At 36.8% G+C, this 144,179-nt stretch overlaps 8 protein-coding genes across 10 annotated transcripts in view; 4 read left to right on the plus strand and 4 right to left on the minus strand.

Annotated features, from left to right (window-relative positions):
• Positions 1-11,817: 11,817 nt before the first annotated feature.
• LOC133879940 (F-box protein At5g51370-like) lies at positions 11,818-16,648 on the plus strand. The gene is made up of 2 exons (XM_062318764.1): positions 11,818-13,140; positions 15,871-16,648. The coding sequence occupies exons 1-2, from the start codon at positions 11,888-11,890 to the stop codon at positions 16,142-16,144; spliced, it is 1,527 nt and encodes a 508-aa protein (XP_062174748.1). The 5' UTR covers positions 11,818-11,887; the 3' UTR covers positions 16,145-16,648.
• A 4,608-nt stretch (positions 16,649-21,256) lies between these two features.
• On the plus strand, positions 21,257-22,827 carry LOC133878829 (protein transport protein Sec61 subunit beta). The gene is made up of 2 exons (XM_062317373.1): positions 21,257-21,406; positions 22,406-22,827. The coding sequence occupies exon 2, from the start codon at positions 22,408-22,410 to the stop codon at positions 22,654-22,656; it is 249 nt and encodes an 82-aa protein (XP_062173357.1). The 5' UTR covers positions 21,257-21,406; positions 22,406-22,407; the 3' UTR covers positions 22,657-22,827.
• Positions 22,828-24,438: 1,611 nt separating this feature from the next.
• LOC133879754 (uncharacterized) lies at positions 24,439-27,184 on the plus strand. Its single transcript, XM_062318518.1, has 5 exons — positions 24,439-25,087; positions 25,432-25,552; positions 25,621-25,852; positions 25,940-26,021; positions 26,871-27,184. Exons 1-5 carry the CDS (start codon positions 24,797-24,799, stop codon positions 27,078-27,080), a joined length of 936 nt encoding a protein of 311 aa, XP_062174502.1. The 5' UTR covers positions 24,439-24,796; the 3' UTR covers positions 27,081-27,184.
• A 517-nt stretch (positions 27,185-27,701) lies between these two features.
• LOC133879752 (uncharacterized) lies at positions 27,702-71,162 on the minus strand. 3 transcript variants are annotated; one of them, XM_062318517.1, is made up of 51 exons: positions 70,888-71,162; positions 63,393-63,690; positions 63,031-63,259; positions 62,559-62,898; positions 62,336-62,449; positions 62,092-62,220; positions 61,815-62,006; positions 61,524-61,718; positions 61,100-61,237; positions 60,370-60,492; positions 60,025-60,278; positions 59,524-59,627; positions 58,531-58,625; positions 58,210-58,449; positions 57,690-57,878; positions 57,506-57,587; positions 57,316-57,383; positions 46,837-46,982; positions 46,324-46,432; positions 46,090-46,236; positions 45,787-45,834; positions 45,580-45,708; positions 45,251-45,490; positions 44,962-45,102; positions 44,766-44,851; positions 44,575-44,680; positions 43,427-43,522; positions 43,128-43,280; positions 37,225-37,407; positions 36,912-37,132; positions 36,689-36,824; positions 36,477-36,602; positions 36,153-36,197; positions 35,907-35,984; positions 35,587-35,703; positions 35,026-35,143; positions 34,843-34,943; positions 34,626-34,763; positions 34,459-34,542; positions 32,694-32,840; positions 32,505-32,618; positions 32,378-32,407; positions 32,145-32,291; positions 32,012-32,073; positions 30,285-30,438; positions 29,998-30,189; positions 29,807-29,911; positions 29,393-29,524; positions 28,717-28,944; positions 28,135-28,236; positions 27,702-28,026 (listed from the first exon to the last, which is right to left on the minus strand). In XM_062318517.1, exons 1-51 carry the CDS (start codon positions 70,984-70,986, stop codon positions 27,877-27,879), a joined length of 7,200 nt encoding a protein of 2,399 aa, XP_062174501.1. In that variant the 5' UTR covers positions 70,987-71,162; the 3' UTR covers positions 27,702-27,876. The 3 variants fall into 3 exon arrangements, with proteins under 3 accessions (XP_062174501.1, XP_062174500.1, XP_062174499.1); XM_062318516.1 differs by having other exon boundaries at positions 28,717-28,941; positions 35,017-35,143; XM_062318515.1 differs by having other exon boundaries at positions 35,017-35,143.
• A 7,908-nt stretch (positions 71,163-79,070) lies between these two features.
• LOC133879666 (RGS1-HXK1-interacting protein 1) lies at positions 79,071-97,370 on the plus strand. The gene is made up of 9 exons (XM_062318326.1): positions 79,071-79,413; positions 80,797-80,863; positions 80,963-81,055; positions 81,425-81,477; positions 94,002-94,085; positions 95,996-96,048; positions 96,132-96,196; positions 96,312-96,364; positions 96,914-97,370. Exons 1-9 carry the CDS (start codon positions 79,174-79,176, stop codon positions 97,001-97,003), a joined length of 798 nt encoding a protein of 265 aa, XP_062174310.1. The 5' UTR covers positions 79,071-79,173; the 3' UTR covers positions 97,004-97,370.
• A 4,372-nt stretch (positions 97,371-101,742) lies between these two features.
• Positions 101,743-103,127, minus strand: LOC133880182 (GATA transcription factor 4). The gene is made up of 2 exons (XM_062319079.1): positions 102,639-103,127; positions 101,743-102,384 (listed from the first exon to the last, which is right to left on the minus strand). Exons 1-2 carry the CDS (start codon positions 103,041-103,043, stop codon positions 101,854-101,856), a joined length of 936 nt encoding a protein of 311 aa, XP_062175063.1. The 5' UTR covers positions 103,044-103,127; the 3' UTR covers positions 101,743-101,853.
• Positions 103,128-117,339: 14,212 nt separating this feature from the next.
• LOC133880257 (pentatricopeptide repeat-containing protein At2g22410, mitochondrial-like) lies at positions 117,340-120,292 on the minus strand. The gene is made up of 2 exons (XM_062319173.1): positions 117,989-120,292; positions 117,340-117,812 (listed from the first exon to the last, which is right to left on the minus strand). The coding sequence occupies exon 1, from the start codon at positions 120,159-120,161 to the stop codon at positions 118,146-118,148; it is 2,016 nt and encodes a 671-aa protein (XP_062175157.1). The 5' UTR covers positions 120,162-120,292; the 3' UTR covers positions 117,340-117,812; positions 117,989-118,145.
• A 3,384-nt stretch (positions 120,293-123,676) lies between these two features.
• The window catches only part of LOC133879902 (T-complex protein 1 subunit alpha), a 24,202-nt gene continuing 3,699 nt past the window's right edge, over positions 123,677-144,179 (minus strand). Inside the window, exons 5-17 of the mRNA XM_062318716.1 lie at positions 143,801-143,860; positions 143,604-143,654; positions 136,114-136,209; positions 135,881-135,946; positions 135,427-135,644; positions 132,169-132,265; positions 130,493-130,579; positions 126,532-126,666; positions 126,123-126,227; positions 124,926-125,054; positions 124,720-124,823; positions 124,272-124,362; positions 123,677-124,165 (exon numbers count right to left, since the gene is read on the minus strand). Of these exons, the coding sequence (XP_062174700.1) occupies positions 124,079-124,165; positions 124,272-124,362; positions 124,720-124,823; positions 124,926-125,054; positions 126,123-126,227; positions 126,532-126,666; positions 130,493-130,579; positions 132,169-132,265; positions 135,427-135,644; positions 135,881-135,946; positions 136,114-136,209; positions 143,604-143,654; positions 143,801-143,860 (1,326 nt within the window). The 3' untranslated portion in view covers positions 123,677-124,078. The remainder of the gene's footprint in view (positions 124,166-124,271; positions 124,363-124,719; positions 124,824-124,925; positions 125,055-126,122; positions 126,228-126,531; positions 126,667-130,492; positions 130,580-132,168; positions 132,266-135,426; positions 135,645-135,880; positions 135,947-136,113; positions 136,210-143,603; positions 143,655-143,800; positions 143,861-144,179) is intronic.

Here is a 144,179-nt window from a genome sequence, read left to right on the forward strand (position 1 = left end):
TATTGTTTGCATATGCGGATCCGAATAGTAGTTTTAGAATATGCGGTTCTTCTAATATATATATATATATATATATATATATATATTATATTTAATAAAAATTCACCAAAACAACGTCTTTTTAGTGTTTAATATCAAAATGACGTCATTTTGGATTAGGTATAGGTTATGTTAAAAGGATAACAAAAATGACGTCAAAAGGAATGGTTATAATCACTCAATAACCACTAACCACCTTATAACCCTTAACCGCATAACAATTTTCTAAAGCGGTTATATATATATATATATATATATATATATATATATATATATATATATTAAATTTAAAAAAAAAAAAAAAAAAAAAAAAGGTCCAAAAATTATTAAATTCTTTTTTGAAAACAATTAAAACCTACACAAAAACCTGCCCAAATTAAATAGCGGTTTTAAAACCGCCGGTTATAAATAAAATAACCGCTAACCGGTGGTTATAAAAAATAATCGTCTCCGTCTAGATGGTTAGCAGTTGCGGTTGGTAAAATACAATAACTACCTTAGGCTGTTGCAGTTAGTAGTTTTAACTAATAACAGCTAGTTATAACCACTTGTACACTTTAATAGTGAATAAATCATACATGAAACACAATTATGTAGTGAACCCAATCATTTAGAAACGTATAGGAATAAAATCACACATGTAGTAGTGTTTCTCAATATGGGAAAGCAGAAACTCATGCTGATACACAAGTACACATAATATATAATTACATCACAAGTCATAACTCTCTTCATTATGGCTTACCTACCTCTTATTTACTGTTTATTTAGTTGACTTTTGTTTAATACATTGTTTAGTTGTTTAAATGCAAGGATCTAGTTGGGTTGGATTGTTTTCAAATGAAATTTTGAAACTTTGTGTGTTGTTTGTGATTAGGTGGCTTGATGGTGTAAGACTATGTATGGATTAATGCTGATGAGTATCAAATATTGTATATTTGGACCCCTTAATTCACATTTGTTAAACCTTTAGCTTTGTTATTTTTTAATGTTTTTGGTTAGTTTTTGTATTTTGGTATTTTGCAGATCATGGAGAGAAAACGGTAATTTTAAAGTGAAAAATGCAAAGTTTAGAAGTCAAAATCGGATTGGATTAAATTTCAAGTTCTGCACAAGTCATAGTATTTTGACTATAACTTTCAGTTCAAGTATCGGATTAAGGTAAAATCAGCGGCTTTGGAAAGCTAATTCAAAATGCTATAAATCATTGTGAAATATAATTTTCATAATTCGAATGTATGCTACATTATAAGTGCCCCGCAATATAAAAACCCGAATTTCTTTACTCCTGGCAGCTGCAGACACTTCAAACCCTAGCATTATTTTCTCTTATTAGGGTTTTTGAGGGGTAAAGGCGTCATTTTGAAAATATGGCCCTAAATCATGGAGTTCTTTTCTCCTATTAGGGTTTAAAGGGGTGTAGATGTGTCATTTTGTAAAAGTGAGGTTTAACCTAATCTTCTGCTATAAATACCACATGCTAGGCACCACTTAGATCATCACTTTTCTCTTTAGAGCACTTGTCTTAGCTCTTGTCTTTTCTTTTGTAATTTGTTACTTTGTTCTTATTTCTTTTAATTTAAAGTTATTTTTCATTCTTCTTTATCTTCTTTTAATTAATCGCTTTAATTTAAAGTTATTCAATTTTTAGTTGTTCTTCTTCCTTTTCAATTTTATTTATTGCTTACTTTTTTATTTATTGTTATTTAGTTTCCGTTCCTCCTTTCTTTCCCATAATTTCAATCTGTTGTTTTCTTTTCACTTTTATTAAATTTCTATTCTTCTTTCTCTTATTCGCTTTTGTTATTTTATGTTTTCATTTCAAGAGTTTTTGGTGTTCTTAGTCATGAGAGGCTAAAATCATTAACTAAGGTTAAGGATGAAACCTCATCAATGATAACACCTATGCACTTGTCATAATATTCATAGATTCAATGTTCTTATGTATATTCAAATTCCATGTCAATTTATTGAATCATATTCTTTAGATTGATAATTTTTATTTAATGTTTGTTGTAATTCAATTGATGGATACATCGATTGATTTCTTTGAGATTGGGGTATCTATTTTGATTTTCGGATATAATAAATGATTTCGATTGAAAATGGATAATCGTTGTGATCTGTTTGAGTTGAATTCTTTAAATATTTTCATGCTTTGTTACTTAAGAATTTGAATATCGAGCTTATTGAATTGAATTTATGAATAAAATGCAAGAGTAGAGTGTTTGATTTAATTTGGTGAGTTCTGATGCCTTAGTTTTTTTTTATAAATTGTTCTTATTCAGTTTTATTTTTGTTTGTTATTTTGTTTGACAAATCTTTCAAATATTTGGCTCTAGGTTAAAATAAAGTTAATCTTTCAAATATTTGGCTCTACACAATCCTTTTTGTAGGTTTGTCTTGTTTTAAAACTTTGTTGGTAATAGATGTGACATCTTTAAGGTTTTTGTATCAAAGGTGAAACCTTTGATTCATAAATGTGTTCTAGGCTTGTAAAGTGCCTACCTTTAGGACCCTTTACTACGAGTGAATTTTGGTAAAGTTGAGTGGTAGGACACAGAAATTGCACAAAATGGATTTTGAATAGTTAGTGATTGATCATCCCTAGCAGTAATCAATACTACACATGAGTAATCAAACTCCCCTATGCTAATGATCAATTACTGCAACAACAAAAACTTAGTTTAGAGCTTTTAAGTGTGATTAGGGTTTGTGTTTAGGTATATGGCTAATTTTAAAGTATGAACATGTAGAAACAAGAAGTTTGACCTTTCGGAGGATCCAAGGTTGGATTTTAGCATTCTAGGTAAGTAATCACCCACAGCTTTTGTTCAACCCCTTTTAGGCAAAAAGCTCTCTCTTGTTGAGAGAGAGCTACCGAAAACCTTAGGTTTTCTTCCATCTCCTCAGTGAGAGTAGCCACCTCCTTTGTGAGGTTTCTCCGGGGAGGAAATATGGAGTCCTTCTCTATTCTCCTCCTCCCTCTTCTCTATTTCTTTTTTCTTGCCCTTGTATTATTTTTCGATGTTTTTTGTGGTTGCACTTTCCGACCAAACTAGAAGCTCTGGTCTCCTTCATACTCTCCTCTCAGCGTCTGTAGCACCTCTATCCGTTCACCGCTGTGTTGCACCACTCGCCTCCTTCCTGAAATTGGTTGGGTTTTGAGATCTATTTCTCATGCATTTTTGTAGCTTTCTTTGTTTTTTGCTGCACTTTTTGTGCTGTGTGAGTTACTGTCTCCCTGATTTTCAATGGTTTGATTTTTTTGACGAGATTTTTGTAGCTGAATTTGTGTTGGTGCCTCTCTCTTCGACAGTACTTGATTCAGACTCTGATAGTACTTCTTCTGCTTCAACCTCATTCCGGTTGTTGTTGCTGATTCCAAGGGGGGTGTTCAGATAAGTTCACTTTAATCTGTACCCATTTTAATTCTGTAACCACTTTATGTAGCCATATTGAGAGGACTGGGATACTTGTTTGTCCCATTTCCTATTGTTTGTTTGTATTTTCACACTGTTGTTTTCGTTTTAGGTTTATTATTAGATAGCCCACCATTTTTTCGGTTATTTGTTGTTTTTCTTTAGTATCCCCCACTCTCTCTTCCTTTTGGATTAAGAGTGGGAATGATCCTCCTATGTAACCATTTCCTGAATCAATTAGAAAAGAAAAAAAGAAAAGTAAGTAATCACCCATAGAAACCCTAAAATACTATGTCATCAAACATGAATATTTTATCTATAAACTGCAAGTGCATTTTGCCATACATGTATTTCATAAAAATATGTCATGAGACCTAGTATTTTTATAAATGTTGATTTACAAGTAAAATGATATTCTTGTGTTATCCATGAAATGAATTATGTTCTCAACTAAATTTTATATTGATGTGGTATACTGCCATTGGAAAAAAGGGGTGAAGAATCTGGGGTACATGCACACTGATATCTACTTGACCCTATAACCCACGTTTTTCTTTTTAATGTTAATTGCCTTGAATCCAATGGTTGGAAGTGACTGGTGCAATCATGTACGGATGGTGATTACACCCTACAGCACCGCTAGTTGTGTGCATTACCTGAGGTCGGACTCAATTGGACAACTAGGTGGTTGGCCATTGTACCTTACCAAGGCACCGGTGTTGCACCATATGTCACAAGGGACACACAAACCTCACCGTGAAAGGGTTATAAGTACGGATAGGCCATGTGGAGAATTGTTACGGACTATGAAATAATTACTATCATTATATTATATATACATTTTATCAACATGATTTTATGTCTTAAAACTGCATCATGTTTTTCCTTGATTATGCCTTGAACTGCCTTCTAAATGTACTATTTTTCATAGTTGCATAATTAATGTGACAATGATTATCTAGCATGAATATTTGAAACCTCATAACATTTTATGAAAAAGTACATACTTAAACTTCTTTCCAACTAAACTGAGCTCATTGCATGTGCTAGGTTTCCTTGGCGATTTACAACTTCAGCAACGACATGTTTCAAAGAGATGATGGGTAGGATAGCTCTCTCTTTAATCATTGTTGTACAATATGAAGAAGTATGGTCCCAATATTAGAAAAGGGACAACAAGCATAAACAAAACCAAATGGAAAAATAGAGTTTGAAAGCAAACAAGGGTTTTTTTTTTTTTTCTTTTTTTTTTTGGGGCGGGGGGGGGGGGGGGGGGGGGGGGTGCTGAAGGGAGCTGGTTTGAGGCAGAAGAAGAATAGAGTTATAGATTTCAACATACACATAGTTTACTGGCGAGCAATTGCACCAATTTGACGAATTCCAGCTTCTTTAGCTTGCACAGCTTGAGCTGATTTATTTACCCCATCAACTATCTATTGGCTGAGAATCCAAAGGAGTAAACAATTTGACCAAAGGCGGTGGTTCAGCCACCCCCTCATATATACATATAGGTTTTTTAAAAAAATAAAATAAAAAATTATTATAAGTGACACGTGTCACAATATAATTGGTGCTGATGTAGCACATTAACAGATTCTGCTAATTTTTCTAATGGTAGGGACCTTTTTTTTTTTTTTTTCCTTACCCTATGGAGTATTTAGTCACTTTTTAAACCATAATGAACTGTTTGTCAAAACTTCAAACCATAACGACCAATTTAGCATTTTCCCCTTCCATTTATTTCAAAACTTTCACGAGCAGATGCATTTTCGATCTCATTGTTGTGCTGATGTTGCGATGATTGCTTATCAGCCAGCCTTCTTCCCCTCCTAAAGCGACAATTCTTGAGCTTGGCCACACCAAATCCTAGAAGTGGCACCGCTTTGTCGATTGGCAAGACATATTCGAGGAGCACTGCCTGACAGAAAGGATGAATCGCTCTTGAAAATGAATCTATTGATTATCTCTGAATTGGTTGGATTGTAGGTGCGATGATTTCCTTCACATGTGAGGTCTTTGTAGTTCAAGTCCAAGATGACATAACTACGCCAAGTAAAAGAATAGAATAAGCATTTGATTCCTTCGTGGATGCTTCACTTCATTTAGAATCCTTCTAATCTAGTAGCTTATGATTATGAGCCATCCCTCTCTTGTTGACAAATATATAGCTTTAAAGATTTTTTTTTTTTTTTTTGTTTTGCGCCTCAGGGACTCTTTCAAATATTTGATGGATTATTGCTATATGTTTTTGGCTCGCTAAGATGGATAATAAGTGTGATAACAATTTCATAACTTCTATCATTATCTCCTCACGTTGAACCAAAACCTGACCTCTTGGGCATTTAGGACACGTTAAGTACGCAAAATGGTCATCCTTCTAGGAATATAAGATGTCAGAATGGAATGATCATCCCTTCTTTTTTTTTTTTTTTTTTTTTTTTTTTTTGGTGACAATGCATGCTCTCTGAACCAAAATTCCTAAAATACTAAAGATTTTTTTTTTTGGCCCCGGGGGCGGGGGCGGGGGGGGTGGGGGGGGGGGGGGGGAAGTTCACATACACCTCTCAAACTACCACATAATTAACAATGTTCTCCCAAACTACCAAACAATTGTCAATATCCCCCCAAGGCCAACAAAAAGACAAAAATGACATGGCAATTTTTCAATAAGACAAAAATACTCTTATAAAGTCAAAAAACAAAAATTTTAATTTTTTTCTTTTAAAAAACCAAAATTTTAATTTTTCTTTTTAAAAACAGGAAGAAAAAAAATTAATTTCTTTTAAAAAACAAAAAAAAAAAATCTTAATTTTTTTTTTTATGAAAAAAATACTAAAAACTTTTAAATTTTATTTTAATTTTTAAATTTGGCCACCTTGGTTTTTATTTATTTCTTCTTCTTCTTTTCTTTTCTTTTCTTTTTTTTTTTTTTTTGAATTTTTAGTATTTTATTTTATTAAGGGTGCTTAGGTCATTGGGGGGAACATTGATAATTTTTGGTACTTTGAAGGAGTTATGTGGACTTTACCTTCTTTTTTTTTTTTCAAAAAAATAAAATAAAATCTATGGGTAGCCAATCACCACAATTCCACAAGGGGTGGCCGGCCACCCTAATAGGATACCATGGGTGGTTGCACCACCCCCGAAGCCCCTCGTGGTGTTTTGTTGGGTGGTCAGCCACCCATAGAATTAATTAATAATTTTTTTTTTTTATTATTAAAAAAAAAAAAAAAAAAAAAAAAAAAAAAAAAAGAGGAAAAAATCCACATACTCTCCTCAAAATACCATTCACTTATCAATGTCTACCTAATGACAAAATCACTCTTAATAAAAATTATAGAAAGCAACCAATAGAAAGGAAATATATATATATATATATATATATATATGCACGCACACCCAAGGTGCCAAACCACCCACATCACTTGGGAGTGGTGGCCAGACCGCCCCCAGGTGGTTCAGAGTGGCTAAACCACCCCCAGGGAGTGGATCAGCCACTCCAAACAGGGAGTGATTCTAGTCCCCTTAGTCTTGGTCGAAGTGGCAGAGTCATCAGCGACGTCGGAGACGAGAATAGTGGAGCCCCCAAGCTTGAGTTGAGCGGAGAGGACAAGGGGAAGCTCGTGCTTGGCCTTTTTTGCTTATGGTGCATGGTTCGACCAAGCTCCTCAGTGCCGAACGCAACCTTGTAGAACTGCAAAACGCCGTTCGCCTTTAGAGCTTCCACTAGCACCCATGGCTTCACCATCGTGAATGACACCATGGCCTCATTTGCCATTGCGTTCTCCACTCTTCCCCTGTTCTGCACCTTTTGTTGTACCATTGAACCAAACCTTCTAGAGAGCAATAGAGAAACCAAAAAACACAAAAGCAAACTCTACACACACACAGAGAGAGAGAGAGAGAGAGAGAGAGAGAGAGAGAGAGAGAGAGAGAGAGAGAGAGAGAGAGAGAGAGAGAGAGAGAGAGAGAGAGAGAGAGAGAGAGAGAGAGAGAGAGAGAGAGAGAGAGAGAGAGAAGGAAACCCTGGGGGTGGTTCAATGACCACCCCTTCTTCTTCTTCTTCTTCTTTAATTTTTTTATTATTTTTGTAGAATTTATAGGGGATATTTGTGTCTTATTAAAAAAATTAGGATTATTTTTGTCTTGTTATTGGCCTTGGGAGACATTGACAATTGGGTGGTATTACTAGTTTGAGAGAGATATATGGACTTTTACAAAAATAAAAAAGTAACGTGAGGTTTTTTGAAAAAAAAAAAACAGTATATTCCTCCAAGAATAGTTATTAGGAGTGGGCAGAACTCGCCCGTACCCCAAATCCACCCTACCCCGCCCCTTCCTGTCCCGGAAATTACGGTTATTAAGTGCAAAATGTATGAGGCGAGTATTAGTTTGGCTGCCCTGCTATTTGCAGGGCGGCTTGTAGAAATTGATTTCTCCCGACCCGCCCCGCACATGCATCTAGTTGGTATATAACCTTTGTTTCCTATTATGCATTTGTCGCATTTAATCAAAGTTGTCGGCTTAAGGCTGTTGGACCACAAAGGGTGCAAACCCAAGTGTAGGTTTTCGCAAGTAATAATTCTCGGTAAGTACGAGGTCGATCCACAGGGAATAGTAGATACTAAGTAAAATTCTTACTATTGTGCAGAAAAGTAAATTGATTTGATTTTTCCACTAAAAAGTGGAGCAATGGATAGATGATAAACTAAAATAAAATTAACTAAACTAAATTAATAGAAAGAAAAATTAAAAGAAAACACTAAGGCTTCAGGGATCCACTTAGTAATTTATTACATATTCTTGAGACATAATATAAAATAGATCAAATATGGGTTGATTGAGAATTTGATTTCAAAAACATGACACAATAAATTAAGCATTCAATATATTTTCGAATTATATCAAATCAAACAAAGTAAGCATTTGATATAAACAAAAATTATAATGAATCAAAATAAACTTGTTTCATTAAATTACTCTCAAATAAAAATCATTCCCAAATTTAATCATTAATCTATGAAAAACAAATAACATAGTCTCAATAATACATAATAAAAATACTAGGCTTCACCCTTAGCCTTAGCTAGAGATTTAACCACTTATGTTTATAAAAAATAACAAACAACAAAACCGGTTGAGAGCCTCCATAATTGCCCCCTTCTCTGTTTCTCCTTTGGCTTCTCCCCCGGCTTCTTCTCTTCTTGCACAAGCAAAGCATGATATATATATATATATATAGACTAATTTGCTAGGTCTTTTGATGCCACACACATGCTTTCTTGATTCTTTCCTTGTTTAAGAATTATTGAAAGTTTGGCTCTTTATGGAAAATAAATCACGTATCTCGACAATTAATGCAGCGCATGACTTTTCCATGTCTCTATACATGTGTCGGTGAGTTATGCATGAAAAGAGCTGATTAGGTGCTAATCTTTTCATTGTAGGAAATATGTGTGAGTTAGGTCCCCATAAATCTGTCAGATAAGGAAAGAAAATCAATTGCCTTGTTATGGAAAGAGATGCTTTTCTTATTTTTCATGTTTTGTTTTCTTCTATGTGGATCCCACGAATTTATTCTTTATTTCCTTGGTCCTCCACACGTCTTTCTCCTTTTAGTCTTCTACAAAATAACAATTCATTGCATTAATACTAATTTAAGCTCAACTTTAATAATTAAACAATATTTCCCAATTAAATATAAAATGCAAGAATTATAATAAAATATAGTATGATAATGCTTATTTTAATAGAGAAAATATGCAGTTTCAAGCTATTATCAAAGGCCACGTGGCTTTCATGCTGCCAAAGGAAGAGGTGTGCGCCGAATTTGGAGAAGTGTAAAATAATGTTGAGAAGTGAGATCATTAATACGAGTAGTGGCAATAGTGGACTCTACGTTTCCTTGCTTGTTTGTTGGAGCACCTTTCCACAATAACTAGAGGAATAGTTATTCGATTGAAATATTATGATTCACCCCTAACAGTTGGAGCACCTTTTTGGGTATCTGAAACGCCTCATTAATGCCCTTTGCAAAGTAAGCCACCTGTCCTTCATTCACGAGTCTTCGATCCCTGGTTTCAATGACCAGCTTTGTTTGCTTCATCTTTGAAATCAGAAGATACCTGCCCCGCCCTGACTCCACCCCGCCACGTGATACTAGACACCTAACGGATTAACATTCTAAATTGCGGGTTGCGGATCATAGTTTTCAAACCCGTGACTTGCGGGCCGGGTGTGGAAAAACCGACCCGATCTGACTCATTCTCACCCCTAATAATTATTTCTCTTATTTTTTTAGAAGAATAGTTTTTCTTCTAATTTTTTAGTCGAATAACTATTACTCTAGTTATCAGAATAGCCATTTTCATGAGAATAATTATTCCAAAAAGTGGTTTGCAACCAAAAATTTAAAAAAAAAAAAAAAAAAAATGACTACTTAAAAAACGTATTCCGCATAACAAATATAACCTTGGCATACAAGAGTTTAAAAAATGGAATGCTACCAATACTTGAAGAAGAAAAATGTTTCACACATTCTTACGCTCTTAAGTGCTGTTTTTTTTTTTTTTCAATCACTTAATGATGATTTTTACATAAGTAAAAAAAAAAAAATACTTGAAAGGTTCAATAATGGCTCATCATCCTCACAAAAAGCTTGACGGCATAAGACACAGTTTCGAACATCACTATAAACATTAAACTGTGTACTGTTGGGAGGGGCCAAGGGGAAGTGCATTCAAAAGGCCACAGAAACAGAAAATAATGCGCGACCTACTGAATCAAATTTCACACCAAAAAAAAGCCTCTTTCGTCATGAATCATGATCACATCTAACTGTAACGTACACCCGCAACAAAATACAAAACGGCGGGGCTTTGAATTCTGAAAAAGAAAAATAATTATATATTAGATAACGACAACATAATTTTGATTTCTTTTCTGGAAAAAAAGGAAAAAGAATAGAGGCCCTGAAAAATCTTATCCGTTCACAAAAAGTCCAACACTCTGATCCTGAGGTGTACTTGCGGAACCGATTGCGTCACCGCCTCCCTCACGTGAGACAAATTTATGGAACTTCAAAAGGGATTACAATCTTTATTATAGCCTATAACCACAGTACTCATTTGGTAATCATTTTTCTCCCTCTTTTTTTTTTTTTTTTTTTTTTTTTTTCTTTTTCTTTTTTCCTGAACGATAAATAAAAAAATTAAATTGTGAAACTAATAAAGATTGAGATACCAAAACTTGTTAAATTTTAGGGTTAAATACCCTGTAGTACTTGAATTTTAGGTTTTTTTAAATTTAAAACTTGAGTTTTTATTTGTTTCATAGGTCGTACCTGAGTTAAGAGTAAAAACTCGTTTAGTACTTCTGTTACATTTTTCGTCAAGATATTAATAGTATGTTAGGTTGACATTTGACACTATATAAAAAAAATTTAAAAAAAAATCTTAAAAAAAATTATACAAAAATAATAAAATAATACAATTTTTTTAAAAAAATAAGGTTTTTTTTTCATTTAAATAAATATTTTAATGTGACGTAAATTTAAAATTATTTTTTTTGTGTTTGCATTGTTTGTTAATATTTTTATTTTAAGAGGAGAAAACAAAAGATATGAACAAAATAGAGAATGATCCTCTCCATTTCGGTTAGTGTATTCAAGATGGGTAAAATGGTTTTAAAAAATAAAATGACCATTTTGCCCCTCTAAATCAACTAATTGGCTGAAATGGAGAGGATCCATTTCCGAACAAAATGTTTAACAAAAGAATGAATTTTACTACATCTCTCGTATGATTATATTTTATAAAAATGAGTGTCATATAACTCATGTGGACTGTACACATTTTAGTTGTTTACATGATAAGTGTTATTAGTCTACTGCGTAATAATCTACATTTTAGTAGAATCGAATTCTCTCATTTTGAAATGAAATAGATTATTTATTTCATGATTGGGATAAAAAGTTTGTGTGTTTAACCGTATATATGGAGTCAATGATGAAACGTCTTTTAAACTATGTCAAACTGTGTTAACTTTAAGTACAGATCATGAAATTGATATTCTTTATTTCATTTAAAAAAAAAAAAAAAAAAAAAGAAGAAACTTTATTCTATTTTTTTAGCTACCGATGTGATAAATGTGACGTGGAGAAACAGATTAATTTGTGAAAGTCTTATAAAAGCTATGCTTTCCTTAACCGCACTCAATTGCTTAAAAATGTCATTATAAAACTAGTTAGATATTTCCATAATCCCATGAATCTGTTCAGAAATCCAGAGAGACAAAAAAAAACAAAACAGCAGGGTACTTGGCTTGGCTTGGGTTTCATCGATTAGAAGAATTTCAAACCTCCAAACCTTAAAGCCAAGGCAATTCTAATATAACAACCTCAATAAATAAAATAAAATAAAAGAGAAATGTCAGATTCGGCGGAGACAAACCCTAGCCCTCCCAATCACCCGAACCCAAAGAGGGCCAGAGCAAGGCCTCTGAGCCTCCCAGACGTATTTTTCAAAGACCAGGAAGCTCTCAAGCATGCTATTCTCCAGATGCAGCTCCACCACCAGCACCACCAATCCCCTATCGCCACGTCGCCGTCTCCTTCCTCCCCAACAACCTCCTGCTCCTCGTCTTCCCTCGACCTCACCGCCCTTTCCCTAGAACACGCCGCACCCGATCCCACCTCCCTCCTCTCCGACACTCTTCTATTGCGTATCTTCTCCAAGCTTCCTGTATCCCAATACCATTCCAATTCCTTGGTCTGCAAGCGCTGGTTGTTCCTTCACGGTCGCTTGGTGCAATCGCTCAAGCTCTTGGACTGGGGGTTTCTCGACTCGGGTCGGCTTTTTCGCCGGTTCGCCAATGTCTCGGAAGCCGATATCGTCCGCGCCTGTATCCGGTCGCGCCGAAACTCCGGCATTCTCGTGACCCACAAGGCCGTTTCGGTCCACGTCGATTCGAACTTCTCCGGAAATGGGTTTATCGGGGAGACCGATTTCTTGCCGACCCGGGTCATTGACCAGGGGCTCAAGTCGTTGGCCGAGTCGTACCCGAATCTCCGGAGATTGGTGGCTATCGGAGCGAGCGAAGATGGGTTGTTGTCGGTAGCCAAGGAGTGTCAGATACTGCAGGAATTGGAGCTCCATTGTTGTGGGGATTTGAGCTTGAGAGGGATTTCGGGGTTTACGAACTTGCAGATTGTGAAATTAGTCGGTTGGGTTGATGGGTTTTACGGCTCGGTGGTATCGGATATCGGGTTGACGATATTGGCGCAAGGGTGTAGGCGGTTGGTGAGGCTTGAGCTGTGCGGTTGCGAGGGAAGCTATGACGGGATCAAGGCGATTGGGCAGTGCTGCCAGATGCTGGAGGAAATGATTCTGAGAGATCACAGGATGGATGCCGGGTGGTTGGCCGCTTTATCCTATTGTGGGAATTTGAAGACTTTGAGGCTGCAGTCGTGCAGGAGCATCGACTCGAGCCCTGGCCCAGACGAGCATCTGGGGTTGTGTAAGACGCTGGAAGGCTTGCATTTACAGCGGTGTCAAATGCGGCCTAGGGATCAGCACGGCGTGAGAGCGCTGTTTTTGGTGTGTAGGGAGGTTAGGGAGATTGTGTTGCAGGATTGTTGGGGGTTGGAGAATGAGGTTTTCGGATTTGCTGGTATTTGTAGGTATGAGCTCTCTTTGTCGTTGTGTTGTACAGATTTATTACAATTATGGAGTTCACTTTTAATGCGTTTTAAGATTGTATGGTGATTGCGCTTGCTGTTTTTAGTTGACGAGAAAGTAGCTGTTACTGTATTACTAACAAAGTTCATGTATTAGCTAGACATTGTTGTATGCCCTCAAAAGTGTGAGAAAAATATACATTGAGAACAAAAATGAAATAATAATAATAATAAAAATAAAAACACTCAGTGCTGCTCAATAGTTTCTATTTTAGCACCTAAAGAAAAAAAAATAACAAAACAACAGTAGTCTTTCCTTTGGAAAATATTCTTGTTAGCATGAACAATCTTTTTGTGACTGTATTTGTTTTCCATAGACATTTACAGCTACTAACTGACCTGGTGAGATATAATTCAGGGTGCCCCAAGATTTAGATGAAAAAAAAATACAAGCCTTTGTCCCTTTTAATTTTGCTCACAGCGGTTATAACTCTTTAAGTCAAGTTGTAATTAAACTTAGAAGAAAACTTCATGGAAATTTCTCAAGCTGCCTAGCTATGTACTTGTGGATGAAATTGAGAGTTGATATGAGGTGAACTTGAAAAGCAGCCATTACAAGATGTTAGGAATTCTTTGAAATCAGTATTTGTGAGTTGTAATTTTTATTAAAGAATTTGCTATATCCTCTGACTGAAACACTAGTATTAATTCTCCAAAACATAAAAACTAAAAGCGAAAGTTTATGCATTGTTGAGGAGAGGTCCTTAGTTGGGGTATATGTGCACAATAAAATGTGATTCAAACCTGAAACAAAAAGTCCATAATAATGAGGTCAATTGTTGAACGAAATTACTTATTAGGTGCCCCGACTTGCTAGTATGAAAGTTTCAGTAACCTAAGACATTTATTGTCTCGAGCATGTCTTTTAGATATTCCAAACCGGTACACAGTATATGTAAGAACCCAAGGTATCACTGATTCCTCTGTAAGTTGGAGGGCTCCAACTTAGTGGCTAAAACTTAAAGATACAATATTATTTAAAAGAATCCTAACATGATCCTTTAACCAAGTGCGAGCCATGGAAGAAAAATTATTGGGGTTTACTTCTTTCCTTGAGTTACCCTATCTTCTTTTATTGTATTCCAATTTCTTTATACAAGAAGATCTCTAAGTTTGATGTGTGTCCTTGCACTGGGTTTTCCCTAAAGCAAGTCAGAGAATATGTGAGAGATTGAGATGGGTCTGAGCCAATGTTGAATAAAAACATGTTATGGCTACGGTTTCTCCACAGCTGGAAATGCATGTAAGGTAATGGGGAAAATGCAGAGCCTTCATCCTCCCAACCCATGGATGTTATGAACAGAACAGATACAGTAATTTAGTATAAAAGAATAATGAAATTTACATAGTAGTAAGTTCTTAAATAATAAGTTGAATTCTTTTATGGAAGAAGGTGTTTCTGTTTGCCAGATGACCATGTTTTTAAGATCCTAAGAGATCAGTAAACTAGAGAACTAAAAGTTTGTAATTTAAAGTTTTCATCAGTGTGAATACATAAGAAAGTGAGGACTTTGAAGGAAATTCAGTCTTTATTCTTCCTTAATCTGTATTTCTGGACAGCTGGTTTTGTTTATCCTTTGGTGATTAGTTATCATGATTTTTATTTTTATTATTATTATTATTATTATTATTATTATTATTTTCGAGTTAGGTGTTTTGTCTTGTATATTTCATGTGTACCTGGGGCGTCTTATGCTTTTAATGATTTTACTTATCAAAAAAAGTGAATACATAAGGAAGTATCAATTTCAAGAAGAATGATGTAAAGTTAGTTGTGATGTTCCAAATAAGTGTTCTCTAGATGTTTTATTACAAAAAGAGGACTTCTCTATAGTTTTTTGAAGGCTGTTGGACATTGAGATGTGATAAATATATCAGCACAATTTACTTATTGGAAAGTTTAATTCAGATTCTCAAGAAATCAAGATAACATTTCCTGTCAAGCCAGTGGTCTTTGGATCAAAATGGCATCTCCACCCATCTTGAATCAGTTGAAAAATGAAGTCACTCCTTCAAACCCATACAGTAACTTGACTTATAGTTTTCTATCAAAAGAAAAGAAAAAATGCATTCCCTGCAATCAACGCCAGAAATTACAAATGTTTTTATATCTGTATGCACTATGCCTAAATGTTATATGCAAAGCTGTATGGGGGCTGAAGAAATGGCTTCAATGACAATTTCCACAGTAATCCATATTTCTTGCAATGGTATTTGAGGCCTTTGTATTTATTTATTTATTTTGTAGTGTTTTTCTTTGACATCGGTGTTGGTTATGAATTCAAATGGAAAATGAAATGTGTTTGTGTGTGCATGCACGCTTTTGTTTTTCTTTCATACAAATTTAAGTTTTCTTGTAAGCCGTATAGTTTATGCTCTTCATTTCTGGCTTTGAAGAATTCTTTATCTGAGGCCATAAATAAAGCCCATATGAACTTGTCAAATAGAGCCTTTACATTCATGATAACGGCTCTTTATATGGATGTTCATCCATCATTTTAGGATTTGGCAAGGTGTACTTTTACCATGGCTAGTTGGTAACTTGGTGTACAACATTTTGATACAATGTCTAATGAGGAAACTAATAGCTGCCTATTTGAAATCTTGTATATTATAGCCAAATATTATTGATTTGAAGTTTTGAATGAAAAATTTACTTTTCTCCTTTCCTAGGGGGGTGAAGTTGCTTTCTTTGGAAGGATGCTCATTGCTGACAGTGGAAGGTTTGGAGTTGGTAATCCTTTCTTGGAAGGAGCTTCAAAGACTTAGAGTAGTATCATGTAACAAAATAAAGGACAGTGAAGTGACTCCTGCCCTGGCAGCCTTGTTCTCTGTTCTTAAAGAGTTAAAATGGCGACCAGATTGCAGGTCTCTCCTCCAATCAAGTCTTGCTGAGACTGGTTTGGGAAAGAAAGGTGGTCGCTTTTTCAAGACTTTTAAGAGTTGAACTTGCTACTTGTTTCTTAGAATCTGTGCTTCAATCAGTGAAACTCAGATGATTTGCATAGCAGCTGTATAATAATTCGGCAATACAACACACTCCCTGCTACATTGTAGACTTGTAGTCATTATCTTGTCTGATTTGGAGGTTTATCATCATGATAACAGAGGATGATTTGCGTTCTTGCTTCAGTGCCCTGCCAAAGGGAGCACGTCCTTCGAAGCGTTCTAATCCCTCACCACTCAGTTGTAAATGGGATAGCCAGCTTGACCAAATTTTGGTGTCAAGTTGAAACTGTAATGTTGTTGGTTGATGCCCCCCACAGCTTCCCTAATGTTCAACAAGGTTAGAAATGCTAATTTTGTTACGTTGGGTAGTTGAACTGACTTGGTAGGCGTTAACATAAGCACAGACATTTAGTACAGTTTTTTTACTTCTTTTTACAACTGGATGTGTATCATCTATTCTTCTACCACAAGTTATAGTGAAAAACTTTCTGCAGTTTGAATATTCTGAGGATCCCTTGTCATTTCATGAGTTTGCTTTGTTGGGTATTTTCTTCAACAAAGCAGAGGTTCATCTGAACAATGCCTGCTAGTTTCAAACAAATTACTACTCATGGAAGTGACGCATGTTTATTGAGATTGTTCTGTGTAGATTTTTGGCTTGTTCTATACATGCTATTTATGCATGTTCAGATGACAGCTCTTGTACACAGATTGATATTGCAGATCTTTCTCTTGTATATGACATAAGGATGGACAAATTTACAGGCTGGAGTTTTTGGCTTTTTTTTTACTTCATGGCAGAGAATTGTCTTACGTTTGATAGGCGGAATAGACCCTCAGAATTATCTTTGTTTTGTTGTATTGTAAGGGTTTTTTAAGAAATTTAATTATAATATGATTCTATTCACCAGTACCAAAAAGCGGAATAAGAATAGCTATTACTATTCTAGTATTACAATCAAACTAATAAATAACAACTATTTCATTTTATATTTTTTCATTTTCAGTAATAACTATTGTTTTTTTCCAATATTATTCAGTATACCAAACATGCCAGAAGGGTTAATGGTTTTCAACTTCATTGCAATTTGCAAAGGGTGTTGGTTCAATTCCATGTAACAATAAAGATAAGGAATTATTTGGTGTGTAAAAAAAGGTAGTAGCAGTAAAATAACAATAACAAACACTCACTCGTGGTTAAAAAAATAAAATAAAATAAAATAAAATAAAAAAATCGTGGGGTTAAATACTCTATTTACTAATGAAGAAAATCCTTGAATAGTTTTCAATTAAGAAATTGTTGTACATGAAACTTGTAAAATGCCCACTCTCCTGTATAACAAAACTATACAATAAAATCCAGAAAGGCAGAAAGAGACTCTTTCATCATTCGGGTCATATACAATTTAATCAATTGAATGAGAGATCCGATTATCATAATAGACAATTAGACATTCTTATAATTCTATCTATAAATGCTTAGAAAATAGGCAAAACAATTAGTGCAACAACACACAAACCTGACTTAATGGGTCTTCATACCCTTTTGTTGTTGACATTTCCTTTTAAATTCTTACCCAATTGTTAATCTAGAATCCATTTTCCGCCCTTATTAGTGATAGGCTAATAGTGACCCTATTTTTATGCGCATTCAAACGACCAGCACGTTCTAAGATCTCCTGCAACGAGAACCTAACACATGGTTTATTGATAGTAAGCTAATTCAATAAATAGATCATATGTTGGTTGAATATTGAGTTCCGCTTAGGCTATCTGCTACTAAGCTGCACACAGGATCTTCGACAACTTTCGCCCCCTTTCGGGAACACTTTCTTACTAATATTCCCTCAAACTATAGATTGAGTCAATGTCCTCCAATAATAAAAATATCCTTAATTAAAAATCATAAAAAAATTAAAAAATTAAAGAGAGAGAGAGAGAGAAGGGATGTTGGAACAGAGCCACTGCCATAGCCGGCCTGAGGTGAATGTGTTTGATTGTTTTGATAGGAATGCTGATAAAGAACTGAAAAGGGTAAAGGAGAAGAATGGGTTACGAAAACAAACCTGAAGATGTAAATTATAGAAGACCCTTCAATTAGTAGTAGAAGTCCATCCTCCTCTAAATTGAGAAGGATCTCAGATCATGGATTCTTATGGACCGTTGATTATGTGTGGATATTTGAATCACAGATTCCCGATCATCAAGTCGACTTGCTGAAACAGTGGACAATGAATGCTTTTTGCTTGTTTCTCTTGATGAGTTTCATCTCCTTTTGAGAACTATTAATTGAATACATCTGCTACTGATTACACAAGTTCACATGGTAGTAGAAGAATTCAAGAATTCAGTCACAGTTGAAGATACATAACTGTAGTTATGGTCTATTAGAAGCCATTAATATTTAGGGTTGGTTTGGATTTGTGATTTTAAAAAGTGCAATTTGAAAAAGTGATTTTTAAAAAAACAGTTAAGCGTTTGACAAAATCACTGTTTGGCCTTTAAAATAGCAGGATAACCTTTTAAAATAGTGCGTTTATTTTAATAGGGGTGGCAAATTCCAAAATCTTTTTTATTTTTATTTTTTTTTTAGTTTTAGTTTTTCTTTTTCTTTTTCTTTTTTTCTTTTTTCTTTTTCCTTTTTCAGGGGCATTTTTTTTTTTCTTTTCTTGCTAGCCTTTTTTTTTTTTCGATGAATAATTATATCAATTTCATTCAAACGAAACCAGAATGCAACTTAAACAAGTGACAGGGACACAAGAGAAACCCTGTACAGAAACACAAAACCCCAAAACAAAAACTTAAAAATTATATCAGCATATTAACATTGATATTCTAGTCTTGACAAAGATTGAAATTCTATCTAGACTTCTTCAATCTCCTTTGCCCTAAAATTCTAGAACGAACCTCCCAAATAATCACCTTTAAAATCTGTTCCTCTATTTTTTGTTGACCTTTATGCTTGAGCTCATTTCTAGCCTTGGATAAGACATTGCCAATTTTTGGTAGTTTAGGAGGGACATTAACACAATTTATAGTTTGGGGGACATTACAATCGAGTGGTAGTTTAAAGGGTTGGTGGACTTTTCCTTTACTTTTTCTTCATTCTTTTTTCTTTTTTTTTCTTTCTTAACCTAATTTTATTAAGGATTTAAATTCCCTACAAATTAAGTTGTAGGAATTCCTCTAATCCAGTACCTAAAGTGTCATCTATCCTTTAAATATCCGAAAAATATCTGTTATTATTATTATTTTTAATAAGATTAAAAAAACATGTGCTATTAAAGAAACATGATAAGGGACACATAACACTTTTAAAAACTGAATTAAACAATTTCCTCCAACTCAATTTGTTAAAAAATTATATCCTTATATTAATAGATAGCAAGAAGCTCCTCCCCAATCCCAAACCCCTCTCTTATATCCTCAAATCAAATTAAAAAAAAAATGTAAATAAATTGTTAAATTGGTTCTTCGTTCAGCCACCTCAACGGTTGAATTTGGACGTGGTTGACCACTTAGTACCAATCCAACTTTTGTTCTTTTAAACTTTTTTTTTTTTAAAAAAAAGTAAATTTATAATTTCATAATAGTCATCTCAAAAATATATCTAAATTTTTTACAAATGAGTTATTTGTCACTTTTGAGCCCACAAAGTTATTTGTCACATCCTTAAATCACGATTACTAATTTAATAAAAAAAAAAATTTAGCTTTATTCTCTTATCCATCTCCGTATAAAAAAAAATTGTACAAATTTATCATTGAATATGTGAGATCATATGAGTTCTACAAATTTAATAGTGACACACTTCTTACTTTAAAAAGATCGCAAGATTTGTCAAATGAGATATAATACGTTTACAACTTTCGTGCAACAATCATTTCTCTTACAAAAGATATGTGTTAGAGAATAAAGATATGATACGTTTACAACTTCTATGCAAACTCTTGTACAATTCTAACAACTTTTTTTTTAAACTAATCATTGGATCTTTTTTCCTACATATGGGTCTTACACATCTAATGATTGATTTTCAAAAAAATTGTTGAAGTTGTATAAAAGTTGTAAACATGTCAAATAGGAGTAATGCTACACACCATCCCCTTGTCCTCCTTTTGTCCCCCCCAAAATTTATGACTCTTAAAATCACCATTGGATCAAAATCCAATAGTGATATATCAAAAATTCAATGATGATTTTAAAAGCCACATCAATTTTGGGGGGACAAAAGGAGGACAAGGAGATGATGTGTAGCATTACTCTATCCATAGAGAATAGGGGTGGGCATGACCCGCCCGCACCCGCAAAACCGACCCGCCCCGCCCCGCCCCAATCTGTGAAAAACGGATTTCAGAGCAGTTAATAGAGAATAACACTAAGAGCTATGATAAATTGACACCCTGAAACACAACTTTTGACCACCTTTGTCTACGTAACAACTTTTACTTTTACTTTTTTTTTTTTTTTTTTTTTAAAAAAAAAAAAACCCTTAAATCTAGATAGAGGACCACCTTGCCACATAAGCAAAGTTGTCAAAAATTGTGTTGTGAAGTTGCAAAAGATCATATTCTAACACAACAACCCACCCCCATGTGAGGGGCTGTTGTGCCCATGATGTGTAAATAACATTTTCCAAAAGAGTAATGATTGAATACCACCTAAAGATACAATTTTTCACCACCTTGCCTATGTGGCAAGGTGGTCCCTTACCTTAATTTATTTTTAAAAAATAAAAAAATTCAAAAAATAATGGGGGACCACCTTACCAATGTGACAAGGTGATAAAAAGTTGGGATCAGGATCCCCTCAAATTCTTTGTCCGAATTTGATACAATTCGGGCAGGTTATTGTGAGTAAGCATTTATGAGATTCACCTGACCGGATAAACAGTTGGGCAGCCCAACATTTATTTGGTCAGGTGGGTCTCATAAATGCTCACTCACAACTACCTGCCCGAATTCTATCAAATTCGGGCAAAGAATTTGAGGGGATCTTAATTCAAAAAGTTGTATCTTTGGGTGGTATTTAATCATTACTCTTTCCAAAAACTAAACACTTCTCTTTCTAGAATAAAAGGGCTTGTATAACTTACAAGTCTGACGTGGCGGAAAACCATTGGTTGAGTAGTCGTCGATACAAACCGCGTTGGTATAAAAATCGTGAGAAGAAGGAATCGGAGCATTCATCCCAAGCAGAGTCAAAAGCAGTTCTCTCATCTTCAAAGGCGGCCAAGTTCCGAATCACCGAGTCGACTCAGGCGAGTTTTCTCTCCTTTGCATTGCTATTCAAATCTCATGCATGTATAATTTTCGATCTTCGATTATTGAATATATATAATTGTGCAGTTATAGATCCGATCTATGGCATGAAATATTCAATTTTTTTTTGGGATCTCGTTTTGAGATTTGGCTTTTCGTGCACTTTCGTCACAGATCCGACGTTTCTGGTTCGATTTTGGAGATCTAGGGTTCAGAATTAGCTTTCTAGGAATATTTTATGTTGATTGTTGAATATGTTTGCTTCTTCTTCTTTTTCTTTTTTAATCTATTTTCTGAATTATTTTTCGTTGTTCATAGATTCTATTGCAATTCTCTTTGAATTCGTCGCTATTTTGATTTTTTAATCAATTTTTGTTTATCATTGTTTGGCAAATCGTGTAAGCCAAGCGACTCCTCGCTTTTTACGTGCTAATGCAATTTGTTGGCGTTATTTTTCTGTCACTGTTCCAAGTTTTGTACGTACATGAATAAATGTTTGAGTTCTATGCAATTGAGATCCAATTGCGATATTTGTTGTCGTTTAAAAAACATAAAGAAATTATTCAACCGTAGATTTAGAAATTTAGGTTCTTTTTGGTGCAACTAGCATGGTATTTTAGAGTAAATTCTCTTTTTGTTGGTAATATTTTCGTGGTTTCTCACTAAGCATGTTTTAATTTGTGGAAGATTTGCTTTGACTGAAGAGGAGAAAATTGAGTTTTCGACAATTTATTTCAAAAACTTTGAAGCATTCATTCTATGGTTGAATACATGCACCAATTTTCTAAATAGTGTACTTGTAATTTTAGGAATTAATTGTAATCACTAAAAGTTTCCATCACAAAATACAGAAAGAAATAGAAAACAGCTTTCTATTATTTTCATGCTTGACCGCAATGCCGCGATTGTTTTTGGAGTATTTTAACCTATATAACTTGTGTAGCTCTGTTTGTGAGATATTTGAAGTTCTTGCTAAATCTTTTGAATGACTGTTGCAGAAATGGCGTTGGGCGGACCAGCTCCCCCGAGGGGAAGTGCAGCAGCTACTGCAAGCATGCGTAGGAGGAGGCCGACGACTGGTGGGGCCTCCGGAGGGGCAGCCGGGACTATGCTCCAGTTTTACACAGACGACGCCCCGGGACTCAAGATCTCTCCGAATGTTGTCCTTGTCATGAGCATTGGCTTCATAGCCTTTGTTGCCATCCTCCATGTCATGGGTAAACTCTACTTTGTGAAAAGAGAAGCATAGAAGGTCGCTGACCGATAATGATAGAGAATTCAATGTGGTAAATTTTGGGTTTTGAATGAATAACTAGTTATGTTAAGTGGTGAAATGTTGACTTTAATTTATTAACTTCTTTAATCGTTGAACAGCTGTATTTTGTCTTTTTTCAATTCATTAGAGGGAAAGGTTGCTGCTGGTGTTTTCGTTTCTGCAACCCCTTTTTTTTTTTTTGACACTAGGGAAGTTTGATTCTTTAAGATTTTGATTGTCCTTTAAAATGCAAATACAGTCATTGCAAATCATTGTTACTATTGATTGGCATCATATGCTTAGCGTAGTTGGGTTATGCTAATATGATTATAGGTTGTGACGTTTCACATCGATGTGATGGCCATGAACTTATCAGAACTCTGCAGTTAAATGTACTTATGCGAGAGTAGTACTAGGATTGATAACCTCTTAGAAAGTTTGGCTCAGAGAGGTAAAAGTGGACAATATTGTGTCATTGGGGTGGATTGTTACATTATTATATTCATATTAACATTAATATGTGAAGAGTAATGTTATTTAGTAAACTATTATACGACAACTATATCAATTTGATGTTATGGCATTGAAAATCAACTTTTAAAACGTGTAAAGAAAAAATCCGGTTGTATACTAAATAATATTATTCCTAAATCCTAAATGAATGGAGGATAATTTTTGTAAATTTCTGCAAGATAGAATAGGATCAAGTCTAATATTGTTTTCCTCGAATGCAAAAATGAGTTGTAAAATAGTACTGCCCTACAAAGACAAAATGAAAGCTATGCTCTATTAGAATTTGCAGTTGGCATGTTACATGTTGAGCAAGGATTGAAAATCGTGGGTATTTTATCATCAAACAAGGGGCCTTGGATCGAATTTTGTGTACACAAAAGGAGAGAGGGTTAAATGGAGAGGATTATCTCATTTAAATTTGTGTAGCCCATGGAGCAATCGGATCCTACCTATTCCAAAGGAGAGGAGTTTAATTAAAGAGATGGATTGAAGTAGAAGGAAAAATCCGGGGCTATATTTTGCCAATAGCATCAGCAAAAGAGCTGTCCATGAATACGAGTAATTTCCCGTTGCCACAGTATATAAAGAAATAGAGTAATAACGGTAATAATCAGGAAGTTTCAGAAGACTAAATTCAAAACTAATTGTCTTGCCCCGTTTTGGTAAAGAAGCAGAGTACTAGTTCCTAGATTGAGAATTTACCACTGGGTTGGGGTGTAAACCGTACTATATAGGCTGATAATACCCTTAATGAAGCGGAAGGTGGATTTTAGTAACTGTCCGCCCGTCTAGGGCAGCTAGAACCTGTCCATAACTGCACACATGCAATCGGTTTTTGTACTACAAGCTCGTGAAATCTGCTTTGTATTTTGGGCCTTTTTTTTTTTTTTCTTAAAAGAAAAATTGAGAGTTAGATAGAAAGAGGGTTGAAGGGGTGTTGCAGCTGCAGAGAGGGGGAGAAATAAAAAGAGACATTAGGATTTCATTTTCTACTCCTTTCAATGATATCATTTTGGTATTAATTCTAAAGCAACGTTGTTTATATATATATATAAGCAAAGGTTGATAAGATGCTCCTCCGCCTACTCATATTCCTCTATTCGTCCGTATATGTAGAGGTAGTGGATATGATATTTGTCTGCCCGGAATCAGGAGTTGAAAATTCGCTCGTAACTCATGCATGTGGATGGATAGCGAAGGACAAAAATTTCGGTTTGTAGGAAATTTTCTATCACTTACATATAAAAATGACGTGTCCTTTAAGCATGTGAGAAGCATATTTTTTGCATGTGAGAAGTACATGCTATTAAAACATGTGTTTCTCACGTGCCAAAAGATATGTTAATCTTATGTATAGGTCGTAGAAAATTTCTTACAAACTGATTGATAGGAAATATCTATCCGATAGCGAATGGGGAGCAATTTTTAACAATCCACCCTGAACACCCTTAGCCAATGGGGTAAACCAGCGCATCAAACAAAGCCCAAGAGTCAACTGTTCAAGAACCAAATAGTCGGTAATTCTCTCGCTCTCTCTCTCTCTCTCTCTCTCTCTCTCTCTCTCTCTCTTTCCGCACAACGGCGAAGCACATTCAAGAATCGGGAGAAAAGCCCAAGAAAAATGGTGGTGGGAAGAAGTGCAACACCGATAGAGTCCTCCCCATGCAAACCAAGCATCAACTCCATGGCTCTCTCTCGGTACAACCAGAGTAATTCCCAGTTAACAATTGCTCCGCCTTCGGATTCCTCCGAAGGCTGTCCAGCGTGGACCATGAGCTCTCTTATGGCCGTTTTGCCAGAATCTCCATCACCCACTTGCAGCGGTTCCTCCTCCAGCCCTCGAGAATCTACAAAACCAGAAATATTACACTCTCAAGTACTCCCCATTGAGTTTTCCACTGCAAGAAACCAGGTAATGTTCAAGAAAATGATTGTTTTCGGAGTTCTTTTTTGTTGGGCTTGGACAGAATGAAAGTCTCTGTTTCTTGATTTGTATAGATTCTGATCTCAAAACGATTCATTGTGCATGTCTTGCTTTGATGGACCTTTTTGAATCTTGCAAGATTGACTGATTTCCTGGCCTTCGTGATCTCTGTTTGTCGTTGAATTTGGCTATATATAGTTTTTGCTTTTCAATGAATTGTAGATAACAAAATCCTTGCTTTGAAAACTCTCTCTCTCTCTCTCTCTCTCTCTCTCTCTCTCTCTCTCTCTCTCTCTCTCTCTCTCTCTCTAAGAGTCTGTTTCAATTCTCAGAGTTCCTCCATTGATACCAAGAGACACACTTCTAGTACTGAAGTAGAAAAATGGATGGAGAATGCCAAAACATTTTGCCATTTTCCCCACCCCTACTTGCAGATCAACAACCATTCAAACGGTTCTCTCTCTCTCTCTCTCTCTCTCTCTGTGTTGAGGGTGTTGTAAAACTGTGTGTTTAATTTACAGCTCCTGATAATGAAGTTTCGAGCCTGACATCATCTTCAATTGAACGGAGCCGTCTATCATGCGCCAATACCACATACGGCGCCTCCGAAGCCGAAAGCCTCGACAATGAACGCCACAAATTGCTGAGCCGCCATAAATCTTACCATGCTTTTTTGGATGAAGTCAAGAGGCAGGAGCTTGACGCCGAGATTGATGCATGGAAGAAAGCTAAATATCTTAAACTCGTTCACAAGTGAGAAAACAAATCCTCTCTCTCTCTCTCTCTCTCTCTCTCTCTCGTGATATTCAAGAGAGATTTTAATTAAGCATGTTCTGGCAGACTGGAAAGGAAAGAAGCTGCTATAAATGAATGGGAGTTGAAGAATGCCAAGAAGGCCATGGATGAGATGAAGAAATATGAGGTATTAATGGTCTTCTTAATCAAAATTCTTACATCACTAATCTAGTATATTTATAACATGATTTGAGAGTTTAATCATCTAAATAAGAGTGTAATGTTACACTTCACATTCATTTATCACGTCTATATCATGCCGGTTGATATGGCGTATTTTAATTAGTTAACACTACTATTATTTTATAAGTGATTAGAATTGTAAGTTACTTAAAACGACGCTATGTTAATCGGTGTAACATCTTTGATAAATGGGTATGAAGATTAGCAACACTCTCTAAATAATGGCCTTGTTTCATATACAAAATGGGATAAAATAAGGTACGGTTCAGACTAAGAGTGCCCAATCCCAACTGTGGTTGGAGAAGAAAAGTTTTCCAACCGAAAATAAAAAATACAAATAATGAAGGAAACGAACAATAATCATTAAATAAATTTAACAAAAAAAAAGAAGAAGAAGAAGAAGAAGAGAGCTCATAATAAGTATAAGTACATGCAGAAACGTTCTCATTTGATTTGACAATACTACACCAAAGCCCTAATGTGCATTGTTGACATCAAAATGGCTATTGCTCGAATCGGAATTCATTGCAATCCCTTACCTGAATTACCCTGTTTGTAATTGTGAGAGGTTCTGATAAGACCTATTTATTTGTATAAGTGTTTAGACGACTCAAAACCTATTTGGACATGCGAACCTCATTGGAGGCCTCTCTCAATTGCTTTGCCAGGCCCATTGCATGGGCAGACTAAGTATCCCAATAATACGTATCATCACCATAAATAATAATAATAATAATAATAATAAAAGCAGAATTTTCTTCTTCCTTTTTTTTTCATCATTTCTTTTTGGCAGAGCAAGCTGGAGAGAGAACGCTTGCGGGCATTGGAGAAGACAAACAAGAGAATAAGCATGGTCAAAGAGGAGGCAAACAGGAAGAAATCAAAGGCAAGACGATCAACAATTGAGGAGATATCAGCAGTTTCAAGATTATCTGGGAGGATCCAAGCCACCAAAAGTTTTCTATTGCTCAAGCTTACGAAGAAAATAACAACAAACACTTGATTCACATTTTTTTTTCTGTACCTCCTGCTCCAATTGACAAAAGGGTTACAAGGGTAAATCTTTCTCGCTTCTTATCTTAATGGAATAGTTTTTTTCTTTTTTTATTTCATAATTTTTGTTACTTTTATATTGTTCATTTATTCCTTTGTATATGAGTCTCTTGGATAATAGAACTATGGGTAGCCAGCAAGTCAACTGGTCTGGTCTGGCACAATTAATTTTCCTTGCAAAAGACAAGTGACATTAGTTATAGTTAATAACGTTTAAAATAGGGAAATAAATAGAATGACACAAAAAGATAAAGAGGCGTTCATCAATTTTTAGATGGTAGACTAGTAGCGCCGGAAAGTAAATAAAAGTTGTTGAAGACGATTGAATAAATTAACAGTAGGCGTGACCAAATAAATTACCATTGGATGTGGTAATTTACCATTGGATCAAAATTCAATAATGATGTGGTTTATAAAATTACCATTGGATCAAAATTCAATAATGATTCATTCTAAATTCAATGGTAATTTTAAAAGTCATATCGTCTTTAGAAAGACGAGAGAGAGACAAAAGTCTTCCTTCTAGCATTACTCTTTACACACCTAGTGTTTCAGGCGATAAAGAAACAAATACATGAAGCTGTATCCAGAAGCTTAGAAGTTTGAAGGCAAAAATATTTACAACATAATCTCTCCATTAAATACAATTGCAATAACATTGAATACTAGAAACAATGAATTTTGTTGTTTTAACTAGTTACAGTAACATAATAGTCCTGTCTATGATAATCAAATGCTGCAAAGAATCAGTGGGTGTTGTCAGATACCCAACCAGAAACCATACTCTCATCAACAGATTTTGGCCCCCCACAGGATCTTGAGACCGATTCAAACAGTTTTTCAATCTCGGGGGCACACCTTATGAAGGTTTGGTTCCAAAAATTGTATCTAGGATTCTGGAGAAGAAAAAAAAGAAAAAGAAAAAGAAAAAAAGACCAACTTAAGAAGAAAATTTTTGGAATTAAAGTTGAAAGGCATAGGGTGCAATTAAAAAATATCATCACCTTAATTAACTCGATGAAAGTAATCAGAAGGCCCCATGGATGAGGTCGATTAACAATCAGGCGTTCTAACAGCACTCTGGTAATTTGCTCCTGGACTATTTCCTGCTCACAGCCAAAGGAAATTAGAATTCAAGGCAAGCAGATGAATAAAAACGAGTTAAATCATCGTATGCTAATACCAGTTAAAGGATATTTTACGACAGAAATATAGAAACTGAATAATTTAGAGATTTTTCTTTTTTTTAATATCTGAAAAGACCAGGATCAAACAATAGAACAACCTCACCATGACAACGTATAAATGAAAATTTTATACCAATATAATACATGTAAAATCAGAAAGAATTCATAGTTTTCGCATCATATTTTAGGGCTGAATAGTGGAGTATTTGGTGTTGAAATAATTAAAAGGAGCAGTATATCAGTCCATCCATTTTGTTGAAGGGCATGCACTAGATTACATGTTGCAGAGCTGATCAGAGTTGGAGCAACAATACTTGAAATCCGAAAATCAAAAAATCTTTCCTATTGCCTAAGGAACAAGCTGTTAAGCACAGATATTGAAAATAGAAAATTTCATACCTGATTTGATTCGGCGAACAAGTAAAGAAGGATGAAGGAGAAGTAATGCGTATGGGTGTTTGGATAGCGCAATTGGTTAGCAACCGCATTAAGAAAGAGGTAGCGCCCTTCAGTGTCTAGATCCGCTATTAGTGCCTGGAAGATGTCCAAGGCGGCACCAACAAAGAACATAGCCAATGGGACAGTGTTGGTAGGGGACTGTGCATGAGGAGTTTTCGACTGCAGCTGCTGGATGGCCAGTAGAAAAATAACATGAAGATAAGCATCAAAACAAAAACTTTCTAAAGCAGAGGGGGGACAGACACAATTTCCTAAAATCCTTTTAATTTTAAATTAATAAACATATTATCCTATGTCCACACCTCCCACATCTCTGGATCAAAAACACATGCCAAATTTTTAGTTCTTAATTAGAAAATTGAATACTGTGATTTCTTTAAAAGTTCTTAAAAAAAGATCCAAGTAAAAAAAAAAAAAAAAAAAAATAGGAGCAATGATAATAGTACTTACGCATTGGTAACTGACCAATCAACATTAACAGGGAAAGAATGCAAGTAAAAACCCAAAGGACAACTTTAAACATGTATAGAAACTGGGGAACGCAGTCTACTAACAATAAATGGTTGTCCTTGAGACCCTGAGTACACATGTATAAGTAGGGTAAAAATCAGAGTACCTGCATTCCAACATAAAGCACAAGGGAGTTGATCAAGGGTACATTGTAACGGGTGCCAGCAGAGGCAGCATCACTTGGTGAAAGTAGAAGTTTCTGCTTCAGTTCAGTCACAAAAGACGCGGGCTGCCTAGTCTGTGGAATATACCCAAAAACAAAAAGATTAAAAAAAAAAAAAACAAAGAAAGAAAAAGGACAACAAGAATGTAACAGTAGAAAGTATAAACTCCTGCAGGGGGGATACTAGAATTAAAGGTAAGAATTGTCAAGAATATATGAGGGAAAAACACAGAAAAGTAGGGCCACCAGAAAGAAAAGGAAAGCAAATGCCGGATCAAGTGAAACACAGTTTCCCCATGCATATTTTATGGTATTTTAAAGGCTAAAACAAACAATGAAGAAGACAAAATCAGATACCTTGAGATACTCATCGACGTCAGCCTTAATCTGCTTTGCTTTAAGAGCTGCATCAACCTCGGAGAGAATGCGTGGGGATTGCCTGATTTCTACAAGTAAATCAATCTGCATATCAAAGAAAACCAGTTCCCTTCAGGATTTTTTCTCTTAATGAGACGCTTTACAAGTATTACATCCGATCAATCAGGTACCTTTAAATTGGGCGTAGATGGATCTGGCAGCCTCATATTACGGGGAAATGCACTAAGGATAATGTTTCGCATTTGTATGCAGCTTGGAGGAATCACATCACAGAAGGTAAAATGGTAATCACACAGGAACTCGGGGAAATCATGAAGCAGCACTAACAGCACCCTAAGCGTCCCTTTGTACAGAAAATGTACCTGCCAATATCAAAGAAAACAAAAAGAATGAAAGATAGTTATACTTGAGTCATAGTGGCTGTGAGAAATGAAACCCAGTAACAAAAGAGGCAAACCGGCACTCCAAGCTCAGCATTCCTCAAAAACGGCTCCATGAATTGGAACAAGTCTACCAGCAAGCGCTGGACATAGGGCCACCCCTTCTGACCATTTACAGTGAGCATTTTTGGCATGAAACTCCTGTGACTCACCAACTCCAGCCATGCAAAGCTGAAGAAGCATTTCAACAAAGTTAGTGTTGCAAGTGCAAAATGGCAGAAACATAAAGATTTATTTACACATAAAATAACACATGCAGGCCAAAATCATGATGTATAGAAACCACATAAAGCATATTGAATCCTCTTCAAATAAAAAATGTTCCAAAGAAAATATGCCACCCATAGAATAATGAATACCTACTTGCTGATTAGCATCAGCATGCCAAAGGCCTTTTCTAAACCCATTGTAGACCTTCACAGCCAATTACCCACAAATATAAAATTCTTATGACACTTTCTAAAAAATTCAGACTATTCTAAAATCTTTCATAATAGGTACAGACAACTCTATCGCACGATCAATTTTCTCCTCTATTAGCAGTGCCAATAAAGAATCCATGTAGAACATTTCAAACCTAAAAGCCACTTGACAGATATCTTAAACAAAGACAAACTTGGCCATGGTCAAATCGGAAAAAAACTGATTGGATTAAATTAACCTATCAGCTGAAAATATCTAAAAGCTTTCTGATATTCGGAATTAGCTGCAGAGAAGAGCAGAAAAGCATATCGACTGCAAACCACCGCCAAGAATCCAACTTCTATTTCTGCCCACTAAGAAGTCTTTAATCTCATTCTGGCAATGCGTTTTACCGATGACCCCGGTCAAAACATCTAGAAACAAGGTAAATAAGAATGATCTGACATTCGAGTAAGTTAACAGTTTCCAATCAAATCCTGAACCAGCCCTTTGCTTCAAAATGAAAATCAACTAATCACCAACCTAACTTTTCAAAGAACTTTCTTCAAACCAGGCATTAGCAAATATCTTTAACTATGTATTTTTGATACTTTAATAGATGCTAATGGGTCTGCTGAGCTATAGGCTCCTTGCTTTTGGATAACAGTAACAAAAGTACATTTGGTGCTTCAATTGATAGTACAATTTTTTTTGGTAGGTGCAAATTTATTAAAAAAACAGCGTAAGGCGCCCCTAGTACACACGGAATAAACAAGAAGCAACAGCCTCACCACCAACCCTACACATACAGCCCACAAAACAACACAACCCTAAGCTCCTAAAGCTCACACCTCTCAATTGATAGTACAATTTAATTAACTACATGACGAACTAAAGAATAATGTTTCATAAAGTCCCTATAATTTTAGTGCAAACCATCAGATCTCAACAATTTAATTATGGACTTTTTCATTTAAATCAATCTCTCAAACCATCCTAATAAAACTGCCCTTCATTTGTCCATATCGAAAGGTTATTAAAGCAAAGAGGAGATCAACTGGACATAACTTGTCCGACTAGCAAGCTTGCATATAAATATTCCATGCAGGATGCTTTAATCCACTTAAACATACAATTCAACAGTTCTTCATCACAAATCAGTCAAGAAACTATTAATTACAACTCTAAAATGAACCTACAAGTCAGCATTCAAACTAAAAGCAAACATGATCGACAATCATCCAAATTTATATCTATCTGTACCAAAGCTCACAGGTTCATAATGGTAATGTCAACATGTCCAACCATCAGACTGTTGATGGAACAAATTCAACATGCTAACCTGAATGTAGGAACTTTAAGGGGCTGCAAAGCATGAAATGCATTTGCAAATGCTGCCAAAATCTGCGACATACAGCAAAACTTTAGTGTATCATGGAGGCAACAGTGAAAAAGCAAATGATAACTATCCAAACCTGAACGTTTGCACCATCAATAACAGGATCCAGGGAACTCAGGTCCAGCAGCCAGTTAATGAACAATCTAAAATATGGTCTCGCATTAAAAGATGTTTTCTTCTCCTCTGCATCCTTCTGGATAAATCTCACAGTCACGGCCAGAATCTGTCACATACCATTTATAAAATAGGAACCATCAATCTATAAGGGAGGGGGCAAAAATAAATTTTTAGTTTGTACTACGGACTAACCTTAGACAAAAGAAAGAGTTTACTTGATCCCTGCTCCATAAAAAAACAAATAATACAACATTACATAGACGTAAATTAGATTCCAAAGAAGAAAAGACCATATAGAATCTTTAAAACACATGATCACCTTCAGGATCGAAAAGACCAGTTTTCCATAGATATCAACTGCAAGGAAGGACATATTCTGCACTTGTTGAGGTGATTGCACCTCCGAAGATAGACAATGTGCAACAGAAAGCTCCTGCCATGAGAATTACGGGTTAAGTGTGCATCTCAGAGAATTAGGTTGAAATATAGCTTTAAAGAGAAACCTCACAGTCAGGTGGCGGAAAAAGCGATCTGTCATATCATCCCCCTTCAGCAGTCCATTCTGATGCAACTGTAAGATGTAATGTGTACAGGCTGCATCATTTGCACCAGGCAGTTCACATATCCGGTACCATTCCGCAAACAGCCTAGAAACCTACAGCATATTAACACAAATATAATGTTAAGAGTACAACATTTATGCATATAAAATACTGTTCATTATGTTTTTATTGTATTTTGTCACATCTCTATTTACATTATACAATACAATTATGTGCGATAATGTCCAATCATACTAGGCACATTTTGAGTACAATGACATATTTACATAGATTCTAGATCCTTTTTTTACGAATAGTAATTTATTCATAGAAAAAGGCAAGCCCTCGTACACGAATAGATTTTAGATCTTAACTTCTAATAGAACAAAAACTCCTACTTCAACTAATAAACAAACTCCCAATTGGACTGGACTAAAGCCTACATATAAAAACCCATAAATTAAACAAGACTCGCCTCTTATTAAAATAAAATCCAAGGTCCACAACAATTACAGAATTATGAAAACACCATTAACTTTCAAAAAACCAAATTAAAAGAAAATAAAATGGTATGACATAATTAACTTTTTTCTTTGATGTATAAGGTGTGACCTAATTAACTACCATACACACTTCTTGAACCAAAGAGACCTCTTGCTTAGTCTTAGGCTTCCAAAGAGTATGTTTTGTCTCTAGCAACACAATGGTTGTGCCATCAAGCAGTGTCTCAAGACAACTCCAATTCAAAACTAAACCTTAATCCCAATTAAATTTGGATCAGCTACGAATCCTTATCAACTAATCAGCGTCGTCCGAAACATATATATTCTTTTACGCTATATCTAAAATCACATCCTTAGTCACCTCACTAATTGACATCCTTTTTCACTAATTTTACCCATATTATTTTAAGCCTTCCTCTACCCCTCTCAATTCCTCACCTCGAATTAATCACACTTTCTCACCAACACACTAATTAATCCTTATTGCACACGACGAAACCAACTTAATTGACTCTGCCTCATTTTTTTACACAATAGGAGTCACCCGTATCTTTGCACGAATGAATTCGCATCCTTATCTTTCCTAATCTTCTCACTCATCCATCTTAACAGTCACATTTTAGCCACACATTTTATGTACTTGTTACTTTTTAACAGCCTAATATTTTATACCATCCCACCAACCCTATTTTTACTTTCACTAAACTTACACTTCATATACTCGGTTTTAATCCTCCTTCACCTAAAATCTCTAATTTCTAAAGTAACGCTTCAAACTTCCAACTTAAGAATTAAATCCTGTTTTAGTCTCATCATTATATGATATCAAACACTCTGATTAAAACAATAATTCACTCAATGTAGACACCGGTCGATCACTTTGACATAAAGCTCACATGTGCATGAAAAGGTGTGGGCAAGTTTCAAGTTTTAAGTCATTTTCTTCAGTGGACCTGAATAGAAAGGAACCAAAACAGACTAATAAGAAAAGAAAAAAGAAAATAAGAAACAAAGCATATATATATATATATATATATATATATATATATATATATATATATATTTTAAGAAGATACTAACAACATATCAAGGTCATGACAGATGCACCCAATATATCCTTCTCAATTTTCATTTATCCTAAATCAGCAGCTCTGGTCAAATGCATATAATCCATAAAACCTTTAACTGGGTTAAACCTAGGTATATGAAGAATTTAACATCATGATACCTGCTCCCCAAAACCAGCAGGATCTGGTCCTACAGACTCCGCATTGTTATAGTCTTCCCTGGTTGCTGTAGATTGCCCAGTAGCCTGTTTCAGCAGAAATAAAATTTTCAGGATCAGAACAAATTATTATCAACTTAAACCATGATAGACTATGACATTCCATTGACCTTTTTGTCTTTCAATTGTTTGGCTTTATCCTCCTTTCCAACATTAATACCAGACAGAGTAGCAACACTAGCAGCAGGATTCTTCATAACCTCAACCAGCTGTTGTAATGACTCAGGAGATCCAGGCTTTGCAGCAACCTACAAATTTGAATTAGTAAGAGACTGTATTTAGAAATCATGGAATGCACTCTCTCACACAAAGTGAACGAAGGCAAACCTTTGCCAAAGCATCAACAAGATTGTGAAGCTCAGATATAACTGTATATTCTTCAACGACCAAAGTTTGCAGAAGGGAAATTGCAAAATCAGTTGCAGCCTCTGCAAATTCATGAAATTAGTCAGTCAACTGCAGCACTCTATAAATTATGTAAACGAAGTTCCTTGAACATACTATTCCTGCCTCCATCAATAAGTTTTGCCATGTGAACATTGTACTCTGCAAGGTTTAGCAATTCACTGCGAATAAGGCCAACAGTTATATCTTTGTTGAACTTCCGGTCCTCATCTGAGTAAATAACCTGTAAAAATAATGTGCACACTCATATAATGATGAAGAAATGGAATAGACAAAGCATGAAGAGAAACAGAATTATCAATAGCAGAAACATTATAGTATGTCTAGTAAAGGTCTCCCTCCAATAACCTGAAGGTGATATAACTTAAGTTTATGAAAGCACAAAGCAAAAATAATGCTAATACCCTTTGAGATTAGAAAATATTTAGAAAATTCTCAGAGATCCACATACCGAGAAAAGACGAATACAAAAAACATAGGATTACATAATACAAAGATCACCATAGACTTGGAAATAAATCAAGTTTATCCAAAAATAAGATAAAACTTAAGGTAGACCAAGTGTATAAAAAAAGGTAAAGAAACCATCACATAGCTTGGGAAAAAAGAGTTTCCAAACCATATCATGCATCATGAGAAACAGGAAAAAAGTGCAATAGGGCATACCCAGCTAGTGAGCTCCTTAACAACAAGCTTGCAAACATCACGAATAGCAGTCAGAATTGCAAGATGAGCACCAACATGAATAACGTTTGACCAATTCTCATATAAACCTTTGAAAACCTGTATCAAAAATACAGAATGAAAATCAAATCATAGAAAAGTTTAGGCTAAGATATTCCCAAAGGTATATGGTTCCTTCCACAGCTATTTAAAGCAGTTGATTGGACACCAAAATAAAAATGTGGAGCAACCAAGATAGCTCGAGCATAACACATTAAACAAAACTTATAACCCAAAATATTTTCTCATAAAAGGTAGTACACCTTTTGTGCAACAGCCAAGGCAGCTTCATCTCGACTAATGCATCTGAGTATGATTTCAGGAACTTCAGCAATGACACCCTGAACACAAATATACCCCGAAAGATGCATTTTAATGTAAATAAATGTCCCAATAAAAAGTAATTAAATTTCAGACTAAGAACATGTTCAAGAATAGGATAAAGCACAAGTGATGCCACAACAAAGTTATCACAGATAATGAATGTAAGGCAGTAGTACAGATAATACCTGGATGTCCGCTTCTTTACCATCATTATTTAGCAAAGCTTCCAACTGAACAATTACAAACAGGTTAAAGTATTTCTGAAGTAACAATAGCAGAACTGAAAGAAACTAACAAGAAAAAATAATAAATGAAACCACTAGCCCCAAGGCAAATGGTCTCCATGCAACAGCCACAAGTAAGTTATCAGCCCCTTATTTGTCCAAAACATAAATATTAAGTTGCAGAAAGTATACTCCGATGAAGTAATTGTATACAAGAAAGAGAGTGGGAAAGGACACTGAAGGGAAAATATACAAAAAGGACAAGCAACAAAGGTCATTTCCAACCTTCTGTGCGACAATCTGGTATTTATCCAATGCATCCCTAGTGGTGAGCGAAGGCTCGGATATGCTACTTCCAAGGCGCTCGGTGGCAACTGGTGAAGGTAACAACTGTGAAGAAGCTCCAGATTCCTTGTAACAAATTAGAAGCACATATTAATAACATAGACCAAGACCTCAACACCATAAAAATCATCAAGAAAATAAGAAATTCTAACCTTTGCAACGTCAGAGGAATCCAAGGAATGCAACTCAGAGGCTGAAGAAGTTGGAGGAAATGAACCAGTGGCAGAATCATTTTCAGAACTAAGCTGGGCAACACCATCAGCCACTCCAATGTGAATTGAGGAAGCACTGGATACTCACAAGGACTCCAATCATATTAGGGGAAAAAAAAATAGAAAATAGAAGAAACAAACATACATAAAATAGATAACGCACCTAAGATGCATAGCTGAATTAGATTCCATCAACTCATCTTGTGCCCGAGAGACTGCTTCGAATCCGGTGGTTCCTGCGCTAGATGAGTAGCCAGGATTTAATTGTCCAGATGCTGAGCCATATGCACCAGTCAGACCCGTGCCGCCAGATGAAGCAGGACCAGAAGGCATAGCATGTGAACTTTGGCTAGATTGATTTTGCCAGGGAAGCCGAACAAAGTCCTAAAACAGAAACAGAATACCAAAAAAAGGTCATATTTTAAGCACCAAGTTTCTCCAACACCATATTATGCAAAAAGTCAGCAGGTACCTACCTCATAAACTCGCTGTTGAGAAAGGGACAAGTGACCAGGTTTAGGGCGGAGGGCCTCTGGTACAACACCCATAGAACCTTGTGCATACATGTTTCCATCAAAAAATGTGGGGCCAACACCCTCTCTATGCTTCCTCCTCAAAGCAAGTTGTTGAGCTATTTCCCCATCAATGGTTTGTATTGCCTACAACAAGCAATGCACCACGAATTAAAATTTATATTGCCACAAAATAGAAAAACTGATGAAAAAATTTATAATCAGTTCTTTTGTCCACAACCATAATTGAACAGATAAACTACAGAGAGGTGATAGAGGGAAGAAAGTATGGTCTTGTTAGGATATGCCCTAAAAGATTTAACGTTGTATTATTAGTTTGAAGACTACAAGGACTTGCATGATGCAGCAAAAGAAAGAAAAAAAAAATTAAAAAACAAAAAACAAAAACAAAATAAAAAAAATAAAAAATAAAATCACAGCTTTGTTACTTTCACTTATGGCGATCTTTGAGTTCTATCAAGTGGGACCCACATGCCCACACCGATGAAACGAGTCTTGCCCACTTCAAAGATCGAGTAATATTCTCTTAACTTGTTGACTCTGAAGTTCTCTAGGAGTTTCTAAGACTCTTAGGAGTATATTATTCGATTTTAACTTAGTCCAGGTGCTACTTAGTACCTTGTGAGTTAGGTGTCCTAATCCTAGCAGCGTAAAGAAAAGTCAAGTCTTTCTAGATGTGCTTGATTGACAAGGGTTTAGTCTACAATGGGACATCACCACATACGAGCATCATGCTTCCCACATGAACTTGTGGGACTTCTTTATATATACAAAATCATTCAAACAAATCCAAGAACTATAAGAACAGATACTTTCTTTATTCTGCTTAATGATGCAAAGTAGTATCATATCTTAACTACTATAGCAGTGCACTCATGAACAAAGAAAAAGTCAATATTTTAAAGGAAACAAATCCCTCAATTTACAATACTATATGCAGTCCTGAAACAAGCTATCTAATTCATATCATTGCTTGCTCTCTCTCTCTCTCTCTCATCGGCAAGTACTAACGTGTGCCAGCTTTTCTGTTCTCTTATAGGGCTGTCAAGGTGGTGTCCTATTGGATCCAAATCGTTTGAGTTAGCGGTGGAGGGTAGGTCTTTAGTGTTAAGAATTTTTAAAAGGTGCAGGGGTAACATCTGATCCATATGCTTGGGTAAAGTTAATATATCTTGGCTGTTAGCCACCATAAAAGAGTTGTTTCTAGAGGAGGGGAGGAAGGAGTTTTGGAGACACTCCAGAGCTTGATTCTCCGCTTTCCTCGCCCAGTTTTGCTCTAATAAGCAAGAGCAATTCTTGGTAGTGGTAGTGTACGGTGGAGGTAGACGGACGGGATTCATCCTAGTGCCAAGAGGGAGAAATGGTAAAGGATGGATGTCCTTTGCCTCTGAGCTGCATTCAATAGTGCAATTCCTCCAGTCGCTATATGGTGGTGGGTCAACCAGCTATGCTTCGTATCGGCGGACGTTCGTCACTAGGTGTGGGAAAAAGCCAGACAATGCCGGTGTTGAAACCTCTAGTGGAGGTGGGTGGGAAAAAGTTGTTTGCAGAGGTACTTACAAGACTGAGGAAAATTCTGACTTTGTCCTCATTGACAAAGGGTTTATCTGGAAATACTTGTGTCTCCACCAAAGGGACAGTTTGTGACTGGGTTATCTACGACTGGGGATGGTGAAGATCATTGATCCTCCGTTGGTGGAGTCAACTCGAGCAGAGGACTTTTCAGTGATTACTTTGATTTTCGCACCTTCAAAGAGATGTTGGTTAGCTTAAAAACAGATGTGGATCGTTGTATTGAGTGGATTGATTTGGGCCTGGGCCCGCGGGATGTAGGAAGCAAGCTAAGCCCAGTGGGTGTTGTGGTTGCTGAGCTGAAGCCCAACTCATTAGATTTCGTTCCTTGTAGGGTGCCGGTGTAGCAAGCATTTTAGGGCCAGCCTCCAATGTTCCCGCTCTAATCCAGAACCTAAAGGTAAGGCCCCGATGGGCTCTGAAGGTGCTAGGGCCAAGTTCTCTTTCAAGCCCAGAGCCACACTTTTGCTCAAGTGGAGAGTGAACACAAGCCCTAGGCTTTTGGGAGCAGGGCGATCTATTTTGGGCTCGAACGTAGTGAAGAGCCCGAGTGCTCGCATGAGTCAGCCCAGAGGACCTACCATGACAGGTAGCGTTGCCATCTCAGTCGCTGATCTTCAACCTCCGACGGGAGTGGCTAGAGGGAGTAGTCGCCCTGGCACTTCTTGTAGATATTTGTCCAGTCTCACAGCTGCAGCTGCTCGTGGAGGGGAGCTCTGTGAAGACTTCAAATCCTGTCGGAAGTGCCTCAGTGTCTTTGATGTGCTCTAACCAGAACGATTTGGGCTGCAATCCAATATTGGTCTCTCATCGGTGCTTCTATGTCGAAGAAGTTGCACCAGGAACCTCTTTCGCAACCGATATCTCAACCTCTTTCTTCAAAAATTGCCGGTGAGGAGACATTTGTGGTTGATTTACCTCTTTTTTCAGAAAAAGTCGACAAGGAGACAACTATGGCTAATTTTAAGTTTGGTGTTGGTGAAACTAGTGTTGCTTTGTTATCTAGAGAAGCGGCTCAAATAGTCAATGAAGTAGATGGCTTGGGTGATGATGCTTTTGTCTCAAGGCCTATTGGTGAAGGTAGTCAATCAGGCCCTATTGGTGTTGTAGCAAACCATTGGTATGCTAAGTGGGCTCTAACTGTTACAGGGCGGAAACTTTACCGGACTTCAATCCCATTGCTTCCTGTTTATCTTCTAGGCTTTTGAGGGAGGTCAATGTTAATGGTGATAAGGGAGGCAGGGATCGCACTGCCTGCTTGGATTGGGATGGAATTGGGTTGCGCAGGAGGATACAACCAGCTTGTGCGAGAGTCACCACCACGTTTGGATGTGGATCTTCACATTAGGGAGGAGGCCATGTTCTGCACGCCTCTTAGTTCCTGTCCCCCTACCAGATTGGGTTTTGCAAAGAGCGAAGGTGATCAATCGTGTTGGGGATATCATGTGGGGGTTTTGAGGAGCTAATTATGGCACTATTGACAGCTATTGAAGCAAGTCGTTTCCAAAAGGTTTCGGCCTCCAATTCCAAACTAGTAAACATAAGTAATACCTTTCATTGATGGTGGGCTTCTGGTTCAATTGTCAAAGGTGGCTTGGTGTGAGGCGGAGCAGCTTCTTCCATTGAGTCTGGAGCAGGCAATGGACTGTCCCACCTTGGAGACATCCCCGAATGTTCCTTTGGGTATTGTCTGTTGTGCTAATGACTCCTTGGATCGAAGCAACAGCAGAGATTCCAGGTTTCGATGCAGCAGCAAAGGCTCCAACAGGGGCAGGTGTGACGTCATGTGTGCAGGTGAAGCCCAGGGGCAAGAGGGGAAAGGGATTTTCAGGAAGCTTCTTGAGATGTTTGGTGTTTGGGCGGATTGGGTTTGCGGGTCCAAATGTAATTTGGACAGGTTTTTTCCTGTTGGGCTGAAACACTTCTTAGGCAGTAGGGGCTTGGGCCAGGTTTTTAAGAGAGCCTATTTTGTGGTTAGAGAGGCCAGGCTATGGGCTGGATCCAGGAAATGGGGCTTTAGGCCCGGCGTTAAGAAGGCCAATAAGTTGGCTCTTGTTCCGGGTTCTGGTTCCGATTCTTTCTCAACGGGTGTGGGTTTTGATCTCTCAAGTCAAGACGTCTCCTTGCCTTCAGCGGCCTTTTCTTCTGTGCCGGAAGTGGTGGGTTCTCCTGGCCGGTCGTCTAGTATGTCGATGGCTTCTCTGGCGGTTGTTGAGCTGCCCCCGGTCGGGTTTGCTTCAGTGGGGTCAGGTTTCTCATCCCAATTAGCGTCCTCTAGTCGGGTGTCTTCTCCGGTGTCTCCATATTCCACCGGTGGTGCTTCTGGTCTGGTTGGGTCTCTGTCCAAGCCAGGTGAGGTCTCTGCTATATCGGGTCCAGCACCTTCACTGGTCCCTCCCCTCTCTTCTCCGGAGTTGCTGAGCTAGGGCCTTGGTTCACTTGCCCCGGATTTAGTTTTTGTCTTGTGTTCTTCGCAGCAAGCTTCTCCTGGTTCTCCCAGACTTGGAAAGCAGACTGTGGGTCAGCTTTTCATGGGTGTTTCTTCAGAGGTAGAAGAGTTGGGTGAACAACTTCATCTCTCGCTTCCCGTGATGTCAGATTCTGGGGCGCCTATCTATCCTTCGGAGTCTAAGTCGGTGATGAGGTATTCTTGGAAGCAAAGGATGGGTAGCTGAACAAGTTTTTGTTAGCTGAGTCTTTGGCGACGATCAATGCCTCTCCTCCTTCGTTTGGCCATCATCCTTCGCCACCTTTGGAGTCTGTGGCAATTAGGGAGCCTCCGGTCAGCTTTTGTAGGCGTGGGTTCCTTCTTCCTTGTAGCCATTCCTCCCCGCCGGTTGAGGTGGGTGAATCTTCGTGGGAAGGTGTTTCCGAAGAGGTTGTAGGTTCTCCTGGGGCAGTGTTTGACGCTACATTGTGCCTTCAAACTGTGAGGATTTCCTTTGAGGGGAACATAACAGGTTTTTTGGATGTCATAGCTCAAGTGGTTGAGGGGCAGCGTCTTGAGGTCCCAGTCTCCACTCCTAAGGTTAAAGGGAATAGAGAATTTCATAACCTTGAGTGCGATATCAATTATGATGCAAGGAGTCTTGGTTCTACTCGGAGCAAAAGCAAGAGGGTTGTTGTGATGTAATGTTATAGAGGGTTTTTGGGTTTTCATTCGGGTGCTTTGGGTTTTCTGTTGTAGTTGGGTCTTTGTGGGTGTTTTTTTCTTGTTTCTCGTCTTTTTTGTTTTATCTGTTTTTACGTCCTTTTGTATACTCCCTATATTCTCAGGGGCACTTTCATCTTTTATAAAATTTCTCTTATAAAAAAATAATAATAATAAATAAAATTTTAAAATTTTTTTAAAAAAAAAAAAAAAAAATTAAAAAAAAAAAAGAAGATTAGTCCTGCGTGTAAGAAGAGTGGGAAAACCGTTGACCACCTCCTACTCCATTGCAAGATAGCCAATGCCTTATGGATCTCGATTTTGGTTTTATTCGGTTTAGTGTATGTCATGCCTCGTCAAGAGAGTGATCTCGCTTGTTGGAGATGGCAGTTTGGTAGTCCTCATAGTTAAGCTATTTGGAAGATGATTTTGATCTATATGATTGATGTGGGTATTTTGAGAGAAAGAAATGACAGGAGCTTTGAAGACAATAAGAAGACGGTCGCAAAGCTAAAGGCCTTCTTTTTCTATACCCTTTTTCCAGTGGATGGTTGCCTATGATGGTTTTCATGACTTGTTTTACTTTTTTTATTTTTCTAATTAGGTGTTTCTCTTGTATACTTCATGTGCACATGGCTACGCTCTTTAGTTTTTAATGAAATTGTTTACTTATCAAAAAAAAAAAAAAACTTTCAGATACACAAGATCTTGGAATAGCTTCAAATCATTCTTTATACGCTATTACTTCAATCTACACATTCCAATTTACTTAATCATTCTGTTCTAATGAATAAGACGTAGCAAAATATTTTCATGGATAACATCAAGTTATTGTATTCTTACCAAACAGCTATTGGAAATGTTCAATGTTATCAAAAGAGCAAGTCCATATTTTGGTGATAAAAATTCTACTTAAAAACATTATTTTATATTTTATAATTGGCATAAAAATAAAAAATAAAAAATAAAAAAATCAGGTGCTTCCTATCATGCCATCAAAAGTAAAATGCCTCAAGTTGAAGGTGTCGAAAAATGCTTTAGTAGATGAAAATGAAATTTCCACCCACCTCAAAGTAAAAGACACACTCACACGAGCATAAAATACATAAGCAGTGCAGCAAACCTTATCCGTGGCAGCCTGTTCAATGACTGCACAACCGAGATCAAGGTTGTCATTGGTAACAAGTTGTACAGCTTGTTCTAGAAGTTCACTCGCAATACTCAGACCCTGAAGTGAATTCCTTAGCTGACTTGATATTGACCCTCGTAAGGGTTCCTAGCAGAAACCACAAACCAAAGTTATCACCAGAAAATAAAAGCATACATTCTAAAAGATATGTACCATTGAATCACAAAGATATTGTTTTACAATCCAAAACCAAACAGGATAAATAAAATTCCAAATTTAAGTGTGAGACATACTTTGCATGTTACATGAGCAAGACTTCCCGCCAGACTCGCTACCATCAAGTGTGCTGCATTAAATATGCGCGTCTCATCCGATTCCATGGCATAGTCCTGCCATTGTATTTGAATAAAGTAAGTGCCAATAGATACAACCGTAGCAACTAGAAAGCTTTGCTGACAAGGGCATCTTATGATTCCAGATGGTTCTATTGTTCTGCCATTGCAAGGTGAAAGAGGCTTATGCAAGAGTTTTAACAGTTTAAAAAAACATTTACCCTTACAACAGATGAAAGCGTCCTTACAAAAGAAAGGTGATGAGTTAAATCAATCAGATATGTTGATGCAGAGGGCAAGTGCAAGGATTTAGAAACAATCTTCAGAACTGAAGCTGAAACTGATACTTGAACTACAACAGGATTATAAAGTGCCAAATATGGTAATAAATAAATTTAAAAGGCTGATTCAGGAAGTGGTCTGATGGTGAAATTTTTTCGCTTTCTTTGTTGTTGTTATGAATAGTAAGGAATATAGAGATTTAGAGGAAAGTAAAACTTGATAGCTACAAAGACAAACATATATGAAATGTAGCTCAAGTACAAGTGCTAATAGAACTGGCAAAAGACAAATATATTGAACCAGTTACCCATAAGAAAGCTTGAGATTAGAGATGGAAAGCTTCAAGATACGATGATCGAACTGGAAAAATGCTCCTAAATATTACGTTGTCTATCAAGAAAAAGGGATCATTCTACAAAATGATAAGGCCAGCTCTAATTTATGGAACAACATGCTGAGCAGTCCAGATACTAAATGCCAAACAGATAAGAAAAGCGGAAACACAGAAACAGAATGGATAAGCACAACAAAATGACTCAAAAAAAAAAAAAAAAAAATACATCATACAAGTTAAAGGTGGCAACAATTAAGGAAGATGCAGGGACGCCATCAAAGATGAGTATTTGTATGGAAGAGCAATTAATGCATCACTTATATGAAGAGATTATTTTCAAGTTGAAGGTGCTTCAAGGAAAAGATGACGATGGGACATGGCAGTGAGAAAAGAGACAAGATTGATTAGAGTACGGACCTTACTATAGCAAAAAAGCAAATGGATAAACACAATTAGTGCCACATAAAGATTTCATTGTGCTGCGTTAACAAACCTTTAAAACAAGCTCCTTTGTTGTTTGAGTTGCTATAGATACACTGCGCTGAACAATACCAGATACTATCTCTTTAATAGCTCTGTCCATCGCAATTGGAACCACTCTGTAATGTATGAATGAGATGAGCTTGTCATAGAAGTGCTAAGTACTTTACTCAACATGCAGTAAAAGAATTTTTAGCTTCAAACCTCTGAAAATGCAGGTGTAAGCCCAAAGCACCGAGCTTCTGGTTGATAATAACATGAGTTCCAATGTTAGGTATTGGTGCAGGAAGCTACAAACAACAGAAGAACCAGATAAATAGTTAAAAATAGATGTTCTACCTTGTTAAAATAAAACATAATTCTATTCTTACTAAACGCAAGGAAGAAAATGCAGCCACACCTGAGTAAGAGAAAACGGTGACTGTGATGGAGTGGCTTGCAAGAGTCCTTGCGCAGAAGGGAGCTGATCAGCTAATCCTAAAGCTGATAGTTTTTCATCCTCCATCAATGTACCAGAAGGGAGATGAAGAGAAGCAGCATACTGAAAAACCAAATTCATGAGAACTTAAGGATACAGACCACCAAACTAATTCAAACTCAACGATACAGAGAACACAAACATAGACAATAGACAGAAGAAAAAGTAGGGAGTGTCATAACGATCTCCAAAAATCTCTAAACAAACAAACCTGAGATAATAAATGTGTGTGGCCACCAGAATTAGGTGTACTAGCAACCTCAAGCGGTAGCTCAACTTGGTTCACTGGAGGTACCATTCCTGATTTAATTTCAGCAACTAACTGTGGTTGGGATGCTCCAACATCTTTGTTAGAAAAATCAGGATTCCCTTCAACTTCCCTTTTGCGATCCTTGAGAAGAGAAGTCGGTGTAACATCCTTCATATCAACACCCAGGTTCTTGAATAGGACCTGAAATGGCAAGAGGAAGAAATATAAATAGCTAAAAGAGACAACATTATATCAGGCAGGCTTCAACAATGAACTAATTATATGTCTACCTCAATATCAAACTTGAGATTCATTTTCAAGTTTGGCATTGAATATATCTCGGCAAGTAACCCAAGAATGCCCATGGTCCAAGGATTGGGAGGTTGATATGCAAGACTGTTTTGGCATGGTTCCAAAACCTGCAGCAAGAAGTGGATGGTTAAGATCACAGCACCAGATTTCAGAGCAAAAGTTAGCAATTATCAGCATAACCATACCTTAGAAGTAAATGGTATTACTGCAATCATCAATCCCTTCTCATATGCCTGTCCGTACCAACCCAAGATGAACAAAAAAAGTCAAAAATCAAATCATAAAATATATATCATATGATTCTCAAGAGCACCTGAAAGATTTTTTTTTATAAGTAACAGAAATTTATAAAAAAGTGAGAGAGCGCAACCCAAGTACACATTAAATATACAAGAAAGACACCTAACCAGAAAAGCCTGAAAGATAACAAAAGAAAATCTACTGTGGTATAACCATAATCAAGAAGACAGCATTAATCAAATTATCACCTCAATAATCAAAGATTTAGGATCAATCTCACGAGCCCGTAAGACCTGATTCCTCCCAATTGTTAACTTCCCAAGCCAACTACCTAAGTTTTTTAGCAATGATCGCTCTTCGGAACTTGACTTTATAAGCTCTGATCCTAAGAGAACCTGGGGGAAAAAAAAAGTAGATTCCAAAAGTTATAACACCATTAGCTACATCCAAATGCATAAATAAATTAGTAATAAGACAAAAACCTTGCAGTTCTCATATGTGGCTTGAACAATCTCTTTATTCAAAGCCTTTGAATTGACCTTGTCCAGGAACTTCAAATACAAGTCATGAAAATTCGGCTCAATGCTTGCTCTGTCAAGGAATAGGTAGAATGTGATATGTGATAGGAAATAATATGAACCTGACAAAAAGGCAGCTGCAAGGTGTGCGTACAAGTATGTGTATAAATGAGTGTGTATATATATATAGATCTGTGCGTGTGAATTCACAGGTCATTGAAAATCCAGCTGAATGCTTTCCCATTAACTAGTTGGGAGACATTTATAAAGGACTGGACAATGAGAAAGACGATCACAACAAACTACTCTATGGCGTAACCCCTAAGCATAACTGTATGAAAAGGGGCCCCAAAAAAATATAATATAAAAAGGAAGCTTTTACGATTAGCATAAACAAAGTTATAAGTTCAGGCAGCATGTTTCTAATATGTGCTTTTCTACAAATGCAGACATTAATATAATCACAAAGTTTCTAACCTTTTCATAACCATATATTGTGCAAACCAAGGATAGTACAGTTCCTTAAAAATTTCAGTGAATTCTTTTCCCTTGGCTTCAATATTTGCAACTGAGATATTATTTATAATAAAAGATACTTTGTCTTGAATCTCTGATGCTGGAGCCTGTAAACAAAGAATAGACACAAAAAAATTAGAAAACAAGACCATATGCACAAATAGGATGACAAACCAAAAATTTCAACGGTAACTTTTCCATTGTGCAATCCTCATTGTTCCCATGATATTTCAACAGGATGATCACGTGAACCAAGCCCTTCTACTGAAAATGTGAACTTAGGGCTCATATAGTAAAAAAAGAGACTAACAGAAGGATCAAAACCCTATAATTCATATATCAAGCGAACTGCCAGCATTTTCACGAAAAAAGCTGATCAACAGTGGGGGAGATTTTCTTTCAGCAGGAACAATGTATAAAGACAGTTACTTCCATATTATTGAGAGAGAGAGAGAGAGAGAGAGAGAGAGAAGGCCATAGGTATGAGCTTAACTGTATGGAGTGCCCTGAACTATAGACTGCCAAAGTCCCAATTATCAATCTTTGACACATACTAGGTCAACTAGAATAAAATTAACGGAAGAAAACTCCTCTCTCTCCTAAAAAACGCTCTCTCCTCTCTCCTCTCAATTCTCTTTTTCTCTCTCTACCCTAGCGGTGGAGCGTCAAGGCGTGTCATGCTAGGGTTCTACTTCGTTTCATCATATCAGAGCTCGGCTGTTTTGCGGGGTTCAAGTTTTTGCAATGGAGGAGCATCTCCAAACTGTTCCATTTAGATAATGAAGGGTTTTTTTTTTAACTGTTGAGGCTTGCGTCTAGGTGCTCTTCTTCTCCGGCGATGTACTGTTTTTCTTCTAGGAAGGCCACGTGAGGTTGGGTATGGAGAACCGTTTCTTCGTGGAGGCCAAATCTTTCTCCTTTTCGGTGGGAACAGGTAAGCCGGAGCTAAGGCTAGAGGAAAGGAGGAAAGGCTTTGTTGGGGTTGTCTCCTTGGGCCCGAGGTGTGTAGCCTGGTTGATCAAGACGGTTGAAGAGGTGTTGTGGAGTACTAGAGCCAAGGAATTCGTCAGAACAACCTGGGAGGCTTCAAATGTCGTCACCCTCAAGAGGGAAGGCAACAAGGCCGAGCGATTTTTGGAGGTGGCGGCTCAAGTTATTAGATGCCTGAGAGGGTTTATTTTACTGCCGGAAGGTCGTGAAGGCGGGGTTGGAGTAGATTTTTTTTTATAAGTAAGAAAATTTCATTAAAAAAGCGTAAGGCGCCCCTAATACACAGGAAGTATACACATGGACAACTCAGCTAGCCCATATAAAAAACTCAAGAAAACCCACAGGAAACTACAAACCCACAGAGAGCTGAGCAAGGTAATGGCTTTTTTGAAGCCATGAGAGGACCTCCTCCTTCCGGTCTTGGTCCTGGGCTGGGGCTGTTTCTTGAGCCACGGGCGGAGGAGGCATCTATGACGTCACTAATTCATCCCTTGGGTTTAGTCGATGGAGACGGGACTGGTCGTGCTGCAGCCAATTCTTTACGTGATCCCGAAGATTGGGGCAGCGTTGCTCAGAGCAAGGAGGCGTTGTATCCTCTCCTTTGGCCGTGGAAGGGTGGCTTTGAGGACATGTTAGGGGATTTGGAATGGGTGATGCCTATGTTTTGGGCTAGGTCGTGTGCCTAGTGGGGCCTTTTGGCAAGCACACCAGCCCAACCATAAGTCCAAGCCCACGGTTCGGCTTGCTTACAAACAACCTTGTAAGCCCAACCCTGATATCAAGGATAAATCTGACCCAGCTCCAGAGACGCCGATGGTGTCGTCGGAGGTTTGTTGAGGGTTGGTCTGGTCCCGAGGTTGTCAAAGACTTTGACGGAGGTTTCTCCGACGGCGGTGATTTTGGAGGGGCTTTCTGTTGATCTTGTCCGGTGAGGCCTGGTGGCACTACTCGTCGCCAGCTTCCATCCAGATAACATCAGAATCTCAGATTTTGGCCTCCTATTCTACTGAGACGGCACGGCACAGTGATGGGGGGATCTCCAAACCGGTGACAAGTTTTCTTCCGCCTGGTTTTCTTAACCCTCGGTCGCCAATAGCCATGTGTCCGATCAAGGTAGCTTCAAGTATGGTCCCTCCTCCATCCGCTCCTACGGTTATTTATGGGTTGGTTCCAGAAGGGCCTCGAGCTTTTGATTCAAGGGCAAAAGGGACTGCTAACCCCGTGCAACTCTAGAGTCATAAGATGAGGGTAGAAGGGAGCTTGACCGCCGAGGCAATGTCTACCCCCGGAAGGTAAAAGACAGAAGTGAGCTTCTAAATTTAGAATTCTCCATCAACTACAACACTAAAGGTGCATCTTCTAGGCGGGGGAAAGGCAAGTCTCACGCTTTCTAGCATTGAGGGCTCCAGGGGATTTTAGGTTTTGTTGTTTTGTGGGTTTTGGGTTTGAGTGCTTGTCGGGTTTTGGGTCTATGGGGTTTGGGTTTGAGGGCCTGGTTGGAGCCTCTTGTGTATACTACTTGTGTGCTTAAGGCCGCCTTACCCTTTTCAATAAATTATTATTCATCAAAAAAAAAAACTAGAATCAACCTAAAACAGAACCAACTCGCACGGAGCAAAAATGGAGGGTATAAAATATAGCAAACCAAAAGCATATAACCTCTGGTCAGATCTTACCACATAACCCAATCAGAAATCAGCAACTTCTATGCTGCTTTTAAGAGGTGAAAGCTGAAAGATTCCCGTACATTTTGTAGGAAAGGTAGCATAGATGCCAAACAAATCTGACCCCAATCAAGTCACATAATCTGTCCCAAAGATTATAGCTTGGGCATCCAATCAATAAATCCTCCAAACAAAGGTATCTAAGGCTTGCAAAGAAAATTTCGGGAGAGAATAAGGCGGGGAAGCCACTAGCTAGAAGGCTTTGCTTGCTCACTCCAACGACATAGGCCTTGTTTGGTAAATGCTTGTACAGAACAGAGTAGTGGGTTGTTAATTTTGGAATTAGTAAAAAGTGATAATGTGATATAAAGTAAAAAGAATTTGTATAGAAAAGTGTGAAAGTTTTGTATTGTAGTGAATTTTTTTATTTGAATAGTAATAAAAAATTATTGATGTGATATAAAAAGTGATAATGCTTTGATGTTGATTGTTATTGGAAAATATGAAAAAGTGAGAAAAAGTACATGAATAGTATTTAAGCACTACTATGTTCCTGTCATGCCTTTGCCAAACAAGGCCATAGATTACACAGCAAAATGAGTAATAAGGACCTTTAAAGATTAGGGATTACTGCTATAAACAACTTTAAGGCTACAATATAACATGATCTCTTTTTTTTTTATAAGTAATAAGCAATTTTATTAAAAAAAGCGAAAGGCGCCCCAGTACACAGGCAGTATACGAGGAGCACTTACAAACCCAAAGCCCAAGAACAAGCCCAAAAACAGCAAAACGCACTAACAACACCCACAAAACCCGAAACGCCCCCAAAAAAAGACACCCACTACAACCAAAACCCAGAGGCACCCAAAGACCAAGCCTACTGAAGCCGACCGAAACCACAAGAGACACTCCAAAACCCAAGCCGACCGAAGCCGAACTACAAAGCAAAACCAAAAAGCAACGGAAAAACAACCCACAACCCGCCAAGGCCTACTTCACGTGAGCCTTGCCTTTCCTACGCCTAACAGGAATAAAATAGTCGCCATAATTGATGGAGCTATGCAGATTCAGGAGCTCTCTCTTTCCTTTGGACTTCTGGCGCGCAATCATCTTATCCCGCTGAAATTCTTCTTCCATGGCATCTCGAATTGCCATAGCCTCCTCCCCAAAGTCCCCAGCCAACGCAACATCCTCATCCAACGCCCAATCCAAGGGTAATCCATCCCAAAATTCATCTTCCTCTTCCCAAACCACAATCTCCCCGTTATGATCAAAACCGACAGGCCAATTCTTGGATTTGGAGAATCAATTTCCCTCAACAAAAAAAGGAATGATGCAACCACTCGGAGGGGAGGAAGGTCCTACCACCCCGACATCGATGACCTCCCGAGGCGAAGCGGAAGGGCCTGAAACAATTGGGCGAGGGTTGAGAAACCCCTTCCTAAGCATGCCCTGCTTCACTAGAGACTTTACAACCTTTATCGCAGGAGGCTCAACTATCAACACCTTATTGACAACAAGGCTAGCAGACAACTTCGAAGCTTCCAGAGAGTCCGATAATAACCCATCATTCCATTTCACTGAGTGACCTACCCTAAACTCCCTAGCCCTCCTGAATAATGCTGAAAAGGTTTAAAATGCAGCAAGGGGGGGGAAGAACGAATCTTCACCCCCAACTTAGAAGCCCCTGAGAAAGGAGGAGCAGAAGCAGAGACGGAAGGACCTGAACCACACGAGCTACTGGAAAAATCCGAACTCACTAACAGCCCAGTCGGAGTCGAAGGAGCAGCCGACGAAAAGGGAAGAGCCCCGCCAAACTTTGCAAGGTTTGAGCCCTTCAAAGAGCCAGGGGACTGAAAAACCTCCTCCGTCGGAGCAAAAGAGGAACCTTGCACAGAAGACACCAGAGAAGCAAGCACAGAAAACGCCGGGAAAAGAGAGGCCCACCCAGAAGACACCGGAAAAGAGACCGAAGCAGAGAGCGACTGGACGGGACCTGCAAGAACTGCCGCCGACGACCACTCAACAGAAGACGTCGGAGACATAGCCTCCGGGATGAGAGAGCGCTGAACGACTAGACCTGGAACCGCCGCCAAAGGCTGCTCAATGGAGATGGCCGCCGAAGACGACGCCTCCGGGGGGAAAGAAAGCTGAACCAAACCTAGACAAGGACTCGAGCTCGGACCCGAGACCCGCCTCGAAACCGACTCAGGACCCGATTCAGCAGCCCTCTCAAAGGGCTTAGGCACCTTAGCCCCAGCTCGAAACCAGGACCCTTTGAAAGCAGACATGCACCTCTTAAGCATCCAGCCCGCTACAAAACCCAACCTTCTTTTAAGCGGAACAGAGGACTTCAAGCCCAATCTAAGTGAAGACCCACAAGCCCAAAACAAAGCCTTGGAAAGGCGCCCAAGGATCTCTAGAATCTGCCCGAACCCTCTAGACACGCTATCCCTTTGTAGAGAAGAGTCACCCTCAACATCGGCTACCCCAGACACGCAAGCCGAACAACAGACGCAAACTCTGGAACTGAGACGCTCACCAACACAACGGTCCTTACCCAGGGGACCAGTCGCTTGCTTCTCCATGGCGGAGCAATCCGCTGGTGGTGGCTTCTTCTCCAAATCGCACCAACCCGAAATCAGCACCGGAGACCAGCAACCCAAGACAGAGGCGGTAGCTCCCGAGCGCACCACCTTCGCGAACGACGAAGGACCTGATCCCTTTCCCTTAACACCCGTCGAAGACCCATCTGTGGCTCCCTGAAAATCCAGAGCTTTGCTCAACTCCCCCCCCTTCGAAGTCCCCTCTGAAGAAGATATCCCACCACCTGGCGACCGAGCCTTTAAACCGAGAAAAGAAAGCAGCTTCCTCAACCCACCCACCACCCGAGACCAACCCCACCCACCACGGCCTTCAAGGAGCCCAATAGCCCCTTTCCAACCACCCTCAGCGTAGGCTACCACCTCTAGGAAGCGGCCAGCCTTGTTCCCATTCCCTCGAACCATCAGAGCTTTTGTATCCTCCCGAAAGTACTTGACGAAATCCAAACCTGGATCCTTCAAAGCCTTCTCGACCGTGGCCATCAACCACGCTGAGCCCTGGACACCCAAAACAATGAACCCACCATACGCCTTCCTCCTCTCTTCCAAACGGAGCTCAGGCTCTCCTGCCATCGTCGAAAAAGAGAAGCATTTTGCTTCAATGGTGAAGCAACGCTCCATCAAAGCCGATCCTGAAAGATCACAGGACAAAGCCCCATGGAAGCATACCCACAAACCAACCCCTCAGCACCACCAGCTAAAAACCAGCACCAATCGAAGAGAAGAACCCTTCTGTCGCACCCAGCACGAACAAGCCAGAAGCTAGAACTAGCATGACGCGCCTACACTAGCAAGGGAAGAAAAAGAAAGCGGGAAAAGAGGAGAGAGAACGGAGAATTTTCAAAACATAAGAACTTTTTATCTTATTCTAAGGTTTTCAATTTTGACAATTAATCTCTCTCTCTCTCTTAAAAACCTGAAAGATAAAAGAAATTAAAAGCATGATACTCTAGAAAAGGCTTGACATAGTATGCAACTATTTACTTTGGTTGCTAAATTGCCAAACAAGACTCATATGATTCCAATTAGGTAAGAGGGGTCTTGAACTAAGAAATAGATTCTAGAAGCTAAAAAAGGGTATGGCAAAATAGATATAGAAAACAAAATAACCAAAGAAAACACCATGATTATTTAGAGTTGCATAAAAACCTAAAAAATTATAATCATAATGAAGAAAAGATAAGAGATTAATGAGAAAAACACTATAAAAATCCACAACACAAAAAAAAAAAAAAAAAAGGCGAGGCTAAGGCTAATTTATTGCAGCGAGAATTCAAGGAAGGGGAGGTGTTGGGGGTAGTGAACGGTATAAATGGTGACAAAGCACCAGGACCTAACTGTTTCTCTATGGCCTTCTTCCAAGCTTGCTGGGGTGTATTAAAAGAAGACAATATGAAGGTCATTTGTGAATTCCATGCTAGAGGTAAGTTTGAAAGAAGCTTGAATGCAACATTCATTGCCCTCATCACGAAGATTCCAAGGGTTGTTGATAACAAGGACTTTCAACCCATTAGTCTGGTGAGTGGTATTTACAAAATTATTGCTAAGATTCTAGCAAACATGCTAAAGACGGTGATGGGAAAGACTATTTCCAAGTCGCTGAATGCCTTCACCAAAGCCAGGCAAATCCTAGATCATGTTCTTATTGCCAATAAGTGCCTTGATAGTAGAATAAAATCTGGGGAGTCGGGTGTTTTATGCGAATTGGACTTAGAAAAAGCTTATGATCATGTCAATTAGTGTTTTCTATTGTACATGCTGAGGAGGAGCAGATTTGGGGGGGATATGATATTCATGGATAGCTCATTATATATCCTTGGTATGTTTTTCAGTCTTGATGAACGACAATCCCACCGGTTGTTTTAGTAGCTCCAGGGCCTAAAACAAGTGGACCCACTATCTCCCTTGTTGTTTGTCATCATGATGGAGGCTTTGGGGAGGAGGATTTCTTATGCAGTGAATGTGGGTCTGTTGGCTGGCTTCTCTATACGGACAAGCCCAAGTTCATCTCTCACCTCCTGTTTGTGGATGACACTTTGATTTTCAATGGGGCTGACCCAGATCATCTGCGTCATCAGCGGTGTTTGTTCTTATGTTTTGAAGTTGTTTCGGGTTTGAAGATCAACTTGGCTAACTTGTAGTGGGTTCCTGTGAGCAATGTTGATAATGTGGATGGGTTGGTTGTTATTCTGGACTGTGGGGTTGTTTCTTTACCTTTGAAGTATCTTAGTCTTCCATTAAGGGCTTCCTTTTTCTTTTCTTTTTTGATAAGTAATAATGCAACTTTATTGAAAAAGTGTAAGGCGCCCTTACGTACACAGGTAATATACAATAGAACTCTTAAAAACCCAGAACCCAAAAAAAGCAAAATGACCTATCAAACCCTCCTAGCCAGAAAACAACCAGAACACCCAAAACCCACGTGAAACCCAAATCCCAAAAAACAGTTGAAGCCCCTGTCAAACACACAAACCTGCCCCGAAAGCACCCCAACCCAACAAACCCCCCAAAACCCACAAGAAACCCTGAACAACCCTCCAAAAAAACACCCACAAACCCAAAACACGTGTGAGAAACCCAAAAACCCGAGCCAACAGAAGCCGAAATAAAAAGCAAACCCAAAATACAAAGGAAAAGCCGGAGCAACAGGGGAAAAAAATTGCAATGGCGGTGGGACGTGGCACGTGGCACCACTGAGCGGCGCGAAAACTGCCAGAGAAGCCATTGGAAAGGTGCGGAATCTGCCGGAGAAGCCATTAGAGAGGCGTGTGCGCGGTGAAAAGGTCCCAAACATCGTAGATCTAACTCCCAAGCTTCATAAACTCCCTCGGCGTGGTGGCCACCCGCAGCTGCGCCGACGCCGGGGTAGAGCCAGAATACGACGAAGAGTCCCCCGGTGAGGCACATGCATGGGAGGAGGTCCCAAACACCATAGATCTACATCCCAAGATGCAAAAGAACCAATCAGCCACGCACACCGGCGCGGTGGCCAACCACAGAATCGATGTCGACGGTTAAGACCGGAACAAGCCGGCAAGGCCTCGGGTGGGGCTCGTGTGCACAGAAGATGACCCAACCAGCGTAGATCTACTCCCAAGATGCAGAGAATCACAAAACTAAAAGACCAAAAAGAAGAAGAAAAACCACTAGAGGACCAAGACTGGAAGGGAACCAAAAGAGGATGAGGAGGAGGGAGGGAGGAGAGCCTCTCCTCTCCCTCACTAAACATTATCAGTTGGCCAAGTCTATTTGAGACGAGGTTAATAAAAAGATAGAGCATCGGTGGGCCAGTTGAAAAATGAGGTATTTGTCTAAAGGTGGTAGGGTTACCCTCATCAAGAGCACACTTCTCAATTTTCCTACGTATTTCATGTTCCTCTTCCCTCTCTCCTTGTGGGTGTTGCAAACTGTATTGAAAAGCTTCAACGTGATTTCCTTTGGGGTGAGCTAGGAGAGAGTTCAAATATTTGATAAGTAGAAGAGTTCAAATTTCATCTGGCAAGCTGGTCTAAGGTTTGTTCCCTGATCGATGAGGGAGGTTTAGGGGTTCAGAACTTGCTGATGTTCAATCATACTCTCTTAGGGAAATGGTTATAGCGCTATGTGCATGAGAAACAGGCTTGGTGGAGAGTTGTGGTGGACTCCAAATTTGGCAGTTCGTGGGGTGGGTGTTCTTATAAGGCTCTTGGGGTGTATGGAGTAGGGCTATGGAAGAATATTAAGAGGGATTAGGGGAAGTTTTCAAGTCATACCAGATTTGTGGTGGGAGATGGGTCCAAAGTTAGATTCTGACATGCTTTGTGGTGTGGGGACAAGGCCTTTAAGGAAGCCTTTCCGATTTTATATGGTATTACGTGTGAAGGATGCTTTCGTAGCAGCTCACGTGGAGCTCTATGGTGGTTCCAATCGGTAGAACATTAGTTTTGTCAGAATGGCTCATGATTGAGAAGTTGATGTGTTTGCTTCCTTCTTTAGCTTCTTGTATTCAGTCAAAAGGAGATGGGTAGGTGAAGACAAGCTTTGTTGGGGCCCCTCTAAAAGAGGATTGTTTGATGTTAGATCTTTCTTCAGTATCTTGGGTTGTAAGGAGGCTTTATTTTCCATTAGAAGAGTATTTGGCAAACAAAGGCTTCTTTAAGGGCGGCTTTTTTTCTTGGTCAACGGCCCTAAGAAAGATGCTTATCATGAACAATCTTAGAAACCAACATGTCATAGTGGTTGATAGGTGCTGCATGTGTAGGAGGAATGGGGAGTCTGTGGATCATCTTCTTTTCCATTGTGAGGTGTCGTGTGCTTTATGGAATGCTTTCTTCAATTGCTTTAGGCTTTCTTGGGTTATGCCTACACGAATTATTGACTTGTATGCATGTTGGTGGACTGTTGGTAGCACTCGAAGTGCTGTTGTGTGTAAGATGGTGTCTTCTTGTCTTTTATGGTGTATTTGGGGGGAAATGAATGATAAGAGTTTTGAAGATCACAAGAGGACGATGAGGAGCTTAAGTTTTCTTTCTTCAATACTCTTTATTTGTAGACAACTACTTATGTTTCTCCTTTGGTTCTAAGTTTTCATGATTTTCTTGTTCTTTTTTCTTCTTCTAGCTAGGTGTTTTCTCTTGTATACTTCATGTGTGTATTTGAGGGCGCCTTAAACTTTTAATGATATCTCGATTACTAAGTACAGACTGTATTTTTTTTTGATAAGTAAGAGACTAAGTACAGATTGTATTTAGAGAGTGAGAGGCCAAGAATGCTAAACCAAACATGGCATATCTAGAGTACCAGAAATCACACCTTTCATATCAGCACAAACACAGTTTACCTCGACTACCAGACCAACATTGTGAGTGTCAAAATTAACTTAACCCGATTGAAGAATTCAGAACTTAGTTGCACTTGAAATACATGAAAACTAACTTGGATGATATAATAATGGACATGAATATTAATCTTATAATAATGGAAGCACATATATGACACACTGCCAAGATAAAATAGATCAAACAAGGGAAAGTCTCCAAGCACAAAATTTCAAAAAACATAAATAGTTTCAAACTGCCATTGTAGTACACGTATTGTCAAATGCTAAATATGTTGCAAATCTTCAACTAAACCTAACATGCATTGGGCTTGCACCACCTGAACATTTTTCAGTAGAAGTTACAGAATGTGGAATTGAGTACCTCTATGGGAGTTTCTCTTTTCTCGGCCGCAGCAACAAGTGTTTCAATGTTTAGAGCAGAGCCAAATCCTGTAAAATTACATTACATAAGTATGACTAAAGTGATGATGCATTTAGCTAAAACAAAGACCTAATAGCATATTGCAACTTATAAAGAAGAAAGCATTATATATTAAGTAAAAGAAAATTACTGGTAGAAGTAACTGCTCGAGGAGGACGAACAAAACCAGATGAAGAAGAAAGCATTGGCGGAGCACTTACAGCATTCTGTAACTGCAATTTTTTTAGCAATAGAAGGAACAGTACTTAGAAGGGGAATAATAATGATACAGAAGAGTGCTGGCCAGAAGGGAAGAGAGAGAGAATGGGAGTTACCTTCTGAATACTAGAAGCATCACCTAAATGAACAGCTGAAGATTGCCCTACAGAAGATAAGAGTGGTTTCCCGTCATTAGATGATGCTACAGCTGCTTTATGACGGTCCTCAAGACTTTCACTTCTCGGTTGAAGCTGCAGTGGGGACGAAAGTTGCTGCCCAGGTTGTATGATGCTAGAGCTATTTAACTGCAGTCATGACCCAGCATATAAAAACAAAAAGCATTTATTATTCAGTACACAAATCAACTGAATAGCTGGTTTAGCTAAGTGAAAGGGTCCCTCAGTTCATACTCAACACATTATGGTCGATAATGCATTATAGAGAATGAATTACTAGGAATTGAATTTGTTTGATTGATTGAAACATCCTCAAACAATCCATTCTCCAATTTGTATAGAATTTTTCCAAACGTAATTTTGCAAATCGGAATAGCCTTATGGAAGTCTACTCCTCTTTAACTTTATTTTCAATTAAGTTCAGATGCATGACACAGGTCAAGCGACAATCACTATATACCTCCAGATTTCCTGAGGTAGCCTGAGCGGAGCCATGGTGATTAACAACAGAAGCATGGCTGCCTCCATCCGTGTCTGAATGGCCTGATGAAATCCTCGCAAGAGCCTGTTCGATGAAAGCAACAATATCTGAATGAGTTCCACGTAGATGGGATATCTGTAAGATATGATTGCAATATTGTGGCCACTCAATCAGACGATCTACAAACTGCTCCAAAGCCAGAGTCCCAAACACAAACATCTGCACAAAAATAAACCACCATTAATATCATATAACAAAAACCGATGAAAGAAAAGTCACTCAATGAGAAATGATACCAACTTTTGAATCTGCAGGTTTGCGTAATGCATCTAAAACACCACGCAGAGCAATCCCAAGTGTGAGATGAGTTACAAGCTGGTGCTTGATAACAGAGCCTGAGATATGGTTAAGAACCATGGTGATAACGCAAAAGAAAAATCAATTTAAAGACATAAAACAGCTCTAACAATGTAAAAAGGTGTCTTAATAATCCAAAAGCTGAATAACATACATCATTGCAATTAAAATCGGGTTAAAAATATATTTGATGAAGTCGATGTACAGCTGAAGACATGAAAAACAAAATACAACTTGCATATATCATATAAATCCAAATTGCATAACCATATAGAACTGAGCACATTCAACACAGTCACCATTAGAAGATCTACTGAAGAGACATGATTCACCAGAGTAGTGAGTCAAGGTATTTCTAACAATGTAGTGACTCCTACGCTGTAGTTAATTGTCACCATAAGGACAAAGAGAGGGTGTTTTCAGAAACTGATGATCTTCAACTTTCAAGGAGGTTCTACTAAAAAAGACAGCTACATGTGGGAAGTAGGCCTCAAATTCTGATATCTCTCTGGTATGTGCTAAAGTTAAATCTGTCGGACTACATCCTCAAGATATGAGTGGAGTAAATGCAAATGTTATTGCTGCAGATTATCATAGCAAAAGTCCAAAGACAAAAGGCATGGTTTTATTCACAAGACCCTTTACTGGAAATGAGATATGCACAAAAAGGCAGATTTCTCTCTCTCTCTCTCTCTCCAAAGACAAAAGGCATGGTTTTATTCACAAGAGGAATGATGCCGAAATTTAAAAGTGCTCGTGTAGCATATTAACTCAAGCTGTTTCAATGTGGTTAATCGGAGTACAATAAGAGGATATGAAGTTAGCAAATTTTATTATGTATGTAACAGTTTTTTTTTTCTCCGAGTAAAAAGGGAAAGGGAAAGGGTCATTATAGTTGAGTTAAGAGTCATCTACAAATTTTATTATGAAACTCACCAAACAGAACTGCAGCAATTTTGAGCTGCCTCTCGGGATACTTGGGGAAGAATCTGTACTCCTCGAACAGATTTGCAATCATGCACTCAAAAATTAATTGTTCCCTGTCAGATGGTGCGGAAGACCCTTGAAATGTTAATTCCAAATTAGAAAGAAAATAAAATTTAATGTGAAAACAGGTGACAACAGAAGATTTGAGCAAAAAGTTCCCTTAAATAGATTTTACCCATTTTGGAAAATAATAAATTGGCACAACAAAATTCCAAAGACCAAAAAAACCCACTTAGACCTCGTTTTCCTAAGGCTAAAACATGGAAAGACAATTAGTCTTGATGGGAACATGCCATCAGATATATAAGAACGGATAGCCATATCTCAGTCGGGTAAAAGTACCATGACAAAGACAGAGTAAGCTTTCAAAACCTGGAAGGGTATCTAATAGTACAAGAATAGTCAGAGATACCAAGTAACCAGGTGAAAAAGATTTAACAGGTATTACACCTTCTCACAGAGGATTCCTTGAATCGAGCAAGCATTTGAACCATTGCTTCAATGGTCAACTGACCAGAAAACATCTGTTGGAAGTAAGAGTTTGCTTCAGCCTCAATATCTTCTGCATATCCATCAGACGTTGAAGAATCTGTAGCCCCACCATTCTGCAACCTTGGATTAGAATCCATAGTTGTTGCATGCAGCTTTTCCACCTCCTCAGCAAGCTGACTAGAGCTAATCAAGCCTGTATGAACTTTAAGGACCTGCAGTAAAAAAATACAGAACAAAGTTCCAGATAATCGAGAACAATACTGCATGTGGATTGACAGATTGACCAAGTTGCAGAAGAAGAACCTTCAAGAAGGTAGAACTAGTCTCTACATAGAGATTCAAGACGGCACCAGAATGATGGAATGTTTTGGTGGAAAAATCCTGTGATCCACCAAATTGAATATCCTTCAAGAAGCTGAGGCACTCCTGAAAGGTCAAACTATGCATGTAAACCATATTTTTCATACAGTAGCTACAAATGTTTTTACTAATAACAAAAATAAAGGCTCCGTTTGTTAAGATTCTTGTTTTTTGTCTTTCGTTTTCTCTTCTCAAAACAAAAACATTAACAAATAACCCAAAGACAAAATACTCCTAAAAACACAAAAATTGTTTTCACATTTATGTCACATTAGAACTCTTTTTCAAACCAAAAACAAAAATCACACTCCAAAACACATTAACAAACAGAGATAAAACTTCTTCGTCCTAATGTCACTTTTTGCTTTCCTTTTGGGATGTTCCAAAATGAGCACCATTTTCAACGAGTCAAAGTACTTACTTCCCATATTACCCCTACCTATTCAAAAAAACCAACCGGTTACATTAGCCAACCTCTAATTGAGGGTCAAGGGCATTTAAAAAAATTATTGCACTTATTAATCTTTACAAAAAAAAAAAAATTGTAACATTTGAAACCAAGATATTCATTTTTGGGATAGAGGGGGATATTTAAAATGTACCAAAACGTGGCATTCTCACAGTTATCTGCACTATATAAAAGGCAGCAGATGCAGGGGCAACCAATTATTACCTCAAAGAAAATATCTTTATATGTATTTAAATTATAACTGAGCCACTTCTCAAGGTCTACAAGTTCTTTTCTTGACGCAAGAGCTGCCAATCTGATGCCATAAGAAGAAGGAACCATATCTAACACTGCTGATACAATCTGCATAGTGGATAAGAGCAATGAGTACAGAAACAGGAGATATAAATAATCTAGTAATGCCAAAAGCATTAGACATACAAAAGGGTATATCCGGATAAAAGAAGTTCCAAAAAATGAAAAACTAAAGCACAATGGAAACTTCACAAAATCAGACAGTATTTCATGTTCTTTGAGGAGATCATCAGACTGATACTACAACCATATTGTTTAACTTTTGAGTTTATAAGCAATATAATGCGACACACAAACAGGAAGGCAATCAACCATGAGTTCACTCAAAATTTACCTTTAGCTCTTGGCAGATCTCCAATATTCTAGTCATGCAGTCTGGATCAAAGTTGATAGAATCTATAAATCCCCGCAACACCAAATTGGGATTAACATGCCAGAGGTGAAGAATCATTCCACTATTCATGGCATTTTTTACTATAACGGGGAAAACATTTAAGGACACTTCAAACTGGAGGAGGTTATAAGCAGTCTGCATAACACATGCAAAATTTATTAACCAATAAAGAATATTTGAAAACTGATGAAAACCATCAACGAATGAATAAAAAAAAACAAACAAAAGTACATTAACGTGTGCCATCCCAAGAAGTAAGACTTCAGGACAGTGTTTAATAGGATATTCAATGATCAACCGAACAGAAGTGGCATGACCCCTCTCAGCCAGTTGACATAGCACATCCAAAAGGTCAAGACACAACCACGCATGATTAGCATGTCCAAGTTGCAGCTTATGGCCATGCACTGCATCAATATCGGCCTGCAACAACTATCAGTTATTCACAACAATCAAAAAGAGATAGCGTGAGGAAAGAAGTAACAATTGGATACATATGGCATCATACCAGCTGCCTTGCAGAATGGGCAAATGTAAATACTTCTGGTGGTGCTGAAACAGCATATTTAAGAAAAGATAGCTGACCCTCGGTATTCTTCCAAACAGAGCCACAAATGGCATGAAGAGGGAATGGCTCCTGCATAGCTCAATCCAAAGATTCAGAACTAACATGTTTCTCATATGAAATTCAAATATTTATCTTACAACATATCTGATGTGCCTGTAACTCTGCACATGTACTAAAAAAATACCTGGCACGCGCGCTTATATACAGTCATAAAAAACGAGAATGCCTCCTGATTAGGAAAGCAGAACCCCTCATGGTCCATATTTTCAATAACTCGTATCCAATTGGTATCAGGAGCCTGTATTCAGCATACATACTTAGGTACAAAGGACACATATACAAACTAGCAATCATTACAATTTTTTTTTAAAAAAAAATGTAGCAAAAAGAACCAAAAATAAACTCACAAGTTGCTTGATTGCATCTATGAGAACATCAATATTCCAGGAGTTCAAGGATTGCAGATCAGACAAAGTGCTGCAACCAAGAGCCAAGTTAAACGTTGAAAGCATGTTCTGATTGTCCTCAAGACCAGCTTGAGTGCGGGCAATTGTGCCAAGTATTTTAGACAGAGTAATCTCGGTCAGTGGCAAGAACAGAGATAAAATCTCTTTGCACTGTGATGCATTAACTGTGCACCCATAACCTAGTTCCTTCATAATATCCCCCATGCTCATTTCCTTCTCCATTTCTGCTAAAATAGAATCAAAATCATCTTCTGCACAGTCATGGAACAAATCCATATTCCTGTTGCAAAAATAACAATTAAAGTTATTAAATAGATGATACCTTTCAAATCAATAAACAAATGGACAGGGCAGCTTTTTAATCAACTGCACAACTATTCTAGAAGAAATAAAATTAGAGAAAGATTGTCACCTTAGAAAATTGGCCTCACGCAATTCATCTGAAAGAAATGGAGTTAAAACAAATGGGGCAACATCATTCGACTGCACAAAAGATAACATCTGCATAAAGGAATCTACATGCTTGGAAAGGGCCTCAGACCGCTGGAGGAACATAACAATGTTCTGAATTCGCTCAGAAGAGTTCAGTAAAACAGGATTGGCACACAATTCCTCAATCTGAGCCATACAAAAACTTTTGCCTAGATAACCAAAAAAAAAATCCCCTATTAAAAGGTGCAATGCAAACACACGATAATAAGTGCAAAGGAAACATACCACGCATGAATGCATTCTGGCATCCAGATTTTACTTCCACTTGAAATTGAAACTTACCACTCATTCTGGCTTCAAGGTTTTCAGAATCTGATAGAGCAAGACCAATGGCAATTTTTTCAGACACAGACAGGTGCAGTGCATCAGAGAAATTCCCTAGAGTTCCTTCATTGATCTCTGTGTTCCTTAGTGACTCAAAAAACACTGTGCTGAAATTTGGTTTGTCCAACAGGTATCTAAAAATTGATGCAACAACTGATTCCAGCTGCATGTTCTTTGAGTCTGTGCCAAAAAAGTTCAGTTGATCCATGCATGTTTGGAGCAGCATAATGCTTCCCTCAACTCCATATTCAACAAACTGCCAAAAAGAAATAGACCATATCAGCTTGTTATCCATTGAAATGCATAGACTTTTTTTATTTTTTTTATTCTTATGATAAGTTCATTGAAATGCATAGGTGAAACTCATAAAACCTTATTCCAATTAATTTGGATCTGCTTTATGAATTTCTTTTACTACTTGAACAGACTATCATCACTTCCAAATTTATCTCGAGTAAAAATATAAGAAATTAACTGTTTACAGAGGCTTGACTAGCAGTTACACAGGCCATAAATTTCAGAAACCCCCTCAAAATGGGAGTGTAAAAGATAAAAATAAAATAAATAAATAAATAAATGATTGCCAGCAAAGTTATGTCTGAAATATACTGCATAATAGAAATCAAGTTTTTAATGATTGCCAGCAAATTTATGTATGGAATATACTGCATAATAGAAATCAAGTTAACAGATTTTACATATAATTACCAGTTTCCTAAGGAATGGACCTGGTGCTAAGGTTTGAACCTCATCAATTATTTAGAACCAAGGCATAAAAAAATAAAAAATACACGCAAAGACCTATTGGAGCTCATTATCGCCTTCACCTATGAATTCAATAGATAAATCCACTAGCACAACAACCTTAAAAGGAAGTTGGGGACAGAAATGATGTTTATAATATCTGATTCAGCAGTAATTCAACTCACACAAGTATGTCTTTTACACACTTTTATCTATCTTGGATTAAAAGCTTTATAGCTTCTTCCTTTCCTTATTGCCAGGAAAAGCAGCCCATAGTTATCTTTTTTCATGCAGAACAAACTATGAAAACAAACAGCTCTTACAATTTACAAGGCCTGGTTGCTCAAACATCTTTCTTCCAACTACCATATATTCAAAAATTCAACATCATATTCCTTCTTTAAATAGTAAAAAGCCTCTCGCCGCGGGGCATTTTTATTTAATACGTCTAGTGGGGGAAAAAAAAAAGGCAGTTGAATTCTATTAATTGTATCCAACTTTAACCAACAAACCCAGAAACTATTTTGATAAAACATAAATATCTGTGCTTAGACTGCCTTTTTCCTGATATGTCAATGCATCTGAAATATACGAGAAGACCAAATTCATGCAAGGAATTATTTGACATAGCTTTAACTTTGAGAGATTCTAACCTAAAAACAATCTTAATAAGATATAAGCATTCCTCTGTGTCTAATGTGGCGTATTTGGAAAGAGCATAATGCTCGAAACTTCGAAGATTGTGAAAGGATAGTGTTTAGAGGTTTTTTTTTTATAAGTAATCGAGATATTATTAAAAGTGTAAGGCACCCCAAATGTACAAAAAGTATATAAGAGAAAATACCTAGCTAGAAGGAACAAAAAGAACAAGAAAATCATGATAACTAATCCCAAAAAATAAACAAAAGCAACTGTCCAAAGATACAGAGTGTTATGCGTCCAAAAATACAGTGTTAGAGTTAAAAGCCATTAAGCTCAAATCTCTCTATGTTTGGATGGTTGCTCATAATTGTTCTCTCTTTTCAAATTTCTTAGAATTTTTTTTGATAGGTAAGAAAAGATTTATTTTTCTTAGAATTTATTTTTTTGATAAGTATTCTTAGAATTTATTGATATGTGTTCTTCTTCATTTCCTTTTTAGTTGGATGATTCTCTTGTATACTTGGGTTGCACACCCTTTACATTTTTTAATGAGATTGGTTTACTAACCAAAAAAAAGATACATGCAGATTGTATCCATGGTGACTTTTCAGCTCAAAAGCCTGTATAAGTTACATTTCCGGCCAATCTTCTACCTTGTTTATCAATAACACCATAGAGTCACCCAGCTTTCTTCATTTTCTTTCTTTTGTTTCATTTTCTCTAGCTCATTTTCAAGGACCAAGTATGAAACTTATGGTAATCAAGTAGTAGCAGTAGTTCCATTTTTCATTCTTCTAATAAAATCACTCTCCTTTCTAAGGTTTAAAGACCCAATATCATTAGCAATCTAGTAATTCTCTATACCAAGAATGTATTCACACAAATAACTTGTCTGAACCTATTAAATTTTTCAAAAGATTACTCAATCTTCCCTATCCTTCTTTGCTAGCATATCATCAAGTTTGTACTTCACGGGTTTATAATGCAATGTAGAGCATTGCACCGTATCACTCGTGGCAATACTATCCTTTCCTTACTCTACTGTCTCAGTGTCCAATACCACCTCCTATAAGGTCAGTACATTCAACTCTCAGATAATTGCTCTTGATGCACCTTGGTTTACTATGCAATGTAAAAGGTTGAATGGTGATTAGTATTAAACTCATACCATAACGATTCAGGAAAAGCGCTAACCACACCTACGATATTACTCCAAAAAAAACTAATCAAGTCACAATTGGAGCTCCTTAAAATCATTTATAAAGCTCAATTTCAACTAGTAAAAAACTAATGTGGAACTTAGCACTCAAACACATTTATAATTCACCCACTCAATGTGGGCAATCCACCCACCCAATTTGACACTGACTAACTTTCTGAGGTGTCACATATACGATCTAATTAATCTACTTATTTGTTTTGGAAGGGGCTTGAGTTCCTAAATCACCAGTAAAATGAATCTAGAAGTAACACCACATAAATGTTCTATATAGGGCTATCATCGAGCTGAGTATTGAAATGTTCAAACTCTATTCATTTAATTTTTTTCGAACACGAACACGAACCGAACTCAAACTTATTACCGAGCTAGATAATTTGCTCAAGCTCGGCTCATTTATTTGTCAAACGAACTCGAACTTGTTCACGAGTTGTTCAATTAACTTATTCATTCTTTATATAAAGTAAATATCATAATTGTTTATTTTTTCATAAATCCATACTAATTATTAGTTAATTAAATATTGTTAATATTTTATTGTGTACTTAGGGCGCTTTACGCTTTTTTAATAAAATCTTCTTACTTATCAAAAAAAAAATATTGTTAATATTTTATCATTCGAGTTAATTAAATAAATTAATTTCAATCTTAAATAGTCCAATCTCGAGTTTATATGTATGCTTTATAGTATGTATATCAATTCATCGCGCGCGCGCACACACACATATATCTATATCAAGACTCACAATAACAAAAATTCAAGTTATATCTCCTATATTAGAAAGAAAAATCATCTTTTCTTAAGATGTTCTAATTACGAAATTAAAATAATACTATAAAAAAATAATAAAAATGAAATTATATGAGCTTATACGAGTTGAGCCGAATTTATGAGTATAGCTCGTTTAATAATCAAGCCTAATTTTGTGTTCAGGATCATCTCATTTATTAAACGAACCAAATTTGAGTCGAGTTTATATGAGCGGGTTGTCGAACGGACTTGTTCATTTACAGCCCTAGTTCTATCCACAAATAGGGTCTTTGAACTCCACAGATGGATTTAAATCAACTTCAAAGACAGATACCTTCCAAACCAATGAATTCAAACTTTGGGAACTTGAAAGTTTGCATGTTGAAATGAGTCATATATGTACAACAGACTCCTTCCACAATTCAGCTACCAAAGGTACTAGTCCTTCAAATATTCCCAACATGAGAGGCATAGTTATTAAGAAACAACGTGTGCATGCAAGCAGTCTCCACCAATTAAACAAAGAGAATGATATTTCTACCTTTAAGAAAAAGAAAAATGACAAGTAATAAACCAATCTCATTGAAAGAGCAAGGCACCCTAAGTATACAAGAAGTATACAAAATGAACCACCTAACTAGAAAGAGCAAAGCAAACAAGAAAGTCAGAGGAGACACATATGCCGCAGTCCAAAAATATAAATTTTCAAAGAACAAAGATATAATTTTCCCCATAGTCCTCTCCCTATTCTCAAAGCTTCTATCATTCATTTCCTTCCATAAACACTAAAAGAGGCACGTAGGCACTATTTTCCACACCATAGCACTCCTAGGCCTACTAGAGGACCACCAGCAGGCATACAAATCAACAACACATCTAGGCATAACCAAGACACCTTAAAAAGACTGGGGAAAAAAAAAAAAAAAGGAAGAAGAAGAAGCCAAATAGTGGAAGCCACATCGCAATGAAGAAGGTGGTCCACAAACTCCCCATTCGCCTTGCACATGCAATATCTGTCCATCAAGATGATGTGCCGCCTCCTAATTATCCAAGGTGAGGATCTTGCCTAGAGCCGCTGACCACGCAAAAAATACCGCCCTCAAAGGAGCCTGAGTCTGCCATACACTCTTCCAGTGGAAGCAGCTACCTTCAGAAGAAGCCAGAGAGCAATAAAAGGATTTTACCTTGAACAATCCTCTTTTGGAAGGAGCCCACCACAAGAAGAAAAAAACTTCAAATAGTGGAAGCCACATCGCAATGAAGAAGGTGGTCCACAAACTCCCCATTCCTCTTGCACATGCAACATCTGTCCATCAAGATGATGTGCCGCCTCCTAATTATCCAAGGTGAGGATCTTGCCTTGAGCCGCTGACCACGCAAAAAAGACCGCCCTCAAAGGAGCATGAGTCTACCATACACTCTTCCAATGAAAGCAACTACCTTCAGAAGAACCCAGAGAGCAATAAAAGGATTTGACCTTGAACAATCCTCTCTTGGAAGGAGCCCACCACAACTAATCTACACATCCTCTTCTCATTCTAATTGAATGTAACACCTGGAGAAAAGAGGCAAAAACATCTACCAATCAATCATGTGCCACTCTAGTGAAGCTCACATCCTACTTGTTGAAGCCGCCCAAAAACTCCAAATTAGAAGCAATAAAGGCGTCCTTTGTACAACCAAGACCATATAAAGCTGGGAAAACTACCTTTAAAGTCACTTCCCCACACCACTTGTCATGCCAAAAGCTTATTCTGGAACCATCCCCCACCTCAAATATGGTAAAGCGGAAAGGAAAAAAATAAATAAATAAATCTCACCCTATCCTAATATTCTTCCACAACCCCGCCCCAAAAGCTCATGTAGGCTCAAGAGAGCACCAACCTCCTCTTAAACTGCCACATTTAGAGTCCACCGCTACTCTCCACCGAGCCTCTCTCTCAAGCCCAAAGCACCACAACCATTAACCTAAGAGAGCACAATTGAACACCATCAAATTCTTGATACCCAACCCTCCCTCAGAGATCGGTGAACAAACCTTGGACCAACTAACCAAGTGATATTTAAACTCTTCACCTAACCCAACCAACAAGAAATCCTATTGGATCTTCTTAATGCGATTAGCAACACTCGTCGGAAGGAGGAAGAGAGACATGTAATACATAGGCATAATATTTTAAAATTTTAATTCCAGCAAAATGATTTCTCACAACTCACATACATCTTGAAAATTAATGGTCTGTTTGGGTATTAAATTTTTGAAATCAGAATTGAATTCTTATTCTCTTTACGAATTTCTAGGCAAATAGAGTTTAGAGTTTTTTTTGAAATTGTGTTTGGGTGTTGAATTTTTTAGATTGAAAAGTAGTGTTTTTTAATGGTAGGAAATTATTTGAGGTATAAAAAGTTGCGTATAATGATTGGTATTATGAAAAATAGTGTGAAATTATGATTGAAATAAGTATAATAATTAAAAAAATGACTATTAAAAGGAAAATTTGATACTTAATTAAAATTAATTAAAAAATTAAAAAAATAATAAAACTAAAATAAGCTACCCCACGACAAAAAAAAAATTATTGAAGCAATACAACACTGATATAATCTGGTGCAGCCTGTCAGACGCTAAGCTCGTTAGGTGGATATATTTTTAATTTTTCAAACCGTTGGATCAGAAAGACCCTTTCATCTGGCGGTTGATATTTCCAAGCTCAAATTAACGTATATACGCACACCACACAATAGCTAAACATAAATTCGAAATACCCGTCCGCACGGTTTCCGTGAAAATGGGGAGTTATAGGGTGTGGGCACATGGCCGATGTTTGAATCCATTGGACGGTTCGGATGAAAAATCGTCTACAATTTACGCATCCAAAGGCTAATATTAAGTCAAACTATGAATATGGTGTACAAGTTTTACACTGTGAACTAATAAAAGCCATAATGACGTCTGACGCATCGGGAGTGGAAAAAGCTGAAGAGACATGCATACACATATATAGTGAAAATGGGTAGTTATAAGGTGTGATTACTCAGACAGTGTACGCAAGAAATGGACGATTCAGATGACAAATAATATACAGCATATTAATCCAAAGGCTATAAATATACAGTTTTTATCCAAAGGCTTTCAATCATCCACGCATACGAGGATGGTGTGACCGAATTACATGGAAGATAGACCATGGCATTAATAGCTTGTACGCGTCTTTGGGGGGTGGGTCTACAATGTCCCAAAAAAGCTATTTGTTTTTCGTGGCATTTATGGCGTCGAAATTCGAGTTGAACATTTGAAAAGTAATGGAATTCGGGTTTTTATTCGGATTTATTGCCGGTTGAATGCGGGTTTTTGGGTTTTGAAAAAAAAAAAAACCCGAAAAGAATAAGGTTTCTTTTCGGTATCCAAACACACCATAAGAAACTTAGAAAAAAAATAACAAACAAGTAATTGCATTCATTATCAAGATTATCCATCTAGGAAATGCATTCATTAATCTATTCATCCATCATGATTACATTCACGGGTTAAGCCCGAATTCACTATCAACACTATCCACTTTAGCATCCGGGACCCGCCAGATGTCCAGTCTCTGCTGTCTTAATTGTCATCTATATACGACCAAAGGCATTCAGTAACAATTTTCAAACTTCATTACCAATCACACAGTTATCCACAAGATAAGCTAACTACTTCCTCAAAATAAATAAATCAATGAGTTGCCAAATTGAATTTGCAAATACCCATCAAAATTATCTCTTAATCTTTTCCCCCTTAACCAGTCATTGGAGTCAACCCACTCTCAAGTCTATTTAATCCAATGTTTAGTCAGACTCAACCTATTTAAATAAGGGTCATAGAAACAGAAAGAAGCAAGCGAAATCCACAAAAATAAAATTATTAAATTGAAGAAAAAAAAATCAACCTAGACACCTCGAGATAGTGAAATAATTTGGTTTCCGGCTAAACCAACAAGGCAAACGTAACATGATTATGATATTACAACCTAAAAGGCAGAGCATTTTATGAATAAAAACATATATTCATATATACACATACATGCAGAGAGAGAGACAGAAGGAGAGGGGAGGAATACCTCACGGAGCTCGCAAAGAACAGAGTCAGCGTTGGATTCGTCGAGGATCTGGAGCAGGTACCGAATCTGATTCGACGCCGTTGACGAAAACTTCAACATGGTGGCCAGTGATTGAATCCTAGGGTTAAGGGTTTGCAGAGAGTGAGAGGGAGACTTAGTTTGTGAGAAGAAGATCGGGTGAGGGAATTCGGAGATTCGAAGGGATGTAGAATCGTCAAGAACAGAGAGGAAAGGCGAGGTTCTGCGTCTGAGAGCGTTTTACAGAGCAAGGACGACTGGGTTGCTTGTGTAGGAAATGAGCGAGTTACCGGCGGGATTTATACGATGTGTTACGCATGTTTGCGTGGTGGTACAACCACAATCCCCGTGCCATTATTGTGGGACCATCAAATATTTTTTATAATTTTTTTAAAATAATTATATAAATAACATTTTTATTCCACAATTATTCACGTTATAACAATACCAACCAATCTTTGCATTTTTTTATTTTTAACAATGACAGGTTGAAGAGCTAAACTATCGTTTCAGCATAGTGAAATAAACATATAGAATGTGTTTGGTAAAGTTTTTGAGCTGATTTTTTTTAATAGTAATAAAAAGTGATTTATGTGATATAAAATATAAGTAAGCTATAAATGTTTTTGTAAGTAAAAGTTAAAAGGTTATGGGTATGTTTGGTAAGTAATTATGTTGTAGAATATTTGTGTATTGTATAATAATAAGTGATTGATGTGATATAAAATTTGAGAATGTTTTATAGAAAAGTGAAAAAGTTTTGGTAATAAAATATGATTGATGTGATATAAAAAAATGTAAAAAAGTTAGAATGTTTTTTATTTAATTTATTTTGGAGAAGTGAAAAGAAAAAGATGGAGAGTTGGGAATGGTTTGTCAAACAAGATGTTTTGTAGTGGGCTTTTTGTTCAAATAGTAATAAAAAAAAAAAAATTATTGATGTGATATAAAAAGTGGGAAAAAAAATAATTGAAGGCTTTGAAGTTGATTTTTTAAAAAAAAAAAAAGTGGGGGAGTGGGGTTGAGGGTTTGCCGAACAAGGCCATAATTTATAGCATTACTCTTTTTTATATAATCAAAAATGAGAAATACTATATGTAAGTCATAAGCTAATAATTTTTTATACGACCCGCAAACTCAATATGACATTAAAGGGTTGGAGTTTGGCATAAATGAGTCGACTCGCTTAACCTGTTTAATAAACAGGTCAATCACAGGTCAACTCGCTTGACCCGCAAGTTGACCCACTAACCCATTTATAAAATTAAACTCTTTTTTTTATATATATACAATAAATACAGGTTAAACATGTCGTTTTTAGGTCTAAAAATATCAAATGAGTTGACTCATTTGTAACCCATTTATTAAACAAGTCAAGTGGGTCATGTCGGGTCACTCGCGGGTCGTATCAAATTGAATGGTTTGACTCGTTTAACTAAACAGACCGCATTCAGGTTATCCTTTAACGATTTGGTGGGATTTCCAACCCATTGCAAGACTCATATCCCCTCTTATCCCTAAAAAGTGACATGACTTTTAAAATCATTATTTGATCAATATATTTAATGGTGATTCATCTTAAATTAAATAGTAATTTTAAAAGTCATGTCAAATTTAGGGAGATACGAATATTGCATATAGCGTTACTTATCATTGTTATCAAAAATATAAAGGTGATAAGTGTTTTCAAAAATGTTAAAAAAGAAACTTTTTTTTTTTTTTGAAATAGTGTTTTGATTAAATATAAAGGTGACAAGTGTTTTTAGGTGTCATTTATATTTAAATAATTTTTTTTTATGGGGTTCGCTTAAGAAATTTATTTTAGTTATGTTTTTAAGGGTTAAATACCCTTGACCCCCTTAACAACTTTATTTTTTTCCACCTATGTTTCAATTTGTATTGTAAATGTACCTCATTTATGACTAAAAATTGATATGATACCTCCGTCCAACTTTTGTACATAAATTGACGAAAGCTCGTGTCAATACCCTTCAAAAACATACACGTGTCCCTATATCTCCTAGAAAAAAATATTAAAAAACATTATTATTATTATTTTTTTTTTAAAAAAAACAAAGTGGCTCGAGCCACCCTTTTTGATAAAATGAGCCACCCTCAAGGTCCATGATGATGGTTAAACCACCCCTAGACCGACCATAAAGGTGGCTTAGACACCCCTCTTTTTTCTAAACATGTATATATATAGGGACACGTATCTATTTTTTAAGGGTATTGATGCGAACTTCCATCAATTTATGGATGTAAGTTGGACAAAGGTACCATATCAATTTTTAACTATAAGTAAGGTACCATCTATGATTAGGAGTGAGCATAAGCCGCAAGAATCGCACCGCCCTGCAGGAATTGAATCACCTCGCCCCTACCGGTTTTTGGTAGAAAATTTGGAAACACGATTTGGTATTTAGTAAAACTATGCGGGGAGGGGTGGTTTCAGGGTTATAGTTTTTTTACCTAGGGTACCCGCCCCGCCCTGCAATAACCCTAATTTAAGAACAAAAAAAAAAAAACCCCAACCCCCCTGCATCGCTCTTCATTTTCTAGGTTCTTCCCCTTTCTTCTTTCTTTCTAGTTTCTTCCCCTTTCTTCTTCGAGTTCTTTCCCTACGCCACTCTTCATTTTCTCCTCCCCCCTCACTTCTTTCTTCATTTTCCCTTCCCTAGTTCTGCGTCGGTTAAGCCCACCCCATCAATCTCCAGAGCCGGCAACTCGTAGGATTCAAATTTCACCTTACTCTCTGCCCTCGCAACCATGGTCTCTCTCTCTCTCTCCCTCTATGGTTTTATTTATGCAGGCTTTCAAGTGCATGAACGGTGGATGCAACAAGCACGATCGTGGCCATGTCAAGTTCATTCACTGCTCAAAGTCTCCAACTGCAGCAAATGCTACCCAAATGCCATAGTATTTATCTAAATTTGTAAATATTTTGGTATAGCCTACAAATTAGTTTCTTGTGGTTCCTACTTGGGTAGAGACTATAAACATCATTTATGGCCATAAACCAAAACCCGTGAAACAAGCACCCGCAGAATCCGCCCCACCTCACCCCCCCCTGTGGCGACCCTGCAGCTATCGCTAGAGTGATCAAATTTGTGACCACGGGTAGGATTTCCTGAACCTGCAGAGTTGCGGGCGAGGGCAAAAATGCCGAAAATCCGCCCCGCCCCGTGCCCACCCTTATTTATGATACAAATTAAAATCTATGTAAAAAAAAAAAAAAAAGTTGTTAAACCACAATGAGTAAAAAATGTATTTAACCCATAAATAAATACCAAACATGTTAATTTTGAGAAAACACAAATAAGTGTAGAGCTAATTCCTTATTTATAAAAAATGGTTATATGTCCACTTTTGACGAATGAGGTGGTTGCACACCCACTTCGATCTGATCGAAGTGGCCACACAGCCACCCTCAGTTGGTTGAGGCAGTCGTGTGGCCACCCTTATCTGGTCTGGGTGGCCGCATGACTATTCCTGACACGTTGGGGGTGGTTGTGTGGCCACTTCTCTAAAAAAATGTTATTTTATTTTATTTTTTAAATAATAGGGAAAAAAATGCACTATACCCTCCAATGTTTCACATTTTTTTTAATATTGCATTCAAAGTGAAAAAAAATTGCAATGGACTCTAGCCAAGTTTTAAAAAGTTTCAATGCTGCCCATCAATTACTTAAGTCCGTCTTTTTAAAGAAAATAAACCCACGTGCGATGCGCGTGAGTTTTTAAGAGCAATTATTCCTAAAATATTCCTTAAAAAAATTATTTAAAAATAAAATAAAATAAAAGCTACTAAAAAAATATAAAAATTGAGCCACCCCCATTCGGTCAGCCTAGGGGTGGCCTAAGCTACCCCAAACCCTTAGGTGGTGGCCCGGCCACCCCTACCTGGCCACAATCACCCCCATGGCCAAATGGGAGTGGCCAGCCACCCTCAAATGGTTCCTGGGGTGGCTTCGACCACCCCCAAATATTTTTTAATTTACTTTTTTTAGTCTATTACTCAATTGTCAATGTCCTCCAAACTATCAATTGTGTCAATGTCCCCCCTCAACCTATAAAAAAAAAAAAAAAAAAAAAATGTCAATATCTCCCCTAAGACCAACAAAAAGACAAAAATGACCATAAATTTTGTTCAATATGACAAAAATGTCATTATAAATTCGAAAAAAAATTAAAACAAAATAAAAACAAATAAATAAATAAAGAAAAAAAAATTAAAACAAAAAATTTATAAAAACAGAAAAATATCTGAAAATTATAAAAACAGAAAAACCAGTGTTATTTTTTGTTTTTTGTTTTTTTTATATAAATTTTTGTTATTTTATATTTTTTAAATTTTTTTTCTAAAAAAAAATTAATAATTTTATGAAGGGCATTTTTGTCATTAAGGGGAGACATTGGCATGTTTTGGTAGTTTATGGGAGACATTAACACAATTGGTAGTTTGGGCAGGATACTAACAATGAGGTAGTAGTTTGAAGGAGACATTGACAATAAGGTAGTAATTTATTTTTTTTAAGGGAAAAAAAAATTGATTTTTTTAAGTGATATTTCGGGATGAATTGCTCTTAAAAACCCATGTGCGTCGCACGTGGGTCTATCTCCATAAAAAAATGACGGACTTAAGTAACGAATGGGCAACATTTAAAATTTTTAAAACTTGGTTGTGGTGCATTGCAATTTTTTACATTTTGAAGACAAGATTGAAATAGAGGTGAAACATTGGAGAGATAAATTGTATTTTTCCCTAAATAATAAGGGTTGAGCATTTCATTATTTTCAATGCTCAACTCTATTATTCCAACAACCTCTCAAACCTCTCAACCATAACAACAACATTTACGAATCCGCGAACTTAAGCAAGTTAAAATTGAGAGAAAGAGGGCGTAAGAAAATTATACCTCTTTGAGCTTCTAGTCAAGCTTTCCCCTTGAGCATTCCTTGGCTTTTATCTCTCTCTATTTGTTGTCATAATAACACTATCCTTCACTCTCCCAAACTCCCTCACACAAACCCTCGGTGTGTTGGATTAAATAATTGAGAGAAAAAAACGTAATTCTTCTCTTTAGGTTTAGGCGTTTAATTAATAGACAAAATTTTGCCTACTATACACTCTAATTCAAAGGGATATTCTTTCGATCGAACAACACATGTCAGTCGCATTTAATCCGCATTAAATCGCGCCATGCCTCACAAATATGCACAATTGTTTATATATGAAGATGTTGTTCTGATTGAACTACACATTATACCGTTTGAACAATATCAAGTTACACATTTATTATGTGTAGAGTTGTGTTGCGTTTCACCTAAGTCGCACAATTGTTGACACGTGAAAATGGTGTTCCATTCAAATGGTATGTTATACCGTTCAAATGCGATTGCTCAATATTTGATCCTGGCTATTCGTTTGCTTGCACACGCTCCTAGCTGACATGTGGCACTCTGCCCCGTTCGAATGGAATACCTACCATTCGAACATGATGTTTTTCTCTTTGAATTTTCCTAAGTTGCTAGACATGAATACCTCACTCCTAGTTAATCTAACACCTATAAGTCTTGTTGTTCTTAGTTGATTCTTATCGGGACATTCTCTATACCAATGTTTTTATTATATTGTCTTAACTCTAACTTTCATTGGTCTTTAATTGTTCCGAGTATTACATTTGACTTGTTGTTTACTCGCTAAGTCGTGAACTCATCCTTTCACTTGTAAATGTTAATTATAGAGAAAGAGAAAGACAATGCTAAACAATATAATAAAGATGGCAAATGAATAGGAGCTCAGGTTAATGCAACAATTGAGAGTGAGAAAATGTAATGCTATAGAGAAGTGCAATTGGGTGTAAATCACATGGATATTGAATGTCGGTGCTTAGGTAAGTGTAAGATATGAGTAAACTGGAAAGTGATAAATGTTAGGACATTTAATGTTTTGTAATGATTATTGATTTGACAAGTTTTTTTTTTTTTTTTTTGAACAAAGGGAAAACTTCTCATTAATAAAAGACCATTACAGTCTATAGACCCTTAAAGTCTCTAAAAGAAGCTGAGGCTATAAACAAAGGCATAGACTCAACCCATACATGAGAGAAACATCTTAAAGAAGCTCTTCTAGCTAGAAGATGAGCCACTTCATTAGCCTCCCTTAAGCAGTGATTCCATTTGCAAGTTGATAGTGAAGCTGCCTTAAGTTTGAGAGCATCCAGAAAATGTCCAATTCTGTCCAAAGAATGACCCGAGGAAGAAACGGCTTTGATGATCTGCAATGAATCTCCTTCACATTCAATGCTGTCCACACCTAGATCACAACAAAAATGTCCAATTCATATTTGACAAGTTATGGATTGTTTATTGTTTTATGATAATTTAGAGCGATTGTGCATTGGTGTTAATGTAAGGGAAAATGTTTTAAATTTTTTCCCTCCTTCAACTTATTTGTAAATATGTTACTTTATGTTGTGTACTTAAATGTTAGTATAGCAGAGCAACATCGCTGCCAATGCCATCAAGAAGAGAAAATTTTAAAGATATGATATTGGGTATAGATGAAGAGGATGAAGGGGGATGAAGATGCAAGAGAATGGAGCGTTTGATGATTGAGGTGTTTTTTTATTTTATTTTATTTTTTCTTCAAAATTTTTAACACGTGAATTTGTTATATACGAAATTGATGTAAAAATTAAAATTTTAAATTGTTGATGTTAATGCAAAAAATCAACTGTGACTATGCTTAACCCTCGATCCAAGGTCCTTGCAAGACAACCAAACATCAAAGTGATGCGCTGCCAAAGGAGAGGATGCGGCAGCGCCACTTCCGAAGCTTAAACCAATAAAAGTACTAAGGAGAGAATGAAAGAGATAGATAAAGATTAGGGTATGAGAGCATAATTGAGTTTAGTAGCCTCTTATTGGCTTTATATAGGCTAAGTACAGCTTTAATCGTGTGCTTTCATAAAGACATAAAGCAACTGTCATTAGTCAACATCGATTTGGCCTTCGATCGTCCGGAATATTATGAATAGCCTTCCTTTAGTGAGTTATCTTCCTTAAGCGGTTGCATCCGTTGCTTTCCGTAAAAGATGATTGCCTGGCATGGAATTTCTTTCATGGATGTGTGCTTCACGCAAGACTATGTTTTAGTGAGCTAGTTGGCCCTTTGTGGTCGTGTTTGGGCTGACAGTCCAATAAGCTGATGAGAGATATAAGTTGCCATTCCAGTCGATAAAGCAGTTGCTATATAGCGTGTCACATCGTTGTAGAAGTATGGTAGTAAAGAATAGATTGTAGTAGGGGTGTAAGATGAGCTTGGCCGCTCGTGAACTCGGCTTGGATCGGTTTAGTTAAACTCGATTCGGTCTCGGTTTGAATTATAAATGAGCCGTTCATGAACACAATAATATGTTCAAATATTAAACGAGACATATTCGTATAAACTCGGCTCGACTCGAATAAGCTTGTATAAACTCGTATAACTTCATTTTTACAATTTTTTTTTAGTATTATTTTAATTTTGTAATAAGAACATCTTAAGTAAAAATGAATCATCTTCTTATTATGATAGATATAGCTTGAATTATTGTTATGAGTTTAATTTTATAGATTTGTGTGTATATAAGTGTGTTTGTGAGTATGGTGGTTATATGTGTTTGTGTGCACACATGTAATTTGTGTATGTGCATAATAAATTTATATACATACATATAAACTCGAGATTATATTATTTAACATTCAAGTTAATTTATTTAATAAACTCAGATAATAAAATTTTAACAAGACTTAATTAATTAATTATTAGTATGGATTTATGAAAATATAAACAATCATGATATATACTTTATATAATAAATGAATAAGTTAATTGAGCAGCTCGTGATAAAATCGAACTCGACTCGTATTCGAAATAAAATTAAACGAGTCAAGCTTGAACACAATATTTCGATGATAAGTTCAAGCTCGACTCGTGTTCGAAATAATATTAAATGAGCCAAGCTTAAACATTTAATACTCGACTCGAATACAGACCTAGATGGTAGTCATTTTCTTTTAGAAAAAGATTTGTGATATTTGTCAATAAAAATAAAAATAAAAAATCCGGGAAACAGTATCGGGTGTTACTCGACCCGTTAAGACAAGAGAGCCGGATCTTTCGAGCCCAGTGGGCGGTGGCTCAACGACTTAACGTTTACCTGGCTCCGAGATAGAAAGAAACAGGGAGTGAGAGTCCGACACTGAACGAACCCTCTAGCAATGGCGACGGTTGCAGAGTCATCGGAACCGAACCCAACACCACCACAACCACCGCGCAGCGACGATCCTATAGGCAAACACAGCATGATGAAAACCCTTGGCGAAACGACGCCGTGGATCGAGTACGCAGTCCAACAAGCCCAGCTCGTCCAAGAGACCGTCGAGTCCACAATCGAAGCCTCCAAGTCCCGCCTCTCCCAAATCATGTCCACTTCCTCTACCCATTTCCACCAGACCATCGTAAATTGCCTCCAATCTCATCTACTTTCTTTTCTCTCTGTTTGTTTGCCGATAAAATAGTGGAAAAGACACCGAACAATGTAATTTTATAGATTTTAAGTTATATACACATTTTACACATTGTTATATAGTTTAATGAGATTAATGGCAATCGAATTCGTTAATATTGTGAATTTGTGTGTTTGACGAGAAAAAAGAGGAAAGAACGAATAAGGTTGTGTATTATGCGTCGCGGATTGATTTTCTTTTCAATAATTTGAAATTCAGATAAAATATGCGGAAATAAATGAAAAATGTATTATACTTTGCTATTATTTGAAACCAAACGAAGTATTAGGCTTAAATTAGAGATTATGTAGCCAATAGTTCATTTTTTAGTAGCCATGCCAGATTTGAGATGGTAGATGGCTCTAAGATTAGATTTTGGAATGACAAGTGGTGAGGAAATTGGGCCCTCAAGGAAGCTTTTTCAGTTTTGTATACCATAGCTCGTGTCAAGGATGCCTCAGTGGCGGATCATTTTGGAGGTTACAAGTGGCTCTTATCAGTGGAACTTAAGCTTTATCAGAGCGGCTCATGATTGGGGGTGGAAGTCTTTGCTTCATTATTCAATTTGTTGTATTCCTTTAGAGCGGGCCGGGAGGTAAAGATAAGCTTTGTTGGGTTTGTTCGACGTTAGATTGTTCTATAACGTCCTCATCCCCCCTCCCCCCCCCCCCAACACACGATGGTACTCCTTTCCCTTGGATGGGTATCTAGTGGAATAAGGTCTCTTTAAGATTAGCATATCTTTGCTTGGTGGGCTACCTTGGGGAAAATTTCACCATGGATAACCTTATGAAGTGGCATTTCATTGTGGTGGACTGGTGCTGTATGTGTAAAAGATGTGGAGAGTCTGTAGATCATCTTAGTCTACATTGTGAGATTGTTAGTGTCTCATGGAGTGCTATCTTTAGTCATGCTGGTCTTGAGTAATGCATAGGAGAGTTGTTGACCTATTCGCTTGTTGGAGAGGTTTGAGTGGCAATCCCTAGAGTACATTAGTGTGGAATATGATTTCGTCATTTCTTTTGTGATGTATTTGGAGGGAAATAAATAATAGGAGTTTTGAAGACCCTGAGAGGACGGTGGTGGATTTGAAGTCCTTCTTTTTCAATATTGTTTTCTACTGGGCAATTGCTTTAGACTTTCTTAATATACTTTATTGTCATGATTTTTTTATCGTCTTTTTCTTTTTAGTTTGGTGCTTCTCTTGTATACTTCTTGTGTATCTGAGTGCGCTTTTTAATGATATTTTGATTATTCATATATCTAAAAAGATAGTTCAGTTTTTGGTGCACCGTGAAGCTGTTGTTATTATAGCAGCTGGAACTTTGAATGTAGGATTCTTTGGAAGATCTCAAGTCTAAGTATGCTGCTTATGAGGATATGGTATTTGGACAGATTAAAGGTTAGCTCTGGTTTCAGCATTTTTGTAGTTACTGTTTACTACAAGCATGCGTATTTCTTTGTTTTAGATTTTTTAATATTTGATGGTGTTTATTTTCAGATTTGTGTGCAAAAGGAGTTGTTACTGTGACTTCACATCCGTTGATTACTACTGGTGGGGTTGCCGCTGGTTTGGGATTTATGGTACTGAAAGGTATATTTTAAAGTTTTGTAGACCATTGGATTGGATTGAAATTATTTTAAAGGTTCTAGATGCACTTATTTTAAGGTGGCCATGTGGCTAGGACTTTTATAATTCATCTAGAATATAGTGAGGTGTTGTATAGATGTTTTCTAATATGTCAGATATTATGAATGTCATGACGTAGATGGATATGAAATTTCTGACTTATCTGCCAAATCTTGGAACTTGCTTTTGCTCTAGAACATTCATAAAGCTAGTCTTTATTTCTTATCATATCCTAAGGCTAAATATGTTGTCGGGCATGTTCTGAAAGGTTTTAGCATTCTACCAAATATGATCTATAATGGTTGCTGATCACTGTTTTTTTATTAACTTCAGGGCCACGGCGTGTCTTGTACTATAAATTCTTGCACCTTTTTGAGAGTGAAGAGGTAAGCACGGCTGCTGTTACCTACACATTTCAGTTATCTAGTTGGCATCACAAACACATTTTTTTTTAAAAAAAATTGAATGTTTATTTCCAAATTCTTGGTCTAGCTATGTAATCTAGGTTTTACGTGAAAATGATTTTTTTTTTTTTTTTTTTAAAGTAAAAACTTTATTGAAAAGAAAAATTGGTACAACACTCGCACATGAAATGGTTACAAGAGAGACAACCACAACATGAAAATGAATTGTTCATACAAGAGTCTTCAATATTACAATTATGTCTCCGTGGACATGGCAGAAATGTTTGTAAAATTTGTATTCATTACGAATTGTCTACTGTTCTTTTGTGCAATGTTTGGGAAGCAGACTGATGGATCAATAAATGCATAACTGATCCTTCACTTGATTTTCAGTTCATCTCTTTTAGGAGCTCCTCAAGAGATAACCCAGCACTCCCTTCCTTCACATCTAGATTCTGGATGTGTCCTAATAACCCACTGTTCTTCACTCCCAATTCACCAAAAACCTGCTTATTCCAAAATTTCAAATTTTCCTTGAAAGAAAGAAAAAGAAATAATTGTATCTTTTTTTTTTTTTCTTTTTTTTGATAAGTAATTTCAAATTCAATAAAAAAGCGTAGAGGGGCGCAACCCTAATACACGGGAAGTATACAAGAGTGCCCCTAAACGGGAGGAACAGCTAATAAATTTAGAAAGTCTACAAAAGTAGAAACACCTAGGTGGCAAAGACGGGAGGCTATCCAAAGATATAGCGTGTTAAGTACACGCTTCCTTAACACTACCATTACAGTCTCGACATCTTAAAAAAGCCTCGCATTCCGCTCCCGCCAAATGCTCGCATTATAATTTTATCTTTAAACTAAAATCTTATTGGGGATCGATTTCCAAGAGCTATATTACACTGAAGTGGAAACCTTGAGACTTTAGATTTAGTCACTTGTGTGAACTAGTTTATTATTATATGAATTTTTTGAACAAAAATAAAAGAAAAGGCATGATGAGAGAAAATGTTGCAACTAGGGCCCGGGCTCAACTAGGTAAAAGTGGTGGGTTTGAGTCGGACTTAGGTTCCATCTTACTAATAAAAATAAGGTTATTTTTATTTTATTTTTTTGGGCGGGGGTGGTTCAACTTCCTATTGTGAAGTTCAATTGGTAGTTCAACCTAATCAATAAACTTAAATCGTAGTGATTGGTGTTTCCCTCTCTTGGAGAGTGAAAAGTTTTCTTTGTATGAACTTGAACCCAGACTTCATATGCTATGGATACGACCTTTGCTTACATATAAAATCACAGGCATTAACCAGAGAAAACTGTTGAGAAAGATAGCTCAAAAGGACTGGATGCTTATCACCTTAGTCGAGGATGGTTTCTGTGTATATCTTACCTACCATTATATGTGGATACATACAATATGAGAAAGCTAGCCTGCTTCCACACCATTGCCAAAGATGTGCAGGTGGTCAGAGTTGGTAAGTGCTGGACAATCCTATTGACTTAGGAAAATTGTTTGTCACATCTGCGCTATTACTTTAAAAGGACTAGTCAAGTTACAATTGAAGCCCCCTAGATCACTTATAAAGCCTAGTCTCACATTGTAAGGAACCAATGTGAAACGTAATATTCATGAACATCTTTATAATCCACCTATTCAATGCGGACGATCTACTTGCCCAATGTGAGACTAATTTTTTGGGGTGTCATAATTTCTCCCACTCAAATCCCCGACGTCCTCGTCAATCCCTACATCATGCAATGCCTTAGCGCCATGTGGTGTTGCTAGATATCAAAGTAATCTAGCGCCATGTCATGCAATGCCTTGGGTTTTGGGTCTTCAATGGCCGGAGGTGACAACGACGGTTGACATCGGTGGCGGGTTGTCTGCTTCGACCAGTTCTGAGAGGTCTTTAGGTGCTGAAGAGTTTCCTTCCGAAGGCCTTGGCCCTTGTTTGAACATGTCGTTGGCCGTTGATCTCTTTGTTTTCGAGGGACTTGCAAAACGGGCGGTAGAAGATGTGCATCTGATACCGGTAGGGTCTGGGCTGGGCTGGGCTGGTTTCTTCTACTTCAGAGTCTTCTATGTGTGCGTCCTATTCTGTGCAAGCCGTGACACTTCCAGGTATGTTGTTGCTAGCGATTTCTGGTCTTGGTTCGACGCTTTCTGGGTACCCTTCCTCTGCCTCTGCTTTGCTTTCAGTAGCAGTTGGATGCTCGGTTGTTGAGTCTTCTTCCACCGAGTTGGCTGTGTCGGAGGTTGCGGTTTCACGGGAGCTCAAGAATCCAGTAGTCTCACGGTTTGACTTTCCCCCTGTTGACTCCGGTGATTTTGTCTTCGGTGTCTCTGGTTGATTCTCACAGGTCTGAGGGGCCCTCTCTGGCACTAGTAAGCACTGTTTTTGGGTTTGCTTTTCCTTTTCACAGTAGATTCGGTGATGCTTGCTTGATCCCTCAGCTCTATCCCGAGGGGTCTTCTCAGCCCTTCTTCGCCCCTTTCTTAGGGGTGGCTGAGTTGGGAGAGAGGTTCCATTCTGCCTCAATGCCATCGGTTTCTAAGCCTTTCTAGAGGTACTACCGGAAGGTTAGGGAAAGCAGATCTGGACAATTGGATGAGAAATTAGTTGTTGAGTTTGTGGCAGCTTTGAGGTTGCCCGTCAGTTTTTTAGCCAAGGAAGCAGTGGTAGAGCTTCTAGAGATGAACCCTGCAGGAGGGGTAGATTCCGTGAAGGGTTTCGTTAAGCCTCCTTCGTTGAAGGGCTTCCTTCGGCGGGGGTTTCTCAACCCGAGCTCGGCTGTGAAAGCTTCAACTCATATCTCGCTTTTAGAGATGGGTATGTCTTCATCGACTCCAAAAGTTGAGGAAGTTGGGGTGGTAGGCATTCCCTCCCCTTTGGGTGGTTGCGTCACTCCATTTGTTGGAAATTGTGATGATTCTAGGATGAATGGGTTGTCCCAATCTCAGAAGTGGCTAGTATGTTTTGGTTCGTCTAGGGAGGTGATTGTGTGGGAGCAGGGCGATGAGATCTGGGATGGGGAGGATGGAAATTCCCCTTACCCTTTGGGTGTTCTTCCTCCCAACATGGCTTTGGATAGGGATTTGGATCCTGTTGAGGACGAGGATTCGTCCTTAGCGGAAGCCACATCACATAAGAGATTGGAGAACAAACCTTAGACCAAATCATTAGGTGATATTTGAACTCTTCACCTAACCCACCCTACAAGAAATCCTGCTGGATCTTCTCAATACACAGAAGAATATGGCTCTAGTTATAGATTGATCCTGGTCTACATCACACATGATGTTCGTATCATCTACAAAAAGGTGTGATATTTCCAACGAAACATTGTTTTGAAGATGTTTCAATCACACATGATGAATAACTCTTGCCAACTTATCTTTGGTTGGGAGAATATCCTAGGCAGCCTTCCATAGAAGATGTTTCAATCTGTGTTATATCTTTAAGCTCCAAATTTTCTTCACTCCTTTTTTGTCACCAAGCAAGCCTAAACAAAAGATTAGCAGGCTCTAAATGATTGTTTGTAACTAGATCATAATGTCGTGTTCAAGAAGATGGTCGGTGGAGTCAAAGGATTTTGAGTTGGTGGTAGCTGGGGGAGAGACTGGGGTTCGATTCCGAGAAAAATGCAGAGGGAGGTTAAGGTCAATTTTTCTGGAGAGAGATGAGATTGGGTGGTTAGTACGCATTTTTGAGGAACTAGTGACTGTGGAAGACTCTCGGGTTTTTTGGAATCAAGCCTCCTATGGACTTCCTCGTGTCATTGCTCAGAGATGCTTCAACAGACACGGCAGCTTTCTGCTGGTGGAGGAATATGCCGGAAGTAGGAAAAGCGGAGTGGTGCTAATTCCAGAGGGAAGAGGCGGAGAGGGTTGGGACTTATTTGGCTCGGCTCTACACTGTGCCAATGAGTTTCTTAGATACGGAGGAAGCAGAGTGGACGTTCGGCCTGAGGTTCAGTCTCAGGCAATGAGGGGAAGGAGGAGTTTTGCGGAAGTTTTGAAGAACACAGGGCCACACGTGGAGATAGATACGGGCGTGTGCTCAGGGAAGATAGATCCGTTGCCTTGTAGGTTGGAAAACATCCCGGTGGGTGAGGCCAAAACCACTGTCGTCCCTCAAATTCTGGTTAATGATCCGGCGTCCGGCAAGGCGATATTGAAGAGAACTTTGCATGGACCATCGGTCCTTGAGAATTCGGACGTTCAGAGAACGATCCAAAGGTCCAAAGTCCCAACGGTTCTGAACCCTGATGCACACTACCTAGTAAAGCAGACTGGCACAGCTCCTGTTACCGAGGCTCCTGCAACACGCAAAATCCACTCTGGCGTCAGTCCTGAACTAGTCAAAATCAGGACCACTTTGCAGAGGCTGCAACAAGAAATTGGTCTTTGTCTGGCGGATCTTGCCAAGATAGAGGGTGGAGTTGTGGATAGTGGGCCAATGGCTTCCGGGTTTCGGCCCACTGTCAGGAATGCCATGGGTTTACGAGGAACATGGCCCAAAAACAGGAAAATAAAAGGGAAGGCTCCCATGGCAAACCAGGTCAACAGGCCCAACTTCGTTTTCAAAGCCAAGGAACGCGCGGGCCTGTCCTCTAACCAGGCCCCTTTGGTTTCAGGGGATCCCGGCGCATCCTCTTCGACGCCGGAGACGCTACCGCCGGCAAAAGGTGACGGCTCTCAATCACAAGCTGATAGGGATTGTATTCAGCCCCAAGCATCGGAAAGTTCAGTCCTTCCCCCTCTGAAGGCATCCTCTTCGGATTCAGTTCCGGAACTGCTGTTTGGTCATGTTGGCAAGCTACCCGTTTCTCCACCGGTGGTCGTGTCTCCCAACAGCTCGGGGTTGGAAAGGAGCAAGGGCGAGACAATAGCTCTTGTGGAAGCTTTGGAGAGTGCAGAAATAAGTCCTAGGCCGGAAATGTGTGAGCATTTTCAGGGGTCTCTTCCGGATAGTCTGCTGCTAGTTGAGGCACCAGAAAACGTTTCAGAGTTGGAAAAGGGGTCCATGGTGCAGGTGCAGTCGCCGGTTGATGCATGGGTGCCAAGGATATCGACAGGGTTAGCTCCTTGGCAGATACCGTTGGGGGAAAAATGGATACAAAATATGGGGGAGGTCTCGGGTTCCAGCAGCAATTCCAAAGGGGATTCAGAAATGGTGGTATTCCAGGAGGGTGAGAAGGGAGGAGAGGCGGGTACGAGTAGGGTGTCCCCTCTCAACGCTTACTCTCCAGTTGTGGAGGGAGAGGGGTATTCGGACTGGGTTCTTCAGCGTGCGAATGATATTTATCCCATTGTGAAGATGACGTTTATGGGACACAAGTTGCAATTGTTGGCATTGTTGACTTGCATCGAAGGAGATCGTCGCAATGGAGATGGAAGCTCAAAGGGCAAGAGGGAGGTCAAGAATTTGGTGAGTTCTGTAAATTACGATACTAAGAGCTCTGGCTCTAATCGTGGGAAAAGGAGGGCTAGGGGTCTCATTGTTGTGCCATGAAGCCCAAGATTCTATCTTGGAATGTGAGGGGGTTGAACAATAGGCGTAAACGCCTAAGGATTAGCAACTTGCTCAGAGAATGGAAGGTGGATATCTTGTGCTTTCAAGAGACCAAAGTTCATAGTCCATCGAGAAACTTTGTGCGTAGCATATGGGGAAGTAATTATGTGGATTGGTGCAGCTTGGACTCTTGTGGGGCTTCAGGGGGTATCTTGATCATGTGGGATAAGAGGGTGGTGGAGAAGGTCGATGTATGCTTGGGGGAGTTCACGCTTGCAGTTTCTTTTAGGAATATTGCAGACGGATTTGAGTGGGCTTTTGCGGGGGTGTATGGCCCGAATCACTATATTGATAGGAGGAGGCTCTGGGATGAGCTAGCTGGGATGCTCAATTGGTGGATCTTGCCTTGGTGTATAGGGGGGGATTTTAATATTACTCGGTTTTCTAGTGAACGTTCTGGAGAAGGCAGTGTGTCTGGCATGAGGGATTTTGGTGACTTTATCTATGATCAGGGCTTGATGGACTTCCCTCTCGCTGGAGGCTCTTTCACTTGGTCGCTCTCTGGCGACCCTCCCACTTGGTCAAGGATTGACCGTTTTCTTGTTTCCCCTGATTGGGAATCTAGGTTTTCTGTGAGATCACAGAAGAGACTTCCCCGCCTTTATTCTGATCATTTTCCAATTCTTCTTGATTGCAGCGACACTACTAGGAGAAAAAGGCCATTCAAATTCGAAAATATGTGGCTTAAGGCGGATGGGTTCGTGGGTTTGGTGAAACAGTGGTGGGATTCCTATTCGTTTCAAGGTACTCCCAGTTTCGTTATAGCTTGCAAGTTTAAGGCTCTGAAGCAACATTTGAAGATTTGGAATGAAGAAGTCTTTGGTAACGTGGAGAGAAATAAGAGAAAGCTATTTGAAGAGCTTCAGGCCTTTGATTCTATTGAAGGTAGTAGGGCTTTGGGCGAGGAGGAGCAACTAAAAAAGTCAGAGATTGTCAGCGAATTAGAGAGGGTTTCTCTGTTGGAAGAGATTAGTTGGAGGCAAAAGTCGAGGGTAACGTGGTTAAAGGAAGGGGACAAATGTACTAAATATTTCCATTCTATAGCCAACTCAAACAGAAGATACAATTCTATTGATTCTTTAATGATTGGTGATTCACTCTCTTCTAATCAGACAGAGATAGGCGATCACGCGGTTCACTATTATCATACTCTCTTTTCTGAGAAGTACAGTTGGAGGCCTTCGTTGGATGATCTATCCTTTGACACTATCTTGGAATCAGAGGCTAGCTGGCTGGAAAGACCTTTTGAGGAGGAGGAGGTTAGGAAGGTAGTGTTCGCATTGAAGGGAGACAAGGCACCAGGTCCTGATGGTTTTTCCATGGCTTTCTTCCAAGCTTGCTGGGAAGTATTGAGTCCAGACATTATGGAGGTTTTTTCTGACTTTCATGAGAGAGGTGCGTTTGAGAAGAGTCTGAATACATCGTTTATTTCTCTCATTCCAAAGATTCCTGGAGCTAACTCTCTCAAAGACTTCCGACCTATCAGTCTTGTGGGAGGCATCTACAAGATCATTGCCAAAGTGTTGGCAAACCGACTGAAAGGGGTCTTGGAGAAGGTTATCTCCAAATCCCAGAGTGCATTCATCAAAGGGAGACAGATTCTTGATCCAGTCCTTATTGCCAACGAATGCATTGACAGCCGTGTAAGATCAGGGGAACCAGGTGTCATTTGTAAAATGGACTTGGAGAAAGCTTATGACCATGTTAATTGGAATTTTCTTTTGTATATGTTGAGGCGATGTGGCTTCGGGGGAAAATGGTGTTCATGGATAGCTCGATGCATTTCTTCTGCGCGGTTTTCGGTTCTAGTCAATGGCTCTCCTAATGGTTTTTTCAGTAGTTCTCGAGGCTTGAGGCAAGGGGACCCCTTGTCACCCCTGCTGTTTGTATTTGTTATGGAGGCTTTGAGCCGTATGATTACACAGGCGGTCAGTGGGGGTTTATTGGAAGGATTCTTAGTGGGTAATGTTTCTATCTCACATCTTTTGTTTGCCGATGACACATTGATTTTCTGCAGTGCTCGCACATCTCAGTTACAGAATCTGCGGAGTCTTTTTCTTTTGTTTGAAGCAATCTCGGGTTTGAAGGTCAATTTGGCAAAATCCAATTTAATTCCAGTGGGGAATGTTGAACAAGGGGAAAGATTAGCAGACATCCTAGGGTGTGAGGTTGTTTCCTTACCAGCAAAGTATCTCGGTCTTCCTTTGGGGGCTTCCTATAAGTCTACACGTATATGGGACGGAGTTATTGAGAAGATAGAAAAGCGGTTGGCTAGTTGGAAAAGGTTATATCTTTCCAAGGGTGGCAGAGTTACTCTTATTAAGAGCACCCTTTCCAATCTTCCTACCTATTATATGTCTTTATTCCCTATTCCGGGGAGTGTTGCGGCTCGGATCGAAAAATTGCATCGAGACTTTCTATGGGGAGGGTTGGGTGAAGAGGTTAAATTTCATTTGGTGAATTGGGCGAAGGTCTGTACTCCTATTTCAGAAGGAGGTTTGGGTATAAGAAATTTGGTGATGTTCAATCGAGCTTTGTTAGGGAAATGGTTATGGCGATTTGGGTTGGAAAGAGATGCTTGGTGGAGAGGTGTGATAGATTCCAAGTTTGGTAGCATGTGGGGTGGTTGGTGCTCCCGGGAGCTTGTAGGGGCTTTTGGAGTGGGGTTGTGGAAGAATATAAGGAAAGGGTGGGAGACATTCTCCGGTTTTACCAGATTTGAGGTGGGGGACGGGGAAAGAATTAGATTTTGGCATGACTTGTGGTGCGGAGACTCGGTTTTGAAAGAAGTCTTTCCTGATTTATTTGGTATTGCTCGGGTGAAGGATGCGTCAGTGGCAGACAATGTGGAAGTTTTGGGCGGTTCAACTCAGTGGAACGTGAGCTTTGTCAGAGAGGCGCATGATTGGGAAGTGGATGTGTTTGCTTCTTTTTTCCAGGTCTTACATGCAACCAGAGTGAACAGAGATCGGGCAGACAGACTTTGGTGGGTGGCTTCCAAGAAAGGTTTATTCAAGGTCAAGTCTTTTTTCAGATCTTTGACTTGCTCTGGTGATTCTTGGTTCCCTTGGAAGTGTGTGTGGCGGACTCAGGCACCTCCAAGGGCAGCCTTTTTTACTTGGTCTGCTGCACTAGGAAAGATCCTTACTGTGGATAATCTTAGGAAGAGGCATTTGATCATTGTAGACAGATGCTGTTTATGTAAGAGAGACGGGGAATCTGTGGATCACATTCTTCTACATTGCGACGTGGCGTCAACTCTGTGGAATAACATATTCTCTCGGTTTGGCATTTCTTGGGTAATGCCTAGAAGAGTGATAGACCTATTGGCAGGCTGGTGGAAGTCGGGGAGACCTCTGAGTGCTACAATTTGGAAGATGGTTCCTATTTGCATTTTTTGGTGCGTGTGGAAAGAAAGGAATCGAAGGTGTTTTGAAAACTTGGAGGGTTCCCTGGAGGAGGTGTTAGAGTCTTTTTTACTTACTTTGTATAATTGGTCGATGGCCTTTTTGTACCCTATTTCAGTCAGCTATGCTGATTTTTTTGTTCGTTTTTCTCTTTCTAGTTAGGTGTTTCCTTTTGTATACGTCCAGTGTACTAAGGGGCGCCTTACGCTTTCAATAAGACTATTATTACTTATCAAAAAAAAGAGGATTCGTCCTTGGTGATTATGGATGCCTTTGAAGAGGATTTTCTTCGAAAAGTTAAGGTTGCACGACCGAAGACCAAAGGTAGGAGGGGGAATTGAATTTGGTAAGCACCATTAATTGTGGTGATGCAAGTGCGTCCTCTCGACATAGGAAAGACAAGGTTCACATGTTGTAGGAGGGCTCTCGTGTTGTAAAAGGGTGTGCTCCTTGAGGGTTCGGGTTTGTTGGGTTTCTTCCTTTTTGTGGGTTGTTTTGTTTTTCGCTTTCTAGTTAGGTGCTCTCTTTTGTATACTTCTAGTGTACTTAGGAGCGTCTTACGCTTTTAAGAAGACAAGCTTATTACTTATAAAAAAAATAAAAAAATAAAAAAATAAAAAAAATTCAGTAGAAAGCGCTAGTTATATCTGCTCTATCACTCTCGAGTTACAATTTGAGCTCCTTGCGCAAGGATGACACGCATAAATCGAGAAATGGTCCTTTTTTTTTTTCTTTTTTTCTTTTTTTTTTTTTTTTTTTTTCATTTAGTGAATTGGAACAAGATTTGTACTCCATTACATTCAGGTGAGTTGGGAGTTCACAATTTCATCCAGTTTAATCGAGCTCTTTTGGGGACATTGTTGTGGAGGTATGGTGGGGAGAGAGAGGCATTATGGCGATTGGTGATTGACGTCAAATTTGAGAGTCTAAAGGGGTGGGTGGTATTCTAAAGAGGTGTTGGGTACTTTTGGAGTGGGAGTGTGAAAACATATTAGGAGGGGTTGGGATAAGTTTCGTAACTTTTTTCGTTTTGAGGTTGGGATTGGGTCACATGTAAGTTTCTGGCATGATTGGTGGTGTGATGATAGATCTTTGAAGCAATGTTTTCTAGTGTTGTTTAGTATTGTGAGGAATAAAGATGCGATAGTGGTAGATAACTTTGTTGTTCAAAATGGAGTTATTCAGTAGAATGTTATTTTTACATGTGCAGTCCAGGATTAGGAGATGGAGATGGTACTTTCTTTCTTTGCTCGGCTTTGTTCTGTTTTGGTTCGACATGGAAAGGATGATAGGTTAGTTTGCAGCTTCTCCAAAAGGGGTCTATTTGAAGTGAAGTCCTATTATGAAGTCTTAAATAGGAAAGATGACCCTTCATTTCCTTGGAAGAGTATTTGGTGTGTTAAGGCTCCGGCAAGAGTGGCTTTCTTTGTATGGACAACAACTTTAGGTGAAATTTTGACGCATGACAATCTGTGAAAGAGGAGTGTTGTGGTGATTGAGTGGTGTTGTATGTGTAAAAAGAGTGGAGAGTCCATTAAACATCTACTACTTCATTGCGAAGTTGCTTGCGATCTATAGAGTTACGTTCTTACTTTATTTGGGGTAGAGTGGGTTATGCCACGAAGGGTGCTGGAATTGTTGACTAGTTGGGGCGTGTTGTTTTGGTATGGTCCTAAGGAAGTTTGGCTGTTAGTTCCGTTGTGTTTAATGTGGTGTATTTGGTGGGAGTGGAATGCGCAGTATTTTGAAGATGTAGAAACATCGATGTTGGAGTTACAAAAGCGTTTGCTTAACACGTTATATATTTGGATAGTGACTCATCATAGCTTGAGTGTTTTTACTTATGCAGATTTTTTAAATTTATTTTCTATTCGTTTCTATTAGGGGTACTCTTGTATACTTTCTGTGTATTAGGGTTGACATTACTTATAAAAAAAAAGTTTAGTCTCATCTAATAAGAAACTAATGTGGACTTAATACTTATGAGCATCTTTATAATCCATCTACTCAATGTAGGAAATCCACCAATCCAATGTTGGACTTATTTTCTGAGGGTGTCACAAATGCTCAATAGAGTTTATTAATGATCCGGTGCCGAACCCGGTAAACTTTGGTTTCAAGGTTGGAATAAGGAGTTCATTGTTTGTATAATCTTTGTGCATGTTCCTTTTCTTTTTCGTTTGTTATTCCTTAATTTTTTTTCTTAAGGAAAGTGAAAACATCTTGATAAATATGTTCATTGTCTTTAATGAAATGATGGTCCAATTCTATTTTAAACCCTGAACATGATAAATTGGTTGAGTTGCATGATTTTGTTGTTGATCCACATCATGTTATAAACTGATTCTCTAGGCACTATCCCAATCCGCCCTTGTTTTAAACTGATTCTTGCTAGTAATTTTGAATCAACAATCAACAGTGTGCAAGCTGTGTAATACCTCGATCTCACATCGGGAAGATGAGTAGCCCACACAGTGTGTGCTTTATAAAGACACTCATAGGTGCTAATTCTCACATTGCTTAGTTATTAGGTGAAATTGAGCTTTATAAGTAATATTAAGAAAGCTCCAAATTGACTAGTCCTTTTGGGATTGTAGCGCAAATGTGGCTAGCGTTTTCTCTGGGTGTTACAAATGGTATTAGAGCCACCTAGTAACGCTATATGGTACTTGAGTATTGCATGATTTTTTTTTTAAAAAAAATATATATATTGGAGCACTACATGATGTGGCCTTGACGAGGATGTTAGGGGTTTAAGGAGAGGAGATTGTAACACTCCGATCTTACATTGGGAAGATGAGTAGCCCACATAAAATGAGTGGTTTATAAAGACATTTATGGGTGCTAAATCTCACATTGCTAGTTACTAGTGTAACTAGATTTTATAAGTGATTCTAGGGAAGCTCCAATTGAGTAGTCTTTTTGGGGTGACAGTGTAGATGTGATTAGTGCTTTTCCTGAGTCGTTACTGTCTGAAATTTGATAAAAATTGCTCTGCATTCAGACTTGGTTAGGAGCAAATTGTACATAAAACTAAAATTCAGTTTAGTGCATATTATACCGCAAAGTGGTATTCAATTTTAGCTTAAAAAATAGGTGTTTTACAGCTGGTAAAGGCAACTGAAAAGGTATTGCTGGCTGCATGCTAGGAGCGGTTTATAATCATGAAAACTGAAAGGTTACCTATTATAATTTGCATCACTGCATATATTTTTGGGTTTTGCTGTTTTGTGGGTTTTGGGTTTGCGATGATTTTGAAACATCAATCTTAAGATGGAATTGCCGGCGTTAAGATGAATGTTTTTGCAATTTAACTTCGATGCCCTCAAGAAAATTCAAATTTATATCTCGCTCCTTAGGAGAACATTCTTTTTGTCTACCCTTGCTCCAACAACTCCAAGTTATTGATGCTATATTCTCACCAATACTTGGCGTTTATGCTGAGAATCCTAAGTTGTTGTTCTATAATTGAATGTATTATATTATGCTATTTGGAGATTTAACTCTGCCTTTGTTTCTGGGTGCAGACCTTACTTCTCAAAGCTAATCGGCAGGTAGAGGGGTTGCGGAGATCACTTAATGACCTAAAAGATAAAAGTGAAAAGTTAGAGGTAACCTTTGTTTTCTTGTCAATCCTTATTGATAATGAGGAATTTAATTTATTTATTTATTAATTAATTAATAAATTTATTTTTTATAAGTAATGCATATCATTAATAAGAATAGAGAGGCGTAACTCTAATACACATAATGTATACAAAAGGTAAACCCCTTTAAGTATTAAAAGAAGCACGAAAATCCACAAAATCAGAAAAGTGGGAAATATTATACATCCCTTTCCATATATATAGCGAATTAACCAAGATGTTCTTGAGTTCTTCCATCGGCCTTTCACGATCTTCAAAACACTTTGCATTCCGCTCTCTTCAAATATTCCACATTAAGCACAAATGGGACATCCTCCAAGCAGCTAACAAAGAACGGCCACCCAACTGCCCTCGCCAACAACTTAAATTGATGATGAGACAATAATTAGAGTGTGGCATTGATTATAGTGTGTCATGAATTATTTTTGTGTTGCCTCATGCATCCATTACTTTTTAGTTCCTATTTCTCTCTGTGCCCCCCTTTATGAAAACAGAAGACTTGGCAGATGCAAGAATTTTGTGACTGCAATATTTTCTCGTGATGAGATTAAATCATGTTGAAAAGGAAGTGGCACACTTATGTACAAGGATGTATTCTAGTAGTATCAAACTTCTTCACACAACTACCAACGCCCTATATGCTATGTAAAACAAATCAACAAAATATTAGAAAGAAAAACCATGCTATCCTGAGATATAGAGTTTCACTAACACAAAAGTTAATGGGACCCTAATATTTATACCTTGGAAATCTCAAAGGTTCTCTGCTCTTGGCGGAGTCTGAAAGTTTGACCGGAGGCAGAGATTGGTATCTGCAAACACTCGAAGCATTCAGCATCTTAAACCTCCAATGCTTTGACAGGTATTTGCAAACGCTTAAAGCACCCAACATACCCTAGAGCCCTAGAGAGAAAACAAATGTTCAAAGGTCAGACCAAAGCCCCCCGACGATGACTTTGAAAGAATTTTCTTTTGAGTGTATCATATGCATGTGCCATCCATGAACTTGTGCAATGAAGGGGCATCAATATAAAACTTTTTGAGAAACAGACGTCTTACTCTACGACTTTTTTGGAACAAACCGATACAGTATGACAAATGTTTTGGTCCAATTGGGCATCCATTAGGTTAGGCGCCAAACCTCTTATTGGTTTGAGATATTGATAAGGTGAATACCCAGTCTAGTCAATGCAAGACATAATGACATTAGGACCTCAAAAAATTGAAAGAAAAAAAAAAAGAAACAAAATCTCTTTCATCCCATCTCCATAAACCTCACGGTGTATGAAGTTTCATATCTGATGAGCAGATCAGTAGAGACTTCATTTATCTTAATTTGATCTAGTCAAAAAGCAGACTTGCGTCAAAATAATCCTTCCTTGAAACATGTTGGTAGTGCTCCTATATTGGAATCAAAGTAATGGACATATCTATTTAGTTAATGTATTTGAGGAATATATGAACAGACTTAAACAGCCATATCATGACACCCTTTTGGCTATTAATCTTAAACAACTATGGAAGGGGAGCGTTGCAGAGACTTTATCCCTACAATTCACTGGAGTGAATCATTGTGGATAGAGGCATGCGAAAGGTTTAACCACTTCAACACTATTAAGTATTCTTAGCCAAAGAGTGAAGAGCTGATTGTGGTATTAGGTATTCATAAATAAGGAATAGAAGCAAGCAACAGGTAAGATAAATCGGTGCAAAACACCAAAGCTTCAGCATATCAATTCGGTATTTTTTTAGCATAGCATTCTTCCTAAATGGCTGATATTGCATTCACTTCCGGATTATAAGCTATTGCCTGCTCATTGATCAACATAACTGATTCGAGCAAGCATTCCTAAAACAATGCAAATTATTTTCAGAAGAGCACATTACACGCAGAAGAGATATTGATACGTGGAAGGACAAAACTCAGGTTTGCACTTATAACAAATAGCAGTTTAGATAGTTTACCGCATTTTGTCATTGCATTGATAGATCCTGTTCAACCATTTACAGAGGAGCAGGGAAACAGATTCAAGGTGTAATCCGCTCAGCTTATAAGATCGAAAGACAAGCAGGAGGTATGCTAATATTCTCTCTATTGAAATTGTTCACATTGAGCACATTGAACCTGTGTGGATGAAACATTCCGCTAAATTGCTAATGTTATCTCCACATCATCCTTTGTCGCATCAGGATTAAAAGATATTATTGGAGAACTTCCTAGAGCATCTCAATTTCAGTCACAGGTTAGTTTTTCAATTGAGGCATTCCCTTTTTTCATTTCACCATTGCTTATCAAAAGAAAAAAGGAAATAGGAAAAAAAAAAGACTATTTGCTAACCTACTTTCTTCTTGTTTTCTGTTTTCAGTTTGAATTGTCATATACATTAACAAACAACTCAAAATACAAAATCCTTTTTATAAAAAATTTCACACCTCCTTGTAAGAATATTTTGACAATATATAACCAAAAATCTCTTTCACCATTCCTCTCTCTTTCAAGTTAAAATTTTCAAAGGTCATCAACTCCATGGAGAAGACATCTTAGTTAAAAGTGACTTTTTAAAAGAATCATTATCTGGAATAAAATATTACCAGTGAAGACTGGGAATGGGGGCAAAAATCCTTTTTATCTTCTTCCAAGCCACGTCCTCTTATCTTTCTTCCTGTCGAATAACTTTTTCAAAAATTTATTCAGGCAATAACTTTTACATCTACTTAAAAGTAGAAGAGCAAGAAGTTATGATTTCAACAAACATTTTGCCGCTGTCTTAAATATTCTTTGTGGTGTACAGGTTTCTAACCTTGCTTCTGAGGCAAAGCGAGAAAGGAATGCTTTGACCAAGGAGATCACAAAAATCAGTAATTATGGAATCTCGGTTTGAGACTTCTCCTGCTGACATTCTTTTGTTGCATGTACTTTTGAAGGTTCTACACATTGAATCGCCTTTATCTAACATGTGAGAGAGGAAACTTTATTCTGTCAGAAATAAATGCAATCTGTGGAACATTTTTTCTTTTTCTTTTTGAGTTTTGGGAAGGGGAAGGTTTCTTGCTTACAGAGGCAAGTACGTTTTGAAGAGGAGATACATGTCCTGCATTCAAATTTATGGTGTTCGGCAACAGCCAACAGAGCTCCAAAAATCCATGCTTTTTTATTATACAAGTTTTATCATTGCTTATTTCTTTACCCTACTCTGTATCCATTTGTTCAATATATCATGTCCAATTAAAGTTTGGGGTTATGACGAATGACTTTCTAATTTAGTATTTTTGTGCAACATAGTACTTTGAGAAACTTGTCATATATATGTTGGGAGTTTCTAGTTTCTTTGGCAAATGCCTAGCAAATCATAGAATCGATACTCCCGCACCTCCATGAATCCTTTGATTTTTCTTTGGGGCCAGCCTTCCGGTGAATTCGGAATATTACCCGATCCGTGTGGAGATGACGCTTTACCTGGCCATGAGGTTTATTTGACAGAGGTAGGTGGCTTTGCCTTTGAGGGGTTTCTTGTATAAAAAAAATTTATAGAATCATGTATCAAGCTCCATTTGTTTCGACATTAAACATTTTTAGAAAAATATTTTCTTTCTTCTTTGGGTGTCTGAGATGAATGATTTTTTTTTTTTTATTTTTTATTTTATTTTTTAAAATTTTTTATTTTGACGTAAAATATTGTTGGATTACCATCCTCTATCGACATCGCCATTTTTCATTGATACCGTTAACCTCCATCAATGTCATCACCCTGTTTCGTCAATTCCACCACCTCTTGTTCCCCCGCTGCACAACTCTGCTGCAACCTTTGCAACCCCCCTTACAGGTGATGAATTTTTTTGTGTTTTCTTCATTGATAAATTGGATAATTCATGGTGGCCTTGTGCGAATTAGTGGTGATTGTGTGCAAAGGATTTTTATCTCAACTAAATACCAATAAATATTTTTGACATCATTTTTGAGTCTCTACCGACTACCTGAGAATATAATTTTTTTTTTAAATGGAAAATGAAAAACATTTTACGATAAAACAAATAGAATTAAGAAATTTCATTGCCTCCTCAATTGGTGTCATTTAACACCTAAGAAATATCGATCTCTTGGCCGCTTTCAAATCTATGGGCTTTTACTTTATTCCATTTGACCGAGTAATGCTAAAGGTAAGATTTTTGTCTCTATTGTGTCTCCTTAAAATTGACGTGACTTTTAAAATTATTATTGGATCAAAATCAAATAGTAATTCATCACAAATCTAATGATAATTTTAAAAACCGCATCAGTTTTAAAAGAATATAAAGAAGACATAAGGGTAATGTCATTGTAGCCTATTCTAATTTAAAATTAACCTAAATGTATTCACCCAAATCTTTGGAAAATAATAGAGGACGTCTTTTTTGCCTTTCCCCATCGCTTCATAGTTCATACCATGTTGGGCTCAATGTCACGTAGAAATAGCTAATCATTTTTAAATCTAATCGTTTTGTGTTTCCATGGAGGAAAAAAGAAAAAAATTATGTTAAAAATTATATTTTTATCTGATAATTATTTTATAGTGCATACGTAATAGTTTCAACTAATCTTTGAATTAATTGCTGGTATTTCTTTCTTTCTTTCTTTTTTTAATAAAAAAAATTAATAATTGGTTAAAACTTTTGACCTACATTGTAGAATATTTGTGAAATAAAACTATTATTATTTTTTTTTTTAAAAAAAAAAAAGAAAAAAAAGAAAAAGAGCTTAGGCTCATAGATGTGATTTTGGCATTTTTCACTGAAAATGCTGTCCTTGTTGTGACTCAACAGAAGTCATGATGCAGCACGGTATTTGGTGCCAGCAGAAGTAATCTATGCCTAATGGCCTAAGGACAGGAATTCCTTACTTCGTAGAAAATTTTATACAACTTATATATAAGATTGATATGTGTTCATTTATATGTGAGAAATACATTGTTTTAATAGCATGTGAGAATCATTCATATGTGAGAAACACATTGTCTTAATAGCATTAATAAAAAAATATGTGTTTCTCACGTGTTTAAAAGACACGTGTCAATCTTGTATGTGAGTTGTATGAAATTTCCTACAAATCAATTCCTAAAAACATTTTGTCTATAAAGCCTGAAAGGTGCCTTGGGCCCTAAACCTACTAAATGTTTGTAACCTAATTTGAAGATTATCCTTAAACATATGTTTGGGGGCTGATTATGCAAGAGATTATTCTTAAACAAGGGATCAAAACAATGACAGTAGCACCTTTGGGCCAGATTTTTTTTTTTCTTTTTTTTTCTTAATTTCCTACCTTTTTAAAGTACTTAGCTAATATGAGTCATTTTAACTCTCCCACTCTCTTACTTTAAAAAAAAAAAAAAAAAAAAAAAAAAAAAAAAAAAAAAAAAAAAAATACTCCCCAACTCTCCGACCGATGGTTCAAAGTTAGGTGGAAGTTTACTTTAGCACATTGAGTGAATATAATATTAAGGATACTGGTTTACTTTTTGTTTTTTTATTGGTTTCTCTCTCCCTCAAAACAATGAAAAATAATATTTAAATAGATTTAAAACGTGAGATAAATAATTTATTAGAATTTGTATTAAAAATATAGCATTTAAAATAAAAAAAGGCATGTTTTGGACAGCCAAAATAGTCACCATTGCTTGAGATGTCCATCGTACTCTTTATTTTATCTATTCACTTTTATTATTCAATTTAATTTTTTTTTCAAGAATTTATTTATTCTTTTACTAACAAACATATTTTTTAACATTTATCTTTTTTTAAAAGCCATATTTTAAAATTTTATCCTTTTTTAGCTGTCATAATTTTTTAACGGTCATATTTTTTTTTCTTTCAAAAATCCACGTGGAGAAGGAGAGTATGCATGACTATCCAACATAAGTTTTGACTAGCATATCACCATCACCATCATCATCACAACACCTGACCCATCACCAGGTGATGATGATTATTGATTATTGTTGCAGTGACACAAAATCAAAATCAGACGGCTGAGATCCCATCAACACCATATCCTTTTAGAGTGGGTCCCTCAATCACCGACCACCATCCATTTTGAACCAGCGGTTAAATTCAGCGCCCATTATAGGGAGAGAAACCTGAAGAGAAGAAAAAAACAGAATATTCACTCACCCTCTCATCCGCCTGCTGCATCACGTGAAACTCCACCCCCGCCGCCCCCCCTCTCTCTCTCTCCTCCCTAGGATCCTTTAATCCGGGTCACTCATATTAAATTAACGGTCTAGATTACAACAACACACCAGAGAGAGGAAAAATAAATAAATAAATAAATTGAAACCGCTACATTTTAAAAATATAGGGATGATCCCGTACTGCTAAATTGAGTTTTGAAAGTGGCCGAACTACTCTTTTACCGCAAAGAGCGATTCAGACACTGGATGACTTCTAACTCATTTTATTTTTCTCTTGTGTTATTACAATTTTGACCGTTCATTTTAATGATCGGCTTAAAATGTATCACAAGAGCACTCACAATGAATTCTTTAAATTTATTTATTTATTTTAAAAAAAATTTTAGTAGAACACACAAAAACTATTATTTAATAAACTCTCTATCAAAAGTTAAATGTCGAGTGAATGTTAAAGTTTTTTTAATATTATTTTTTGCATCAAATGCTTCAAAAGGTTTGGCTTGACTTGAATTTAATTTATTGAATGCTTTTAATAGTTGTATTTATTTAAAATAGAGAAACATTTAAATAGTTTGTTATTTAATAACATTAAAAAGTGACTAACTAAATAAAAAAAAAATAGACTTTTAGAGTTAATTTTTTTTTCAAAAAAATAATAATTAGAGACCTCATTGTGAGAGCATTCACAATGACCTCTTCATAATTTCTCTAAATTTAACTCTCAAAATTTATTGTAAGAATTTTAGCTAGCTAGTCATTTTTTTAAACCATCAAACAACAACAAACTCTCTAAATATTTATTTATTTTAAATAAATATTATTTTTTAATAATTCATCATAACATTATCACATGAAGTCATTTTTATTTATTAGAAAATGGAAGATCATTGACACGGTTTGCAGAAAGTATTATTAAAAAAGTTATAATATTGTCTTTATTGTTCTTTAATTCTAAAGAAAAACCAAACACTTTAACATTTGCTGAAGAGTGTTATTTGGACATTTTTGTGGTTTTTGTTAAAAATGCAAAGAAAAACTAAATATGAAGAGTCTATTGTGAGTGCTGTAAATTCTTAGAATTTATATTTTTATTTCATAATAATAATGTGATAGTTTCAACTAAAATCAATTCTTATAAAAAGAAAAAAAATAAAATTAACGGGTCATAATAGTTATGAAATAAAAATATATGCATTAACCTATGCCTAAATTAGAGACATAGAATTCAATTTCAATAATAATAATAATAAAAATTATGCCAATTTCATAGTTGGCTTTAAATTCCAAACATAAAGCAATTTTTTTTTTTTTTAAAGAAACATAAAAGCAAAATTAATCTTGGAGAGTTTGTATTAAAAAATTAATTAGGACCTATATATATATATATATAAGAAAAAAAAATTAATTAGGATAAAGATCCAAGCACCCTCATTAAATAAAAAGAAAAAAGAAAAGCATAAAGCAAACTGACCTTCTTTCTCTTAGAGAACCAAAAGGAAATTAAAATTGGAGAATTTGATAAACATAATAATAATAGCATAAACAGAGCCCATTCACTTTCCGACACGTCAGCAGACCTCAAAGTCACGCTGGTGGTGATGGTTAAGATGATGATTATACATTTGCTCCTGCTGTTGTTGTTGTTGCTGCTGCTGCCTGATCATCTCCTTCTGCCGCCGGAGCTCCATGACCTTGCGGTGCGAGTTCGAGTGCTGAGTCAGCACGAAGGTCGGGCTCGCCGCGGGTCGGTACTCCGGCACGAGCCGACCCGACTTGTACCGCACGCCGCACGCGTTGCACAGCGTCTTCGGCCCCTGTGGGCCCGTCCGCCACTGCGGCGTCTTCTCCGACGCGCAGTGTGCGCACCTCCGCACCACTCCATCTTCGGCGCCGGCGCTCTTGCTCTTTGACGGGCTGGATCCCTCGTTCGCCGGCGTGGTGGTTATTGCTTTGGAGCGTTTGGTGCGGGCGGATCTAGTCCCGGAGAATGACGTCTCCGATCGGAAGCCGATCAGTCCGGAGAGGTCGTTGGTCGGAAAATCAGTGAACGAGTCGTCTACGAACTGCGAAAGCCACTCGAGCTCCGCCACGTCGTCGCTCTGCACACCGAAATCAGAACAATGAGAGATCAAAGAAAAAGCATAGGTACTGTTTGTTTGGTTCCCATTTACAAAATAAAAAAATAAAAAATAAAAAAGAAGAAAAAAATAAAAATAAAAATAAAATTAATTTCTTAGCTTTTTTGGCAAGTTGGCAACAGTCAATGTAATATTAATATATCAAACAATGTCTTAAAATCTTAATAAAATCAGTAAGAAAGAAAAGTGAAGAGAAAGCGTGGTGTGGTGCTTACGGGGACGAAGAGGGTGTTGGTGAAGTCGGAGGAGAAGTGGGCGCCGGCGGGGCTAGGAATGGTGGGTTGGGAGAAGATGCGGTGGGTGTTGGAGGGGTTGTCATGAGGCGGTTGAAGGTAATGGGAGTCGGAGGATGAGGCGGAGGCGGAGGCGGAGGAGGAGGAGAAGAGCTCGTCGTTGGAGAAGTCGAGAAGGTCGTCGATGGGGAAGCTGCAGTCTGCTCCACTCGACGACAGCCCGTACACATCCATTATTGCCGGTGGGTCTCTCTGGCTCAGCTCTTTGGGTTTGGTTTCTGAGAGCGACAGAGAGAGAGAGAGAGAGAGGCGGGGAGGGTTTGAAGGGTAGAGATATAGGAGTGTCTGATGGGAAGGGGGGCAGGAGAACGTGCAGGGAGTGACCATGCACTGCGGTGAGAGAGAGAGAGAGAGAGAGAGAGAGAGAGATGGGGAGAGATTTGTTTAATTTGTTTATCTGTGCAACTGAATTCTGAAATGGATAGGTGTGGTATGGAGGGGAGTATTTTAATGGGTGAGACTGGAAAGGCCAAGTGCATGGATGCTTTCATGCAATCATGGACAAATGGCTACACACCTACACATGCATGCATTACTTCTCTTTGCACCCATTATACCCCTCTACATTCTCATATTTCTCATCTCCATCCATTCTAAGTTTTCTTTGTGCCCCACTTTTCATTGATTCTTAAATACACCCTCAACATAGGAGGGAAATCGGAATTGACAATTTGTGTTTGCGTATTGGGTTCGAGTCGTGTCGAGATATGGATATAAAAATTATATAAGTTAATTGTAATCCGACTCAGACTCATATAATTAAACGGGTTAGATCCTCAACCCTGATACACTAATTTTGTGTTAGGTTCATGTTGGGTAAAAAATTGACAGCCATAAGAAAAACTATCGATTATGATTAAGTTGCTCAAATAACATAGAAATTCGAGCATTTGAAGATAGAGTTGCAAGATCTACTTGTTTCGTGTAGCTTAATTTGCAAAGTCCATTTGTCGCTGGCAGCCTAAGATACAAAACCCAATTGCCCCATTTTCTCTTAAATTGTATAAATTTCAGTATTATTCAAACAACCTAATAATAGACTCAAGGAGAACTATTCTCATTAGAAGTAACTATTGCTATAGACAAAAAGGGAATCACAAATATGAGAGAGAGGGATGGTGCATTTAAGATATGATTTCTTTAAGAGAAATGTTAGACATCTCAATTTTTTTTTTTTTTTCTCAAAAGTTGGTTCCCAAATGATGTGTCACAATCCCATGAGACCATGACACATTTTTCAAAATGATAGATCACATGAGAGATTGTGACACATCATTTGAGAACCAACTTTTAGAAGAAAAAAAAATTTGGGATGTCTAGTATTCCCTTTCTTTAATATATATTTTTTCCTTCTTTTTGCTCAGTTGTTTTTTATTTGACTCGGTTTAACATCAAGTTGGGTTCATTTTTTATCTTTTTCTATTTTTTTTTAGTATATGCAAGATTGATTTCTAATTTGGATGGCTAATGTAAATTCAAATCTTAATCGAAGTATTGAAAATAGCTATATATATATATATATATATATATGTGATGTTTCATACTATCTCAACCAGAATCTATTTTCTACCTTTTGCTTATTCCATGGGTGGCTCGAGTCTTAGGTGACTTAGACGATTGTCTAAGGCCCCCAGTTGAATAAGGCCACCCATTAATAATTATATAATAAATTTATATATCTATATATTTTTAAAAAAAATTAAGACTTAAAAAGCATTTTAAAGCTCTACTATGATAAATAATAATAATAATAATAAAATACTCATTAATTAAGGCCCACACTTAATAATTGTACAATAAATGTTAGTTCCAAAACACATTTTAGGACTCTAATATGATAAAAATTTAATAAATAATTTCTAACTAAGGCCATCAATCATGGTAAAAGTAATTACGAATTGAAAGTCTCATTATTCACATTCAGAAAAAATAAAAATAAAAAAAAAAAAAAAAAAAAAAAATCTATCAATTCTTGAAAAGTTCAACTTATTTAATTTTTTTAAAAGCCCAATTTTTACGTTCATAAAATTAGTCCAACGTGCATAATTTTTTCTCCAACGTTTATTTGAATTGAATGTTTAGAAAAATATGAAAAGTATTCAATGTGCATAAATTCTCATTGTTTGCGTTGTGCATAATAGATAAAATTACACCATCGGTGAGTTTTCAATGTCCAACAATTTTTTTTTCCGCATTATGTTCTATTACACATCAATTTTTATATAACTTATTTCCATTTTTCTCTTTATTTTTCTTTAAATCTTATTATTTCATGTCTTTGAATCAAGTGATAAGTCATTCTATACCTAATAAGTTACTAAAAAAAATAAATTAAAATACATTTTACAAATAGAAAAAAAGTGCTCTAATTGACATATTAAATAAAAAAAATATTAAAAAAAAATTAATTTAATTAATATTTAAATATAAAAAATAACCTCACTTAAACTTGTCGCCTTAAGCTTTAAAATTTATGGAGCCGGCCATGGCTTATTCTATTTTAGTATGAGCTATGTTTATATTCAATACAATCCTTATTCAAGTTAACTCTCTGCCACCAATATATATATATATATGAATTATGAATCACATATATCACTATAGATTCTTATGAAAAAAGGGTATTGTAGGATGAAATTTGATAAGTGAGATTTTGATTTTTGACCAAGTGTTTTTTATAATCATACCGTCTATAAAAATGACTCATCAAAATAATTACCAGTCACCTTTAATGTTGACACATTGCCGTTGGGCACATGTCCATTAATCGATCAGGCAGTCAACCATAAACATGAATCACAAAAATGCAACAAAGAAGAAAATTCTAGTAAACCAATTCTCATATTTCGACCTACAGTCTCCCAATAAGATTAGAATAGGCAATTTTTAATATGACTCGTAAATGTAATAGGAAGTCAACTTGAAATTAGCAATTTTGAATTGAAGGTTTTGTTTCAATCAAGTATGTTGAGTTATAATTGATCTATATAATCTTATACCTATACCTTAATACAACTCAGATCTTATACGTGAGCATTAATTATCACCCGTACATATGATCAGTTACATCCTTCTCCCTTAAGCTTTATAAGTAAATAAGATACCATTGAAAAACACACTCAACGTACACACCTCTATACGAGTAATTTTATAAGTTTTTATTGTCTCTTCAAAAATGACGTGGCTTTTAAAATTACTGTTTGATCAAAATTCATTAGTGATCTATCACAAATCAAATGGTAATCTTAAAAACCACATGATTTTTGGAAAATACAAGAAGAACTAATGCTATACGAGGAGTGCTACACATCCCAAATTTTTTTCCCAAAATTTGGTTCCCAAATGATGTGTCACAATCTCATGTGATTTATCATTTTGGGATATGTGTCATCATCTCATGGGATGATGACACATCATTTGGGAACCACTTTTTGGGATAAAAAGTTGGGAACTAGAGCATTTCCCTTGAATTAATGGGAGAGAACTCTAGTGAGAGAAACTACCCTTCCCTCTCTATAATGGTCTGGTTTCTCCAATCACATTCTTACAATGACACAAGGTGACTAATTAGTCGACCAATCAAACAAACAAACAAACTATCGATTAGATCCCATGCTCTTGTTAGTGTTGGGGTCTATATATATATATATAGTTCATTACTCTAATCATTTTTTTCAGGGTAAGATTTATTTTACAGCTTTCTCAATGTATTGACTTATAGGATAAAGTTTTTCTCTAAAATTGATGAATAAAAAAATTAGTTCAATTCAGTTTATTAAACGAACATATGTTTTTAGACCATATGATTTTCATGTAAAATTGTTAATAAGATTAATAAAACATGTGATTTTCAGGTGCATTTTTATAAATCCACGTGAGAATCACATGTTCTAAGAATATATCTTAATTTAATAGGCTACATAAAAAAATGACATGCATCAATTTAATAGACTGGAGTAAAAAATTTCTCCAAGAAAGAAAACTTAATCCTTTACTATTTAGTAACTAAAGTTTGATTGGATTTGACTCCCTTTCAGGTGTTTCTCTCTCTCTCTCTCTCTTTCTCTTTTTTTTTTTTGACATGTCCACACAAGAGAGGGGAGAGGGGATTCAAATTAATGACATCCGCTTTATGAAACGTGATCCCTAGCCAATTAATTGAACTACCCTTTGGAGACAACTTTTCAGTTGTTTCATTACCATAAAAATGAATAATGCCATCCCTTTAAACCGAAGTCCATAATGACATAATTGGACCACCATTCCCTGTACTTTCTCAGATAGTTATTGAAGCATATAAGGTAGAAACCAAAATCAATAATGACATCTACCATTATCCATTCAACAAATATATATAGTTTGTTAATTGTTGAGAATAATTTCACTGAGACCGGCCTATTTATAGAATTATGGGCCTTCAGGTCCTTACCGGCCTAAGAAAAATTAGCAACCGTAAAACCGAGACAGTAAGACTCCCAGGTAATCCTATCCCGAGAGAGAGACACCAAGTAGTCATCCCCGTAGAAGCTATTCCTGAGGATACGTGACAGTATGTATATTGTGATTGAGTCTCGAGAAAGGTTCTCATCATTCAACCTATAAATACGCCCATACCCCATGTATACATGACATATTTGATTATTTTATGCATTAAGCATACATTTTTTCAGAAACTAATTTAGACATCAGAGTGAGACTCTTGGAATGGTCTCTTAATTGTAATTGTTTTGCAGTATTTTTGGGGAGCATGAACAACATCGAAGAACGTGTTGTTCACATCGTACCAGAAAATGTACCAACATTAATTTATATCGGAGTTTTTTTTTTTTTTTTTTTGTGTTTAATATATATATATATATATATATATATATATATATATATATATATATATATATATATAAAAGAGTGTTTTGATATGTTATAAAGATAAAAAAATAAAAAATAAAAAAAAAATGTTTTTTATTTTTTATTTTTTAAAAATATTTTGTATTTTAACTATTTTTTAATATTTTTATTTTGAAATGAGAAACAAAAATTTAACAAAGGGATCGCCACAAATTCTCAAGAAACTCCATTGATCCCAAATTTGGTAAATGCAACTTACTACACATGCTTTTAATTACATGCGAATTTTCCTTTGTTTTTTTCACCAAAAATGAAAGAAAGAGGGACACGTGTTCCCTAAACATATAGTGAGACCAAAAAAAAAAGTACACTTTATATACAGATGATTTTATAGTGAATTTCAAAATTTTATACGATTATTTTAAATCATAAATGTACCATTTCAATATATAAATTACTAAAATACAATAAAATTAAAATTATGAATTGTAACGGAAGATTTGTTTTTAGATGATTTTATAGTGAAACATTTAAAATTTCATTGATTATTTTAAATCAAATTATTTTGCATGAAAAAAAAAAAAATCAAAATTATTTGATTAAAAATCTAAAATATGACCATCCTATTCCTTCCCCGTCGAAAGCTTTAGTAAGAATTTGTAATGGAAGATTCTTTATATTTTTATATAGAAGTTCTATTGAATTTATTTATTTATTTTTTATAAATATTTGAAAAGGAATTACAAAAACTAAAGTCATGACAAAGCCAATGGCTTAAATAAAGGAAATACAACATACTAGTTACTAATAAACTTAAATAAAAGGATAATCATTTCCGCTAACTATTAGAATTGATGGAATATGGGGGATTGGCGGGAATGCTGTCAAATTAGACTCTGACTGCGGCCCAATGTGCTACATAATAAGTACAAAAGTTTACACTTCTATTGACTTTTCAAACTAACCATTTTACGTCTGTTTGGATAGAGTCAATGGTAGAATGGATAGTTGAGGAAATTCACCAATCTTGCACAATTTGGGGCTGTTGTAGAGCTAACATGACAATTTGAGAGTCTCATTCCCGAATGAATTTTTTGACGTTGAGAGAAGAGACTAACGAAATAGCTAATTTTGCTGCTAAGGCTTCTCCCACATTAGGTAGACACCGGTCACTAATCTAAGAGTTTATTTTGATAATATGCCCTTAATGATTACGACATATTGCAGACTGTGTCGAGTAAGCTCATGGAATGGCTGTTCCAAAGTTGATTTTGAACCAAAATGGTGGAAGAGGAGTCCATTTTTTCTATTGAAATTAATTTTAAAATGTTATAATAATCTTTATTTTAAATTATAGTAATTAAATACATAAATTATTAAAATATGAATGAAAAATATATACACAAAAAGCTTAGTAGGAGCTAGGCCCGTAACGGAAAGCCATTAATTGAAGAAAGAAAGAAAGAAAAAGTGACGGGGCGTAGAGAGGTCCGTTACGTCGGGCGCAGATTTTATTGCACCGACAAGTAGTTCTACTTCCAGCTAGAAATTTCAAAAAGCCGAAGGCTAAGCCGAAAAGAACGAGTTGAACAATAAAGAGAGGCACGTGTAGGAGCGTGGGGGTTTGGGTTTTGTGGGCCTGTGGCGGTGGTGGGCCCTAGCAATTTTTTTTTTTGTACAAATTAAGTACCGCCGGACCGTACGGTGAGACGGTTGATTTGATTGATGGATGGATGGATCTGACGTGTTCTCTTCTTTTGTAAAGTACGACATAGAAGATAATTGCCAGCCTGGATTTCCCTCCACGTCAGAATATTATACCATCATTCATATCTTTTATGGACCCCACATCCTAACCTTACGTCAGGAAAATAATTATTTATTTCAATTTAATATTTTGAGTTTTTAATTATAAGAATAAGTATTTAATTTTGATTAACTTTCAAATAGGTTTTCTTTTTTTCAAAAAAAAAAAAGGTTTTCTTTCACTTTATCGTTAAAGTTAATGGTTTAATGTCGGATACGTGTGTCTCATTTGACACATCAACATTTATGTCGGTACTCAATATTAATGTCACGTCATCAAGTGTCAAGTCATCCATAAGTTTATTTATTTATTTTTTTTAAAAAAACCAATTCTTCAAATGAAAACTAATGAATATGAGAACAACTCCTATAACAATTTTGGTAACATAATAATATTTTAGTAATAAATGTAGAGCATAAATTGTTAAATAAGGAAAAAGGTTGCGAGAAACAAATAAAGGATCGCCTTTTATTTTTATTTTTCAATTTCTTATTTTTATTTTTAATTTTAACTTTATGGTTTATGATATTCCTCCGCACAATAATGTTAGTTTTATACTTTTAGTGAATATGTTCTCAACTTATCAAACCGGCCGATATATTGATGGAAGCACTAATTTAATTAGTCTCTGGGTAAAGGGTTTTATTCTCTCGCTTTTGCTCTGCCCCCCAATACGTGTCAGAAGACAATAAAGTGACAGAAGAGTCTATTTGAAATCTGGGTAAAACTTAAGAGCCTTATTCTTAAAATTAGAATTGAATGACTTAAACCAAATTATATGAAAACCTAGGAATTAAATATCATTTTTTCCATAATGTTAATAGATGGGGTCCATGTGTATAGGGCACCCATTACATTTCCTTTTGGGAGTGAGAATTTGTGGTGCTAAATGTTCTATGATATTGATGGACCGAACAGTTACTACTAAATGCTCCAAAAACAGAAAGAAAAAAATCACATGCTACCTTGATGTTTAGAAATATTTGAAAAGTACTTTATGATAGCAAATGAAACTTGATTGACTTTTAGGGTTTCATTTGCTATCCCATTCGGCTAATGATTGACTTTATGTGTTATTGATATTGTTATGATCGTGGTTGATAGAGTTTTGTTGGAAAAGGAAATATATTTTGAGTTTCTTATGTTTGGGAATTGAATATTCTGAAATCTGAATTTAATTTTAATTCACTGTGTGAATTTCGAGGTTTGACTTTGTGAGATAAAATTTTAAAAAATTTGAAAAAGTTGATTAAAATATGATTTGTTTTTGAAAAAAGTAAAGAAGAATCCTAATTCAACCATGTTACCAAACAAACCTGTACATAGTGTTTGTTGATAGAGTGTAGTGTGGTACGAGGAGAAAGAAAGCAGGAAGAAATAAAGAATTTTTAGGTGTTTTCATTCGGAGAAGACGATGAAAAGTATGTTCAATCGATCAGATTAGTGACAATGTTGAAAGTGTGTCATATGTGTGAACAAAATGGTCCGTTATAGTTTCGAATGATTGAATGAGGGATGGAGAGGTTTGATCAAACATTCAAGCGTAGTTCGATTGATTGAACTTGTCAAGAAAAGCCGGGGAGTTATACATCCTCTAATAATTATTTGTTCGTCTCAAAATATCCTTATGTTTCTCTTTTTAAGTGCATAAGGCTTTTCGATACAAATTTATTTAAAAATAAAAATAAAAAATGTCAAGGAAGAAAAAGTAAATATAATCTGTGGTTTCTATTTCATTTCCTAATATATAATCTGTATATACTATTTGATTTATTTGATTGATTTTTCATCTATAACCAAAAAAAAATCCATTCATGTCCATTTTTTGCAGGATAAAATAATTACACTATTATATACAAATTTTACATTCGTTTTCATTTTTTGTGGGATACAATAGTTCGTCACTTTTATATATAAAATTTACAAATGGTCACAAGCAAAACCAAAAATTAGCATTAAAAAAATAATCCAAAAATCTAATATTAGAGAATCTAAAAGCCACAGCAAATATGGAAGGCAACTTACAAGCGTGCGAAGAACCGAACCGAACCAAACTGATGCTCAAATTTGAGAGAGAGTTTTTTTCAAACAGCTCAAGGGGGAGGTTTAGAGCCTTACCAATAAAAACATATGGGTAAAAGAATGCGGGCATTTTTGTCATTTAAAAGAAAAAGAAAAAATTCCAAGGCCAAGAGAATGTGGATTTTCCATCTCTATAGCTTGGGTATTTGGATTCCCTTTCACTTAAGTACAATTAGCAATTAAATGAGGTAATATTTTAGAATTGATAAAAATCCTAAAAAGATTACTCACATCCAAACACCCCGTAGATATAAGAACACATGCTAGTTTATATGAATGACAGATCTACATGCCCCCCACCCCCCTCAAAAAAAAAAAAAAAAATTATTTGTTAAAATTTTTGTTTTATGTTCTAAAAAAGTTCATTAACAAACAACTAAAAACATAAAATACTCCTTAAAACACAAAACGCCCCTTATAAAAATTGTATTATTCCCTTGTTGTAGAAACATTTTTGACAAAATACATGCTTCGCTTTTACAAAAAGTCATAGCTAACTTATTATTTAATTAATGTTTTTTAAATATAAGGGTGGCCATAGTAGTCGTGTGGCCACCCTAAGTGGAAGAGAAGTGGCCGCATGACCACCACGATTTGGTCAAAGTGGCGGAATGCCACCCGTACAATTTTTTTGGTCTCTTTGCAATTTTTAATTTTGATTTCTTTTTAAATTAAGGCTTTACATCCATTTGGATTTTTCAAAATAAGTAGTATACTATAAACAATATTTTATCAAATGTGGAAAACATTAGAAAACATTTGTCTGGTAAGTGATTGGGTTGTGAAATATTTGTGTGTTGTGTAGTAAAAAGTGATTGATGTGATATAAAATTTGGGAATGTTTTATAGAAAAGTGAAAAAGTTTTGTTTTGTAGTGAATTTATTTATTTGAATAATAATAAAAAATGATTGATGTGATATAAAAAGTGTAAAAAAGTTAGAATGTTTTTTATTTGATATTTTTGAAAAAAGTGAAAAAAAAATAAGGGCGAATGACAATGGGTTGCCAAACTAGCCCTTCACCTTTGTCACATCATAATACTTTTTCCAAAAAATTAAAAAATAAATTCCCCAAATTACATTAATAAACACACCCATATTTGTGGCCTCCAAAGCTAATTTCTTATGAAACCTTTTATCAAAGTTAGTATTTTCATATGGAGTGGCCCCCAAAGCTAATTTTTGGCCCCCTAGAGTAACTCTTTTTGAGTTTTGGCCCTCCCAAACATAAAATTTAAGCACTGACCCTCAAATTGAGTTCAAATTTTCAGTGAGATACACTCAAGTTTTAAGTTGAGAAAACATTCAAAATTAAATCTAATCAATTTAATAACCAGATTGGTATTTTGTTGATCTAAGAAAAAAAAAAAAAATCTCTTGTGATAGTTGTATAGGTCCTAAGCCTAACATGTATTTAGTAGATAAATTAGATAATAATAAAAAAAATTACATAGTAGTAAATTTGATTTTAAAATATGTTTATGTTAGGATTTTAAACAAAATAATGTCTGGTTTAACTTGAATAATCCATTTTTTTTAATCAAGTTTTATTAATTTGGTTTAGTAAAATGTGAAGGTAGTTGTTGACAGTGGCAAATGGCATGTTCAAATAGTATCTAATATGTATTTTCTTAATGCATCGAACAAATAAAATAAAGGAAAATAAGTACTACTAAAATACCCCAAGGGAAGATTCTATAATGATCCATCCATGACTCTCCTATGGGAGAAATATATATAAAAATAACACATATTTTTTTCAAATTATTACTCAATTATTAATATTCTTTAAAACTACTCATTGTATTAATATCTCATATCAAACTATCAAAACATGTCAATGTCCCTCATAAGACCAACAAAAAAACAAAAAATTACCATAATTTTTTTTTAATAAGACAAAAATGTCCTTATAAATTCAAAAAAATAAAAAAAAACTAAAACTAAAAACTAGGAAAATAACTTCAAAAAAAAAAATTAAGGAAAAAACGAAAAACAAATATTTAGAAAAACAAAAATTTAAAAAAAACAAACGGGAAAAAGAAAAATGCGTTTTTATTTTTTATTTTATTTTTAATATTTTTGTTTTTATCTTTTGTACAACTTTTTATTATTAATTGATAGTTTAGGAAGAATATTGACAATAAAATATTGGTTTGAGATAATTATGTTTATTTTTTTTTTTTTTTTTTTTTATAAAAATATAGATAGAAGAGGAAATTAGTATTTTGTTAAAAAGAAATTAGGGGGGGCAATGATTAGATTAGTGTGAATTAGCATGAAATTGGGTGCTTGTCTTGGAATTTGTAGAGATGTCATTGGTGAGAAATTGCAAAGGTTTTGGCATTGGCATTGGTGGGAAGGACCTCGAATCACGTGACATGACAGAAGGAAATATATATATATATATATATATATATATATATAAATATGGTGATCCCGAAGCCACAAGACTGCACGTGCATGCTCATGTGCTCGTTAAACGTGATGGGAGCTTATAAAAGGCCATGATTATTGACTTGCATTATTTGCGAATCTTTTATTTATTTTTTATTCTTTTGCCAAGAATAAAATCACCACTTCTTGGAAGTTGGTGTCCCAAATGGCTTCACCTATTTTTCCTTTTTCCTCTTCTTTCTTTTTTTTTTTTTTTTTTTTTTTTTTTTTTTATTTTTTTTTTTTTTTTTTAAAAAGTAATGTTACTCTTTTACATTAAATTATTTACACGAATTTCTTATAAGTTGATGGGATATATTTTAAGTAATTTTTCATACGAATCACTTAAATACAGTATATCAAATTAGTACGAAGCCAACATGAAAAATTTATTGGGAATATGAAAATTATAAGAGTGGAAGTTGCAAATCGTTTTTATGCTTGGATCTAGGATTGGGGATTCAACCTTTATGTTTGGATTTTGTGTCCAATTTTCAAATTGATATTTTCCAAATGCAAATCTATGGGTTTATTTACATGAACTCAAAACCATTAGCATCCAATCTGTTTGCTATATGATGTGTTAATCTAAAAAAATTATATTTTTTTTGTATTTTTATATTGTTTTGGGATGATAAGTTAGGTAATCTAATCTAACCTTACCCTCAAACAATAAGTAAGATTGAAAATTATTAACTTGTTTTGTTACGGAGTTTTCGTGTGTATTATAAATTATTTTCTGAAATGTATAAAGAGTGCTAAAGGGGTACTATAACTTTTGCTATGAGTTATCTTACAAAATGATGTTGCAGTTCGTAATTGGTGACAGTTCTCTTGCAAATCTTTACCTTGACTAGTTTGTAGTGAAAAATCTCGATGACTTAATATTTTCTAGTCACTTACTCAAGGTTCAGGAAAATAACTTGTATACGAAACGGTGCTTAGACGAAAGTGCTCTTTCTCGGCCATTGGATCAACAAGAGTGAGTGATTTATATGGATCAAGAAAACAAATTAGGTAATATTTTAAGGAAAATTTTTAAAACGGGAACCAGAGCCATGGCCCCGCTCCGACCCCGAGTTGTAGCTTGACAAAAGCATAAAGGAAAAAAAAAAAAAAAGAAAAAAGAAAAAAGAAAAAAGAAAAAAGAAATTAGGTCAACATCTTTACAATAATAAATGACAAATATAATAAATGGGCCGTGTCCGTGGATGGGGCCCATGTGCCCTTCCAACATATTTTAGATAATACTGCCAATTTTCATTGCCAAAAACAAAAGGCAAGGCAAAGGAGAGAGGGCCACATTTTCACATGGATTGTGTATGAGATGGGAGACAGTTCTGTCACCAAATAACACTGCATTAGATAATATTTTTTGTTTAGAAATTTCATCTTTTTTATGCTACTATTTTACTCCAATTCATCCCAATAAAATATGATGTCCCTATGAACGAAGGATTGGGTTGGAGAAATTCTTTTTTAATTTTGTTTATTAAATTGATATGTGTTTAAAATACACGTAATTTTTATATACACTTTCAATAGAGTATGTGATTCTTACGTATATTTTGAACACATAAGTTTACTAGGCTAAATTGGAGAAAATTATATATATATATATATATATATATATATATTAGTTAAAAAAATCTGTAATAATTAGGTGGCTTTGGTTTCCATCCCACAAAATATGATTATCTCCATTCCATTTAAAATAGATATTATTCAAAATGACATATTCCTATTGAGACTAGGTTGGCAATTAAGTACCTTAGATTGTACAAAACATTTTCTCGTTAATTAAATGGTCCACCATTATGTTCTAAGTTTGGTCAAAAAAAAGAAAAAAAAGAAAGAGGAGATTTAAACATAACTTTTAGGCATCAATAACCTCCTAAAATGATAGTAACGAATATTATGTTTTGGATTAAATCTAAAGTCACATTTTTTAAGGGTGTTCATGTGCTTATGATTTTTCTAACGTGATCTCTGAGTTTTATTTGTCTATATTTGCTTTTTTGTAGGCATTTGTTTGTGCAGGTCGGATAATGATTTATAGTACTTAACTGTCCGAATTACTAATAATTTGGTAGCTTTATGAAGTAGATGATTACGGGGTCCACCCGCTCGAGTCCCTTCTCCAGGCAGGTGGTGGTTGCCAATGACAAGTGAGTCCTGCAAACCTTCTCTTTATGAGGCTACCAAATTTGGGTATCCCAAGTGTAGGGATCCAAATCTGTGCCAAACGAGAAAAGGTTGCCATCAAGTCAATGTTGATAGAATGGGCCGTTGTGGACTCCAATTGCGGAGCGTAGTAGTATATTACGATTCTAAGTATTTCACATGAGTTAAGTGCATATATAAGCTCTTGAATATCCTTCTATTACAAGCCACTTTTCAAGAATAAGTTCTGCCTGATACATGTATAATGAACTTTAAAGCATGCATCTCTTATATGCACTTAAGGGTCTGTTTGTGTTTGCGATTTCAAAAAGTACGATTTAAAATAACGATTTTAAAATGCGCGATTTGAAAAAAGTGATTTTTAAAAACGCAGTTAAGCGTTTGGCAAAATCGCAATTTAGCCTTTAAAATCGTGAATTTACCTTTAAAATTATGCGATTTCAAAAAAGCACCATCTTATCTTCGATTTGAAAAAGCAGATTTTCTGCGTTTTCAAATCACAATTTTTAAAAACGCAGTTCCCAAACGATCTATGTTCTGCGATTTAGTTTAAAATTACACTTATTGTCTACGAAATCGCAATCCCACACGCACCCTAAGTCATGTGGTTCCCTGTAGGCTGTAGAGTAACAAGAATTCAAATGTCCTTATATTGCACTCCAGCTCAAACTTCAGGAAAAACGATCTATGTTCTGCGATTTGGTTTAAAATTACACTTATTGTCTACGAAATCGCAATCCCACACGCACCCTAAGTCATGTGGTTCCCTGTAGGCTGTAGAGTAACAAGAATTCAAATGTCCTTATATTGCACTCCAGCTCAAACTTCGATTTCCTGATGCACATAGCAGTGATAACCTGTGTGGTATGTCACTCATAAGCTTTTTCTTTCTTACCCCACAATTTTATTTTTTTATTTTTTTAATTTTTAATTTATTTTTTATTTTCCTTTAAATAAAAATCTATCCATTACCAATGGTCATTGTCCAAAATCACATTCCTGAGATTTTTTTTTTTTTTTTTGAGGGGAACTCTTCAAAAGTAATCTAGGATCTCAAATTCTATTTCCCATAATATTGGAAAATTCTTAGGGACCAAGCATTTTTTTGATGACGAGGAATCCTTCCAAGGCAGGGCCACTTCGTGTACCCATTCTTGTCGGGTGAACATTGGATCCATGTAAAGCTATATTCAAATATTGTTCTCACCATAAGCAGCTGGAGTGAGCTCATGATCCAAAAACATCAACAATCACGTAAACAGTATGAAAGATTATGACATAGCAATTTTATTATGGATACAATGAAATTAGTGTGGCGAATCTGAAGTCAACAGATTTTAATTAACGAAAAGAACGCTTAGGTACATGCAATTCCTAGATTCTGTTGCACTTTTGTGACCATAAATCCAAAAAGGTGTACAATTCGAGGGTCAATGTTCATTTTCAATTTCACTTTCAATTCCCTTTTCTCTTGTACACATTATAAATCAATCAACTAGGCATTGAACAAAAGCGATGCAGACATTCATTCTATGGGAATTTATATATACAGGAGGAGTGACTACTCACAGTCGATACAAAAAAACACAAAGCCTAGGGTGTCCTGGAGTGGTGCGCGGAGGGTACCCTGTGAGAGAGCTCGGCAATTCCCCGACTCCGAGCTCAGAGATGACGTCATTCACGCCGCAGCCATGGCGCTCTGTAGAGGCATCGGAGATTGCACACAACCGAACACCGAATTCCTGCCAAAATCAGTACTGCTTATTATAGCCATAAACAATGAGAAAAACTCAAAAACACTATAACATTGAATAGTTCAATGGAAATTGCTTGAGAGAGAGAATCTCAGGGCGTTTGGCTGCTGAGAAAATGTTATGACAATCAATTTCAACATGATATATTTCATTATATGAAATACCTGAACAAAAGCAGGAAGTCCTTCCAAAAGCATTGAAATTCTCTCTACTGTGATATCTCTTAAGTTTCATGGTTCATGCAGGTTATGGAGTCATCCAATGGCAACCCGGATCCCTCCTCTTCCCCACCCAAAATATCCTCCTCCCAAAGACTGTCACTCAATTTGTTAAGAGATCATCACAATATACATGAAAGTTCATGAATTGGGAAGTATTTGGCACAAAGTCTTCCAGTTTGGACAGCAAAAATATTTCCTTTGCCACTCGATAAATCTCTTCGGATTGAGGGTGTGATCTATCAGCTACCAAAAATTCACGAAAGTCTCCCTCTATCTCTATCAAGCTATGCCCAGGAGTCTTCTTGACACCCCTCTCTCTCATCATGCTTCTGATCATCCTGACATCAACCCATCTTCCCTCATGAGCACAAATATTTGCAAGCAATGAATAAATACCGCTGTCTTCAGGATCCAACTCTAAAAGCTTAAAGGCAGAAAGCTTTGCCATCTCCACATTCCCATGCATTCTACAAGCATTAAGAAGAGCACCCCATGCTGCTATGCTTGCTTCCATTGGCATTTTGGCTATTAATTCATAAGCTTCTCCTAGTAGCCCAACTCGACCTAATAAATCAATCATGCAAGCATAATGTTCAACCTTTGGTTCTATCCCAAAATTTCTTTCCATGCTTTCGAAATATTCTCGACCTTTAGAAACTAAACCACCATGACTGCAAGCTGACAACAGACCCACAAATGTGATTTCATCGGGCATAAATCCCAAACTGATCATCTGCTCGAAAAGGGAAAGGGCTTTCGTAGTATGTCCATGAGAAGCATATCCAGCAATCATGGAATTCCAAGAAACCAAATCTCTCTCCAACATTTCATTGAAGATCAATGCAGCTGCATCAATTCTCCCACATTTTGCATACATGTCAATAAATGCATTTGCTAGAATCAAACTAATTTGAATCCGCTTTTGATTAATGTAGTAGTGGTGAATCCATTGACCCAAATCCAAAGAACCAAGTTGACTACAAGCAGAAAGCACACACACCAAAGTGTTCTCTATTGCAACCAAACCTGCCTCTACCATATCAAGAAATAATTTCAAAGCTTCCTTTGGTTGATTATTCTGAGAATAACCCGCAATCATTGCACTCCAAGAAATCACATTTCTTTCTGGCATGTCATCAAAAAACTTCCTTGCCAAATCCAGTTCGCCAAACTTTGCATACCCATTAACCATGCTAGTCCATGAAAACACATCCCTATTTATCATGTTGTCAAAAATCTGTCTAGCAGCAACCAGGCTACCACATTTTACATACATATCCAACATGGCGTTTTGCAGATTCAGGCTCGAACTCAAATTCTTCTTTTTTATATATTCATGGATACTCTTCCCCATACTTAAGTCCCCTTTCAGTGAGCACGCTGAAAGAACCGTAATCATAGTAACCTCATTTGGTTCAACATCACTCAATAGCATCAAATTAAACAATTGCAAAGCCTCATCCGTACAATTATGCACCGTATACCCATCAATCATCGATGTCCAAGTAACCACATCTTTCAGAAAAGTTTGATCAAACACTATACGCGCAAATTTCAAACAACCACGAGTAGCATAGAAATGAACCAACCCATTTCGCACTACCAAATCCGAATCAAAACCCATCTTCCAAATGCAGCAGTGAAGTGATTCCCCGTCTAAAACTGTACAAAACTGCTCGCACGCCTTGAGCGCAAAAACAAAGCTCCGGCGGTCCATTTCGACGCGTTCTCTAACCATTCGACGAAAAAACAAGAACCCCATAGTGGGAATTTTAGCTTTACAGTAGCCTCTGATCATTGTGTTCCATATATAAGTATTGGGTTTTTCGATCTGAGAAAAAAGCACATGGGCATAATCAATGTCGCCGGTGTCAGCTAGAGCGCAAAAGGCTAAGACCCGGCTCACAGGGAATGTGTGAGTAATGAGGGCAGTGACGGTCATGTGGGCTTGAATTTGCTTCAATTGGATCATGTTTGCGCACGATTCCATGATTTGCAGAGTTGGGTTGGTAATGATAACGTTGGTGGTTGAGTTCCATTTGGGTTTGTTTGTGGAGGTTGAAGAGAGTGGCCTGAGAGAGTGGAGCACTTGTGTACAACTAAATTGTAATTTCATTATATTTCGTCGCAGAACCGTCGAGAACAGAGGCACGAAGGTTTTGCTTGATGGTTGATTTGAGGTTTGAGAGGGCGGTTCCGCCGATCAGGCGGTTGCAAGTTGAAGAAGCCATAATTTTGCTTTCTTCTCTGGTGTTTATTTGTGAAAGCAAATTTCGAAGAACGAAATAACTCCAGGATTTTTTTTTTTATTTTTTATTTTTTATTTTTTTAATTTTTTAATTTTTTTTTAATTTTTTTAATTTTATGATTTTGGTTCGGTGGGAGATCAGAAGATCAAGATCAAGTCCAGCCCAAATTTGTAAAATGGGCTCTATTTTTGTAAGCAAATTGCATAGTCTGGCCCGATGAAAAAAAGTAACGCTATAAAAATTACGTTTTTATCCTATAATTATCACAAAATGTTAATGTATCAGTTTCAATCAACCCTTAGATTTAACAAAGATTGATCCAGGAGTTGGTTGAGATTACCACGTTAACATTATGTAATAATTATGGGACAAAAATGTAGTTTCTAGCATTATTTAATAAAAAATGATACATTTACAATTATTTAATAATTCTTTTACAAGTTTTTGACACGGGTGATTAGAAGGTGTTAAATTTTTTTAAAGATTGGCGAGACTAATCACTTGCTTAAACGTGTCAAAAGTTATAAAATGATTATTAAATTGTTTTAAGTTTAGCATTACTTTTTTCTGGATAACATGGAATTGAGCTGCTTTGTGATCATCTTTGGAACTCTGGTGGGGTTGTATTGCTGAGATGATGGCAAGATGAATTTGCTTGAAGTTGTTCTAGGGACAGGAATTTAGCCTTGAGAGCAAGCAAGCTTCGTTTAGACTTAATGAACTGCTGCTTTGAAATCTTACCTTTTGACCCATTGAAGAGAATAAGAAGACCCAGATTCTTTGTCGTTGGAATGAATTCTTTTCAAACAAAACTAAAGTAATGACTAATGAGCATATAGAAGAAGAGGACTCTCTCTCTCTCTCTCTCTCTCTCTCACACACACACACACACATTTTTGCTGAAGTGTAGCCGACACATTGATTAATCCAATTAATTCAAGTTTCTTAAAAGCAAAAAATTCTATGCACCTATAGCAAAAAAGACCATTTCATATAGTAATACTATTTAATAGATTGCTGCTTGACTGAGATGACGTGATGGTAGAAATCAACCCTAAGCTTCATTTTTTATTTTTCTTTACAATTATCAATTTTCACTGCCACATCATCAATTTATACGACAGTTGTATACCAGTGTAAGAATGGTCTCCATTTCCATCTTAACACAGCCTATTACTTCAGTTCACAAGGCTATACCATAACTCACTATTTTTGATCTCTCTAATGTGGGTATTCCCAATTTTTTTTATAAGATTAAACAAATGGAAGCTTAAGATAACAAACTAATTATAAAACCAAGTTGTGCACCCCATGAGCCAAAGGCGCCCATGCACTTTTCCGTGATTGGGTTGCTTGTGGTAATCATACCAAGGTGAGTAATAATACAAACACAACAACTACACAACTCCTCTCACATGGGGTGGAGCTCACTATTATATGGGTCCTATCCATGCAAGAGGGGTTGTGTAATTATTGTGTAAAAAACATTTCCCTACCAAGGTTGCTTACTGACTTTGGTGGAGGGATGTACTTGCCCCCTCCCCTTTTCGCGGGTCAAAGGGCATTAAATGCCTAGCATGGTTGTAGAGGTGAGGAAGACAATTAATGCTACACATGTTTTCTCGATGGTGGGAGTGGGAGTGTCATTAATGTGGTGATCTTCAGGATCTTGTTTTTTTTTTTTGTTTTTTTGACATATCCATACAAGAGAGAGGATTCGAACTAGTAACTTCCGCTTCATGAGGCGCGGTCCCCAGCCGAATGAGGAGTATGGGACTTCAGGATCCTGTTAACATGACAATTTATTTCCTCATTTTTTAGTTTTGAGGAGGGATCCAGTATTATGCGATTATTATCTTTGTTGGGCGCAACTGTTGGAATGGTCTTAAGAGTCTAATTGGGCTTGGGTTAGTATCCCTTATGAGACAGGGCACTTATGCTGTCCTAGTGGATTTGGCATGTACCTTCCATACCCATTGTAGCTTGTGATGGTATGTGATAGAAAAGGGAAACTGCTGAATTCATACTCATTTTAGCTTGTGGGTACTCAAATTAAAGAGGAAGGAAACTGTGCTTATGAATTTGATACTGAATCTTTCATGGTGCTAGCAGTGATAATGCTGTTAAGTGTAGCATTATAATAGTTGCATCAATGACTTTGTGGCATCATTTGAAAGGCTACGAGCAAGAAATGTTGGGTGTTTTGGGTTGTACATGTGTAAAGGTAATGAAAAGATGGGCCAGGGAAGGGGAAGCACAGTGCCATTAGAATACGAATACGGAGGCATTCCACGTACCAAACGTGACCTTAATGTACACCAATTGTAAAAGGAAATTTGCTTACCATAATTATACATTCTCATTCCGGTTACATGCAGTTCCATAATGCATGCCATCATTTGTCACATTAATACACCACATTACCATTCTAGGGCCCTATTATATGCTTCCTCTAAGTTTCTAAAAACCATATGGGGATTTTTACTCATTTCTCTATATTTCTAGGAAAATAGTTATGAGGATCTAACGTAAAAGAATTTTGTCCGTTAGGGTAGAAATCTGACGGCAGAGAAAAGAGAAAGAAAAACAGATAAATTATGTAAGAATGAATCTTACGTTTTGTTTTTCCACATTTATATAGAAGAATGTCATAACTCTTCATGAAGAGGTACATCACTTCTCTATACAATATAACTCCATGAAGAGTTATCTCATTTTTCTATAACCTCTATGAAAGTTATCACCTTCTATGGGGATGATTGGGTGTGGGATGACCACACTAAGCATGGTGTGATCACCCTACATCTACAATTTCTCCATCAAGTGCCTTAAAATTGCAGATTTTAGATATGGACTTCTCCATTTATATAGAAGAATGTCATAACTCTTCATGAAGAGGTACATCACTTCTCTATACAATATAACTCCATGAAGAGTTATCTCATTTTTCTATAACCTCTGTGGAAGTTATCACCTTCTATGGGGATGATTGGGTGTGGGATGACCACACTAAGCATGGTGTGATCACCCTACATCTACAATTTCTCCATCAAGTGCCTTAAAATTGCAGATTTTAGATATGGACTTCTCTTGAGCCAACCAATAAAAGAGCATCACAATCTGTCGAAAGAATCTTAAGGATGCTATTTCAGTAGTTTATTCAAGTTTAAGCAAACTCAAGAATTGGTTCTCAAGAATAGTTTCCCACATGTGCTCTGAGACAGAGTTGGCCCACATTCCAACTTCCAAACAACATAAGGGAAAACGACAGAAATTAGGCAAATCTTACATCTTTTAGATTTAAGCTAGGGTTAATTTCATTTCTACAACAAACCTAGATAAAAAAACTTTGCTTTGAAACTTTACCAGCAGGCTACCCATAAAATTAAAAAGACCATACCATTTTTTTTTACCAAGAAATATACAGGGAAGGGAAGGGGAAGAACATCCAACCATCACATAAAAAGGGCTGGACAACCCAACAACAAGCCCAATACAACCAAATTAGTGATACTACAACTAAAAAGAAAGGAAAAATGCCAGTTGAATGACTCGGCCATATGAATTCTTGGCATAAACACTAAGAAAATTAGCCGCCAAAGGCAAAAAAAACCATACAATTGAAAAGGCGAAAGATTGCCTTGGCCCAAAAAACAATTGTTTTTTGTGGTACAAACATGATACCAAAAAGTCCTTGACAACAAACCGCAACAACAATCCCTCCCCTCCTTTTCTCCATTTTTTTTTTTTTTTTTTTCTAAAAAAAAAAGAGGAAAAAAGAATCCTAATCCTCTTCATTCTGACTTTCATCTTTGACAAGCTTGATCATGTCATCAATTCGAAGAATCGTTATGGCTGCTTCAGTTGCAAACTGGCCAATGCAAAATTCAGGAAACAACTTTTCAGAGGCCATTTGGAAATAATCCTAATCCTCTTCATAAGTTAGTTAGAGCATTTGTATGTTCTACAACATTTACCTGAATTATCTTCACTTTGCTCATTGCAGGCTCAATGACTCCGGCTTCTAAGTTCTTACGGACGGTTCCCTTTGAAAGGTCTAGACCCATGCTGCAATAATTTAAGAGGCCGCCAAACAGATTAATCTGGAGCGACAGATAAAATGACAAAATTTCCAAGCAAGAAATTTACTGAGTTGTGCCTTTTCGATTCTTAATAAATTCGTTTACTTATAAAAGACAAAACTGGTAAGCTGAACTAGAATGAATAGTAACCCACATTGGAAGAGAAGTAATAACCACCTGTCTGGAAATTAATTTTAGTGTGATTACTTTGAGTGAAGAAGAAAAAATTCTTTTTATTCATCCAAAAAAAGAAGATAAAATTGCAGAGGATGATGGGAGTAATGAAATCACTTGTTAGTTTAATCCGAAATGCCACCCACAGAATAGCTCCAAAATAAAATACCTAGATAAATGCTTCTTATCGGCATTGGTTTGTGCTATGGTATGGTAAGCCCGTAATTTTGCAACCAAATCGGTGGCATCCTTGGCAGCATTCACAGCAAGCACCTGAACCAAATAAATGTCATTATTGTTTCTTCAGCAGTTCCAATCAGTGGGATTGGGGGAGGGGGGTTTAAATCATGCACTCATAGATTATAGTAAGTAAACCTTTGGTATAATTAACAAAGATTCCGCAAATTCTGCAATTGCCAACTGCTCACGGGATCCTAAAGTTGTAGCAAGGCACTCCAAATACCCGGACAAGGCAGCCTCGACTGCGCCTCCACCTGCTACCACCTGTATTGCAATATGTCATGATGTAGAATATGAATAGGAAAAATGAAAACCACATTGTTGGCAACCAACTTTTCTCTTCTCCTTTTTGTTAGAAAACAGTGCAAATTCTTGCAACTCCCAGATATGAAAAAAAAAAGGGATAGGCAAGCAAAATGTCCTATTTGGTTCTGAGAAACAAATGAAGGAAATAATACATTTGAATCCATTAAAACCTGAATGGCAAGCCCCTACAAGGACGAAGCAACTGATGAAAATGAAATGACTAATTTCACCGAATAATTTGATATAATATCTTTTATGATCTCACTTGTCATAGTGCGAACTGAATCAATATTATTTCCTAGTCAACACGAGTGTATACAATTTCGCAATTGTACAAACTAGTAACTACCCTCGTGTATATTTTTGTATCACTGGGCTAAGAAATCAAGGTCACACCAAAGTGCAATAATTCCACATGAAATAATTACACAAAAACAAGGACAAAGTTCTTTTTTGTATCTCCAAAATATGCTATTAGTCGGGAAATGTGTGTGTGTGTGTGTGTCTCTCTCTCTCGTCTTGTGTATTTGCATGCTCGAGCGTGCTTGGCCTAAGCTTGACTGATCAGCAGATTCCTATATCTCAGATTTTCATGATACGATTTTGGTGCTGACTCCACTTCACTTTATGGTAAGTTAAAAATAAAATTCTATCCCTTCTTATGATCAAGGAAAAATATAAGCATCTAGTGTAACCCCAAAAGCAACTTGGGGAACAAATCCCTGTGCCACTAAGATATAGGCAAATAATCAACCCAAAGCTGTCACAGATGCAATAAAAAACTCACTAACAACAAAGCAGACATAATTGCTAAATGATATAACTGCTTAAAAAGTTACCTAATTTTTTAAAAGAAAAGCATATAAACATTAAGCCATTATATTATTTTAAATTTCCTACATATCCAAAATCATCCCACCAGTCATATTCCAATAACTTAGCTTATGACAATGAGCAACACCAATAAACAACATATTCAAGACATTGAAATTATAACCAAGTATTAGCGAAAGTGCAGAAGTTTACCATATTGGATTCAAGGGTCCTTTTAATGATAGACAGAGCATCATGCAGAGCTCTCTCCATCTCATCAAGCATATAGTCATTTGCACCTCTGAGGATCAAGGAAACCTAGAGAAGGTATGTGAATGAAAATAAAAGGAAACATCAGAAGGTGACTATGCATGAAAACAATGTCTAACTGATATCTCATAAAATACGATAAGAAAATGTTCATCATTTCATTATTTCTATATTAAGTTGCATTCTTTGAATATTACTTTAGCAGGCCATCACTCAAACTTAACAGGGTTACAGACTCATTCTCAGGTCTGATAGAATTAGGAATTCCACAAGATTTTCAAGCAACAGGGTTGCAAAGTTGAGAAGTGTAAAATCCAAAAAACGAATAATCAAAATTAAAGAAATCACCCACCGCACTTGTAGTTTTAGTTCCCTTTATCATAATCACATCGTCATCAGCAACACGCTCCTCAACAACTTCATCTGCATATCCAAGAAATGATGAATCAAATGATTCCTCTCCTTCCATATCAGCAAATGTTGAGACCTGCCCATCAATTGTACACGATCATAAACAAAATAATGGTTAGCCTATTTAAACTACAGTAAAGTTATCATTAATATGCACGGACATACAAAAATTTAAACATAACAATCATAAGATGGACACACTGGAATTGAAGGAGGAAAGAGCTAAATATAGATTTCAAAATTCCCTCCCCACACACTGTTTTACATGAAAAGACACTCTGAAAACTCTCCATCAATATTCCATATGATTCATTAATTGAGCTGGGATGCTCAGGCAGAGATGAAAGGAGTTAACTTTGAGAATTTATCTAATGCGATACTCATTCTGGGATGAAAGGAGCAACAAATAACCTTGCAGTTGAAATACAACTTAAGAGCATTCCTAATAACCTCATCAAATTTTACTTGCCAAAGTAGCTAAAAATCACTTTTCTCTATTCTAGTGAGCCACTTTTTAAAAATTTTCCTAGCAGCCTCACCATTTTAACTATTCACTATCATTATTCCATTTAAATAATATTTTTTCAGATTTCTTTATTCTTTCTCTATTTAATCTTTTTATACAACAAGCTACCATACACCTTCATCTTGAGATTAGATCATTGCTAAGAAATTCACAGAATTTTTCATTTGCTTCTCAACCAAATTCAATAAAAAAAAAAAAAAAAAAGATAAATGAAAGAATCACAAAGTTTATGTCAGGGACAAAGAAACCTTTATGCCCATTAAATAAGGATATCATTGTGTGAGAGAGATGGGAGATGAGAGAAGAAAATGGGAGAAAAAAGGAAAAAAGTGCGTTGATCATGTGAGAGAGAAAAAAGAAACAAAATTGGTGAGAAAGTTGGTCAGTGAATATTACTCATCAAAATTGGTGAGTATTTTCACTCACTAAAACTCTTTGGTTAAAGTGGTGAGGCTGTTGGGAATGGTTTTTTAGTGTATTTATCAAATTGACTCACCAAAATAACTAAAAAGCTATTTTGACGAAGCTAATGGGAATGCTCTAAAAGATTAAATCATACTAGGTAGGCCGAAACCAGAATTAGCTTTTACACTTTGCTAGCAAATTGAATATATAGAATTTATGGCAAAGATAGCGAATTAAAAGTAGACATTTCATGATAATAGAGTAATTTGCCACAACATCAGAAGTATGTCACTGAGTCAAAATGCCTTGCCAAGTAGAGGAGTACTTCAATCACATGCTATAAGTTGGTTTTCTTTTCCAGTGGACATAATGAATTTTAATTTCTGAAGTTCTGCTTGCTTTCTTCATTTCCAAGCAGTTACATTTTGAAATAACAAGAACAGCTTAAGCAAAACAAAATGATGGTGAATCATTAAGCTTCATAATTGTCCTTCTGACGGTATAAGGTATAAGAATAGATTGGTTTTTGGGGCTATAAATGTAAACCGTACTCGTGAGTTAGAGTTGTATGTGGCATTTGAGCTAATAGAATTTCTTCATGCTTGTGATGGAGGAAAATTTTCGTATTTGGACATTTATGTTGGGGTTCATCAAAGATGGCCCTTCATTTCCTTGGAAAAGTATCTGGTGTGTTAAGGTTCCGGCAAGGGTGACTTTATTTATATGGACAACAGCTTTAGGTTAAATTTTGACGCATGACAATCAGCAAAAGAGGAATGTCATGGTGATTGAGTGGTGCTACATGTGTAAAAAGAGTGAAGAGTCCATTGAACATCTGCTACTTCATTGCAAAGTTACTTGCGATCTATGGAGTTACATTCTTACTTTATTTGGGGTAGAGTGGGTTATGCCACAAAGGGTTATGGAATTATTGACTAGCTGGGACTGTCGTTTGGGTATGGTCCAGTTAAGGAAGTTTGGCGGTTAGTTCTATTGTATTTAATGTGGTGTCTGGCGGGGGCGGAATGCGCGGCAATTTGAAGATGTAAAGACATCGTTGTTGGAGCTACGGAAGCCTTTGCTTAACACGTTATATATTTGGATAGCGGCTCATCATAGCTTGAGTGGTTTTACTTATACAGATTTTTTTAATTTATTTCATATTTGTTCCTATTAGGGGTTCTTTGATATACTTCATGTATACTAGGGTTGCGCCCCTCTGCGCTTTTATTAATGAATTGACATTACTTATCAAAAAAAAAAAAAAAAAGGGAAAAACTTCACTTATAAACCCTGATTTTTCATCAATTTTGCAAAAAGGTACCAAAACTTAAAAAAATGTCAATTTAGGGTATGCATCTTTCAATTTTTTTCAATTTCAACCCTCTATTAGAATTTTCCGTTAAATCCTATCAAAATTTCCAAAATACCCATGTGTTTATTTTATTTTTTAAAAAAATTATACTTTTTTTTAAAGATTCAAGTATGGGTATTTTTGCAAATTCCGTTAAATTCTGACCAACACCTAAATCGTAGAAATTTTTTTCCTAAAAAAGAAGGGGGTATTTTTATTCTAATAAATGGTTGAAATTAAAAAAAAAAAATTTGAAAGATGAATACTCTAAATTGACACTTTTAAAAGTTTGGGTATCTTTTTGCAAAAGTGATGAAATATCAGAAGTTATAAGTGAAGTTCTCCATTGTAAGAATTCAAATAACCCTAAAGACAAAGGGAGGTTGATCACATATATAATAGATTAAATTAGAATTCAGAAGCCTTGATAGATCTTGTATGAACACCAAAGTGCTGCTTTCACCGTAGTTATGATTTTGATAGCCTTGCTAGATTAGTTGGTGGTGTCGAAGGACCAATAACAACAAGGGAAACAAATATGATATGATTTGAAAACGGCAATACATGAGGTTTTGATATACTAGGATATGTACGATGGGAATGCATTAATAAATTAATAAAATCTAGGAACGCCGTTCTTGCCAAGGTTGTATGTCTTTTTTTAGCCTACTCAAGTCCATTACACATATGCGTATATAATATACATATATTAATTTTTGGATGAAAGTTGAAACGAATATATATATAAGAATATTAAAAAGCATCAAAAGCATATCTGAAATTACAAGAAAATTGTTAACCATCATTTTCTAGTGACACTAAATGTGGCCTTAAATTATCTATTTTTCCATGGACTGACTACACCCAACCCAAGTCCCCAGACCACTAAATATAGCCCATTCAACACAATTTGTATAAACAAATCCAGAACACCCAGGTAGCTCACTCTCCAAGACCCACTCAAGAAAGTTCTCTGCTAGATCTCTTTACCAATCCATGCCCAGCACCAACAAGCAGCGTCCTTTGACTCAACCCTCAACTCCCCACCATCAAAATCCACCACCTGGCCTCCCCTTGCCACCACTCTCATACCCTGCCAAAAAATCAGGGTGGCTGTCGATCTCTTGACAAGTTTGCATATGCGGGGCCATCCACTACTATATCTCACCCAACAATGCCCTCATCAACCCCTCAAAAATTGCAAACTCTTTAGCCCCAAAAGTGTCCCATTCGGATCTGGCCATGTGCTGGTCATCCGACTTTAGAAAGTAGTTTTTAAATTTACATGCATAGGATACATATCAGATGTGTCCAATGTGTACTGGACACAAATATACATGGGTTTTGCAGCTCCTATGTTACCAAAAGAGGCCCTCATGAGGACCAAACATATACATTTTTGAGTATAAATAGTTAAAAAGAACAAGAAGTACAACTGAGTACTTTGCTCCTTTCACCACCAAAAAGGTTTTTTAAACTCTGTCAATTCAGAAAATCTAAATCACAATATTTCTGGACAAAAACTATTGCCCTTGGTACATCCATGATTGCATAACTATTAGCCAATGTCAAAAGCAAATAACAGCCTTCATTAACATAAGCAGGCTAGAAATTTACCAGGGTTGCACCGGTTGCCTTGGCAACATGGCGCATATCCTCCTTCCGAACACGTCTCACAGCAATGGCCCCAGCCTCAACAAAGTACTGAAAGAAGATCAAAGAACAAAAAAAGTCATAATATGCCCAAATTTAAATCTGCTTGCTGGCGTGATAGTAGGTAAATAATGAACTAGGAGAATACTAGAAAAAAATAATCAAAGATAGCTTGTCAGCCCAAGTTAACTGTAATTAAAGTTAACCCGTTTCAAAAGGTGCTTCAGACCACACAATCTACAACATAGTGGACCAAAACCAGAAGATAATTGACTCAAAACTTAGATGTCAATGTATCACCATATACACATTGACCACCCACTGTAAGTACAGCGACCAACTTAGACACTTCAATGGATCAAGAAAACCTCTATCAAACAAAACAATAAAACTTTCCTTGGGTACTTAAATATTTCCTATACTATATGGATATCTCAAAGTGAAACTTCCAGGTCAATCACACCATGTGCTACAAACTTCATTTTCAGTTTGGGCATAAAAGAAATAGTAATTTCAACATTTTATCCTTCGTATTCCTAACATTGGGTGTTTCACACATCTCCAAACATTTTTTTTTTTGATAGGTAATAGCAATTTATTGAAAAGCGCTAAGGGGCGCAACCCTTATACACGGGAAGTATACAAGAGAGCCCTTAAGCGGGTCAAACAGAAAGTAAATTTAAGAAGTCTACAAAAGTAAAGACACTCAAACTACGATAAGGCGCTATCCAAGAGTATAAAGTGTTGAGCAACCGCTTCCTTAGCTCCACCATAGGTGTCTCTACATCTTCAAACAGACGAGCATTCCGCTCCCTCCAAATACACCACAACAAGCATAGAGGAGCTAACCGCCAAACCTCTTTCACCTGCCGACTCCCAATAGCCGCTCCCCAACTAATCAATAACTCCAACACCGAATGTGGCATAACCCACTCAACCCCAAATAAATTAAGAACGTAGCTCCACAGGGCCCGAGCTACCTCACAATGAAGCAACAAGTGATCAATAGACTCCCCGCTTTTCTTGCAAAGACAACACCACTCCATTACTATAACATTCCTCTTTCGCAAGTTATCATGAGTCAAAATTTTGCCCAAAGCTGCTGACCATACGAAGAAAGCCACCCTAGATGGAGCCTTAACACGCCAAATATTTTTCCAAGGAAAAGAAGGAAGAGAAGGGCCATCTTCCCTACAGAGCTCTACATAGAAGGAACTCACCTCAAATAAACCTTTTTTAGAGGGATTCCACACTAATCTGTCACCCTCACCATGCCGAATCGAAGTAGAATATAATCGGTCGAAGAGAGAGAGAACCATATCCATCTCCCAATCCTGGATATGTCTAGTGAAAAGAACATTCCACTGAACTACACCATTAAGGACCACCAAATTATCCGCAACATTTTCTATCTAGCCCCTGTAACATAGTAATAATCACAGGACCACGACCAAAAGATAAGTGACCCTCTAAGTAATGCCAACAAAAAGATGACCCTGTAACCAGTACAGCAACCAAGTTCAGTTAGGGTGATGGCATTGGAGAGAATGCTAATCATCATGCCAGCCAATCAGTACCCACAAATGAATACTAGCCATGTCATAGATGCAAAGCAGAATCAAATATCCATAGACACTTGCCTTGAGTGCCATGTCATCTATCCCCTTTGTTGTCAAAACAACGTTAGCTCCAGCTTTCAGAAGTTTTTCAATGCGTTCTTTTGTCATATCAGCTTCTCTGCAAAGACATAAGTAACATCAACTCCACATAAGCAAAAATGCATACAAACACTACGTAATGACTTTTTGTCTTGATAACCATAAAGAAGTGGTGATTAAAATTTTCACAACACAACAAGCATAAAGCATGAAAGACTCTTTGAACATAAACTAATGAAAGGGAAATGTAATATTTTTAGCCTCATAAATGTATTAAACCAATGCTACATGACAAGACACAGCACGCTTATAAACAAAGGAAATAAATATCAATATATTTTTGATAAGTAATTCAATTCCATTAAAAGCGTAGAGAGGCAACCTTAGCACACATGGGGTTCATCTTGTAATATAGAGAAAAAGAGGAAAAGAAAAAAAAATATCCAAAAACTCAGAAAAATTATAAATGGGCAAGCTATTGAACACTGCTATTTTTTTTATAAGTAATTGAATTCCATTAAAAGTGTAGAGAGGCGCAACCTTAGCACACATGGGGTTTATCTTGTAATATAGGGAAAAAAAGGAAGAAAAAAAATCCAAAAACTCAGAAAAATTAGAAATGGGCAAGCTATTGAACGCCTGCTGTCCATGCGTAGAGAGATTGTAACATCTTTTTCAGCTCTAACAACATGGTCTCTCGATCTTCAAAGCTTTTTGCATTCTGCTCTTTCCAAATACACTACATTAGACACAAAGAAGTCAACCGCCAGACTTCCAAAGCATTATTGTTTTCCATATGTTCTCTCCATGTGACGTCCCACATCGCCTGGGAATGAGGATGTGCTTATATGTATAAATGCACCCTTTATGACACAACGTGTTTTAAAGCTGTGATGGCGATGAACCTATCAGAACTCCGCAGTTAAGCGTGCTTCTGCGAGAGCAATCCCAGGATGGGTGACCTCCTGGGAAGTCTGGTTTGGGGAGCCAAAAGTGGACAATATTGTGTCATTGGGGGTGTGTCGTTACAAATGGTATCAGAGCCATTGCCCAACCTGAGATGGGGGAGCGTGCACAAGCCAATGAGGGACGCTGGGTCCAAAGAGAGGGTGATTGTGACGTCCCACATCGCCTGGGAATGAGGATGTGCTTATATGTATAAATGCACCCTTTATGATACAACGCGTTTTAAAATTGTGATGGCCATGAACCTATCAGAACTCCGCAGTTAAGCGTGCTTCTGCAAGAGTAATCCCAGGATGAGTGACCTCCTGAGAAATCTGGTTTGGGGAGTCAAAATCGGACAATATTGTGTCATTGGGGGTGGGTGGGTCGTTACACTCCAACTCACCAACAATCCTCTCACACTTCTAGGCATAACCCAAGTAACACCAAACAAATGAAAAGGCGAACTCCATAATTCTCTTGCAATCTCAAAATGAAGGAGGTGATCAATAAGATTTCCAATTTTTCTTGCACATTCAACACCAATCCACCACAATAACGTTAATTTTTCTTAAGTTATTCAAAGTCAAGATTTTCCCTAAAGTCGTTGTCCACACAAAGAACGCCACTTTCGAATGAGCCTCAACTTTCCAAATATTCTTCTACGGAAAAGGGGAACTTACTTTTGAAAAAAAAAAATAATAATAATAATAAAATAAAAAACGAAATATCATTAAAAGCACAAAGTGCCACCCAGGTACACGGGAAGTATACAAGAAAAACGCTTATCTAGAAAGAGAAAAAAGAATAAGGAAATTATTAAAACTAATCACCAAATGGGCAAAGTACGCAGTTATCCAAGTATAAATAGAATAAAATAAGGACTTGAACTCTTCCAACGTCCTCTCTTGGTCCTCGAAATTTCCATCGTTTCTTTCCCTCCAAAGGCACCACAAAAGGCAAGAGGAAATATTTGAGTTTCTTCAAATTGTAGCACTAGCAATATGCAAACTATAAGTTCTACTTCGGGGGGTTCTTCTTTTCCTTGGAGGAGTGTTTGGAAAATTAAAGCCCCACTGAGAGTTCGTTCTTTTTTTTTTTTTTTTTTTTTTGTGTGTGATAGCAACTCATGGGAGGATTTTGACTTAGAATAATTTGAGAAAGAGAGGAGTCATAGTGGTGGAATTGTGTTGTATGTGTAGGAGGAGAAGAGAATCTATTGATCCTCGTTTACTCCATTGCAAAGTGGTAAGAGAATTATGGAGTTTGATCTTTACCCTGTTCGGAGTCCACTGGGTTATGCCTGCAAAGGTGATACAAGTGTTAGATTGTTGGCGAGCTCAAGTGGGTAGCCACTTAGTTCTAGATGTGTGGCAGATGGCCCTGTTGTGCTTAATGTGAAGCATATAGAAAGAGAGAGGAATGCTAAATGTTTTGAGGATTGTGAGAAGACAATGGAGGAGCTTATAAACAACCTCGTCAAATCGCTCTTTAGTTGGAATGTGGCGTATCATATCTCTCATTTTTCTAATTTTTTAGAATTTGTGATTTTTTGTTCTTCCTTTAGCATGTAAGGGAGACTTCCTGTATACGTCATGTGTACTAGGGTTGCGCCCCTATGCGCTTTTCTATGAAATGAATAATTTATCAAAGCAAAAGTTATTAGACTCTTATTTTTACAAATTGTAAGGAAGAAAAATATTAAAAAATAAAAAAGGCAGGTCGACATTTGTGTTCTTCTCATAACCCATAGTAACATAAATGCAAAACACTAATCTTCACATGCCAACTATACATAATTATATACCAAGGTGTCAATTAATTGCTTCCCATGAAATCCATTTTCAAGACTAGATGATGTCTAAGAACTGCTAGCATGGCAAATATATATTTTAATATACTTGTAGATTCATTTTGACAAGTATTGCCAATAAAATTCCTTTATTTTTTTTTCTCCTAACTGACTAATTTATTTGTAAATGGACTATTTTCATATTTGAAAAATATGATAAAATCTCCACTTAGATTTATAAAACAACATATGAGAATAATTTGGACTAGGTACACAAACACACACATGGATATATTCGAATGTATTATGTGTACCATTTTGTGCCTTCACCAGGCTACTCTTAATAGGTAATTGGATACTAAATCAATTACTGCAAAGAAACAAGCATGTGGAAAGTGAACTGTAGAATGGTATTGATTGTTTCAAAGGTGCGCAAAGCTGATTATCAATCAAGTAAATTACAACTATTAATGTAAAAGAAATACTTCTATATTATCTGCCACCTTTCACGAATTTTTTCAAGCTCCCTCGGATCAGTGACTAAGACCTGGACACCTAATTGCATCTTTGTCTTCTGAAGATTAAAGTCAAGACAGGCAATCCTCGCAGGGGCAACCCTAATCGGCATTCCTTGGGCAGCACGACCCATATTTAAAGCATACCCATTCAAAAGATAGCTATCCTTTGCACTTTTTCCATGAGCTTTCAAAATATTAATTCCCTGGAGCATGATAAGAGCAACTAGGGCATTACAACTTTCACATCCACAAATTTTAGCATATCACAAAAACCATGAAAAGCAGGTTGGGCCATATCAGGCTAATGATTCTACTAGCCAGTAGTTTTAAAAGGAACTTACAGTACATACTAATGATAAAATAGATATCAAATTTCCTCCATATATACATGCGCATATATAATCTTTCACGGATGAGATATAGAAAATATACAACCCACCTTGATTGGGTATTTGACTTCCCCCCGGGCATTTGTCATTTTAACAGCTTGTACAGCATCCACAACCTAGAAATAAAAATCAAATATATGTATCAATACAACACAAAAGGCTCATCAAAGGCACAACAAGCACAAATGGCTTGGTTAAGTATAGAAATAAGTACCAATTTCACTAACATCCAGATTATTGGAACAAAATAGCTCCATATTACTTAAACGATAAATAAGCGTACCAGATTTGCAAAGAAGTCACTGTCACCAGCTATCAACTTTGAGGACATGCTTGTCTTGGCACAGTTGATTAGAGAATCTTTTCCAAGCTTTTCAACCTAGACAAATCAATGAAACAATCTTACCAAGAATATTATATATCAAATATATTACAGCTCAGAGCATTGGCATACAAAGCAAAATGAACAGAGAACATTTTCTAAGTACAAAGTGTTTGTGCTAGGTGATGGTATGGAAATTCATTCTTGGCATGGCATGTAGTATGGGGAGATGGTTTTGAAGGATTTATTTCGAGATTTGTTTTTGCTAGCTGAGGATAGGAATGCTTCTATAGGCTCATATTTGTGTATTCGAGATAACAAGGAAAAGATTGGAATTTTCACTTTGTGAGAGCCGTCCGTGGTTTAGAGTTAAGAGTGTGGATTCCCTGTTTGAGTTGTTGTATCTAACTATCCTTCAAGCAAAGACAATGACAGAATGTACTGGAGGTTGACTGGCAACGGAAGATGTGATGTAAAATCTTATCATGGTGCTTTGGGAGAGTCATCCAGCATGATGTTCCCTTGAAAGAGTACTTGGACGTGTCAAAACCCCTCAAAAAACTTCCATTCTTTGTTTAGGCAGCTGCATTGTAAAAGATTTTTAAGGTGGACAATCTGAGGAAGAGAGAGATCATCGTAAGCTGGTGTTGTATGTTTATATCTAGTGAAGAGTTTGTATAACATTTATTACTACATTGTACAGCAGCAATGGAGTTGTGGGCTTTGGTGTTCTCTTTTTGGGGTGCACCCATTGATGACCTAGAATGGTTATTGATGTACTCATTGCTGGAAAGGGAAATTTGGTAGTCCTGCAAGAGGCAAAATTTGGAGTACAGTCTCTCTACACATTATGTCAATTACTTGAGAGAATGGAATATCACACTTTTAACAATGTCGAGTTCTGTTTAAATCCCCTTAAGCCTATGTTTTTTCTTAAGATCTTTTTATTGACTTGATGAATACAGTAGGCAATTTACGGTGCTCTTTGTTTTCAGATTTTATTGATCCCTTAAATCTTAGATTATAACATTAGGCAATCTTCTTGTACCTATTGTACTACATATTGTTTTCTAAGTTCATTACTTTCACGAAGAAGAAGATAAAAATGATCTTCTAAGGACAAGTCAATCTAATGTATGATATTACAAACTTCTTCTTCTTCTTCTTCTTCTTTTTTTTAATAAGTAATTTAAACTCATTAGAAAATCCTAGAGGGGCATAACCCTAGTAGAAAGGAAATATACAAGAGAACCCTTATTCAGGAGAAAAAGAAGAACAGTTCAAAAAATCAGCAAAACTAGAAAAAGGCAAACAATTATGTGCTGCTATCCATGTGTAAAGGGAGTTCAATATAATCTTTTTCAGCTCTACCACCAAAGTCTCTCTATCTTCAAAGCTCTATGCCTTCCACTCTCTCCAAATACACCATATTAAACAAAAAGGAGTCAACCACCAAACTTCCAAAATGTTACAATGTCCTTCCTGACTAAAAGAACTTCTCTTGAATGTAATGTTTCAACCGTATGAAATATAGGTTGCTAACACTTGTATTTATAGAGTATATAAGTTACAAGAGTTCGTTATAGGTAGAGCTTCTACCTATGAGTGTTTACAGAGATAGAATTACACTATGAGATATACACTAATAGAGATAGGTTTAGTTTAAACTTATTCTGATCTAAAACAGATACAACCGATTAGAGTCCTGATCTAAGTCTAACCAGTTGGTTTATAATTTAAACTAGAGTTTATCTATATCTCTTATCTTCGGTTGAAGGTAAGAGGCCTTTAGTGCTTGGACTCTTTGATAAGAGTCCATGTGCTATAACATCCCCCCTCAAGGTCATCGGGGAAGAGTGCACGTTGAGCTTGGAGTAAAACCATTGAACCCGAGTAGAAACAATCGGTTTGGTGAGAACATCCGCTATCTGTTCTTTGCTGGGAATGAACAGAATTTGAAGTGTCCTGACAGCCACATGGTCTCGAACAAAGTGGAAATCTATTTCCACATGTTTGGTTCTAGCATGAAAGACCGGATTTGCTACCAAATAGGTTGCTCCAATGTTGTCACACCATAACTTTGGAGGAGAAGTGAGCCAGACACCAAGATCACAAAGAAGATATTGAATCCATAGTAGTTTGGCAGTAGCATTCGCAACTGATTTGTACTCAGCCTCGGTACTTGACCTAGACATAGTAGAGTGATTCTTAGAACTCCAAGAAATTAAGTTTGAACCCAAAAAGACACAATATCCGCCAGTCGACTTTCGGTCATTGGGACACCCAGCCTAATCAGCATCCAAGAAGGCTTCAAGATTGGATACATTTGATCTAGTTAAGTGGAGGCCATAAGTGACCATGTGCTTAAGATAGCATAGTATCCTTTTGACCACTTGCCAATGGAGTTTGGAGGGCTTGTGCATGAACTGACACACTCGGTTTACTACAAAAGCCAAGTCTGATCGCGTGAGAGAGAAGTATTGCAAAGATCCCACGGTGCTACGATAAATTAGAGGATCTTCCATTGGATCTCCAGCAAAGGCGGATAAGGAACTTGAGGAAGACATTGGGGAAGAGATAGGCTTAGCTTCCAGCATGTTAGTACGCTTGAGCAAGTCCAGGATGTAGCGCCTTTGGGAGAGGAGGGCCTTGTTTGCCAAGTGACGGAACGGTACACAGTAATGCGGTTACTGTTCATGTATTTCTTTTTTCACTTTTTCATATTTTTTAATACCAATCAACATAAAAACATTCCTACTTTTTTCACTTTTTATATCACATCAATAATTTTTTATTATTGTTCAAATAAAAAAATTCACTACAATCCAAAAAAATTTCACTTTTCTATACAATTTTTTTATTTTATTTTATATCACATCATCACTTTTTACTAATTCCAAAATTAACAACCCACTATTCTGTTTTGTACATGTTTTTGCCAAACAAGCCCGAGAAGACTAGATTTCAATGGAGTTACTTCCACACCAACGGATAAATTCATCTTGCCAAGATCCTTGACTGCAAAGGATTTTCAAAGTTGCTACAAAAGATCATTAATTGCTGCTGGAATAGATGCAGTTATGATGATATCATCAACATACACTAAGATAAACATAGTTAGTGAGGCAGCCCGTAGGATAAACAGGGAGGAATCTGCCTTAGAGCTAGTAAAACCAAGGTCACACAGTTTGGTACTAAATCTAGAAAACCATACCCTTGGTGCTTGTTTTAGGCCATATAGTGCCTTGTGTAGCTTGCATACATGATTTGGGAGAGTAGGTTGAGAGAAGCTGGGTGGTTGGGACATGTAGACTTCTTCATCTAGAAAGCATGTAAGAATGCATTTTGAATATCAATTTGCCGCATATCCCAACCTTGAGAGTAAGCCATGGACAGCATGGTCCGAATGGTTGTTGGTTTAACAACAGGGGCTAAAAGTTTCTCCATAGTCTAGTCCAGCCTGTTGATGAAAACCTTTAGCTACAATGTGAGCTTTATGCCTTTCAATGGATCCATCCACCTTTCATTTCACTTTGAACACCCATTTGCATCCCACAAAATTGTTAGCTTGCTGAGGAGGAACTAAAGTCCAAGTTTGGTTCTGAAGAAGTGCATTAAACTCAGGCTGCATAGCATTTGTATAGCAAGTAGGTTCCTCAATATCTGAATCAGGGACAGCCAAGAGAGCATGGGGAATAGGGTATTTTAGTCTACCATCTGTGAAGACTCGCGGTAACACTATTATTTTGTGCACAAGTGACAATGGGGTGGATCCGAGTGAGTGCAGGACAGGAACTGGGAGACAAGGAAAATGGGGAACTAGATGCAGAAGGTGATTCTGCAGAACTGGATGGAGAACCGGATGTAGAAGATGGTGAAGGAATATAAGTGTTGTAATCGGATTCTGCAGGTGGAGAACTGACCGAATGTGAAGGCAGTTGTAAGGAGGATGGCAATATAATTGAAGGAGATTGCAAAGCTGGGTTGGAAACCAAAGAATGTGAAGAAATGGGAAATGTTGATTCATGGAAAACAACATCCCGAGAGATGTACATTCGGCCGGTTGGAGGATGAAAGCATTTGTAGCCTTTGTAGTTTCTACTGTAACCTAAGAAGACACATTCTTTTGACCTGAAATCAAACTTATGTTGATTATATGGACGAAGATTGGGAAAGCATGCACAATCGAAAATTCTAGAAAACTTGTCATCAGGGCTGCGGTGAAAAAGTTTTTGGAAAGGAGATTTGTTGTGTAAGACAAGTGTAGGAAGATGATTGATTAGATAACATGACGTTTTAACAAGCCTCATCCCAAAAGGTTTTGGGAACATGGCTTTCAGCAAGGAGAGCAAGGATTGTATCAATGATATGTCTATGTTTTCTTTCGACACAACCTTGTTGTTGATGGTTATGAGGACATGAAACACGATGAATAATGCCAAGTTTGTGAAAGTAGGTGTTCATAGAGCAAAATTCCCCACCCCAATATGTTTGGATTTGTTGAATTTTAGCGTTGAAGAGACGTTCAACCATATGATGGAATTTATTGAAAACTGAGAAAACATCAGATTTGCATTGGATTGGAAACAACCAAGTAAATCGACTAAAAGCGTCAACAAAAGTAACATAGTACTTATTTCCATTAGATGAAACAACAGGGGAAGGACCCCATACATTGGAAAAAAGTAGTTCTAAAGGATGATTACAAATAGAAGTAGATGCCGGGAAGGGAAGTTGATGAGCTTTAGCTTGCTGGCAGGAAACACAGGAAGTAGCCGACTTATTGGAGAAAGTTGGAAGATAGAACATGGAAATCACTTGCTTAACAGTGCGGAGAGCAGGATGACCCCAAGCGTTTGTGCCATTGACCAGCGGAAGTCCTTTCACCAACAAGGGAGTATGGAGAGGAAGAAGAGGTGGGGAAAGGCAGCAGCTGATATAGGCCGTTTGATGCAGAGTGAAACAAGAATAAATTTGTTGTTTTATTTTATTTAGATTATTAGTTTTATTTGAATTTAATTATGGGCATGGCTCAAAGTTTTAAGTTATTTGTAATTCAATAATAGGCTTAGCCCAAAAGTGAGTCATATTAGCTTAAGTTATTTATTATTTAATAATGGGCTTGGCCTTGGCCCAAAGTTAGTCACATTAGGGTTAGGGTTTAGTCTATGAGTCTATTTAAGCATAATATTCTATTGTAATAGACAGTTATGATGAATGAAAAATATTGATTAATTGAGCGTGCACCGCCATGTTTTCTCTCTAGTCTTTCCCTCTCTTTCGGCTTTCTTCCTCATTTCTTTCTTAATTTCTGCTTCTTCTTCCTCTATTTCTATTTCTTCTTCCTCTTGAGTTCTTACTTTATTTCTTTGATTAATCATCCTACATCACCATTCTTAAGTGGAGACTGATGGAGGGTTGACCTAGTTCGACAGTCCTTGATAACAAAAAAGGAGTGAAACTCAAAAAATACAGGATTGTTGGGTGGAACTTGAATCAGCGGTGACACTGGAATCGGCCATTAAGAAGAGAAAATGAAGGAAAGGAAGAAAAGCATACGTTTAGTCTTTTTGTAGCTCTGATACCATAAAAGAACTTCTCTTGAATGTAATGTTTCAACCAAATGAAATACAGTTTGCTAACACTTGTATTTATAGAGTATATAGGTTACAAGAGTTTGTTATAGGTAGAGCTTCTACCTATGAGTGTTTACAAAGATAGAATTACACAATGAGATATACACTAATAGAGATAGGTTTAATTTAAACCTATTCTGATCTAAAACAGATACAACTGGTTAGAGTCCTGATCTAAGTCTAACCAGTTGGTTTATAATTTAAACTAGAGTTTATCTATATCTCTTATCTTCGGTTGAAGGTAAGAGGCCTTCAATACTCGGACTCTTTGATAAGAGTCCGTGTGCTTTAGCACTGACCTCACCAACTCTCTCACCCTTCTAGGCATAACCCAATCAACACCAAACAAATTCAAAAGCGAGCACCATAAATTTCTTACTACTTCACATGAAGAAAAAGGTGATCGATAGATTCCCCACTCTTTTTGCACATACAACACCAATCAACCACAATGACGTTTCACTTCCTTAGGTTATCTAGTGTCAATATCTTTTCGAGGGTCGCCGTCTATACAAAGAACGCTACTCTCAAAGAGCCTAAACTCTCCAAATACTCTTCCAAGGAAATGGGGAATCCGTGGGTATGGTTAACACATGATAATATGACTTCACTTCAAACTTGTGCCTTTTGGAAGGGATCTAACATATACTATCCACATTTCCTTGCCTCACTCTAAGAGAATATAACTCAAAGAAAGAGGAGACCAACTCTACCTCCCAATCCTATATGGGTCCAGTAAAAATTATGTTCCATTGAGTGCTTCCATTTAAGAATTGCATATGATCTGCCACCCACGCGTCTTTATAACGTGCGATACTAAACAAGTCCAGATAAGACATCTTCAATGGTTGTACCCCACACCACATATCACGCCAAAAATTGACCTTTGACCCATCACCCACCTCATATCTAACAAATTTTGAAAAAGTTTCCCACCCACTCATATATTTTTACAATCCCACTCCAAATGGCTCTGTTACCTCCTTAGAACACCAACCTCTCTTTAAGCTATCATATTTAGTTTCTATCACCAATCTCTACAAACCCTCCCTTCCTTAGATAAATAAAGCCTTTTCCATCCCTTATCAAAAAGTAAGTAGGCAAATTGGAAAGAGTACTTTTTACCAAAATCTATCTACCTCCCTTAAATAAATAAAGCCTTTTCCATCCAACCAGCCGACGTTCCATCTTTTAAATTATGCCATTCCAAATAGATGTAGCCTTGTAAGAAGCACCCAATGGCAAATCCAAGTACTTAATCGAAAAAAAGAAAATCTACAACCAAGAATACAGGCCAAACCTTTTACATCTCCCACATTGCCAACGGGAACTATCTTTGATTTTGCCAAATTAATCTTCAATCTCGATACCGCTTCAAAACAATAGAAAAGACATCGCAATGATGGAGTTTTTCAGAGTTTGGCTCACAAAAAATCAAAGTGTCATATGCAAACAACAAACGGGACACTAACAACTCTTCATTATTACAAACTTCTGTCAACATAATGTCACGTGTATGTCCTAAAATTTCATGGGAGCAAAAGAATTTAGAAAGTCCTATAATTCAAAATTTCAATATGTTCATCTTAAGTTGGGACCACAATATTGCACGCCGAACCCTCTCCCCCATTTTTAGCGTGAATGGTAAAATTGACAAACATAGAATATGGCCTTTCATGGCAACTGTATGATCCATACCAAACTGCCATTCATGCCTACTATGGTTATGAACCACAATTGTCACTGCCACACACAACACAAGCACACACATTTAGTTTTCAACAACTATACAAGACAAATTCATAGGAGACTTACCTTCACAGCCAATTTTTCCTCCACATATTTGCATGCCTCCCTCATAGCAAGCTGTTCACGTCAAGAACATAAGCAAATATAGAGGATAAAACCATAAGGCAACTCACCAAGTAACATAGTGTTGAACTTGATTAGTGTTAAAATAGAACAAAATGGTGGGGAGAGAGAGAGAGAGAGAGAGAGAGAGAGTCACTCACTCTGTATCCACTGATTACAGATGTAGGGTGAATGTTATTCCTCACCAAATCATTTGCTCTCTGCAGAATTATGATTAAATGATTTATTGAGTCATCATCCATCAAACCACAAGGGAATTAATAGGCGAAGCCATGTTCAATTGAGTGGGAGTGACTGCTCCCACTGAAGTTTCATAAACTTGTGAGGATAAGTTAAATTTTTTGTAAAGCTTTCAAAGTTGCCCCACTGGAGAAGATTCCCTACTCTTTTTCATGAAAAGGTGGGTTTTTTATAAAATAATTAAACAGTTACAGTGTTTGCTAAGTTTTCAAAGAGAACCCAGTAATGGAGCAAGGTTCAAAATGAAATATTAAAAATGAGGTGCAGTCCACTTAAAAT

Source organism: Alnus glutinosa, chromosome 10 (genome assembly GCF_958979055.1).
Source record: "Alnus glutinosa chromosome 10, dhAlnGlut1.1, whole genome shotgun sequence".
NCBI lineage: Eukaryota > Viridiplantae > Streptophyta > Magnoliopsida > Fagales > Betulaceae > Alnus > Alnus glutinosa.

Coding starts and splice junctions, on each gene's coding strand:
- LOC133879666 (XM_062318326.1), top strand. CDS start 79,174: ATGGCGACGGTTGCAGAGTCATCGGAACCGAACCCAACACCACCACAA. Junction 80,864..80,962: donor GGTATTTGGACAGATTAAAG/GTTAGCTCTGGT, acceptor GTTTATTTTCAG/ATTTGTGTGCAAAAGGAGTT. Junction 96,197..96,311: donor GATCGAAAGACAAGCAGGAG/GTATGCTAATAT, acceptor TTGTCGCATCAG/GATTAAAAGATATTATTGGA.
- LOC133880257 (XM_062319173.1), bottom strand. CDS start 120,161: ATGAAATTACAATTTAGTTGTACACAAGTGCTCCACTCTCTCAGGCCA.
- LOC133878829 (XM_062317373.1), top strand. CDS start 22,408: ATGGCGTTGGGCGGACCAGCTCCCCCGAGGGGAAGTGCAGCAGCTACT.
- LOC133880182 (XM_062319079.1), bottom strand. CDS start 103,043: ATGGTCACTCCCTGCACGTTCTCCTGCCCCCCTTCCCATCAGACACTC. Junction 102,385..102,638: donor CCAACACCCTCTTCGTCCCC/GTAAGCACCACA, acceptor TTCGGTGTGCAG/AGCGACGACGTGGCGGAGCT.
- LOC133879754 (XM_062318518.1), top strand. CDS start 24,797: ATGGTGGTGGGAAGAAGTGCAACACCGATAGAGTCCTCCCCATGCAAA. Junction 25,088..25,431: donor TTTCCACTGCAAGAAACCAG/GTAATGTTCAAG, acceptor TTCAATTCTCAG/AGTTCCTCCATTGATACCAA. Junction 25,853..25,939: donor TATCTTAAACTCGTTCACAA/GTGAGAAAACAA, acceptor ATGTTCTGGCAG/ACTGGAAAGGAAAGAAGCTG.
- LOC133879940 (XM_062318764.1), top strand. CDS start 11,888: ATGTCAGATTCGGCGGAGACAAACCCTAGCCCTCCCAATCACCCGAAC. Junction 13,141..15,870: donor GGATTTGCTGGTATTTGTAG/GTATGAGCTCTC, acceptor CTCCTTTCCTAG/GGGGGTGAAGTTGCTTTCTT.
- LOC133879752 (XM_062318515.1), bottom strand. CDS start 70,986: ATGTTGAAGTTTTCGTCAACGGCGTCGAATCAGATTCGGTACCTGCTC. Junction 36,603..36,688: donor ATTCCTCTGACGTTGCAAAG/GTTAGAATTTCT, acceptor ATTTGTTACAAG/GAATCTGGAGCTTCTTCACA. Junction 32,408..32,504: donor TGGTCTTTTCGATCCTGAAG/GTGATCATGTGT, acceptor TTTATGGAGCAG/GGATCAAGTAAACTCTTTCT.